Raw genomic sequence first — 133,480 nt, forward strand, 5'->3', positions numbered from 1 at the left:
CTTTTAAACAATTTCTGGCTACCCCACGCCCTTTAGAACCGCTACTGATTTTGGAATCCTTGTGGAAGCGCCTCCGCGCTCATGTGCCTCCTGCTTACCCACATAGACATGTGTGCCTTTCTCGCTTCCACTCCTGCAAGATTTGCAATTCCAATTGGCGCGACGTCTGCTTCTGCTGCTGCTGCTGATGATTAGTTGTTGGCTCTGGGACCGCCATGCTCCATTGCGCCCTCTCGCTCTGCGGACATACTCGTATGGCCCTCTCTATCTAGTCGCCAGTGTGGCTTTCTATGGTGCGTCCGCGTTTAACCTTCTTTTTATTGCGCACACGATGCAATTATTTGTTTTATTAACTGTTGAACATGTTTTCTCCTCACACATTGCGCCGTGTTTTCCCACTGATATATAAGATTTCCAAATTGTAAATTGCAAATTTTATTAATTTCTGCCCATGGGAAACTCGTTCGTCAGCGACCGCGCTCCGTGTGGGGTTCTGCTCGGCTCGGATTGGGCTTGGCTCGATGCTTTCGAGACGATGAACAGTTTCCAGAATCGAGTGCTGTGGGATTGTCCCCAACCTAATAGGGTATCTGTGTTTAGGAAGAAGGTAATGGTAATTGTCGAACATGTCGTGTTGGATTTATACACCAGAGTAACTACAAATGTTGCTGTGAACTTTGCTAAACCACTTTCTACTGGATGTATTTAATTCCCCTCAAAAAAGTGCCACTCTCAGGCAAAGGAAGTGGCCATTTTTTATTGGGTAAGCCTGAAAGAGGTTGATTTGCATAAAAAGCCAAACCAAAAACCAAAAACCGAAAGGCCGAAGGTGAAAGGTGAAACAAGGACCTCAACATGAACTTTGCTAAAAGATTCATCAGCTAAGCAAGAATAATAAAAGGCTAAGCGGTATTTTGCGACATTTTGATAAATATCGAATCAGAATAATGCGTTGATACAATTAATCATGATTAAGGGTGGTCAAAGGCGTAGGTGGGGAAATTAATCAGTGTTAATGATCAATAAATGAGGCAGCAGGGCGGAGCTGGCGAACAAGTGCTCGCCATCACACGCGATTCTCGAATTAGTGGCTAGCAAAAAGAAAGAGTAACGCCCCTGCCCTTTCTCCCTCTCTTGCCAAAAAACCAAATAACGTCACATAATAGCAGAAGTGAAATGCAAATGTATTATATCCGTGCGAACGGGGGTGACTTTGCGCCACCCCCGATGTATATTTATTTACTGGCTACGCATAGGTTAAGCTTCTGCCAAAGGGAATCCATCCAAAGTCAATTTATATTCAGGAACTTCTCTCAGTTCCCATGTGTGGGAACTTCAACATGCGGTCCTGCATCTGTCAGGATCAGTTAGTTGGGTGGAAAAATCGAACCCTTTTTCCAATTTTCCTCACCGCTCCAGTGATTTTCAACTTGTTGTGAGCAAGATGCTATGCGCAACCAGCCCAAAGATAACAAAGAACATATTTTTGATCATTTTACATGTTAGTCTTTCACGATGGGTAGAATTGCAGCTGATTTTCTTGCATTTGATCAATAAAATAATGAACGAAAATGAATATATTAGAGTCCATGAACATCTTTGCTTTTAACCCCCGTCCGCAGACATGTTTGTTTATGTGAAATTTAATCAAAATCGGTGTTAACCCGTGTTTATTTACATAGGCCCCCAGGGTGACATTGGGTGGCGTTTAGCACGTGCAACGGCCGCAAGCAAGGCCGTTGGGTGGGAGGCGGTGGAGTGGGTGGTTCGGCCGCAACCCTTAATTGCGCGTGTAATCAGTTGGATAAGGGGGTTGCCCACCGCCGAGGAACACGGGAAAATCGGAGGAGGCGGACTAATGCCCTGTAAATGCAACTAAACAGCTTGTGCGAAGCATTAAGGCAAAGAGTGCCGGGGGATTTGACTTCGGGGCGATGTAAGTGGCGTTGATTATGTGATTCCGATTTGATTTGATAAGATTGCCTTGCATTAGCGAAAGATTGATGGGGCATATGTCAAATAACATGTAAAATGTAAAAGCATGTGGGCAGATTAGTTGCATTCTTTGCTTTGAAAATTTGCATTTCATTACCATGTTTTGGGGGTTACGTGGGATTTTCTGTTTTTCTTGTGACTATTTTGATTATTCTCTTAAAACTGACATGAACTCTATAAATTATTTTGATGATATGTGGTATGTATAACAGAGATAGGCGATTCTAAACTCAGATTTACTCTGCGAGTAAAGGGTATACAATTTAACTTTCTTTTGTTTATTATTTCTTTCCAGCCGGACGTCGACCCTCTACGCTATTTATACTTATATATGTATGTTTATGTACATACATACAGCGCATTGTCTTAGGGATAATATATGTTAAAGTTCGCGTTTAAAAAAAAAAGAGAGAATGCTACAATCGAGTTCCCCGACTATCAGATATCCGTTACTGAGCTAGTGGAATTGCAAATGAGAAATTTCAACATTTTCTGGAAATTCGGTGGAAATTGGACAAAATTATTAACATGAAAATAAATTAAAACCTTGAGCGTGTAAGTTTTTGGCGGTTTGTGGGCGTTACAGTGGGCGTGGCAACATGGGTTAACAAACTTGCGCTGCGTATATGTCTCTGAAGTCTGCATGCTTAATCTCAACTTTCTAGCTTTTATAGTTTCTGAGATCTCGACATTCATATGGACAGACAGACGGACACACGGACGGACAGACGGACATGGCCAGATTGACTCGGCTATTGAACCTGATCAAGAATATTCTTTATATGGTCGGAAACGCTTTCTTCTGCCTGATACATACTTTTCAAAGAACCTTGTATACCCATTTACTTTACGTGTAACGGTTATAATAAATGAGTGCAGCTATTGAAAATAATAATGCAACACTTGATTTCTAGCATAGACATTAACCTTAGACATATAAGAGAGGTGCATTCGCTAAAAAGAAAAATTCATATATCTTTAAAATGTATATATAGATTGTGGATGTCTCAGCTAATCGGGAAGGTGTTTTCGCTAAATACACCAAATATCGCATGCGATATGACTCTGGCCGTTGACTTTATTGCTTTATTGCTTTATTGCTTCGCATTTCCTGTGTCAATTATAATAAAAACTTTAAATTCAAGAAATTTAAATAAATCTACTTTATAATATTTACTCATATAAAACGAACTTCATTAGAACACCATTAATCATTAGAGATTATGTTCAAAGGACAAAACATTGTAGAATGGTTAACGGAGTCAATAAAAATCCGAAAATTTTCAAAAGTGTTTTCGTGACAGCTGTTTAAGGCCTATAGGCGTTAGATCTATAATGTTCAATCGATAGATAATAGAAGCGAAAGTGACTATCTATTGAAATTGGAATTTATAACGAATAATATAGCGAACAAAGTGTGTGTTTTGTGGTGCCCAACGTTTTGTGGTAACAAAGTTCATATGGACGGACAGAGACACAGACAAAGGCGTCCAAAACAATAGACTTCATATAAAAAGGCGTCACGAAATAGTTTGTTGGCAAATCTTGGTCGAAGTCCTTGAACAGGCGCCTTCAGGCGGCTACAAAAACAAAAATACTAAATATCGGCCAAGAAATATATAATTTTGTATTTCTTGAGCTATCAAACACTCACGATAGAACCGGCGATTCGTTTACATTTAATTAAATCTAATTAAATGAGTTTTGATCATTCATGACTAATGCTGCAGCAACATCAGCTACAACAGCATAAGTTTAAAATTGTTTTTTAATTACAATGTCCAAGTTCACATTTGAGTTCTTAATAATTATGTATTTTGGTTTAGCCTGTGAGGCCGTATCTTGTCCACCAAGAGATACATTGCTAAAAGTATATTACTTATAGGGCAGTTTCTGTTCGCCTGGGTACTGTGCCTTAATGTTCAGACAACCTTATTTTTTTTTTTGCCGTGGTACACATTTATTGAGCTATCGATAACTTTCCGGTTTTGATGGTTGTGTCAAATACTAATTATTTTGAATCATCAGCGACGCGGTGTCACAAGGGGTTTGTGATCTGGTAACACTGTTCTGTACCCTGAAACTCGCAACATTACTTTTAAATTAATATATTCCTGCCGTAATGCAACGCGTAAGTGTTGTGGAGTCAGTCACGTTCAACATGAAAACTTCAAGGTAACAAAATCATTTATTCTAGGGCATTGACACCTTCTTCAAACGACTGCCGGCCAAGCCGAAAAGTGCCGAGGACAAACATGAAGAGACGCCGTCTAAGGCGCCAAAACGCAGGAAGGCCTTGATCATTTCCAGTGACGAGGATGAGGTTGTCAGTCCGCCAGATACCAAGAAACGTAAGGCTTCGAAGGCAGCATCCAGCGAGTATGAAGTGGTGTCCGCCACACCAGAACCGAATGCAAAGAAGGCCAAAAACGGCATAAAACCAGCGCTGTCCAAGCTTAAGAGGCACGTGGATCCTACTGAGCTTTTCGGTGGGGAAACCAAGCGAGTGATTCTACCCAAACCGAAGACCAAAGCAGTTCTCGAGTTCGAAAACGAGGACATTGACCAGAGTTTAATGGAAGTTGATCTGAACGAGAGTATCAAAAACACTGCCCCGTGCAAGGTTCAGTCGCATACAAGGTGCTCTCCCTCCCCAAAACGAGCAAAGAAAAGCAGCCCGGAACCGATAAAACCCAAATCAACCAATTCCAAAGCCTCCACTCCGCGTGTGAAGGAGAAACCTGCGGCAGATCTGGAATCCAGTGTCTTCACAGACGAAGAACGCTACGAGCGTAAACGTGCTTCAGCCGTGCTCTACCAAAAGTACAAAAACCGCAGTTCGTGCCTGAACCCAGGCTGCAAGGAAATCCCAAAGGGATCCCCGGATTGTCTAAGTGGCTTAACCTTTGTCGTAACCGGAGTCCTTGAGTCCATGGAACGGGCGGAAGCGGAGTCCGTGATCAAGGAGTATGGCGGAAGGGTTATGACTGTGGTCGGAAAAAAACTGAAGTATCTGGTCATAGGAGAAGAAGCTGGACCAAAGAAATTGGCTGTGGCTGAGGAATTCAATATACCCATTCTCAGCGAGGACGGGCTCTTCGATCTTATTAGGGAGAAATCGGGAATGGCGAAGCACGTAAAGGAAGAGAAGAAAAGTCCCAAGAAGGAGCAAAGCTCCGAGGAGAGGGAGAAGGTAAAGACTTCTAGAAGGTACAGTGATAAAAAGGAGGAGAAGGAGGTCACTAAACATAGAATTGGTGAGATGCATGATATTGCCAAACATAAAGTCAAGAAAGAACACACTTCCTCCAAGGAGATGAAGGAAAAGCTCAATGATGTGCCAGCTGTTACCTTGAAAGTAAAAAAGGAGCCCAGCTCCCAGAAAGAAAACGATCCGACGCCAAGAACTGCCGAACCGAAAACTCAGGACGTGGTCGGGATGGCCTGGGTGGACAAGCACAAGCCTACGAGCATAAGAGAAATCGTTGGCCAGGCAGGTACCGCCAGCAACGTGACCAAGTATGTAATTGTATAATATATAATTGTATATATTAAATAATATATATTTAAAGTCGGGTTATCACTTTCAAAGTTATAATTTTTATGTATGTATTATACATAGCTACTATTGGCAACAAAACACTGAACAGTCACATGTTGAAACTGAAAGCTTAGTGCTTAATAATAATTAATATAATTTGCAATTTTATAATTAATTATGACAGGATTAAATTTCTATTTTAATTACATGTTTCTAGGCTGATGAACTGGCTGTCCAAGTGGTATGTAGCCCATGATGGAAACAAGAAACCCCAACGAACCAATCCTTGGGCCAAGAACGACGATGGCAGCTTTTACAAGGCGGCACTGCTGTCAGGACCCCCTGGAATAGGAAAGACCACGACGGTGACTCTAGTAGTGAAGGAGCTTGGCTTCGATGCGGTGGAGTTCAACGCCTCCGACACCCGCAGCAAACGCTTGCTCAAGGATGAAGTATCCACGCTGCTAAGCAACAAATCCCTTTCCGGTTACTTTACAGGGAAAGGTCAAGCGGTCTCCCGAAAGCACGTGCTCATTATGGACGAAGTTGATGGCATGGCCGGTAACGAGGACCGTGGTGGAATGCAGGAACTGATCGCCTTGATCAAGGATAGCTCTATTCCAATTATTTGCATGTGTAATGATCGAAACCATCCGAAAATTCGTTCCCTGGTAAACTACTGCTTCGATCTGCGATTCCAAAGACCTCGTCTTGAGCAAATCAAAGGAAAAATAATGAGCATCTGCTTCAAGGAGAAAGTAAAGATATCACCCGCAAAAGTGGAAGAAATCATAGCGGCCACTAACAACGATATTCGGCAATCCATTAACCACATTGCCCTTCTGAGCGCCAAGGAAGACGCTTCCCAAAAATCAGGGCAACAGGTTGCCACCAAGGATTTGAAGCTGGGACCCTGGGAGGTGGTGCGAAAGGTCTTTACAGCAGACGAGCATAAACATATGACCCTCGCCGACAAGAGCGACCTTTTCTTTCACGACTACAGCCTGGCCCCGCTCTTTGTGCAGCAGAACTATCTCCAGGTCCTACCGCAGGGGAACAAGTAAGTCTAGTTTACCCAAGGGCGTACCCATTTACCAACTTCGCTCTTTACAGGAAGGATGTCCTGGCCAAGGTGGCAGCTACGGCCGATGCCCTAAGCTTGGGTGACCTCGTAGATAAGCGAATTCGTGCGAATTCAGCTTGGAGTCTTTTGCCCACTCAGGCCTTTTTTAGCTCGGTCCTTCCTGGCGAGCACATGTGTGGTCACTTCAGTGGACAGATTAACTTTCCTGGGTGGCTAGGCAAGAATTCCAAGACTGGAAAACGTGCCAGGCTTGCCCAGGAGCTGCACGATCACACTAGGGCATGCACCTCGGGTTCAAGACTATCTGTCAGGCTGGATTACGCCCCCTTTCTTCTCGATAATATTGTGCGACCTCTAGCAAAGAATGGTCAGGTGGGAGTGTCCGCTGCTTTAGAGGTTATGAAGGATTACCATCTACTCCGCGAGGATCTGGACTCGCTGGTCGAGCTTACCTCCTGGCCGGGCAAGAAATCCCCCCTAGATGCAGTGGATGGGAGGGTTAAAGCTGCTTTAACGCGATCCTACAACAAGGAGGTTAAGGCATACTCCTATTCCGCTCAAGCTGGTATCAAAAAGAAAAAATCAGAGGCTAGTGCCGCGGATGATGATTACTTGGGCGAAGAGAGCGGAGTTGGAAGCCACATATCTTCAGATGAAGACGAAGAAAAGGACAACCTCGAGCTGGATGGTTTAATCAAAACTAAAAAAAAAACAACTGTGTCAAAAAAGGCATCATCTTACACGGCTTCAAAACCTAAGGCCAAGGCCAAAAAGTAAATGAACTAAAGATTTCGTATATTATATGATGTTCTTGGCCATAAAATTTCTCATTTATTAGTAACCAGTAACCCATTTATTAGTAACCAGCACCGGCTGTCCATTGTTTATACTGTTAAAAATATATATGTACTGTCGTTTCAGTCGTCTTTCATTTTAAGTAATGTGTTTTGGTATAATCCCCTTTAAACTGAAAAGACGGAAATTGTTAATAAAAACAATTGTCTGTTGTGTCTATAATACTGCGAAATGATTTTAAAAATAATAATTTAACGAGATAAAAAATTCTATAAATATTTTTGTAAAAATTTTTTTACAAATTTAACTGAAAAATTGTTTTTAATATTGTATGCGTAAAAAGGGTTTTTCCCATTTGGTAATGCTATCTTGCATTTAATTAGAAAATATGTTTTAAAACGGTAAAATTTTAAATAAATGAGTTGAAAATAGTTGACTGTCATAAGACTTCTTTCTTTATTATAACGTTTTGGCCTAAGAAAAATCGATGGTGCCACAAAGCCGATATTTCCGTAATCGATGTTTCGACAGCCCTGCTATCTCGCAGTAGCGCCAAAGACTATCGTATCTGAGTTTTCTTCCCGATGTCAACGAGAACGGATGCACGTACTGGGCAGCGGAAAAAGCTGTGAAAATTGCCAGAAAAGTCAAAGCAAAAGACAGCATGTGCGGCAAAATCCAACCGAAGCGTTTGATAAACTGCGAGAGTGCGCGATCCACTTGATTTTCCGGGATTACCTGCCACGTTCTACGGTTTTTGGGTTCTATTTTTTTCGCATTGAAAATTCTCGGCTTACGCGCGCCTGTGTGTGTGAGTGTGTATCTGTATCCGTGTAAAGGGTGCAGCTCGGCGAAAAACAACACCCACAAATGAGCGATTCCAGCCTGGCGTCGCGCTTTTAATCAAATTGAAATTAATTGCAGTTCAAAGCATCGGACTCGTTTGCTTTTCTTTGTTTTTTTTGCGCAACTCGCTGTGCTGAAAATTCAATAAGCACGTAAATTCCAGCACACACACATACGACCTCAACCGCGCACGCACACAGATACAACGCTGCTGAGCTGGGCGAGCGAAAGCGAGAGCGAGCGCGCAATAGAGCAGGCAAGTGCAGACTCCGCTCCCCTCCCACACCCCATTTCTGTTGTTGTTGGGCCAGGCACAAGGACACTCTCTGCCTCCCAGCTCACGCACACATGCTCACGCCGGAGAGCCAGGGTCTTGCGGTCTCCTCTTCTTCTCGGTAAACAGGTGCCGCGCCTTGTGCCGTTACTTTGCCTGCATTCGGAAGGCTTCGTGCTCCGTGTTTTGGCAACACATGTTTGCCTTTTAGCACTCACCTAAACGTCATTAAAGTAAGGGTGAATACAGGCGGTCAAGTGGGGCGAGTGTTGTGAATGAGAGATTCGGATAAGCGAATTTTCCAGCTCATAGCTAATGCCAATAGTCCTTTCACCCAGCATGCACAGTGATTGCATTTTTTGGCCAAACCGAACAACTTCCGTTCTCGTAAAAAGAGTAAAGAGTATGAATATGGTTTTTTGGTTTTTAATGAATACATTAGCGTTGGTTTTTGTTTGATTCTGGGTATCTTTCACGCTTTGTAAAACGGAATAAAACGACTTACCTTTGTTTATTATACTTACTTGAAATACAAATTGTCCCCCATGTATATTTTAAAGTTGAATGCAATTTTCTTGCTTTTTGCTCTTCATCTTACACGCATCCGCATCCTTTCTCATTTTGTATTGCCCTTTTCATTTCTTTACATTTCTCTGCACACAGCGCACCAAATTCAGGTCATTGCATTTGTTCGGCGTGCCACCCATCCAAACGCCCACTTTTCGCCCAAACCAGTCCCGCCTTATGGGACTCCTCACTTTTATCGCCTCCTACGGTCAGCGCATTTTTCTGTGCCATGCGTCGTAAATCTATTTGCATAGTGACGAAACTCTTCAGTAATCAGGCTCCGCAAAAAGACCGAAACTGATATTAGAGACCTTCCGATAAATGCTTTGTGATAAGGCAGAACAAGGAACACAGTTACAGCTGGGAACACCTAACGGGTTCAGTATTTTTATCTAGACTGCAGAAACTACACCCAGAAATCAAATAGATAATCCATGGGAGAACGACAACAAGACGGCCTTTGCGCATCTGTATGCACATATTTTGATTAAATGCGAGATATTTCGTTGGTAAAAATATAGTATAGTTCTCTATACAGTAGTTTTTACTGTACGCCATACTTATGCACTCTGGTTATACAGACTCTTATCAGCAAAACGCGGTGTCGGTTGGGGCGGGGGAGCGGCCGAGATAAGCAAGCGACGACAATACACTTGACAGAAGCGAGCGGAACAAAAAACCTTAAAAATACCCGTTTGTGGGCAAGTCGATCGTTGAGTTTTTGGCAAGTCAACAGCCCTTCTGACATCACCATTGGATCTCATTTAACATGGATATCAGTCCCAGCCTAAACGTTTTCCATAAAGGAGACTGATTTCATCATGTTCAGTTCGTTAGTACATATGTTTAACAAAGAAATGAATGCGCTTTTCAGGAGAACTATTTAAAGTCTAGTCTAGTATGTATGTACATATATTTATTTCTAATGTTGTCAAGAGACAATAGCTTTTCCATTGAATTTTGCATGCTTAGAATATCTTTTCCTATTATGGCAATGTCGAAACCATTACACGGATGCAATGGAAAAATAGAGGCCGAAACAGGAACAACTTAACTTGGCTTGTTGTCCAAAAGAGAACGAGTTATTCGTACAAACGAAGCCCATTTCGTTGTTGACTCTAGTGGACTCCGGAGAGACTATGTTTCGTTGATTCCCAGAGATACACAGATACAACGCATAAAGTCCTCTGATAGCCATTGACCCGACTAAATTAAGTTGCAAGCCCACTTTCAGGCCATATAGCGATGCTCGCAGCCTATGCCTAAATAAATATTTAATTTGCGATCTAAATTCGCTTTGTTAGCTTTCTGTGTATTTTCCGTGTCGACTAAGCCAGCGAAAAGCGGGGAACAAATAATAAAATGGGGGTGGTCGTTGGTGTGCGTTCCACACTTCTCTTTATTTTTCGATGGTTTAATTAAAATTTGTTGTTTCTCTAGTGATTTACACTTGTTAGCAGGTTTTCTGGCTTTGGTCAAAACTTAAAACCATTACCATTTCCGTTTTCAGCTCCCTGAATATCGAAATGTATCTGCTGTCACGGCAGATGTGTCATGTGCTGAATATATAAATCAAGCACAGTCAATGTGGTTGTTCCCCGGTACAGTGGACTTAGAAAAACCAATAACTGTGCTTTGCAACATATAATCACTAATTTAGTATTTATAACCGTTAGTCGTAGAGTAAAAGGGCCAGAAAGAAGCGTTTGCGACCATATAAAGTATATATGTATATGTATTCTCCAGACAGCAAAAAAACTTTTTTCCACGCCTACACTTTTGACAAATCTTTTGATATATGTTCATTTTTGTATTAGTCTTTTAAATATTTATCGTTTTGCCAAATAAAATATTGCCACGCCCTCCTTAACGCCCACAAACCGCCCAAAATTGCCAGATTGAAGATTGTTCATTGTCGTTTGTAGGGCGTTGTACTTAATTGTCTCACACGAGACGCCTGTGTCAAGATAACACAAGCCTTTCAAGAACTTTAATAATTTCTTCTCCATGCACATGATTTCGCAACCTTAAGGTGGGTTTTATCGTGCTTTGTTTAACAAGTTGCCATAATTTGTTGTAAATTCCAATCAAGTGGTTGTCACTAGTGGTTGGCGGGCGAGTGAGGTGGTCCGGGTCGTCTAATCAATACCTAGAGCCACTTGTTTGTTCAGTCAAAGTCTTGTTCTGCTGCCACTTCGTAGTGAGCAGGGGTCTTGTTCACATGCGACTATATCTGTGGATATCGGGTTATCTGCGAGCTACATGGGAAAATACTAATTGATTTCCACACAGACACAATCCCTTTCGAGTTTTCTTCTGCAGTGTATTGCGGTTGCTCATAGGTTTATTCTTCTGTATTATATTATTTCGTTAAAGGCGATACGTACCTTGGGAAAATAGTTCTTGCGGGTTATGGCATAGCAAAAAAAACCCTTTTATATAATTATAAATATAACAAGATTGAGAAGCGCAATGCATCGAACAACAGTTTTGGCTCATGGAGCACAGATAGCAATTAAGCGATTGTGGCTATTATTAGGAACATCACATGCTGACTAGTAGAAATTCAGACGAAGGGCTAGCTCAGGCAAAAATTTGCCACACACATGTCCCTCTGCACATATATTATTTTGATGCTGTACCCCTATGCCTCCAAGTGTGTGCCATAAGGAAAGGCTGTATGCCGTGAAGTAAACAAAGCGCCGAGTCATATAAAAGAGCAACTGGCTATGGTTGTAGGGCATGGTGTGGGTATACATGGGACGGGGGACTTTAAATAAATATTTTACTGAACTGCACTAAAGCCTGTGCCGATGCCTAAAAAGAGTTGACTGTAAAACGCACTGACTGGCTGCCAGTAGCAACAACTAAAAGAAAGTCCGCCTGGCTGACAGACAAGCAAAGTACATCCTTTTATACTCACATACTCGCACATTAATGCTGTGTGTGCACTTTATTTTTAGACCACTGTAGAACGTGGAAAAAATGCAAGAGGTGCCGGGAAATTGAGGGAGTCCATATCTACCAGTGGGGTGATTATTTTGTTGAAGTTTTCATTTTTCTTTATTTGCCTCTCAGCAATCACCCAGCTGCAATGTTGCTCTTCGAGCTTCGACTTCTTCCCCGGCAAACTGCCTCATTTTTCGAAGAAATCTTTTAGTGATTCATCTCTTTCAGCCGGACAAGTCGTGCGGGAATTATGAAAGATGCTGAAGATACATTTTAATTGAGATGCACACCAAATAGATAAATAAAATTGAATTCAAGATTGCTTAGGCTTAAATTGAAAGTTGACATGGTCAATATATTTAAGGAGATTGGCGAGTAAGGCCCAAATTAAAACTGAAACTGTCAATAGATGCAGCATAAACCTATATTAATAGTAGCTTGTGGCGATTCTTATGTAGTTACTTAGTTTACAGTGCAGCTCAAAGAATAGCGGTGCGCTGCTATAAATTTGTGACGTTTCCCTTTCCCTTAAATATTAAACAAGAAACCACGCCCCATTACCGATCCCCTCCACGCCTAGAATGGCGAACAAAACTTATTTAATAAACTATTAATTTATGTCACTCGACAGCATATAAAGGTCATAAAAGTTGAATGGGTTGCCAGCTCGCTTAAGTTTGTGGGTCACACACTTTCGCACAATGCTTTATATAGGTATAGACACGAAGAACTGGGAAAGATGCATGGACTGGTGGCAGAAACTTCCATCTTCTATACTTAGAAACTTGTTAAACTTTACTTGACAAACCAGTGATTAAGTCGGACAGATTTGCAGCATCGTGGCACATCATTCTCCAATCCGGGTCAGGAATGCGGAGCGGTATGCAGCCAATAAGGCCTAGCATTTGAGGAATAAAAATGCGGCTTTTAAGAGAAGCGGATTTGGTCAGAGCAAAATTTTCTCACCTAGCGGTACTTTAACCCCATTCTGCGACTGGCTTGTACTTTGAAGTGGTCACCAGGATAACTCCCTAATTTTTTTAAATTCGCAGATCCTTAGCATTGTGCAAGTGATGAACTCCTTTTTGTTTAGGAGTCACAGGAGAGAATTATTATTTTCTAAGCACAAGTTCTTTATGAGCACATGCTAATCATTTGCAATATTTATGGCAAAACGTGACTTATGCGAACTGAGACTTCAAACTAAAGAGCATATCTGCTACTTTATATATGAGAAAGAGTTCCTTGACTCCCTTCAGATAGTTCCTCGATATCGCAGCCACTCTTTCCCATGAATGGCTGTCCGAAATGCGTGCGGTTCATTGAACGCCATGGGGTTTGGTTAGCATGCCAACACAACCTGACTTTGCTTAAATGTACAAGGGATTCGAATCGCATCGTAAATTCACACATTTCACGCCCTATTCAATCTTGTGCATGGGGCTGGCATCCTGTATCTAGCAAACTGACAGCCAGCCGGACACGTTCGCATTCAAATTTACGATATATGAGTTAAGGCATAAATAAATGCTTCTTGGAGAACGGCGGATCCTTATAATTTTTCCAGTTATTATTTTTTTGTGACTATGGCCTGCCCACACCATAGTAGGCGCCAACCTTATTTTCTGGTCCATCAAAAATTTCGTATGTAGGTTGGCGATGACTTCGAGCTTTCGAGTTGAACTCCCCTTGCGCTTTTTCTTTTTGGAACGTGGGCTGTCCACGTGGGTAGGCTTTTCGGGGCCCGTCAAACCCGGCTGGCCTAGGCGGTACACGAAAAAGCAGATGGAGAAAACGAAGTTCCATTTTATTTTTCCAGTCCACCAAAAATCACTTCTCTTATTAATGCCCCGTGGGTGATAAGCTTATTTATATTCAAAGGTGGCCCAATAATTTCCTACACCCATTTCTTAATTTAGACCCATTTTGGTTGTAGATTGTGATTAGTCATTTATTTGGATTATGGTTGGCTTTTCTGCTTTTAATTTTTTAATGAGAGGTTGGCAGAGATTGTCGTCAACTTTAGAATTGAATTCGACAATCCTGTATGTGCATTTCGTAGTCAATTACCCAGATTGCCAATAAAATATAATAGATCAAAGCGGCGTTTTATATGCAGATATCAGCAATACTTGTTTTTATACCCGTTACTCGTAGAGTAAAAGGGTATACTAGATTCGTTGAAAAGTATGTAACAGGCAGAAGGAAGCGTTTCCGACCATATAAAGTATATATATTCTTGATCAGGATCAATAGCCGAGTCGATCTGGCCATGTCCGTCTGTCCGTCCGTCTGTCCGTCTGTCCGTCTGTCCGTCCGTCCGTCTGTCCGTCTGTCTGTCCGTATGAACGTCGAGATCTCAGAAACTACAAAAGGTAGAAAGTTGAGACTAAGCATACAGGCTCCAGAGACATAGACGCAGCGCAAGTTTGTCGATTCATGTTGCCACGCCCACTCTAACGCCCACAAACCGCCCAAAACTGCCACGCCCACACTTTTGAAAAATGTTTTGATATTTTTTCATTTTTGTATTAGTCTTATAAATTTCTAACGATTTGCCAAAAAACTTTTTGCCACGCCCACTCTAACGCCCACAAACCGCCCAAAGCTGCTACGCCCACACTTTTGAAAAATGTTTTGATATTTTTTCATTTTTGTATTAGTCTTATAAATTTCTATCGATTTGCCAAAAAACTTTTTGCCACGCCCACTCTAGCGCCCACAAACCGCCAAAAACTGTCACTGCTGAAGACTCCTTCGCACTTTCACTAGCTGAGTAACGGGTATCAGATAGTCGGGGAACTCGACTATAGCGTTCTCTCTTGTTAAACCTATAAAACGTTGTAATGTTTATTTTGTTTTTTTTTTATTCATGTAAATAACCTGCAAAGTAAATAGGTTCATTCTTAATATTCTAAAAATTTCTTAAGATAATGTCTAACCCAATGTTGTATTTCCGAACTTTGTAGGAACCCGATGCCAAGTCCCGAGGAACTACAATGAGGAAATCCAGTGCAACACATGCGTGTTGTAAATGCTAATTCGCCTAACAAAACTTGAGAAAAACGACACAGTTCTGCTTACCCAAGATAGAATATGCCAGAAGCGTTTTTGATCGGACCCAAGAAATTGATGCAAATGTGAAACATATGTGCGAGCGTTCGTGAGTGGAGTTGCAGCGTTAAATTTTTGGTTACTGTTCTCTTCTGGCCTCGAACTGAAATTGAATAACCAACTCGCAGAGGCATTACGAGGAACCATCTAAACCAGCTGAGCTATACAATTTAGAAGACAAGCAAAACGAACCCTGTTAAAGCATTTAGTCCAAGCCTCTACGAAGACAAAGGACCCACAAGACGGGAACTGGAAACTAATCCTGCTCGTTCTATGCCAAATCTTCAGTAGTTGTCTCGCCAGCGGTAACCAAGATTCTCGTCTACAAAATGTCCCTGGCCGACATGGGCACAACCTCTCGATCCGCCGGTGGCGGAGGAGGCGGTCGACACTATGATCTAGCCACGGGCGGAGGTGGAGGTCATCCGGTGAGCGGTGGGCTACCCGGAGGGCGCATGACGCACTCCCTCAGCACTCCTTCTGGAGTGGATGGCACGCCCTCCACTCCCCGACATCGCGGCGGAAAAAAGTTGACTGTTCGCATCCAGATGCTGGACGACTCGATCACTATGTTCCAAGTACAGGTAAGTTTTGGGTACACTTTCGCAATTCCAATTGGGTCATTGAACAATCTTTACATACATAGTTGCCAAATAACTCCGAGTTTAAAAAAATTGGGAAATCGTATTCTCATTTTCTACGAGCGAAGAGTATAATGAATAAAAAATATACATCAAATGTAAATTGTATAAGTGCATCTCTAGTTGAGCACAACTTTTCTTGAATGCCTCAAAATAGACGTGGAAATGGGTACAATATCAGAGAAGCTACTTTTAATTAAATGTGAACTCGAAAAAGTAAGAAAGGGAGAGGCTGGTATCTTTGCGACAAAGACCCTCAGGTTTTTGGGGCAGATAATGGAAAATTCTTTTCGCTGTGTTCCATTGGCGAACAGGCTGAAGTCAACAGGAACAAGAGAGAACGCTATAGTCGAGTTCCCCGACTATCTGATACCCGTTACTCAGCTAGTGGAAGTGCAAAGGAGAAATTTCAGCACTGACAGTTGTTGGCGGTTTGTGGGCGTTAGAGTGGGCGTGGCAAAAAGTTTTTTGGCAAATCAATAGAAATTTTCAAGACTAATTAATAAATGAAAAAATATCAAAACATTTTTTAAAAATGTGGGCGTGGCAGCTTTGTGCGGTTTGTGGGCGTTAAAGTGGGCGTGGCAAACAATTTTTGGGCAAATCGATAGAAATTTACAAGACTAATACAAAAATGAAAAATATCAACACATTTTTAAAAAATGTGGGCGTGACAGTTTTGGGCGGTTTGTGGGCGTTAGAGTGGGCGTGGCAACATGAATCGACAAACTTGCGCTGCTTCTATGTCTCTGGAGTCTGTATGCTTAATCTGAACTTTCTAGCTTTTGTAGTTCCTGAGATCTCGACGTTCATACGGACGGACAGACGGACGGACAGACGGACAGACGGACATGGCCAGATCGACTCGGCTACTGATCCTGATCAAGAATATATATCATTTATATGGTCGGAAACACTTCCTTCTGCCTGTTACATACTTTTCAACGAATCTAGTATACCCTTTTACTCTACGAGTAACGGGTATAAAAATAGGTAGGGCTGTTGTAGATGCAGAACATCCGAATCAGAATCTGTAACGATCAGATGATAATTGCTTTACTAAAACAGTGCTCTAAACTAGAATAAAATCCTGGTAATAGAATCGTTATTAAATATTATCTGTTAGGACTCCTTTTCTTGCCACATTCTGAGAAAAAGAAACTATTAAAGATGGGAACTGTTCTCAGCTGGTGGTGCCCTTGTTTAAGTGTCGGCCACAAATCGGCTTTATGCAACTCAATCTCCCTAGAAATACTTTCAGGGTGCCTATTTTTCCCTTCTCCTAGGCCAAGCAAAAGCATAAGAATTCACATGAGTCGTTGGCCTGTTGTTAGGCACTTCAGGCTGGGTAATGGATTCTGCCGTACTTGGCGGTACTTGCTCATTCTGTCGGTGTTTCTTCCGCCACTTCCTGTCTCCATTAGCCCGGCTTAGTAAAAGGCTTAGAAATTTTTGTTTCGCAGTTCAAGAGGCCACGCCCAAATGTGTACACTCAAAAAATGATTGAAATCAAAACGTAGTTTTTACTCTTTGTAAAAAATAGTTTGCTAATAGTTGTGCCACTAGTAAAAAAGGTCGGTTATGTTAACTTTTTACTTTTTTAAAATTCATAAAATTGCTGTCTTAGTGGAACCCCCAGTTTCCCCTGAAACTAAAGAGACATTCCGAAATTCCTCAGGCAAGTCGGAGCGCCAGCGAGAAGTGGAAATGTTTCATGCCAACATCACAATGGTTGCCAATGCTTGGGTAGTTTTCGTTGGAGTGGCTGGGGCTGTGCTTTTTGACTGGGGGTTGACTACCCCGTCGTCCTCGATGGGCTTCTGGCCTAACCTTTTCTTGAAACAGTGGCACTCCAGGCGATGCCCCAGCTCTGCGAGTATCAGGCAACCTCTATCTGCATTCTTCTGCTGTCATTTTTCTATTTGCCTGTGCAAACTAAACAATTTATGCAAAAGAGAAAATTGTAGACAGTCGACGTTTTTCTCGCCGTTTAAGGTCAAGGATTATAGGTCTATCATTTGACTTTTTTTTAATTGACAAGAAAAAGAAGAAAATTAACAAATCAAAATATCTAAAACATAAATAGTGTTTCTCATATTTTACGAGTAACGCGTATAACATTACTTTAACAGTCATAATACTTTATAATTTCTTCAACATAATATATAAAAAGGCAAACTAAAACACTAACAAATTTCAATTTACAAATCCTTTTAACTTTGTCCCGCATTAGATTAAATGACTACATCAGCTGAAATCCTAATTCTTTTCCAATTAAAAATTCAATCATGTTGCAATTTTTACAGTCCACAAAAATCTTTGTAAACGTCTCGTAAATGTAACATACCATATTATTGACATGGTTCCATTTTTTTAAAACCTTAGGCTCGAGTGGGCCGATGGCACCAAGCCTTTCTAGTTTTGTTTTATCAACTACTTTTTTACCGACTGCTTTTTGCCAGTTTAAGCTTGTGTTTCGTCCCTTAAATAGAAATGCATATTGTTGCTTGGTAGTTTGTTGCATTATTTATCAAGGCTTCTAATGGATTTCGTGGCTTGTAAATGGTTATATGGTTTTGAATACGAATGAAGTAGTGAAACAGTCCGCCGGCGATGAGGATGTGGTCAAATAGTGGCTACCCTTGACCCACTGAATACATTTTCAAATCAAACAAGAGAGAACGCTATAGTCGAGTTCCCCGACTATCTGATACCCGTTACTCAGCTATTCGAAGTGCGAAGGAGAGTCTTCAGCACATAAAGTTTTTGGCGGTTTTGTGGGCGTTAGAGTGGGCGTGGCAAAAAGTTGTTTGGCAAATCGTTAGAAATTTACAAGACTAATACAAAAATGAAAAAATATCGAAACATTTTTCAAATTTGGGACGTGGCAGTTTTAGGCGGTTTGTGGGCGTTAGAGTGGGCGTGGCAACATGAATCGACAAACTTGCGCTGCGTCTATGTCCCTGGAGTCTGTATGCTTAATCTCAACTTTCTAGCTTTTGTAGTTCCTGAGATCTCGACGTTCATACGGACAGGCGGCCAGACGGACAGACGGACGGACAGACGGACATGGCCAGATCGACTCGGCTACTGATCCTGATCAAGAATATATATCATTTATATGGTCGGAAACACTTCCTTCTGCCTGTTACATACTTTTCAACGAATCTAGTATACCCTTTTACTCTACGAGTAACGGGTATGTCTTTAGAAATTTAGGTATCAACTTGTCCTTACGGGAATTGTCAATTTTTCTGGGAGAAGCTTGCCATTAGTTAGTTGACATACCCAGCTCAATGGGGCTAGCGGAGGACATTCGATAGGCAAGGACAATACAAGTAGAACGAGATGAGAGGTTACGTTCTTTCTGGCCTCTCTTTTTTGATTCCCATAGTCTCCCGTGCACTGACAAAATATATATATATTAATATATAAATTGAAGTGCTCGGTTCCTCGAATCTGGTCACAGAACTAAATTCGAAGCAGTAGGCGGTTTTATTCCAGTGCATATGTGGCACCTGCCTGCAGATGCTCTCGTGCAGTGGCTTCTTGTCCCTCTTATGTTTTTCGATGCCTACAAATGGAACAACCGATTAAAAAGGGCCAACTTATCGCATCTGCATGTGTGTTTGGGGGCGTATTGTAGCCGATGAAAAAGTTGGTAGCATTTCCGTTTGCAGTTCCTTTAGAAGACTCCAAAATTAATTAGTTTGTTGCGTAGTTTGAGAAGATCCTAAAAACACAAAAGGCTTTGGGGCACCGAGTCGTTCCCAATGAATGACCACCAGATATATGCCCTGGCCCAGAAAAATGTTAGAGCTTTGGCGTGGCAGGGTATGGTGGTGACTTTTGGAGGATCTTTGGCACACACTTATCAAGCTCTTGTGTGACAGTTTAATTTAAAATTCCCGATACGGGAATGGTAGCGGTTTTTAAAATTATGCCAATAAAATTTAAGTTAATAACTAATTTTACCATAGAGGGAAGCAGATAATCATTTATAAATGAGAATATACCTGACACTAGAGCTCAAATTAAATTAAAATACTGCAAATTATGCCAATAAAATTTAAGTTAATAACTAATTTTACCATAGAGGGAAGCAGATAATCATTTATAAATGATACCTGACACTAGAGCTCAATTTAAATTAAAATACTGAAATTGAATTATGTTCAGTTCCATCACTCGTCGAGTAAAAGGATATACTAGACTTGTTGAAAATTATGTAACAAGTAGAAGATCGGTATTCTTGATCGGGATCACAAGCCGAGTCGATCTGCCCATGTCCGTATGTCTGTCCGTCCGTTTAACCGATAAGATCTCAGGAACCATAAAAGCTGTTTTGTTGAGATCACCTATGCAGAAATTTTCAAGACAAATAAAACCAGAGAGAACGCTATAGTCGAGTTCCCCGACTATCTGATACCCGTTACTCAGCTATTCGAAGTGCGAAGGAGAGTCTTTAGCACATACAGTTTTTGGCGGTTTTGTGGGCGTTAGAGTGGGCGTGGCAAAAAGTTTTTTGGCAAATCGATAGAAATTTACAAGACTAATACAAAAATGAAAAAATATCAAAACATTTTTCAAAAGTGTGGGCGTGGCAGCTTTGGGCGGTTTGTGGTCGTTAGAGAGGGCGTGGCAAAAAGTTGTTTGGCAAATCGTTAGAAATTTACAAGACTAATACAAAAATGAAAAAATATCGAAACATTTTTCAAAAGTGTGGACGTGGCAGTTTTGGGCGGTTTGTGGGCGTTAGAGTGGGCGTGGCAACATGAATCGACAAACTTGCGCTGCGTCTATGTCCCTGGAGTCTGTATGCTTAATCTCAACTTTCTAGCTTTTGTAGTTCCTGTGATCTCGACGTTCATACGGACAGACGGCCAGACGGACAGACGGAGAGACGGACATGGCCAGATCGACTCGGCTACTGATCCTGATCAAGAATATATATACTTTATATGGTCGGAAACATTTCCTTCTGCATGTTACATACTTGTTATGGTGGGCTTGGCGGATAGTTTTTTACAAATCGATAGAAATTTACAAAATACTAAAATAAATGGAAAAAAAATTTTTTCTAAACTGTGAGCGTGGCCGTATTGGGCGGTTTGTGGACGTTTGAGTGGGCGTGCGCATTTGGAAACAAACTTGCGCTTCGTCTATGTTACTGTAAGCTGTATGTTTAATGTCAACATTCTAGCTTTTATAGTTCCTGAGATCGATACGTTCATACGGACAGACGGATGTGGCCGATCGACTCAGCTATTGATACTGATCAAGAATACATATATATACTTTATATGGTCGGTCCATTTGCCCGTTACATAACTTTCTACGACTCTTTTATGAATGATATGTAACATACTATTATTCTCACATAAATAAATATTAATATATGCCAAATTTAAAGAATACATGTACTTACCAGAAAAAATGTTATGGAAGGCTTCGCCTCCCATTTTTTTTCTAAAGATCCTCTATCTCCATGTCGTTACAACAATTGATTCACAAACACAAAACATACGTATCCGTCGATTTAGTAAAGTGTTAGGATCAACTACATGGTCCTTGATTCTAAAATCAAGTTTCCAACGCAAAAAACGGACGTAATTTTAGAAAATATAACTTAAATTAAGAAATACAAAATTTTCTTGGCGCATTGTGTGGCATTTATGGTTTGTACCCTTGCCTTTAGGGTGCGTTGAGTTCATTGTTAGAGAATTCGACTATAACGTTTTTTCTTCTTTTTATATAATACGGTGACCAGTTGCCACCAACTTCTTTCAACCTATGCTTTAAAAAACAACAGCTATATCAAAGTTTACATATATTTTGGAGCATAAAATATTGAAATATCAAACAAAATAGACAGGGGCAGGCTTAATACCATATTGGCACGATTTTCTAAACATTTCACACTCTGATAGATTGTTGCCCTATTAGACACTTACACAGCACTCTGCCTGATTGGTTGCAAGGGGCTAGGCAAACCGCCTTACTTGCCAAATGCCGTTACAGCTGCCAAGAATTGTTTCATGATCCCGAATAAATGTATTCCTTAGGTGCTATGCAAAGAATATGTGTGAGGAACCCAATTGGTGTTCGGCTGTAGCCCGTTATTATTTGAAGCTAATTTGTTTATTGTTCGTAGCTCATAGGACATTAAAACATTCAAGTGCGAATTGGGAGTGCTTTTGAATTCTAATGATTTCATTATAGAGGTGGACTTCCCATTCGACTAAAGGATTGCTTCTTCTTCGCAAAATACAATTTTAGTTGAAAGCAGGCATAGGCCTATTTTCGCTCTAAGTAACCTTAATTGCTCATACTGCCGTCGCCACTGATGCTTTATTTAAGTTAATTGCTGCCGTCGACCCAATTAAAATTTATTTAAATGCAATCAGGCGCAACGCCCACAAAGCATTCGGCGTGTAGATATTCACAAGCTCAACGAATTCCGACATTTTGTCCACGTCCAAAGCTTTCTTATAGAACCTACCAGCTTTGTTGTCAACCAGACTTCTCCCTTTAAAGATTTCTTCATGCGATCTTCATCGAATCGACGTGTGTTTTTAGGTATAATCGTAGTTTGATTTAACGCAGTGCCATTTCTCTACTTCATTTTTAAAGGCAAAAGCTCTGGGGCGTGTTCTATTTGAACAAGTATGCCGTCAGCTGAACTTACTTGAGGCCGACTACTTTGGCTTGGAATACCAGGAAGTTTCCACACATACCAAATACTGGCTGGATCTGGAGAAGCCAATGAATCGCCAGGTGGGCCTCTCACTTATCGATCCAGTGCTGCGCTTCTGCATCAAGTTCTATACACCTGATCCAGCGCAATTGGAAGAAGAGTATACCAGGTGAGATAAGAAGAATAGTCTAACCAAGGCTCGAGAACCAACCCTATATTGCGGTAGTCTCCATGCAAAACATGTGCAGAAACTTGGTTTTAATTATTTTATTTTGTTAAAAATACTACCCATGTATTTTCAAAAGTGAATACCTAAAGGGTTTTTTTGAATTCTTCAGGTACTTGTTCTGCTTGCAAATCAAACGCGACTTGGCCACAGGCAGTCTGCAGTGCAACGACAACACGGCGTCTTTGATGGCCAGCTACATTGTTCAGGCGTCATGCGGCGACTTCGTTCCTGAGGACTATCCCGACCATACCTATCTGTCCTCCTACCGCTTTGTGCCCCACCAGGATGCCACCATGCAGCGAAAGATTATGGAGAACCACAAAAAGCATGTGTATGTCAATTATTATTATTTCAAATAGTTCAGAGTTCCTCTAATTGTCCGGTTTTTTAACCAGCGGTCAATCCCCGGCGGAGGCGGATCTTAACCTCTTGGAGACTGCTCGAAGGTGTGAGCTGTATGGCATGAAAATGCATCCGGCTAAGGATGTGGAAGGGGTGCCACTTAATTTAGCTGTGGCCCACATGGGCATCACAGTCTTCCAGAACATCACGCGAATTAACACCTTCTCGTGGGCTAAAATACGCAAGATTTCCTTCAAGCGCAAGCGATTTCTGGTCAAACTTCACCCGGAGGGATATGTAAGCAGTTGCTTTAATGAGTTTTCATCCCAAAATAATAATTCGTGTACTACTTTAGGGTTATTACAAGGACACCGTGGAGTTCTTCTTCGAGGGCCGCAACGAGTGCAAAAACTTTTGGAAAAAATGCGTCGAGAATCACGGATTCTTCCGATGCACTGCCGTTCAAAATACTCCCAGGCGGAAAACTCGCGTTCTCTCAAGGGGAAGCTCATTCCGGTATGTCTTTCTTAGCATTGAAATAAAGGTATTGAATGTAACTATTTTATTAACATTGCATTACAGCTATAGCGGAAAAACCCAGAAACAGATTATCGAATTTGTTCGGGAAAATTATGTGAAGCGCCAAAACTTCCAAAGGTATACAACAAATTTACGCTAAGCATTACTTTGTAATTTCAGATTTGACCTTTAAAGGCTTTAAACAAAACTCATTATGTTTTTTAGTGTAACCAACTTAAAATAATGCTAACAAATTGAGTTCCGGAAAATATTTATTTTTTTCTTAAATTTATTGTTAAACAAGAGAGAACGCTATAGTCGAGTTCCCCGACTATCTGATACCCGTTACTCAGCTAGTGGAAGTGCGAAGGCAAGTCTTCAACACTGACAGTTTTTTTTCGGTTTGAGGGCGTTAAAGTGGGCGTGATAAAAAGTTTTTTTGGCAAATCGATAGAAATTTACAAGTCAAATACAAAAATGAAAAAATATCAAAACATTTTCAAAAGTGTGGGCGTGGCAGTTTTAGGCGGTTTGTGGGCGTTAGAGTGGGCGTGGCAACATGAATCAACAAACTTGCGCTGCGTCTATGTCTCTGGATTCCGTATGTTTAATCTCAACTTTCTAGTTTTGTAGTTCCTGAGATCTCGACGTTCATACGGACAGACGGACGGACAGACGGACGGACAGACGGACATGGCCAGATCGACTCGGCTACTGATCCTGATCAAGAATATATATACTTTATATGGTCGGAAACGCTTCCTTCTGCCTGTTACATACTTTTCAACGAATCTAGTATACCCTTTTACTCTACGAGTAACGGGTATAATAATAAGTATATTAGGCTTTGGCTATGTAGCTTATATTTTCCAGAGCAAAACCAATTTGGCAGCAAAATTCCTAACCAGTTTTGAACGAGCATTTAATATAAATAACCTCCATATTCATATACAATTATATTTTTAAGCATATACAAATAATATAGCCATCAGCCTACATTTTATAGCCTAATCATCTTGACTTCGTTCTCATTTAACTCGACTCGTATGTTCGTTATTTCTTACACTCTTTATTACACTCGTTATTAGTGGTTTTTGATTATTATTTTCAAGCAAATTTCTTCCTACCCATTCAACAAATACAAAAAATTCCAATGGAAACAACATAAAAAAAAGAAAAACTATCAAGGTCATTATTGCGCCTTAGAAAAGAAAAGAGGATTTCAAAAACCAATTGGTACAAAAACAGTAACTTAAACAAATAAAAATAGCACTTAAACTTAAAATAGTTTAAATTATTATCCAAATCCAGTTAAATATACAAGAAAGAACGATAAGCATTTAAATTACTATCGCTATTGATTTGACATTTATTTTCCTTATAAACATTTAAATATTCATTCTTGATTTACTTCACTTTCCTATGTGGGGCTGCTCAACCAAATGCCAATATGTGTGTTGACCGTCATTCAGTTTAATTTTAAAACAAATGTAGATGTAGATAGAGTTTGATTTTGTGAACCAAACGTGCAACCGAATTGGAACTCATTATATGATACAGCAAAGCATTCTGTTTTTTTTTCATCCACCCAATCCAGCTTCCATCCCGTTCTAAGCCTGATTAATATTTAATCCACTGCAAATAACCGATTTTGGGAAAACCTCATACCCGCTCATAGCTTGCCTTTCAACTAAACTCCCCAACTCCCCAAAATGTGTATACTGTACCACAAACATAACGTTGATGGTAAGCCAGTTAAACACGTTAATAACGCATTCCCATTGTTCCTCCTAAGTGTGCAGTAAGTTAGTCGGTTGCTTCTACTATAAATATCCCCAAAACCTAAAACAATAAATGAAATAAACACTTTCGCGGTAAACACGCAATGCAGATTTAACTAATATTATATTTGCTTGTACATATTCAAAAAAGAAGTTTCTAAAACCCATATTATACAGTTCATTTAAGTTATCCGAAATGCCTTTCGTTTGTAGAAAGAATAAATACGAGCCTCTGTAGTAACACAGGATATTGAATATGTATTGCGTTACATTCTCTTCTTTATAGTTGCATACTAAGTAGCTGTTTAAACTTCTCCGTTACCATTTTCATTATTTATAATTTTAACTGAAATGACTTGGTTTATTTAAGTAAAGCTTTATTCTAAAACAAATCGAAAGAATTCTTATCAATTGGTCGTAAAAACAAAAAAAACTAAATTAAATATTCCCTTGAGAAAACGCTAAACTAAAACTTTAGAGAAAACGCTAAACCTAAAACGAATAACTAATTACGAAACCGAATTACCTGAGCATGTGAAAATATAAAACGTGGTATCCTCTTGTCTTTTCTTTTGCTGCAGGTCTCAGTCATTCCGGCAAGGGCCACTGAATGCTAGTAGCCGAAGTCAATCGCATACGTATGTGAATACCAGCATTTCAGCCAATCCCCTTCTCCCAATTGACACTGGTTTGTATTTATTTCGTTACTAGTTCTGATGAATATATGTATTCGATTTGATATCATTTTATTCGCCTTGATTTCACTTTTGAGTTCGGCCTTAAGTTGCTAGCTGATGATGAATGAATAATGTATAGTCGAGTCGAGTTATTGTGTTTTGATAGTGTATGCTCTATGATTTTAATGTTTTTGGTTTTAATTCTTCATTGCCTTTTTATTGCACGCTGCAGCGGCATGGGACTATCGCAATCAATGCAGCGACTCGATGACCCCTTCTCTGACGAAGAAGGCAGCGGATACCTTGGATCGCCGACGCGACAATCCTATCGACCACATGCGTTCTCAAGTAAGTTCCTTTGGCGGCACATTCTGCATCTCAGCCAATAACCGTCCAAACTGCCGTTACAGGTCACAGCAGCCCAGGTGGAGATCTATCAGACGACGAACTTTGCAGCGGACTCGCCAACCTCCCTGGAGGAAGCGGAATGCTCGGCGGCGGTGGCGGAACGGCAACACCACTCGGCAGTGGATATGGACCAACTGAATTCGAACCGCTCACTTTCGCCCCAGGGGGCGCAGTCGTGGACTTCGCCCAGTCACAGCAGCCACCTCCAACAGCGCGGTCCCGATCAGGCTCGTGTGCATCTAGGCGATCACAATACAGGTGAGTGCCAGTCAAGTTTAAGAAGCCTATGAATATTGTGTTAGTTTTTAACATATTATTTAAGTTAAATTCGTTTATAAAAATCTGTAATTGAAGGTAGTGTTTCCCTTGATTCAAGTTTGATATAAAATATAATTTAATATAATATGTTAATTTAAGCGACTTATATTTTAAATGATATATATTTAATATATTTTTATATTTTAAATATTTCGAATCAAGGGTGCCTATGATTATCTCCCTATCAATATTTTAGTTACTCTTACCCTTTAGCCATAGCGTATTGTTTTCTCCCACTCCTCGTGGGGTTTTGTTACCTTAATGATTTCTTTTCCAGTGTTCAGAGTTTGTTTTGCAGTTTGATCAATTGAGATGGATTTTATTTTGGTATAGTTTTGTTTCCATACCTGATTCGCGTTCATTTCCTAATTATTGGAATTGTTGTTTCATCCGGCGCGTTAAGGTCTGAGCCACTTGTCCCACTTGTACAGCAGCAGCACCCCTCGTCGAGTCTCAGTGGGATCCCAAGCGTTTGTCCCTGCGTCGCCGCAGCTCATCAGCATCAACACGCACAGCAGCAGCACCAAGCACAACACTATGCACAACAATCGCACGGTAGTTCGTTCGGCGGATCTCAACAGCTCTATGGAGTTGGAGGAGGAGGCGGAGGATCCGGGAACTGCGGACACGGAGGAGGAGGGGGAGCCTATGGGGGAGGAGGAATCAGTCGAGGAGGAAGCGGACTCGGACTTGACGGCATCTACCATCAATCGGGAGACTATGGGGGCAGCCTCAGCGGCGGCAGCATCGGCCTCGGCCTTGGTCTCGGGATCGGCCCGAGATGCCCATCATCCGCAGCTTCAGTCACAGGAGTCCCAGTCGCTAACTGCCACGCCAGTCCATTATAGCAGTACCAATTATTCGATGTCTAAGCAGTGCATGCTCAACAACGCCAATGCCAACTCGACCGAAACTGAAACGGACAACATAATCTACACTGATATCAACGACATGGGCCACTTCAAGTATCCGGACTTTCACAGTTCTGCACACCAGGAGCACAAGATCTCGAATAGCGAGCACCTTAATCTTAACGAACGCAACGACATATATGCCACTGTAAATCGCAAAGCCAAGTCAAAGATTCGAGAAAAGCATTTTAGTGATGAGTTTATCGATCAGTCTATACTCCAGTACACGAGGGCCAAGCAAATGGGAGTAAGTCAAGTTCCTGTTCTCCTGCAACAACCAAGCACCTCTGCATATGCGGCTGCCCTTCAAGAAAGAAATTATAACAGCGGAAGTTACCAGTATCATAACGATCTTAACCACCCCTCAGAGTCCTCATCCTCCTCATACTTTGGGACTGGATTCGGTACTAAGCGGTATGGTCAGAGCGGGCGAACCAAGCTTGCTCAATCTGAAAATTACCTGACGCCTTCTCTGGACTCGCAAAGTTCCCGGCACACCCATTCACTTCCCCGGAACTCGGAGCTGTCTGGAGTTGATTCAGTAGATTCGTACGACAGCCACTACATCACCCATCATTCAGTAGGAATTCTTTCCCCTGGTCGTCTTTCCTCTTCGTCAGAGAAACTTGCTTACAAGTTGCCTTCTGGCAATCTTTATTCAACAGTTCAGTTTGTGAAACCCGAAGATGCTTCCGCCCACTACATTGAAGATGAAGAAGAAGAAGAGGAAGACGAGGGCGGAAATATTTACGACCAGGTGGAGCGCGATTCGTGGCTGAAGAGTAGCTCTTGCAAAGATCTCTTCGAGCGCTACAATAGCACCTACTATGATCGGGAGCTTTCTAAGCCAATGACTGCATTTGACAAGGAGTTTCTTTCCTCCAATCGTATTGACTCACCAGTGACACGATACGACGACTCCCGTCACTCCTTGTATGTGACCAAGAACCACTCGATCGATGCACACCAAGATTTCTCTCCATTGCCGCAGAGCAAAGTGTACTCCTCCAGTTATCCAGGCAGTACTTACAATACCCAGGAGCACAAGCGCCAGCATGGACAGCATATGGACTATTCAGGTTCACAAGACGATATTTCGCAGGACAGCTACGAACTTCTGGAGAAGTACGATATTGACTTCTTTGGAGGACGTGGCCGCTCCGAGGACCACATGCGCTCCTGTTCGCTTGATTCGGGCAACTACATACCCAGCGACGACGAGTCGGTATCCGAGGGGCATCAGCAGCACAAATACCGCTCGGAAATAGACGTCAAATCAAAGTCAGCAGCGGATATTATGAATGAAATTTGGGATGCTGAGGATCCGCGCTATCTGCCTCGCGAAAAGCTATCTGTTAAGTCAGATGGGAACTTCTACAAGATGATTCAGGAGGCTCTGATCCGCACATCAAGCTTGGAGAGCCAGAGCGAAATGTTCGAAACGAAGATTTCACGCAGTTCAGACTCCAGCAAAAAGTCGAGAGATAGTCTCTACCATACGGACAGTAAAAAGTCGCGGGAGACAACCAAAAGCAAAACGTCGGTAGCTTCTAGTCAGGACTCCAAGGAATCCTTGGTGGGTGACTGCTTTGGTAGGAACTACGAGATGCCAACCACCACCGGCAAGAAAGTGAAGCAGTTTACCAAGAAAGAGATCTACGAGAAATTTGCCCAGTCCAGCCAGGAGTCAAAAAGTGATTATTATGATGCCGTTGAAACCGGCTCAGAACAAGCACCCGAGGGATTATACCCAAGGCCAAAAGTTAAAAGTCACGATTGCTTGCTTTCTGACACGCATAGCTCGACTGCAAACAGTTCGTTCTATGACAGTCGTGACACTTATTCTACGTTTCCCAGCAATAAAACACACAAGACCTCTAAGGTGCACTCTATAAGTCTACAAAATGTGGAGATCGAACGCAACGCCAAGTCCTTTGGTAGCAAGTCACCGGAATCCGTATCGACTCCGGCCTCGGGAAAACGATGTCGAGAAAGAGATATACAGACAGGAGACTCTCTTGACCAAATGGCTCCTATTAAAAGGGGTAACTCACAATCATGTAAGATTTCTGCTTTCCGTAGGCGATCTGATAGTGAAAATATCTTCAGTTTCGACCAGGATCGCATAGAGTGCCTTCAGAAGTACACCAAACAATGGGAGGGTCAGCAGACCAAGGACGAAAAGAGCAAGCAGAGTCCGGAGTATCCACTCACTCCCGAACTTGTGTCGGAGTTTGAGAAGCAGCAGGCTCGCATAATGGCTCACCAAAAGATAACACGTAAGGAGGAGCTTATTGCCAAAACACACTTTGAGGAGTATAACCCCATTATGGTGCCACTAAATTACTCCTCTCATGCTATGGTGGAGCGCACCAAAAGCGATCCTAACTCGCTGGCCAATCGTGCTCGTTTAGGAAGTAATTCTCGCCGACATGTGCTTATGCATCAGAAGTCGATTGATCTTACCCCAGCGGACTCGAACTCCAGCGATGAGGATTACATCTACAAGCAGATACCGAGTGCTCCACCCCTTTGTAAAGCACACGGCAACTTCGAAATTCCCAAGTGCTATGATGGAAGTGCTGCAGCGCAAATCGCTCAAGAACTGCCAAATACAGGCTTTGAACTTCCAAAGAGTTTTTTCAGAGATTACGAGAGGCGTTTTACAAAAGTTCTAAAGGAGGATATTCCTTATGTGCTCCACAAGCGCCACATCATGAATGGAACAGCTCCCTCGCCCAGCGAAAAGAAACACATTAAGCCCAAGTCTCCAAAATCCCCTAAGTCCCCGAAGTCACCAAAATCTCCCAAATCGCCCAAATCACCAAAGGCTAGTTCCGGAGTTCCGGGAAAACCTACAGATTTTCTGCCTGATATTCTTGACAGTCTCTTGCCTTCAGACACCAAAGAATTTCTTTTCACCCAAAACATTGACCTTTCGAAGGTGGACCCAATCACTTTGGAGATCGATAAGACCATACCAACAATTCATTTGTCCTCACCGAAACGGGACATCACAAAACAGATGGACGCCTCAACGCTGGAGAAACTGAATAAAAAACTCAGTCAGATTGAAAGCGATTCAGCCACCAGTTCTCGAACGGAGAGCATGCAACAGCAGAAGTTGGAGCAAAAGCAGATGGAGCTCATTCAGAGTCTTCGAAAGGAGCTGCAGGCCAACGCTCGAAAAGCTAATAAGCCAAGGGTTATTCCGAAGACCAAGTCAGCTGGGAAATCAAAGAAAGGTAAGACTCGTATTACCTCCTTTTCCTCCGATGACGAAAGCTTGGACTCGGATGACGTATTTGGTTCAGCGGAGGCCATTCCCGATCGCTTGGAGTTTTCGCCGCCGCAGTCCCGCAAGGAAATCGAGTCTATTCTCCGCATCGAACAAAGCAGGCTAATATCGGCGGCGTGGGGACGTGGACAAACAATGAGCTCCACAGAGATTGAGGGGTCTCCTCCTCAGTGTAGGCGGCTTGCTGACCTGGAGAGTCGGTACCAAACCCAAAAACTTGACCCTCAGTATGCCAATGCTTCTGAATTACGACGAATCTCAGAGCGATCTATTTCTATACCTTCGTCAGAGGATGAACCTCATATGCCAATTCGTGGACGTATTGACGAGTGCACGAATGACTATCAGAGGAACGAAAACATTCCTTCGCCTATATTGGAGCATGCCGAGTTTTTCCGTAGTAACGACGATATATATGAAACTTGCCACGAAGAACGAATTACTGCCTCCGACATTGATTATACTTTAAAAAAGCAGACAGCCAGCGGGGCCAAGTCCAAAGTAAAGTTAATCGAAGAGATTATCGACTCTTCGATTGTAATGCGTTCCAAAGGCCATGCTCCCATTTTGTTCGCTCATGCACGTCTGAATCTCTCTGAGGGATCAGTGTCCCTGCAGCGCCAGAAGGCCACACAGCAACAATCTCCAACAACAGAGAGACGAACCAAGAGTCTTGACACTCCAGTTATTTCGCTTCATCGCCTCCCTCCCATGAACGCGTTTTCTTCGAAAGACGATACCGTGGGCTTTGAGGAGGAGGCGGAGATTCTCGAAGAGAAGTCATTGGAACGAGAGAATCAAACGACCGCGCAGGATGAAGATACCGCCGACAGCGTTCACTCTTGTGCAGGTTCCATACCCACGCAAAGTAGTTATCAAACAAATGGTAAAGACTCCCTGCTAAGTGCAGTATCAATCGACAGTGAGGAGGCCGAACTGCTTAACCAACTGCGGTACATAGAAAAAATTGCCTTACAGGGAGTCAAAATCAAGGATAAGAAGAAGTCAAAGATGAAGCTTAGGAGCGGTGATCATCTCATCCTAAATATACCAAAATACCGATTCACTGACTGGTCACCCTACAGTTCAGCAAATAGTTCCCGAAAGACCTCACCTGGGGTCTCCAGAGCCAGTAGCATTGAAAGTACTGGGAAAGGTAAACTAAAAACTACTGAACCATATAAGGGTAAGCCAGTATCCAGAAGCAGACCTGAATCTCGGCGGACCAGTGCTGATGATATAAAAGCACGAGATGGGAGGGGTAGTAAGAAATCCAGTCCAAAAGAGCGCCCTCGCGCCATCGAGATGCGTCGCCTGAGCAAGGACAAGAGCAAATCCCAAGAAGAAACAGAGGCAGACATTGCCAAACGCAAGGAGCGCCAACAGAAGCTATATGAATCAGCCATGAAACAAACCATAACTATGCTGAGTCCAGTAAAGGACACGTTGCCGGCTTTCCCCGCTCCCGGAGATAAAATTCTCGTAAAGACTGATGGGGATAAGATAATCATTGAAACAGAGTTTAAATCTAAAGCGGAGGATCACGTTCTGATAGCCAAAAGTCCCAGAAAACTTGATAATTCGCTCGTGAAATTTAGCCGCAGCTTTGACGAAGGGCGCAGCCCCGACAAGTTGGATAAAGCAAATCGCAGCTTTGAGGATCGCAATAAGTCTTTTGAAGACTCTGAGAAGTCAGACGCTCCGGAAGACATGGTCATAAAATCGCCAAAGAAAATTGCCAAGGCGCAGGAACTGAAGCAGAAGATAGAGGGCAGTGTTGTACACAAAAAGATAGATGGAAAGTCGAGTAGCTTGGAGAGACCAGCTGAACATCATTACCTAGGTCTTGATGTCAAGGCCCGTAGTCTCGATGACAAAAGACAGGCCACCGAGGCAGCAAAAAAGAATGAGGAGAAGCCGGCGCCAGTGGTAAGGAGTGCTATCGGGGATCGTCGAATGTTTGCCCACCAATATCAAGTTCAAGAGGTAAGCAACATTTTTATTTTATTTGATTTTTGATTAGCGTTGCTTTGACTTAATAAGGGAAAAGTAAAAGTAAAATTGAATTTGATTTATTAATAGGGCAACCAATAAACATCAAAGATTGAATAAAATGATCCGCTAAGTGACAGAATTGGTATTATAATAAAATATTATTGTTTCAGCCCCATCAGGAAGATATCGACATGCAAGCGGTGATATCAGAGCGTAGGTCTTTGGAGATCCTCAAACGTTCTTTACCTTCGGAAGATGCGCGCGACAGTGAGGGCGCCATTAGTCGTAAGCCATCCACAGCTGAAAGCCTTGACTCATTTGTCTCCGTTGATGACAGCATCTCACCCGCAAGCAAGTCTCCAATTCCAGGGTCAAAGGGCGGAACCGAGGTGTACCCACACCGAGTGCCCACCATAGAATGCGAAGAACCGTCCATCGAAGAGGATGACAATTCTTCTGAAAGACATTTAAAAGTTGGTAGGCAAGATACAAATAGGCTGAGTCTGGATCGCAGTCGAAGCGACGAAACTGGCTCCTGGATGACAGTTGAATGTGATGAGTTTATAGGATCGGATACTTCTGATAATGATCCACGCACCTTGGAACCAGATCGAAATGTTCTTGAAACGCAAGCAACATTAGAAGATGCTAATCCGCTTGAATACTCGAACTGCGCCACTCCTACATCAGATTTAAATATTCTTTTAACGCCACCCAACGCAAGTCCCCAAATCGAGAAGTCTGTACTAGAGACCTTTGAGAAGTACACCTGTTCTTCGGACACCAGCAAGAAAAAAAACACCCTGGATAAGCAAAGCGACCGTTCCAAGAGTTCAGACTCCTGGACAAGCGGAGAAAAGGACACAAGTCCACATAGACAACAAGATGGAAGTCTGTCAGTGGGTAAGGAGAAAAGTTCAGTTGAAGAGGAGTCCAGTGTCAGCTGCTCCATTGCTCGCCCTCTTGGAATATCACAGGATTTTGGAATGGAAGAAGCGCGCAAGTGTCAGGAACTTAAGCAGCGCATGCTCCAGCTGGAAGTCGGTAAGGATGAGATCACACTTACACGATCCAACGAACAGACGCCTACCAACGAGCCAAAAGTCTTGGTGAGCAAAAAACCGAGCACACCGACCCTAGAAAAGCAGAGCCCGATCGACTTGGGCACTAGCACAGAGTCCTATCTGGAACCCATTGAGGAGCGCATTGCTAAAATATTAGATCGGGGAGGTGCGCGCACTGAGGACAGTGAATCCAGTTCAGGTGGATCCCGCAAACCGCCACGGATTGAGAAGCCGGCGAGGGCTAACGCGGGAAAGAAATTATCGGTAACTCGGGCGGATGCGGGAAAATCGGGTAGCGATCGCAGTTCCCAGGAGTCAAAATCAAGCTTCGACTCCAAAGGTTCTCTAAGCGTTGAGTCGCGTGGTTCCTTTGAAACAGAAAGCAGTTCTGGTTCTCTGGGGGCGGCGCAAAGGCGAGGGGAACTGGCCCAAAAAGAGCAGCAAAGCACCTGGCGCCCATTTCCCATCGAGAGCTCAAACAGCTCTAGTACAGATGATCCTTGGCATCATGTAGAAACCGACGGTGGTTATGAACGGTATGATGCACACAATCCATTGCGCGACTCCTCTGACAGCGACGTAAAGGAAGTATCGCCAGATGATCAGAAGGACGCGAGCGACGTTAGCTATCAAGACGAGCTGAACGACTTTCCGGCTACGTTCGGCTATCCAGCCATGACCAGTAATTTAGGTGGAATCGGTGTCAACCCCACTGATATCATTGGATACAGTACTGGGTTCACCTTGGGAAGGACTCTTTCAAGAATCTCGGAACGTAGCACTGCTTCGGAAAAGTCAAGTATGGAGGATGATGTTAGCAAAGCCTCGACGCATTCCGTTAGCATGCGGGATGAATCTGTGGGGTCAACAGATCACCAGCCCAGTCTAAGCTCCGATTCGAGGAGCAATACAAATCTTGCTTATATTTCAGATGCTGACCGACGAACTTCGGCAGAGATGCCAGAAATTCCCTGCGACTCTGCTACTGGGGATCGCCTCTCCAGTTTGGGTAGTCTTAATGAACCCAAATCGCCAACCCTGGTCACGGGACGTTTTTCTGTGACCCATGTAGACGAACTACAAGGAGACGACGTAGAGCGGCACACACTTATGTGCCTTTCCAATGCGGGCAGTCAGGACTCGGAAGACTGGCCACTTCCGGAGATTCCCTTTGATCATGTGCCGGTAAAGCCGGCTGACTCGCTGTATGCCATGCCGGATTTGGATAAACCGGTGCCCAAGTCTTTCTGCTGGAAGGCAAGCTTGTCCTTCCAGCATTCTCAGGATTCGCTTGACTGGCCGTCGCCTCCATCAAGTGCCATCGGAGCTCCCATAATTGTCGAAAGCATTGAAACATACTATGCAAGCGAAGCCCAATGTGCTGATAAAGTAATTTTGGACGAGGAAATGGCAGTAGGACCTCCCGATGTAGCTAAAGTACTACCATACGAGGACACCGCCTATCTTATGTCGGCAGCCTTTGATGATAATGATTTTGGCAATGAGCAGTTACAACCAGATACGGTAAGCTGTCTTAGCTCTACGCTAAGTGCAGCCTCTTGCCTTTCGACCTCGTTAAATGTGAGCTGTACTACTTCCTCCACCCAAGCTACAGCAAGAATTCAGCTGAAAAACTCCAGCCCCGAGGTAATTGTCGCTCAGCCGACAAGATCACCAGCTCCTCGAAGCCCTCTCTCAGAGGAAGAGCTGTTTTCCAGTGATGATGTCTTCATGCCGGGCACTATTAAAGTGCAGCTTTCACCAGATGCCCAATTAAGGAAGCTTTCCAAAGGGTCAAACAACTCGGACACTTCTATTGACGACATTCTTTCTGGCAGTACCACATATCTAGAGGATCAGACCACAGTGCGGAAAAACTACGAGCCTCGCTTGAGCAGCGGTGGAGGGGGAACAAGCTGCAATAAATGCAGTCACTCCAGCCATTCTGAGGAGGAAACAAGTTCCCTTGGTACAGATCTTGATGGGACGGTCAGAATGGGTGGATGGCAGCAGAAGAAGTGCACACACAGCTCTCACTCGGAGGACACCTCAATTGGACTAAGCATCTCGGAATGGTCCACGGGAACCAACACAGTACGCCAGTATGCCAATCTATCCGGATCGGACAGCCTTTCCGCCGTGTCCACACACTCCTGTGCCAAAAGCGAGAAATCTAATCAGACTAAATCGAGTATAAGTTCGATTAATAAATCAGCTGAAAGCCTAAATGAGCAGAGTGGTGGAAGTAGCTTCTCGCACAAGTTTAGCGGGGATAATGGTTCATCCGAAGGTCTGCGATATGATATGCTCTCCAATTCCGAGACTGATAAGCTAAGTGAGGCCACCTCAGCCACTCGGAGTGATGACACAACATTGACTCTTACCGAAATGGCTCACACTATCAGTGAGTGGTCAACTTCTAGTAGCCGCACACTTGTTGGCGGGGCACCTGGAGATTATCTTCCTCTCAAACAGGTACTGTCGGGAAATAAAACTAGTTTAAGCTCTCCCAGTGAAGAAAAGCGCTGCGCGCTCCCGCAAGTTCATCGAAGAAGTGGTAGCAATGGCAATCAGGTGAGAGTTTCCCAGGAGCATGCTGATACTCCAACTGGTCCGGAGACAAGTGCAGCTGCCCGGAAACGTCGGTCGCTGGAGATGATGTCTAAATTGTATCAGAGCCAGGAAATATGTTCTGAGTCAGAGTCGCCGTTTGTCGAGCGTTTGTATGCGCACAGCGAGAAGTTAACAGAGCGCTATCAGAGCCAGGAATTTGTGCCGCTCCATGGTGGACCTCCAGCATCCCAATTACCTTCATCAACCACTAGTCAGATTCAAACCCAGCAAGCACAACAGGTCCGCCAAAAACCAAGGGCTCCACAACCACCTACGAAACCAAAACCTGCAGTAACTCGCCCTATTATGCAGGCTTTGCTTAACAAAATGAAGCAACCTGGACTGGCGGAGCAAGCAGCCGAAGCTGCTAGGGCAGAGGAAAAAAAAACAATGATTTCAGCTTCCGGTGTAGCGGCGAAGCCCCCACCACCGCCAGTACCCACTGTGCCACCCATTGTGACGCCCAACGATTTACCTGGCGACGCTGTGGCTCCCCCACCCAAACCGCTGGCGAAGCACCACAGTTATGATGACAGAACCCTGTCTAAGACCCAAATCCGTGAGTTCAAGACCACTAGCAAGCAGTTGCGTCAGTCAAGCTCCTTCCATGAGCACATGCTCAGCAAATCACAGCAGTCGTCCCAAGAGCTGCCCATAAGAATCGACGAAGAGAGGGATCCGCACTCCACGTCTTCAGCCACCAATACAACCACCACCACAAACACTCTGAACAGCGAGAGTACAGAACCGAATTCTCCACAAATGCCTCAGCGAGCCGACAAGTTGGTCCGCTGTTCACCGTACTATTCCAGCAGCTTAAGCTCGGAATCGCCGCCGAATCAGTTGCTACAAAAGCCCCCTAGGAAAGTGACCACCCAGCTGAGCGCTGGAGTCGTAGCGGCTTCCTTGAAAAGTCCCCCCAGTGGCAACGATACGGACAGCTCACTGGACGTACGAGGTCAGGAGGCAAAAATGAGAAGCAGAGGCTACCGCAAGAAACGTCAGTTACCCGCAAAAAGAATGAGGGCCAATTTAGCTGCTGCAGCTCTGTTGGAGAAGGCGGAGAGTTCAGAGTGCTCCGAGGGTTACGTACCGGAATTTGATTCAGGTAGCTCTGAGTATTCGTCCTGCCAGCGGGATGACCAATACCTGGAGTTCGACGAGGAACTGGAGAGGGATCAAGAGCAAACAGACGACTATGAGGACTTTCCCCAATATAGTGGCAAATTTGAAAGTCTGGATATGAGCGACAATGTGGACGAGATGGGTTTTCCCCGCTACGACCGCTTGGGCCACATCACCAAGCCCATATATCACCAGGCCCTTGTATTGGAACACTCTAATCCGGTGCAGCTTCCAGCCCCCACTAATCATCCAATGCCACCGGCTTCGGGACAGCCGGTGAAACCAGCACGGACCAAGAAAAGGCAGTATAAACGGGAGGATTCCACTGCGGCAGGAACATCAGGACATTCTACAGTAGTACCTCAGGCTCGATCCTATCATGGGCGCAGTTACTGCAACCCAGAGGAAAGCGAGTACGAAACCAGAGGTGGCGGATTGTCCGATGAATTGGCTAACTCTAGCGAGGATAGCTGTAGTGGATTCGGGGGTGACGCGGGAGCATCAGGATCGGGTACTATAAGGAGGGGTCCGACCAAAGGAGCTGGACAGGCTCAGCAGCAAGGTACTGGAGCCCAGGCTCGACATGTGCCGTATCCCGATTTTTTGTCTGACTACGAGTCGGAACCCATTGAATATGAGCGATATGCATGCGGTCTGGACATACGTGTGGATCCCCCACCCAAATTTCATGATTCTGATGAGCTAAGTGACCAGTGAATTAAGTTCACCAAAGAAAGCAAAGAACGAGAAGCAAGGAAAAAAGAATCTCTATTGCGTGTGCTTAACGAATGCAGCCTTTTCATTTGTTTCGTTGCCTTGAAACTTTTAGAAAGCTTTTTGACACTTAGACACGATCCAAATACTTATAACCAACTTATTTGTAACTGAGACTGATTTACGACTAACAAACAAAACAAGAAATGAAAACCAAAGAAAACACATGCTGCTTAACGATTTAAAACAATTATAACTCTTCTTGAAGCGTTAGAAATACAAATCAATTTCAAGTAAAAACCATTTTTATCAAACATTACCAAACGTAAAAAATCAAACAAAAAGAGATGATGGCAAATGCCCGTAGGTCGGTGTAGAATGAGTTGCCTTTGAGCGGTATCTAAATATTATAATATTATAGATCAATTTAACATTACAATAGATATGGGTATGTTGAGCAAAAATGTTAAACCAGTTGAAAAAATTTTAAAGCACTGTTTAATCATCGAATAATGGAATACAAAAATACAAATGTTTTATTGTTATTTAGCTAATACAAAAAAAGACACATACTTCAGGTTAAAGTTATAATGCATATTAAATTATACGATTAATAAAAGTTGCCACAAACTATGTGCAGTTACGGTATTTTGTCAGTAATGGTAGCGTAGGTTGCCCTTCCATCTGACTTCCAATCCAAGTGCCAAAGCCCGGCATACATAAATCGAAATATCCAGAATCAAACTTCTATGCTAGTTACGTACACTATAATCTAATTTAGTAATCACACATGATGAAGTGACAAATCAACCAACTGCTTTGAATAACTTATCCTAGGCAGATTATTTAAAAATATTTTAACAATTCTCAACAGAGGTAATATAATTCATAATCAAACGTTTCTTTTGCCTGAACACACGGTATAGTAAGAGCATTTACTTCGAGCTATTATGCGGTTTTTTAGTCACATATATTTTATATAGGTATTATTATATATACAATTTTAATTTTACTGTAAACGTTTTTAGACGCAGACTACCACTTTGACTAAAACTGTCATAAGTGAAAAAACGTTGTTTTAGAAATTAGTTCTGCTTAGTACATAATTGTGCCAAACCACAAAACCCAAGAGTAGAGATCCTTATACCAAAAGTAATATATAGATGTAGCCTGCAGACCACAGAATACGTTGAGACCCTGTTAAGTTTTATACCGATTTGAAAACTCATATACCCATAAGTATAAGTAACTAATGTATGTTTTTTCTTTATGTTTACAAAAGATGGAAAAAGATATTTTATAGTTGTTAAAATGATTGTACCTTGATTGGTACTAGATAATGTAAGGGTCATACAATAATTTTACTAATTTAACCCAGATCAAAAGTATTTAAATCAAAATATCTATTTGTGTTTAGAATTAAAGTAAAATGGAATGTGCTCTAAAATTGGTTATTTCGAAAAAGTAAGCATCTTCGTTAGTTGAATAAGTCTTATATGCAATCAAATGATCTTTAGTTAGGAAATAATTCAGTTTTATCCAGCCTTCATTTTTATTTTTATGCCCTTGCAAAGGGTATATTATTTTTATCCAGGAACGCTGTAAACAAAACATTTGCGACCATATAAGGTACATATGTATACTAGTTCAATACCAAATGCCCAGTCGATATAGCCACATGCATATGTCCGTCCGACCGATTCTACGAAAACCAGTCTCTCGGCTTAAACTTCATTCTATATAGGTATGCAACGGGCGGGAGAGGACCTCTATATCATTTAAAAACATAAAAATAAATTTCTTTCTTTGTTTTTGATCGTAAAGGGTTCCCATTCGGTATTCAACATTTATTTGACTATCGATTTACCCAACATTTTTATTAAATTTCTCTCGATTTGATTATTTTGCCACGCCCAATCTAACGCCCAGAAACTTGCAAAAACTGTCAGTATTTAAGTCTCTCCTTCGCACTTCCACTAGCTGAGTAACGGGTATCGATAGTCGGGGAACTCGACTATAGCGTTCTCTCTTTTTTTTTTATAACAGTTTTACTACAAGGGTATATAAGCTTTGGCATGCCAGCTAGCTTCCTTTCTAGTTTTCAATCAAAACTTAAATGGTAAATTTGTTTTGGAAAAAGAAACCTACAAAGAATCATTTCTTAATTTTAAGAAGTGAGACAAAAAAACTTAACACAAAGTAAAAACTGATTGCGACTTAAGTTAAATTAAAATCGTTTTCTCTCATAAAACAAGATTACAAAAACGAACAGAAAAAATGTTAAAAGTATTATAGTAACAAAAGCCAATGAAACGTACACGAGCAATCTATTTACCAAGCATTAAATTAAAATTATATAGAAACAAACGTAATAAATAAAACTTCATTAATCAATAAAAATTATCAAAGACTTTGAATACGTTTATATATATATAATATATATATTTTTTTAATAATTCCTTATGACTTTTTCTTTAAGTGTAACATTTAAAAATTTTTTAAATGTTTTTTATTCCATTTTTTATTATTTATGTAATGATAATTTCTTAAATACTTAGCCAATTAATTTCTTTAATACTTAGCTTATAAAGTTATGAGTTAAAGGTCATGAGGTTATGAGTTAAACAGTCTGTAGACAGAAATTTTGGAATACCTTCGTGCTATAGCAAAAAAATTGATTTACAAATGCGTCTAATAACATTTGTAGATACTTGAAAATGTTATTTGTGCATAAAGTTTTGAATTCGATAAAGCCTAAAATCATTGAATTTTTATTATTTAATTATTTTGATTTTCCTTTTTTGTTTCATTATCAGATGGGTACTATGGCATAAATGGAAATATGTCGTTGGACAGGCGTGGTGAAATTACCACTCCACCAACGCGGTACGACCTCACCTTAGGATCGGATAAGTCCTCGTCACTATCCCGATCCGAGGCTGGAACATATGACGTAATCCAGGCAGAAATCCAGCACGCCAAGCGACAGGAGTTAGCCACTGGCGTTGCCACCGCCTCGCACCAGAATGGGAACGGAAACGGAAATGTGCATCCCCTGAGCACACAACACGATATTGAGGCAGAAGTGAAAAAGCGGAAATGGCCCACCGAGCCCAGCTACTTTTTGGCCAAGGAGCTGTTGATGACAGAACGTACGTACAAGAAGGATCTGGATGTGCTGAACACAATCTTCCGACAGGTCCTCAGTCTCGGGGATGTGGAGCAACTGCAGCCGTTGTTCGAGCTGCTCGACTCCCTGGCGCAGCACCACAATCTCTTCCTGCGCGACATTGAACATCGCATGGTGCAGTGGGAGGGACGAGGAGGTCACGAAGCACAACGTATCGGAGATGTAATGATGAAGCACATGGCGGCTCTGCCGATCTATGATGAGTACGTGCAGACCCACCTGGACATCCTGCACTGTATGAACGACATGTACGAAGGCGATGAACGCTTCCGTCAGGTGTACAAGGAGCTTGAGCAGCAAAAGGTGTGCTATTTACCTATCGGTGAGCTTCTACTGAAGCCTCTCAACCGCCTGTTGCACTACCAACTGATCTTAGAGCGTCTATGCGATTACTATGGGGAAGAGCATATCGACTATGCCGATACTATGGCGGTGCACCACTTGCTTGTTCGCAGCACCAAGGGGATTAGGTCCCAGCTTCCCGACTCTGCGAACTTTGTGGAGCTGTGTGAGCTACAACGCGACATCAACTTCGAGCAGTTGGTTCAGCCCCATCGCCGACTCATCCGCCAGGGATGCCTTCTAAAGCACTCAAAACGCGGTCTGCAGCAGAGAATGTTCTTCTTGTTCTCGGACCTGCTGCTCTACGGGTCTAAGTCCCCGCTGGACCAAAGCTTTCGCATTTTAGGCCACGTTCCTGTGCGGTCATTACTCACCGAGAACGCCGAGCACAACACCTTCTCCATCTTTGGCGGACAGTGTGCCATCACAGTGAGTGCGGGCACCACCGCTGAAAAAACCCTCTGGCTGGCCGAGCTCTCCAAAGCGGCCGCGGATATTAAAAACCGACCGCCCAACATGCAACTTCAGCTAACGACGCTTAAGAACTGCAGTGAGTATATTTATATAAAAGAAGTTTTCTACATAAATTCCCAATTATTACATAGTTTTCAAAACCAAGTCACAGCGAATAGTTATTATCCTTGTAGATAATAATAAATCGAACGCGTTGATAGAGCGGCTATACTGTTAGACTTAATAAGAATTTTTAACTTATTAAAATTGTTGTAGTTTTTTATCTTATCACTTAAATAAAAGTTAAAGCGATACACTATATAGGAGGATTGGTGTCACTTTATTATTTTAAAATAATATTTGCGTTAGTTATCATACCTTTTTACTCGCAATGTAAAAGGGTAGACAAGATTCATTGAAAAGTAAGAGGTAACAGGTAGAAGGAAGCGATACCGATCTCGATCTCGCTATGTATCCCTGCACTTAGTTCTGTTTGTCCGCATGAATATCGAGATCTCGGGGATTTTGAAAGCATGAAAGTTAAGCTTAAACATGTAGATTGTAGCAAAGCCTACAAGATAACTTTTTGTTAATTACGGTAATTTAAATGTGGTTTCAGAGGTAGGGTTTGAAAAGCTATCTTTAACATTACGTTTTTTTAATCTTTTCCCTTTTTTCCCCCTTTTTTTTGTCTGGCAAGAAAAGCACGCTGCATGGCCTCGTAAGCAAGAAGATACACCCCAATCCCAAAATCCTTCGCCTACAAAGCACCCAGTAATGTATTTTCCAATTTATTTTCAGGCTCCTCGGAGGAGGGTCTGGATCTGTTCGGTCTAAGCAACGGCAACAACAGCAGCCTGAACAGCAGTGTGAACGGCGGCGGTCCGTTGACTCCGCAGCAGCAAAAGTTGCAGCTGCAACAACAGCAGCAAAACCGGACGCAACCATCTCGAAGCAATACCGCTCTGCACGTATGTTGGCATCGTGGCGCCACCGTAGGACTGGGCGATCACCTGATAGCCGCCGAGCACCAGTTGTCCGGCTATCTGCTGCGCAAGTTTAAGAATAGCTCCGGCTGGCAGAAGCTCTGGGTGGTGTTTACGTCCTTTTGTCTGTACTTTTACAAGAGCTACCAGGACGAGTTCGCCCTGGCTAGTCTGCCCCTATTGGGTTACACGGTGGGTCCTCCTGGCCACCAAGATGCCGTTCAGAGGGAGTTCGTCTTCAAGCTTTCTTTTAAGAACCATGTGTACTTCTTCCGCGCAGAGAGTGCCCACACGTACAACAGGTAAGGCTAGGAGGGCTGAGATGCTAGGGAAGCGCAGATATTAAAATGCCGAAACCATTTTAAATAAACGATATTAATCCATTAAAATACCTATTTTTTATACATTTCAAAACCAATAGTTAATAATTAATGATAGTCCGGCGAGTTGTTGTAAAGAAGGCTTTCCGACGGAACATTCCCTTTAATTAAAATTGTTTTAATTAACGTGATCTTTTCTAATAGTAAATATCTGCCATAGTTCCTAAAAATTTTTGAAAATCAAAACAAATGCACAATAACTTTGTATTAATAACTTAATAATTTTGTTTTCATAGATGGCTGGAGGTACTGCGCAGCACGACTCAAACCCAGGACTTCAAGAACGTACACAGCCATGCTGTGTTAGGCAACTAACAGAACTCAGTGTTTCCAGGATAGACGCGTTGGCCCTACATAATTGTGCATTTCCAAAATTAATATTGCACTCAAAAAAATCAGACGCATAGGCACGCCTTTAAGTATTCTATTTTAAACACCGTATACACCACAACCTATATTTCCATTTTCTGTAAGTCTACTTTATTATGTCCGGTTTATAGTAAATGTGTATATAATGACTTTGTCGGTGTGTTTTGTTTCTTTGGGCAAATATTTTATTTTTTCCTACAATTGTACCAATTTGTGCTCATAGCTGGATTTAAGTGTTTTAGATTTCCCAACTATGTTACCAGTCGTAACATTTTGTGAAAGAAATGTATAATTAAAAATTGATTCCAAAATCCAAAAAAATATATATTTTAAAAAGTCTTATACAAAAATAGTATTTTCTAACGTAACTTATACAATTTATAATCATAAGCTTAAGTCATTACTTAAATAAAAATCAAAAATTAATACACACGAAACATTTTTTTATTCGAAATGGGTTGTATGATCGGCTAATTTAATATAAATGAAACAAACCAAGAGAAAAATCTATAGTCGAGTTTCCCGACTATTAGATTCCCGTTAGTGGAAGCGCAATCGATACATTTCAACATTTTTTGGAATATCGGTAAAAATTGCGAAATAAAACAAGTAAGAACGCTACAGTCGAGTTCCGCTGTTCAGCTAGTGGAAGTGCGAAGGAGAAATTTCAACACTGACAGATTGTGTGGCGTGGCAAAAAGATTTTTGCAGATCGATAGAATTTTAAAATACTAATAAAAAAATGAAAAAATACCAAAATATTTTACAAAAGTGTGGGTGTGGCAGTATTTGTCGGTTTGGGCGTTAGAGTGGGTGTGGCAACAGCATGCGTCTATGTCTCTGGAGTCTGCATGCTTAATCTGAACTTTCTAGCTTTTATAGTTCCTGAGATCTCGACGGTCATACGGGCAGACGGACATGGCCAGATCGACTCGGCTATTGATACATACATATATGGTCGGAAACGCTTCCTACTGCCTGTTTCATACTTTTCAACTAATCTTGTATACCCTCTTAACGCATCATTGTTAGTATTAGTCTGTGGCTATAATCATGATAAAAATGTAAGCAATCAATTCAGTCAGGTATGAATTCTAATAAGCGAAAGAATAACGATTAGTCAAATTCAACTCTCAGATACCCGTTACATGCATTCTCTTATGCAGAATACATCACATCATACGATCACTCCCCAGTGGCTGCTAAATTTTCTTACCCATCTTTGTCGACTGAATAATACAGTCAAATTCAACTCTCAGATACCCGTTACATGCATTCTCTTATGCAGAATACACACGATCACTCCCCAGTGGCTAAATTGTCTTACCCATCTTTGTCGACTGAATAAAATGCCAAATGTTGTTGACAGATCGATTGGTACTCGCAAGAAGAATGAATTTCAATGTAAAAACTAGAGAGAACGCTATAGTCGAGTTCCCCGACCATCAGATACCCGTTACTCAGCTATTGGAAGTGCGAAGGAGAAATTTCGACACCGACAGTTTTTTTCAGTATTTCAGTTAGCGTGGGCGTGGCAAAAAGATGTTTGGCAAATCAAGAGAAAGTTACAAGATTAACAAAAATGTAAAAAAATACCTTTTTTAAAAGTGTGGGCGTGGCAGTTTTAGGCGGTTTGTGGACGTGAAAAAAAGTTTTTTTGCAAATCGATACAAATTTACAAGTCTAAAACAAAAATGAATAAATATGAAAGGTTTGTAGGCGTTAAAGGGGGCGTGGCAAATCGTTAGAAATTTATAAGACTAATAAAAAATAAAAAAATATCAAAACATTTTAAAAAAATGTGGGGGCGTGGCAGTTTTGGGCGGTTTGTGAGCGTTAGAGTGGGCATGGCAACATGGATCAACAAACTTGCTCTGCGTCTTTGTCTCTGGAGTCTACATGCTTAATCTCAACTCTCTAGCTTCTATAGTTCCTGAGATCTCTACGTTCATACGGACGGTCAGACGGACATGGTTAGATCGACTCGGCTACTGATCCTGATCAAAAATATATATACGTTATATGGTCGGCCCTTCTGCATGTTACATACTTTTCAACGATTCCATTATACCCTTTTACTCTACGAGTAACCCAATACTCCGATAGTCGGAGTGCGAGACAGAAATTTGTGAAATTCTTTTGGCTTATCGATAGAAAGTGACGAGACAAATAATAAAAAAAAGCCAACACATACTTCAAAGGTGTGGATGTGACAGTGGGCGTGGCTAAAATCTTTTTAGCATGTCGATAGTATAGATCGACTAGTGTGATTGATTCCGAATATATATTTAAAAACGTTTTTAAATAGCTCAATTTTCTAAGCCCATAACTTCTAAACAACTAAGGCTAGAGACTAATGCTATATGTTGTTAAAAAGGGCTGTTACAAATGCTTTTTAAACGTATTATTTCTAAATAAAACAAATTATGGCTTACAAAACTTATTTAGCTTTCTTTGCTTTTTGGTGGATTTTGCGAGAACGAGTCTAAAAATCTATTATGCCCTTTACTCGTAGAGTAAAAGGGAAAATTAGATTTGTTGAAAAGTTTATAAGAGGCAGAAGATAGCGTATATATATATATTTTTTATCAGGATCAATAGCCGAGTCGAACTGACCATTTCCGTCTGTCCGCCCATCTGTCCGTATGAAAATTTCTATCGATTTGCTAAAAGGCTTTTTGCCACGCCCACAAACCGCCCAAAACTAACATGCCCACATTTTTTTATTTGTTTGCATTTAATAATTTTTTCCTCAATTAGTACCAATATTCCAGAAAATGTGGACATTTATCGTTAGCGCTTCCACTACCTGAGTAACGGGTATGGTATCTGATAGTCGGGGAACTCGACAATAGCATTCTATCTTTTTATACACGTTACACGTAGAGCAACAGGGTATATTAACAGGGTATGTAACTGGCAAAAGGATGCGTTTCCGCCAATATAAAGTATATATATTCTTGATCAGGATCCATAGTCGAGTCGATCTGGCCATGTCTGTCGGTCCGTCCGTCCAGCCTATAAAGGCTAGATTAAGCATACAGACTCCAGGGGCATAGACGCAGCGCAAGTCGGTCGATTCATGTTGCCACGCCCACTCTACCGCCCACAAACCGCCCATAACTGCCACGTCCACACTTTTGAAAAATGTTTCGATATTTTTTCATTTTTATTTTAGTCTTATAAATTTCTAACTATTTGCAAAAAAACTTTTTGCCACGCCCTCTTTAACGCCCACAAACCGCCCAAAGCTGCCACACCCACACTTATGAAAAATGTTTTGATATTTTTTCATTTTTGTATTAGTCTTGTAAATTTCTATCGATTTGCCAAAAAACTTTTTGCCACGCCCACTCTAACGCCCACAAAACCGCCAAAAACTGTATGTGCTCTCCTTCGCACTTCCAATAGCTGAGTAACGGGTATCAGATAGTCGGGGAACTCGACTATAGCGTTCTCTCTTGTTTTTGTTTGAGTATGGTAAATTTCTATCGATTTGCAGAAAAACTTTTTGCCACGCCCACAAGCCCAAATAAGGTGACTTTTCAAATTTCGCTGGCAATGTACTTTCGATTATAGATTTTTTTGTTTTGTTATGTTTGTACACTCTTCCCGAACATCTGTTTTAAGATTCAAGTGAATGGTATTTTATGTTTGGTTGTGAGAGGCGTAAAGGTTATACATAAGTGTTTTGCGTGCTCGGCGATTTTTTGCTTCCCAAACATCTGCGGGAAGAGTGTACCAACATAACAAAATGATTGATTCCTTATTTGAAGCAGTGTTAAAGTATGTTATAAAAATAAAATGTTTTAAAAAGGTAATTGCTTAGCACAGCACTAAATTATTGCACTAAATTATTGCACAGCACTAAAGCATTGCTGCCCGCTATCACACTTCTTGCGATCCTACAGCGCATCCTGATTTCTCACAAGCCGGGAATGGCGTTCGCGCCGTCCCGACATTTGTAAATAAATGACAAAATATTCACTAAATCGTAATTTTCCTAGAAATATACATTATTAAGCAACGATTTAAGTTCGATAATTAGATTGGTTAAAAGATAATTGGAAAAGGAAAATGTCTGTTTGTAAGAATGTCGAGCTGTTGGGGGCTATTATTATAACTAATTATAGTGATGTAGATAAGTTCCTAAGTTCAGAACGCGGTAACTAAACTATTTCCAAAATATTTCAAAATATCAATGTACCGATAGTAAGGTGTGGATTTTATTTACATAATATTGCTATTCTTTATAAATCATTTCTTTAACATTTACGAAAGTTAAGCCTGTCTCATCGCCGGGCCCCGAATTCCTGGCTGGGTGCGGAGATTTTGTGTGGAAGCCCTGTGGAAGCCTCTACTGAAATTGTTTACCTTATCTCCGGAATCTTCGCAGTTTCCCAATATATGGAAGGAGTCCTTTGTGATCCCTCTCCATTAAATAGGGAAATTGGATGCATGCAATTACAGAGAAATCTCTAAATTGTCGTCTATCCCTAAGCTTTTTGAAAATGTTATAGCTCCTCATTTGCAGCACCTTTGTAGGTCAATTATATCACCATGCCAGCATGGTTTAACCTTTTGGAGCTAACCTCCTTCGTAATACAGGTCTTCAAAAATAGTCTTCAAACAGATGTCATCTACACTGATTTTAGTAAAGCATTTGACTCTGTTAAACATTCTCTTCTAATAAGGTAACTTGATTTATTAGGTTTCCCTGTTGATCTTCTAAACTGGATTTAAAGTTATCTGAATGGCAGGACGCAACGGGTTCTATTTAAATTTTAAAGTGTAAAGTTATGACCTTTTGTCGTGTCAACCCAAGGCACGCGACTTATACTCTAAATGGGTGCTCTTTGGACAGAATAACACGGGTTAATGATCTTGGTGTTCTGGATCATAAACTAAAATTTTTAGGCCATATTTCGTCTATAGTCTATAAGGCCAGAGGTGTGCTTGGTTTTATAAAAAGGTGGTCAAAGGAGATCTTGAGCATGGATCACCTGCTTGGTGTCTACAATACGTAGTTCACTCGGACCGCATTGAATCGGTTCAAAAAAAATGTTGTTGTTGTTACCTTACGGCGCATAAATTGGGATGCAAACCTTGTATTACCTCCTTATTCCAGTAGATTAATGTTAATTAAATTACGTTTCCTACCTAACCGTAGAACGATGCTTGGAACAGTCTTATTTGTAAGCTTATTTGTGGTGAAGCTGATAGTCCTGACTTGGTTGGTCGGCTAAACTTCTCTGTTCCAAGCAGATTCACTAGAAACTACTTAGAAACTATTTTAATTCATTGTAGATCTAGCTTTGAGTTGCACGACCCGTACAGAGTATTATGTTCTGACTATAATAGACTTTATCCTTTCTCTAATCTTGACTCTCTGCCGCACTTAAAGCAATCAATTCTAACCTTTTTAACACATAATTATATCTTACTATTATTTATACATCTCCTCGTTTCTGTACTTTTTTCTAAATCGCATCTACATTCTCGCGAATCGAGCCGTACGATACTTAGCAAGACTCGCGCATGAAAAGAAAAAATTATATCGATAGAAATTGGAGAGACAAATAATAAAATAACAAAATTATAAAACTGTGGGCGTGGCAGTTTTGAGCTTTATAGCTTGCGTGGCAAGTATGGCATACCGCTAGAAATATAAAAACCAAATAAGAAAATGACAAAAATGTAACACATGTTTCAAAAATGTGTGCGTGGCAGTTTTGGGTGGTTTGTAGGCGTTAGAGTGGGCGTGAAAACATGGTCTGCGTGTATGTGTCTGAAATCTGCATGCGTAATCTTAACTTTCTAGCTTTTACAGTTCCTTCTACCTGTAACGGGTACAAATACACATAATCGATACCACATTTTTAAAACTTTAAATGCTTCAATTCCGTCCGAAACAGTACGTACATATTTATTTGCAAATTTCGGGACGGCGCGAACGCCATTCCCGGCTACCAAAAATTACACGCACGAGTTATTCACATTAGGAATAATCGCAGAGGTCAACTAAGCCGAGGTGCAATGGCCAAGCCTCACTCCGGAGGAACCGCCTTCGTGATCACGGTTAACCTCTACGCCAGGTAAGTATGCCTTGCTCGACTCGGCAAGGGAGTTTCCATGAGGATGCACCTAGAACTAGTTGGGAATTATTCTGCTGGATATGAGCAAAAACTCACCCCTGGACTGAATTACACTGGAGTCGGAAAAGCGATTCCTGTACTTTTCCTTACTGTATTTATACCCGCCTTTCCGACCTTATTCTTGATCAGGATCAATAGGCGAGTCGATCTGGCCATGTCTGTCCATCCATATCAACATCAAGATCTCAGGAACAGCATGCAGACTCCAGAGACATAGACGCAGCGCAAGTTGTTCGATTAATGTTGCACTCTAACCCCCCAAAAACCGCCCAAAACTGCCACGCCCACACTATTGAAAATTGTTTTGATATTTTTTAATTTTTGTATTAGTCTTATAAATTTCTATCGATTGCCAAAAAAACTTTTTGCCACACGCCCCCTCTAACGCTCACAAACTTTGAGAAACGCTCCGAATAGCCAATTAAATACAACTAAGACGCTTAGTCACGGTTCTAATTTTTTATGCGGAGCTGGACGGAAAATACAAAAATGAAAATAAAAAAAAAACGGAGTTGTGAGATTGTTATTAACACCTTAAATAACAATCTCACCACTCCGATTTTAGTGACACCTACGCAGCGCAAGTTTGTTGCAGAACTCAGCCACGCCCCAAAAACTTGCACGCCAATTTTGAAATTTTTATTTGGTTTTTAATCTTATAAATTGCGTTGCCAATTTATATACAAATACTAAAACTACTTTGGACACGCCACAATACGCGCCCAACTTTCACGCCCACACTTTTAAGAAATGTTTTGATTGTTTTTGATTTAATCAATTATCTTTGCAATTGTCTTGCAATTCTACTAGCTGAGTGACGGGTACCTGATATTCGACGAACTCGACCCCAACGTTCTCTCTAGAATTATCTTTAAGTTTGAACGAATTCATGAGCGCACTATGGTCGAAATTTCCTTATCACCACTTTCACTTTCCTTCTAATTACAATCGAATTAACATTTGGAGCAACCATGCCAGCTCTAACTCCAGATATGGTAATGAGTATACTAGAATACCCTTAAAATTAAAATTAATTTAAACAATGTGTATTCGTGTTACTTTCATTTATTGATATTTGAAATCTTAAACTTTATAAATAATGTTAATTACAGTAAGGTAATTTGAAATTCCACATTGTCTGAATGGTTGCTAGTCCTCATCCTTTGATTTACTATTAATGTGAGTTATATTGGGATTGGGATATTGGGATACTCCTCTGCTTTAGTTGATACGGTATATATATGTATATATGGTACGTTTATCATCAATAAGATTAACATGATGCTCAGAGCATCATCATCTCCGCAATCCATCCAACACAAAGTGCCAAAAAGTGGAGGGTTCACAGCAAATGGAACAGCAATTTGCATTCAATAGAAAACAATATTAAGAGTGGATTGTAAACGCTTAAGAACTAACTAAATCAATTGCCGCAGCCAAGACACAGTGGAACCTAAAGAGTAAATAGCGTGGCAAATGGCAGTTATGAGGTAATTTCTTCCAACTATACACTGAAAAAAGATTCCGCTCATCTCTTAATGGGCCATCATAACAGGCCAAATGAGGGTGCAAACAGGGTAAATGTTGCGTGGGTACGCCAACGAATCAATAGTGCAAAATACATAGCGCATTGGTCTCTGAATGCAAGAGAGGCATACATACATAGATATTTCCGTTCCCAAAATAGGGACTTGTACCATGTCACATCCCGTGAGGTTTACTTTAAATTGCTTACAACTAACATTTAATTCTCAATTTATAGTGATTTCACAATTTGTAGCCACTGGACATTGTCTACTAGGTATCAAGCAAAGTCTAAATTTAAATTTCCTGTTGGTGTTTGCTGAGACACGAACTACTACATATATTAATTTCTGTTTAGGCTTTTAGGACAGGATTTGCGCGTATCTAAAATGAAACTATTTGACTTTGCAATTGCTTGAAATGGTTTTTATAATCTTTTTTTATTATTAATCATTATTGCCGCTGCTATTTAAATTAGAACATTTGAGTTGTTAGCTTATGAGAGTCTTATTTCTGGCTGCAGGCGTTACTATCGGATGCAGCCATAAAAGACTGGCTGATTTTTTAATTGAACTGCGTCGAATTTCGGAATCGGGTCATCAAGCTAGGGACAAGGTAGAACTATTGGCCAAACAAATTTAACTCAAAACTTCCCAGTATTTCTGGCTTGCGAATGGTGCGCGCAGGGCGTATATATGCTGCAGTGCTGTGCCGTTGGCGGTGTTACAATTTCGTAGCATTACAATTATCATAAATATTTCTGTTATTATTTAATTTAAACTTCTTTATGGTATTGCATATTTCTGTTACTGTAGTTTGCTGATGCTTTAAGCTGCGGCCGCCCTCAAATTTGCTGCTGATCGTGTGGTGGCTCCTGCTTCTGATGCTGCTGCTGTTCCAAGAGTGGGCGCATGGCTAATCGATAAAACTCTGCTCCACGCAGGCTTTCACGCGCTTCTCGTACTCGCGCCGATTTTCTTTATAAAGCTGGGCGGCGGTGGAGTTAGCCGGTGAGTTGGGATTGGGATCGCTCAGCAGTGACTAGGAATGGCAAACAAACCAAGATTAAGATTTTACTACTGGCTGCAGAAGTGAAATGCAACTAACCTGTATGGATGTTAATATGGCTGACACATCGTATGTGGGACTCCAGCGGTTCTGCAATATGTCCAAGCATATTCCACCATCTGCGTACACATTGGGATGAAATACTTTCGATACGAATCGAACTGTTGGCGGTTTGTTTGGATACTCTTCCGTAAATTCTATGGTTAACTTAAAGGTTCCGTCCTCGAATGGTGTATCGTGTGGACCAAAAATCACAGCATTCCATATCATAATATTATTATCTGTTGGCGCGCCCGAGACACCCGTGGGTGGATCCTCTTGAAGTCTGCAGGTAAGTAATAAATTTAAAAGGGGAACATTTTCTGTATGCTTTTGTACATAACTAAGCTTTTGCAAATATAAAAAAAAAACAAATTTGCCTTGCCAGATACATTAATTAATTATAGTATAAATTCCACTTGAGGCTAAAATAATCATTATACCCGTTACTCGTAGAGTAAAAGGGTATACTAGATTCGTTGAAAAGTATGTAACAGGCAGAAGGAATCGTTTCCGACCATATAAAGTATATATATTCTTGATCAGGATCAGTAGCCGAGTCAATCTGGCCATGTCCGTCTGTCTGTCCGTATGAACGTCGAGATCTCAGGAACTACGAAAGCTAGAAAGTTGGGATTAAACATACGGACTCCAGGGACATAGACGCAGCGCAAGTTTGTCGATTCATGTTGCCACGCCCACTCTAACGCCCACAAACCGCCCATAACTGCCACGTCCACACTTTTGAAAACTGTTTTGATATTTTTTCATTTTTGTATTAGTGTTGTAAATTTCTAACGATTTGCCAAAAAACTTTTTGCCACGCCCACAAACCGCCCAAAGCTGCCACGCCCACACTTTTCAAAAATGTTTTGATATTTTTTCATTTTTGTATTAGTCTTGTAAATTTCTATCGATTGGCCAAAAAACTTTTTTCCACGCCCACTCTAACGTCCACAAAACCCCTGTATGTGCTGAAGACTCTCCTTCGCACTTCGAATAGCTGAGTAACGGGTATCAGATAGTCGGGGAACTCGACTATAGCGTTCTCTCTTGTTTTCTTTGCAGTCGCAACAGCATTTGCGGATTAAGTTGCAAAGTAATTATAATAATAATTTTTTTCTGATTATATTGTAATGGTCTTTAGTGAGGGATCTCATGAATGTTTTTGAAACGTAAATCTTTAGTCGGTACAATAGTTAAAATTAAAGTTAAAGTCGTCGTCCCTTTTATCAGATAGTTTGAACACCATATATTTGTTTACATATTGCGCAACAGAGACAGCGACAAGACATTTGTTAAAAAAAAAAAATATATAAATAAAAGTTGACTTAACGGAATTGTCTGCGATTTAGGTCAACAAGCGGGCGGAGCAACCCGTTTAACCGCGCCCTTTAAATCGACTTAAATCGATACTCGGGCCAAAGAAAATCATCGATTAAACAAGCAACGAAACGCGAAAGTGCACATGGAAATGAGATATGTATGCAATATCCAAGTCTGAAGCAAATTTAGATATGCATGAACTTGAAAGTTCAATTTTGAGCGATAATAAGATAAAATAATAATAAATAGCAATATAAATATAAATAGCATACAAATTACAAATGGGAAATTTCTAATGAAATTTGTGCTTAACTTTCTTCAAAAACTAAACTTAAAATTGAGTCAGTTTCGATTTGCATTAAGTTGAAGTGTATAAAAGGTAAACGGATTATATATCCATTTTCTTGATCAGGAGCTGTCACGCACCCATTTTTCAATGTTATTTTTGTATTTTGATTGTCAAAATTTGTGTTATCTATGTGCCAAAAAAAATTGTGAAATTTCTACTTCGCACTCCCACTAGCTGAATAACGGCTAGAGCGTTCTCTCTTGTTTTTCCCTGTGTATGTTAGATATGCTTCTGTGCAGTTGCTTTAGCCTTTTCGGGGTGGTACTTTCCCGTCCAGCGTGGGGCAGGACCCCGCGTTCACGCAAACAGCCTTGACATTTGGTTTCGTATTCCCCAACTGCAATCTGCACTGCCGTGCCAACATTTCGGAGATGATGAAAATTTCGAAGTCGAATGAAATTCCAATAGGAGTGCTTCGTCTCTTTCGCGTGAGTCAACAAGGTTAAGTGTGGGCGAAAGGGGGCTAGCGCGTTGGATGCAGCTGCCTATTCAGGCGAATACAAAAACGATAATTGTTGTTTTAATGTTCGTTGCGACGCAATTTCGGCAAGCGGCGGAAGAAGAATTTTGTTTGGTTTCCCAATTTTCCCCTTTCTTTCGTTGCTTTTCTCCGTACCGCACACACACAGATCAAAGTCAAGTGTCAAAGACAAGCGAATTGTTTTTTTCGCAAGAGCAAAGCAGCAAAAATAATCAACCACACACACACACACGAGCACGGGAACGTGCACACGTACATATTTTGGCTGCGCAAACTTTTCCACTACATACAGACGTGGAGCTCAAATGTATTCCCGAGTGTTTGCTTATATGTATTGGGCAGCTCCTAGGTTTCTTTTTTCCAACATTTTTTAACACCGCAAAACACAAATCTGAAAAATGCGACGATTGTGTGTACTTTGCGCTTCGCTTCTCGTTTTCCTGCTTTCCTTTGCTTTTGCACAGCTCCGCTTTGTTTCTTTTCGAATTCAATTGCATTCCTTAGTATCTTCTCACCTTTTAAAATCTCTCATAAGACGTCTGCGTGCGGGTGTTGACATATTTCAAAACGATACTACCACTCGTGTTGTGTTGGATGGGAACTCGGAAGCCTTGGCGATGCGCTGCGTTTAGCAAACGGAAACGATGAAATTTTGTAATTTATTTTTAATTGAGGGCAAACTCGGGCAGCAGTGGTATAGAGCTGGAACAACAATCGATGTTTTTCCGATACTATCGTGAAAAGGTGGAGCAGAAATCGATGCCTGATCGATACCATCGCCTAGAGCTGCCACCCAGACAGCACTCGAGCGAAAATAAGAGTCAGGGGTTGCCAGACCATTGCGACGGCAAATAGCAAAAACGGATCGAAATATGTATATGTAAACCAATTTTAATTCAAAGTGAAGACAACCGTGGTTAATTTGCAAAAAAATTTTAAAATTGAGTGACTTGGCAAAAACAATAGGTGCATCAAAAAATAAAAGAAAATCCTGAAGGATTACCCCTTTCTAATGTCCTTGCTTTAAAAAAAAACAAGAGCGAACGCTAAAGTCGAGTTCCCCGACTATCTGATACCCTTTACTCAGCTAGTGGAAGTGCGAAGGAGAGTCTTTAACACTGACAGTTTTTGGCGGCTTGTAGGCGTTAGATTGGGCAAAAAGTTTTTTGGCAAACCGATAGAAATTTACAAGTCTAATACAAAAATGAAAAAATATCAAAATATTTTTCAAAAGTGTGGGCGTGGCAGTTTTGGGCGGTTTGTGGGCGTTAGAGTGGGCGTGGCAAAATGTTTTTTGGCAATTCGATAAAAATTTACATAACTAATACAAAAATGAAAAAATATCAAAACCCTTTTCAAAAGTGTGGGCGTGGCAGTTTTAGGCGGTTTGTGGGCGTTAGATTGGGCGTGGCAACATGAATCGACAAACTTGCGCTGCGTCTATGTCCCTGGAGTCTGTATGCTTAATCTCAACTTTCTAGCTTTTGTAGTTCCTGAGATCTCGACGTTCATACGGACAGACGGACATGGCCAGATCGACTCGGCTGATCCTGATCAAGAATATATATACCTTATATGGTCGGAAGCGCTTCCTTCTGCCTGTTACATACTTTTCCACGAATCTAGTATACCCTTTTACTCTACGAGTAACGGGTATAATAAAATTAGGTGCATTTCATGAGACTATTATTAAATAGGTAAAACTAATTTAATATTAGTTCCCAACACTCAAATGAACGCCATAATTGGCCGTAAAGGACCAAAATCTTAATTTACTAAACTCTTTTAAAGCAATGGAGATGATACCGAACAAATAAATACTGCCCAGATAAAATTTCTCGGGCTCTGTGATTTCTATAAATAAATGATTAAAACGTTCTTCAAAATCGTAATAATTTTGGGCGGCTTCTGGACGGGACTGTTGAAAATCGCTGTGGAAAGACGGAAACCGCCACAACCGCTTTACTGCGTTCCTTTTTGTCGAGAAACGGGTATCTGATAATCGAGACACTCTCTCATGTATGTATCTTCGCCAGGGAATGGTTTTCTTTGATCCATTCAATTTCGAATCTGTCTGCATAAATTGCTAAAGTTTATTGATTATTTAAGGACTAATTATAACAAAACGAGTGTATCACAAGCTTAAATTTACCATAATTACAGTTGACTACAGTATTAAACGGGGAAAAGCTCGCTGTAGGTGAAGTTCTCCAGGATTTTGGTCGTGATGACCAGAAATTTTGCCTCCAGCGCGCGGGCAATCGGTGCAATCAAGTCGTTGGTGAAGAGCTCGAAGTTTTGGTTGATCGTGTCATTGATGACATCGCCCAGAACTTTATCTCCATTGAAGAGGTTCTCCAGCTTCAGGTTTCCCTTGCCAGTGCGGATTTTTAGGGCGAATTCCTTGACATGCAGGTATTCCAGATCATTAACGCTCTTAATGTCGTATTGGACACGCACATAAGCCACAAAGTTGGTGAAGTTTCCAGTGAATGGTCCATTGCCCTTAATCGGCAGTGCCAGAATGTTGCCGTTGATCTCATAGAGACCATCTCCATGGAGATGAGGGAGAATCAACTCGAAATCAAAGCGGCGGTTTTGGGTTGAAGCCCGCAGCTTGGTTATTTCAAAGTTGGAGGCGCCCAGGATGTTCAGCTTTTTGGCCTTCACCGTGAGTCCGGCGGAGCCATCTAGAATGCTAAGATCTCCAATGTAGAGGGGTTCTAGCGGCGGTACGTTCAATTCCTTAATGCCCTTGGCCAGATAAGGCCGCAAGTTGTGAACACTGCTCTTCAGGCACTTTGACAGTTCGGGTTCATTGCGATGGCAGACCTGGATGTAGTCGGCTAGGGAACAAGTTTGATAAGTACTGGAAGTACTGGAGGTACAAGTAAATTGCCTTCTTTACTTACGCATATTACCAGCTGAGATGCATGCTACAAAACAGATCAAGAGGGGGGCTACGAAGAGTTGGAACTGCATTTTGCTCCTTAAGTTTCAATTGATTTCTGTAAAAAATGTTTATACATGAGATATACATTTCACTGACGTCAAAGTTCGTCAGCAGGTTGTTCAATAGCCACCAGATCCACCCCCAAAAATGATCCACCACCCATATCTATTATCATCTGAAGTGGTTGATTGTAGGCACTACGCAGCTGCGACTTAGTCTAATAAATGGGAGGATCTCCAGACTGCTCAATTACTGTCATTTGCTACCTGTTTTGTCGTCAAGATTGTAATTGATTTTGATTGGGGCTTAATAGTCTTTGTGATGGAGCGTAGGGTTATAAATAATGCAAGGAAGTACTTTAGGTATTGAACTGGAATTCATTTGGTAAAGGCCATTAATACAATACAGTGGGTCAATTCGCTCTAATGAAAACATTTTTGATTGCTGGGTCTGGGTTCCTTGAATAAATTATATCCTATGTGAATAGTATTATTCATTATAAAGACGGGGACGATATAATAACCAAAGGAAAAAAAATTGTTTCGTAGAGACTAGCATTATTTTTCTCGTCCATGAAACACTCTAAATTAAAAACAAACGTTTACTTAAAAAAAATATATATATTTAAATAAATTTGATTCGTAATAGACTGCTTATATTTTATCGCTTTTGTTAATGGATACTGGCACTATACTTGTGCACTTTTCACTAAATCCTAAATGGATTTACTAAATGGTTTACCCAATTTGGAATTAGGAATGATTTCGCGTTTCCGAGATATACAGGATTATAGAGGAATCAAAACTAACCAAACGACGTTAAACTTACACAATTCAAAAGAGATTTCAATTGGATTCGCAATTATTTGTTTTGGCACTGATTTGCTATTTTTTTTAAAGCAGTCGAAGGCTTTTTAACGTTCTCGAGCTGTCGATGTCAGGTGTTGTTTTAGTAACCGTCAACGGATCGTACTGAATGCTAAATTGTTGAGACCGGCGTGTTTTATAGAAAAAATTACGCTACGATTTACATGAGAGCTTGGGCAAGCTGTGGACTCGAAAACACACGACGTAGAACTCGCAGGCCCCTGCCACGCTCCTCGACGACCCCTCCCCCCCATAAATCGCCAGCCAAGCTCGAGCAACTAGAAAGAGATGACCAAATGTTTGTAGCGAGAAAGAGCAACAGAGAGGAGCGAGAGGGCGAGCAAGACGCTAAGCAGCTGCTGCTTAATAATTATAATAAAGGTTGTGGGATCCATTAATGCTTTTCGGCGTCCAGCCCAAGCACAAATGCTTACGGAGACAGCCCAGCGGGAAAATTGCCAGTTGGCCGGGAAAATGCAGACCGCAGTTCAAGCCGGAATAAGATACCAGTGCACCGACTGTGGGTAGTGGTCATATTGTTATAGCAAAATGCCCAAATGTCTCCTGGTTTGTCAAACGGACTCATTTAAACACTTCATTTTCCTAAATGCAACATTAGCTTGCACTAGATTATCCTTACAGAGCATACACTTGTGTTAAATGCAGCATATGAACCCAACTAAATAAAACTACCAACTAATAAGAACAATTTAGAGGGGTTTTCGTCTGAGTGTGGGGTCGGCAGTTAGTGGGGGGTCAGAATGTGTGGTTGTTAAGCTCCCTACCAAAACCAAAACCAAGAGCAGGGGCCAGGAAGATCGTACTAGTCGCTAACGTGCCCGGCGTAATTACGCCATGCGAGCATCTTAGATGGGGAGTCGTGTGTTGACAACCTGTTAACTCTGAAAATTGTGCTGGCGGATTGCATAATGGCAATCCCCTGGCGAAAAGCTTTCCCTGTCTTCAGTTCTGTAAGGAAAGCGTTGGCTGGTTGCCTATGACACGGTTCGATGAGGATGCTGATTGCGGTGGAAAATTGTGGAGGAGCACGCAACTCAAAGATCATCTCCCAGCCTCATCCCTCATCCCAGTGATAGCTGCGTTAGATAAGTGGGGAGTGCTGAGATGTTTGTTGCTCATTCATAGTTTATTATTCAATCGGATGTGGACATGGAGCGTTGGACATGGAGATTTGTACTCCCAGGCATTTGGGTATTCAGCAAGCACGTGTAGGCGTATTGATGGATAACCGAGGGCGAGTGTAAGCTAAGTAGTTTGCATAACACTTCTATCTAATGGGAAGAACTAAGACTACATTCGTGGTTAGTCTGAGGGCACGAATGTATTAGCCATCGGCTAAAGGTATTTATTTAGATGGAAGTTCTAATTGCATTGACTTGAGTATCTTGCTAAAGGAATGGTGGTAAGTTTCCTAGCGGTGGTTACATTACTTCCCTTGACCTCTAAGAAAATAGTCCGATTCGATCCATTCGGCATGTAGATAAATATGATTTAGCAAAACCAGGTAACATTCATAAAAAACCACCTCCTGTTTTTTTCAAACCCTTTACCCAGATTTCTTATTCATTCATTCAAAGACCTTGAATTAGCGTGACAAAACTTGACAAGAGAGGCCAATTAAGATCAGCTTCTGACTTGGGTTGCGCATGAGCCGTTCAAAGTAAGAGCTATAATCGATTTACTTTGTATATTTCGCGGAATCGAGTGCAATAAATTAGAACTAAATTAGAAGACTAAAGAAACTATATTCTAATTGAGGTTAATCCACTCGTCCAGTGGAATCTTGGCGAAAATGCGATCCATGAAGTTGCGGATGACCAGTGTGAGTTTGGTCCTGAGCGCCGGCTTCATTTCCTTCAGCAGCTCCTGGGAGTTGGAGTTGATAAAGAGGTTGAGAGCAGCCTCTGTGGAAGCAAGTATTTTATGTTGATAATAATGTGAATTAATAATTCGACTACTACTACGTACGTATCACCGAATTGCCATTGGCGATGTTGTCCACTCCCATTTGGATCTCCTTCACGTTGAAGTCCATCTTGACGGAGTCCGTCGTCAGGTAGGTGCGACCGTCGGGACCCTCATTGGCCACCGCCTTGAAGTAGATCTTGGCCTTCACTCCCTCTGCGTGATCGAGAGTCATTAGCAGTGCGTCATCCCAACCCAGAAGCCCGATACCCACCGTACTCCCCCCAGTAGTCCCCGGCTCCGGAGGCCTTCACCAAGATCAGTACACCTGTGGACCGGTACTGCGCCTTGACGCGAATGCGGGGTATCTCGCACGTCAGCTGGAACTGCAGCGAGTCCAAGTCGGAGCTGTAAAAAGACAAGATAAGATATTAATGGACGCCTCTAATGGCAATGACAGTGACAATCTGCGAAGTAATGAGCTTAGCGAAAAACTGCCTTTTCATTGGTTTCATGCGAAGATGAGCCGACTATTTTGTCGTACTTTTCAGCCTTGAAGTTCTCTTAAGTCTTATATTGATACCAAAGAGATCTAGGTGAATCGGCTAGACCAGTAGAGCTACGTGGTACTTCTCGATAATCGAAATCAATACGAGAACCAACCGTTCTTTCTACTCTTCCGCTATAGAATGTCAGGACTTAGAAACATAAATAGCTTAAAAATACAATTTTTAAATGTATTACAGTACGAAACACAATTGCAAAATATTTGAAGACTATAAATGGAGTCTTAATCTCAGGAATCTATTTGAGTACCCTAAGTCAGGGTAAGTGACCATAGAAAACGAAACTGATACTGGACCGGCCAAACAATGCTCTCCACTTAGAGAATCTAGCGTTGGCACACTTTTCTGTCTCGTTTCTTGGTCAACGATCTGTGGGCCAGTCGTCTTTGCCTGTGCTGTGTTTATGTCTCTGCCACTCGGATTCTTATATTTTCGCCAATTGAGTGTCTATAGCCAGATTGATGGTCGCCGGCTTAACTGCTGCTGTAGTTGCTATTGTTGGCGGAGCTGGCGTTCCAAATACCGGAAAGCATAGCCAACAGTGTTCTTGGCTTTGGGTGTTGCATAATGCGGGGCACTTAAAAAATCAGAGGCCACTGAGGAGAGTGGGTCAACTTGTTAGAGAGTAGCTCCTCTTATGAGAAAACGCTTGAAAGGTTTAAATAGAGACATAACCAGTTTGTAAGATATCATTAATAAACATTTTAGTTTTTAATTGCTGTTGGCATTTATTTAATTGTGGTTCTTATGAAACCGAGAAACTTATGGTGGATTAAAGAGTATATGCAAAAGTAATATGCTTAAGATATCAGAGATGCACTTTTATTAGTCGGCACGAATTTTCTGCCCAAAACGTATAATACGCGTTTTACCTTATCTTGGCAGTAGCGAAGATAATGTGTTCTGTATTAATTTCCCGACTCCATAAAACTCCCATTAAACTGTATAAATAGTTAATTACCATTGAAAACGAATTTCCAGCGAACCATTTCAATCGAATAACACATCTCACTTTTTCCAGATAAACCACGAGCCTTCGTTCCCTGATTTCCCATTTAAGCGCGGAATAAGTGGAACCAGCCACCAAAGTGGGCAAACACCTTGTCGCGAATAATTACGCGTCGAAAATATACTTTAATAAAAAACCCGCACAAATGCAAATTTGTCTGGGCAAACATAAAACGTTCAAGCAAGTTAAGGAACCACTGAAATGCAAATCGGCTATTGCTCCATCGATTTCCCATCGTGTGCCAAACGTTTTGTCCATAAATCAAGACCATGAGCTACCAGGTATTCACGAGGCTTTGGCAAGCCCCGTCATATCATTGGAAACTGCGCTCATTCAAATGAGCTCCCACAATGTTGACAAAATGCAAAGTGGGGATCGCGTGCTGGGGACGCTGTTTGAGCGGCCAACTGACTGATTGACTCACTGACCGATGGACTGAGCAGTTAGGCAAATGAGCAGCGAATTAAATTATAATTACAGGGAATCGAAGTTACGGTTGGCTTACAAATTAAGGAGACTATTAATGAAATTAAATAAAATGATGTATATAGCAAAGCAAATAGTGTATTTCATTGTAGCATTGCACACTTATTATTCAAAACTCTTTATTGCACCCAATCGAAGATCTGGTGTTTAAAAAATCAGGTATTGATTTCGAAATTTTGAAAACCTTTCATTACTCTTAGCTCTAAGGATGTGCATAACTTACCGGATGTTGGTCACCGTAATATTGCTCACACCGTAGGCTTGAATGTTCCGGAAAAGTGCGCGGTAGCCATCCGGACCACTGCCCAAAACAATGCCGATTTCATCAATCATCACGGGTTCGATCTGATGGGGCAAATAATTTACTGGGCGATTTGAATAAAACTCGAGTTATGTGTTTTTGTAGATCTAAACTATTGAATTATTAGGGAAAAGATCCAACTATCTCCAAAAGTTACTTATATTTGATATTTACTATATTTGACCAAATATCATATTTTCAAAGTGGAGTGTTCAGCTCACCTCATAGATGTCCAATTCCGGAACTCCCTTCTGCAAGTAGCTCACCAACTTGTTGCCACTTTCCCGAAGGCATTCGTTGATCTGGGCCTCGTCCCGCGGGCATTGTGGCAGGTAGTAGGCTGCAAAGGTAATTTCGAGAGGTGAGGCAATGAGTGCATTACGAATGCAGTGGTCTGTAGATGTCATGTTTTGCCTGTTCGTGGATGTCATTGTCTCTCCGTCGCCACTGAATAAATCACCAGGGCTCACTATGAAAATGAAGATTCCCTTTCCTTTTGTAATTGCGATTCCCAGGTGAATGCGTCAGTTGACGTGGGTTCAAGTGCACAATTACCTCGCCAATCTCACAACGATTGTTGCGAACATGTTCGGGCTGAACTATGAATTGCTTGAATAGGTGGGACAAAACTGGCGATAGGTTTATTGCCGGGTTGATTATCGTAGTTGTGGCGGGGAGGGGATGTGTGAAAACTAATAACAATTACTGGTTTCGGGGAAGGTTTCCCGAACTTTGATATAATTGTACCCTGAAAGTGGGGTAGAAAACTTTCGTGATTGGTACAACGTTTCTCTGAAATTGTGGTAAAAACGGAGGACTCGGAGGTACATTTTTAAGAGGCTAGCCGGCAAAGTATTTAATGAAGGTGAGTCCAATCAAGTGGAATCTTTATGGAACCGGGCCAGTGACTGCAAGAACTATTAACCGAGGTTATCGTGGCCATCAATTGCCATTCTGGAACCTACTCGACCAGATCCGACGCAAGTCGACTTTCTTTGTTGCCGCAGCACGTCTTTGGGGGTGGGCAATAAGCCAGTGCCAAAAGCATGGGCCATTTGAGCCAAGTTGGTCGGTGGACGTGTCTAAAGTCAAAGTCGGCGATGCGACTGATATAACTTAGAAAGCGCGGCCAAGTAGGTATCTATCACGCTATTTGATAACTACTTACGCTGCTCCTGGGCAAAAGTGGAGCCCCACACGACGACGAGCACAATAAAGCCAATCTTTCCGCACATTTTTCGGTTCGCCTGCGTGAAAGTACAAGTAAACGGAACTTGGCTTTAGATGGGCGCTGTTTCACTTTTCTAGTTTTTCAATTGATTAGCACGTTCGGACTGCTCTCTGCAGCTTATGGATATGCATATGTTAATTTCGCCTAGATGACGTAGCCCGCACTCTTTACGAGCGAAAGTGAAAAAGTCGGGATAGAATTTATAGCGTCGCAGTGCGAGCTCCGATTGGTTTCACTTTGGAGCCGAAATTCTTTTCTTCGGCTTCAGGCTTGAAGTGGGTCAAACAGCCAGTCCCCAACCAGTTCACTGTTTGTTCTCGAATAAAGAATCCGACTGCTGCTTTCAGCTTTCTTCGCCTCTACGCTTACTTTGCGTCCAACTTTCACGCGACTCGGTTGAGGAATGAGCTCGGGCTGAGTTGGTCCAAGCCATTTTAACCAGCAAGAAGCTCGAAAGCGCCGCCGAAAATGCAGCGAAAGAGCTGGCAAAGGGGAACCGAACAAAAGGCCTTCTTGCCACATCCCAAACATTGACGGGGCAGACAGTCAGCCGGCGTTATCATCGATGTACGCTACAAAATCTGGGGAACTTTAACTTTAAGTCTCATATAAAATAAATATAAGCCAACGGAGTCAGGACTTACATAAGTCTGTCAGATATTCCCCTAAATGCAAGCTATCTAAATATAAGGTCTATTTCAGAGGATTGGATTTTGTCATTTAATATTCACATATAAATATTCTGGATCACTGAAACTAACCACTTGTAACACTGCAGGTTGATGTGTTGGTATTTTTCCAAATGGGAAGACTATGTAAATGGGATAACTCTGCCTTTAAAATACCTCACACGCCAGATCATCAAGATTTTTCTCTGTGTACATTTGCGGGTACTAATTTTGCCGGGGCCGGGGCGGGCCGGAGGCCCGAAGGTTAAGTGTAAGGGGTCTCTGACTCGGAGCCCCGCCTCCCACAGCCGCGATTGCAGCCTGGTAATGAGGTTGTCATGAATCATACGAGCGACTTGCCATCATTAGCGATTCTTCAAGCCGGGATTAGCCCAGTATTGCGAAGTATGACTTTCGTCCCACCATTTGTTCTGCTGCCTTCCATCCCTCTTGTGGCGAAAAGGCCAAGCCGTGCGATTAGAACCACGAGCTTTCCAAGAGCCGAGTGGTAAGGCGGTAATGGGCACTCATCATCCATCCATTCAGCCTACAAAAACAAAACATGCACTGAGCCAGTCAGAGAGTGTGTTAACCCTAAAAATGCAGAAACGTGTCTTTGCTCAGCGCGTTGAGGTATTGATGGTAAGGAGACATGCACCAAAACAATTGTCTTTCAAAACGTTTCGGGGATCTTAATGGACTGTTGGGGACAATTCCGATCACTGACCACAGTCTGTTTCGCATTTAAATTGCAAACTGGAGGTGGAAGTTCCTCGTGATGCGTGAGGGCGTGCTCCAAATTGCGGAGAAAAAATAAGAAGTTGAATAGTAGGAAATAAACTTAGTTTTTTCATATTGATTTATATATTTATACCCGTTACTCGTAGAGTAAAAGGGTATACTAGATTCGTTGAAAAGTATGTAACAGGCAGAAGGAAGCGTTTCCGACCATATAAAGTATATATATTCTTGATCAGGATCAGTAGCCGAGTCGACCTGGCCATGTCCGTCTGTCCGTCCGTCTGTCCGTCCGTCTGTCCGTCTGTCCGTCCGTCTGTCCGTATGAACGTCGAGATCTCAGGAACCACAAAAGCTAGAAAGTTGAGATTAAACATACAGACTCCAGAGACATAGACGCAGCGCAAGTTTGTTGATTCATGTTTCCACGCCCACCCTAACGCCCACAAATCGCATACAATTGCCACGCCCACACTTTTGAAAAATGTTTTAATATTTTTTAATTTTTGTATTAGTCTTGTAAATTTCTATCGATTTGTCAAAAAAACTTTTTGCCACGCCCACTCTAACGCCCACAAACCGTCAAAAACTGTCAGTGTTGAAGACTCTCCTTCGCACTTCCACTAGCTGAGTAACGGGTATCAGATAGTCGGGGAACTCGACTATAGCGTTCTCTCTTGTTTTGTACTGTTTTTTGTATTGTTTTTGTGATATATATTATATCTATATATATAGAAATTGAGAACAAGTTTGGTGAATGATTATAACTCCAGAACGCGTTAGTCGATTTCAACGGGTTTGCATTCGTTGGAAAGGTCTCGGGCTCCGTTAGGACAAGAGCAAAGAAAATTCTGGAAAAAGTCAAAAGAAAAGCGGGAAAACCGTTTTTTACATGCAGCGCCATTTCTAAAACATAGGATGTCATTCTTCTCTGCTCATTTCGTTTTATTTAATTCATGAGACAAACTTTATTTGGTTCATAAATAAATTGTAACAGCAGGCATTTGTTTTTGATGGTGGACGGACAGCACACTCAGCATTAAAATTGCCGTTAAATGTGCAGGTTTGTTTGTATTCATTGATTGATCTATTTAAAATACATATAGTGCTAATTACTTTATTATTTTTGAACGTACAGGTGATTGACAATTCCACATGCAACATATCAAGAAATTCTGCAATGGCAAAAGTTTTGCAGCAAGCAGCAATTATTCTATTGGATGAATGTACAATGACCCATAAAAAATCTCTAGATGCATTAAACAGAACAATGCATCTACGTCGCAATCAACAAATTTTTGGTGGTGCACTAATATTTTTGTCAGGAGATTTCCGACAAACATTGCCCGTCATTCCACGTGCAACGTTAGCGGATCAGGTCAATGCGTGCTTGAAGTATTATTTCCTGTGGCGATATGTCCAAAAATTGACATTGAACATAAACATGCGTGTTCAATTGCACAATGATCAATCTGCAGAACGGTTTTAGAAGCAATTATTAGAAATCGGAAGTGGCAATGTTCCAAATACAAATGGCTTGATCACTTTGCCAAACAATTTTTGTACAATTCTACAATCTAAAGGAGAATTAATAGAAAGCGTTTTTCCAAATATAATTCAAAATCACAGAAATCACGATTGGTTGACACAACGAGCAATATTGTCACCAAAAAATTTACATGTCAATGAAATCAATTTTCACATTCAAGAAAAATTGCCATTATCCAGTTGAATTTTTAAATTCCCTAGAACCGCCTGGTATGCCACCGCATTTTTTGAACTTAAAATTCGGCTTATCAATTAATTTACTACGGAATTTAAATGCACCAAAATTGTGCAATGGCACCAGATTGGATGTAAAAAAATTGATGCCGAATTTAATTGAAGCCACGATATTGACTGGAAAAGCGAAAGGAGAAATGGTGCTCATACCGCGTATTCCGTTGATACCAACAGACATGCCGTTTGAATTTAAGCGACTGCAATTCCCAGTGCGTCTATCATTTTCCATGTCCATCAATAAGGCACAAGGACAAACGCTTCAAGTATGCGGGTTGAATTTGGAAGAGCCGTGTTTTTCTCATGGGCAGCTATACGTAGCCTGTTCAAGAGCTGGCATTCCAAACTCTTTATTTGTACTCGCTCCAAATGGACAAACGAAAAATATAGTTTATCCAAATGTTTTGGATTGAAAATAACAATTTTCAAATAAAATAACTGACATATAAGAAATTCTAGGAATTTTTCATTGAAGTTTAAGACTGCATGCGGCGAAGCGCATATATATATGTATATATATATATACATATATATATATACATACATATATATAATTTCATTTATTATAATAATATTATAATTTAAACGTTTATTGCCAAACATCGGGCTCCGTAATATTTATATTCTATACGTCGCCACACTGATTATAAAATGTATGTTATTTCTTTGGTCGAAAAATACGAAAAATATACGAAAAATATAGTTTATCCAAATGTTTTGGATTGAAAATAACAATTTTCAAATAAAATAACTGACATATAAGAAATTCTAGGAATTTTTCATTGAAGTTTAAGACTGCATGCGGCGAAGCCGCTATATATATATATATATATATATACATATATATATATACATACATATATATAATTTCATTTATTATAATAATATTATAATTTAAACGTTTATTGCCAAACATCGGGCTCCGTAATATTTACATTCTATACGTCGCCACACTGATTATAAAATGTATGTTATTTCTTTGGTCTTCAAAGACAAACTTACAATTTTCGTAAAATATTAAAGAAATTTAAAAAACATTTATTTTTGATCAAAGAAAATAAAACGCAGAAAAAATACCTATACTACGTCGTCATAATAAGACGTCTAAAGACTAAATAGAAGGTACTTTAACTTTCTTATTAACTAAAACATAATATAGCTATAATTTTTATAACTAATTGTAATTAGGTAATAAGCCATCTGTAAGCAAATACTACGAATGTAGATATTATAATAATTAGATATTAAATTTAAAAAAAGGTGAACGTAAATATAGTCTAGGATTCCTAATTAATAAAAAGAAATTAAATAATGAGTCAAACACAGAAATGTTCGTGAAAGTGTACAGTGGTACTAATATACCAACTTCGATTGCCCTTCACTGTGAGTATGGCGCCTGAAAGTATGCAGTGCGTAATGAGTAGTTTGAAAGAATATGAATTGGTCTTACATTAAACATTTTACACTAGGTGGTTTGTATATTGAATAGTTAGTTATATTTCTGGGGCACTTGATTTTATATACTGTTCGCCACAGTACGTTCCATATTAAAATTATAGTGAACAGAACAGAACAGCAGACCCCACCACTTTGCTCCACTGGGTTGCGTGTGGAGATTCGCCCTCAAGGTCAAGGTGGAGTGGTGACTGGGTCAACGTCAAGCTAAAATCACTCGACTGTGAATACAGTCGCAAGAGACGTCCTTCTGCTCTGGTCGGTTGAGTGACACGTTTCTGGGTCACAAGGAAGATGAAGCCCAAGCGTATTTAATCAAGTGCGAATTGAAAGTGGTTTTGAGTCGAGTCTGAAAGTGCGTTGATTTAAATTCCCGAAAATAGTATAGATTTTTTTTATAGATGATCTTGATTGTGGATTTTGCCATAGATTTTGGTGACATCTTCTGTGCTCACTCTTACACTTTGCCATATATGTATGTAGGTAGGTTAAGTCACTTGGATAATTAAGGCGTTTGCCTTACACATACACAAATAAGCAAGCGAAATAATTAGTGAGGTGGGAATTGTGGAGAGAAACAATACGAAAATACAAAGAAAAAAATAAGACTTCCTCCTTTTCGCATTTCACTAAGCATTGTCATTATTCTCCGCCGTCTTTTGTGAAGACACATTTACACATTCAGTTGTATTTATAACCACATCCACCCGCATTCAGGGCTACATAGACAACTACGTGACAACGGGCTTTAGAATCGGCGCAGAAGCCTTTGTATGACAAATAAGACTTCCCATCAAGTTCCCTCATACTTCCCCATTACTCTATTTGTTTGTGTTCAGGGCCATTGTAAACAGTTTAAGAGTTCAGTATGTTCCGATCACAGTGCAAAGTATGGTGCCATAGTTCTCCGCAAAACTAAGTAACTGGCACACAGAGAAAAAAATGTGGATTTGTGATTTTGGTGTTTGGAAATCACACACACTATACCAAAGTTGTGCTGATGAGTAAGCTTGTTGCCAACTGCGTGGCTTGTTAATTACTCGTAATCCAAGTTGGTAGCTCTTCCTGGTTAAATTTCGATTGGCAGTTGCAGAACCCCTCCGAGACTGGTACATCAAGAACTCAGTAGAACTCACTTTATGCTGGAACCCGTTTATTTGAATAGTTCATTAATAATTCATATTAGACGCGAGGAAAGTGTTCCGATGAACAACAGCTTAAATTATTTGTAGTTCTCCATTGAACTATGCATTTAAATCCAAACATGTTTAAAATCCAGGTAATCAGTGCTTCAGTGAGTCAGTGGGTTGTTGGCTGGCAGGTAAACGACCAATCACTTTAGTTGTGAGTTGAATTGGCAACCATCGGCTAACTCTGGCTGAAAGAAGCCCAAGTATTAGATTATTTTTACGCGACATTAATTCTCAATTCCCTAATATAGATTACAGATTGTGGAGTATTGCTTGAAACAGAGTATTTCAAAAGTCTGGGCTATCTGAATTCTGTTCTCACCGTATAAGCACACAACTATTATCTCACTCGAATGGACACATAGAGGCGGAGACATTTTTACGAAAATAAGTAACGATCACTTGTCCAGCTCGCCTCGTTACGGTTTTAAGAAGACTCGAACTCGATTTATCCCAAGGTTTTTGGAATAAAAGGTAGCGGGTCGCTTGACGTGTTTTATGCGTTATGCGTTTATTCAAAGTGCTGTCTCTTAAAAGACAAATAAGTTTGTTCCGCGGCTATTTTGTTGTTCACTTGGAAAAGTAGATTTCGAATGGGTTCTGCTCACCAGCAAGTAGAACTTATCAATTTCTTTCGCAAACCGCAATCAGGGTTCCTGTATGTTCGATCGGACCAACAGAAAATGGACCACATATGCAGTTTATCAGACGATGCCGCACCGATCGTTTCTGAGCTCTGCACCTCTGCAGGCGGGGGATTGCAAAAATAGAGCTGCCTAATTGCTTTTTTGCCACTCGACAAGTGGGCAAACAAACCAAAATCTTGCACAGAAGTCAAGAAGTCAGTCGCCCATGCAGATTCCAGCTATATATCCAGATATACCCAGATTGGCAGAGTCTAAGTTCTCTGCCGACGTCGACGACGGAATCAGAGATCGACTTGGTTTGGATCTCGTTTCTGCGATCTGCGATCTGTGATCTGCAGCTTTGGGGCTTTAAAATCGGCTATCGACCGGCAAGCAGCTCGCAGTTTGAGTTCTCAGCTTCGCGTTGACGGACGTTCGAGCACTCCACCCGCTGAAAGTTAATATCTTTAGTTTCCGATTCCGTTGCGTGTTGACGCGTTGCAGATTGAGATTCATATTCCGGATATTGTTCTTGAGTGAAATGAATAAAGCGGTGTGCCTAGTACTTGTGATCCAAGCGCTGATGATAGTGCAGGCTGAGACCCGTAAGTTGTCTCTCTTCTCTATCCCTTAGGGGGTGAATAATATTACTGGATATTGGATAATATATTGAGTTCGTTTAGTAATTAGTATCCACTACTTAATAGTGCTGCCATGATTATTATTAGTTTAAAAATGAATGACCAAGTTTTATCTAACGAAGTGCAGTAAATATTTCGAAGTAATATAATGAAAAGCAAAAAATAACTGATGGAAATGATTACAAATTATTTTAGGCGAATATTTAAAAATGTAAATTGTAAGGTTGACTAAAAAACGCTATTCGACGTAGTTTGTTCTCAGCTTTGTATATAATTCGATAATTTATGACCAGTCGGTGACCCTTGTCTCTTAAAAAAATCACCATGATATTTGGTTAACGTAACAGAAATTTGAAAATACCTTTTCCTTTTGTGTGTCAATTTTATTACCTACCAAATTTATTGCTTGTGTTATAGCGTATTGAACTCAGCTCCAAGATTTTTGTCGAACTAATTATATTGCTAAGTGGGCTAAGTTGTCGGTTTGCCGTGGTGTGTCTGCGAAATGCAATCACATCTTCTGGGATATGTCAAATGTCAAGTTTACCGCCATTCCCACTAATCAAGGCACTCAACGCTAATTGTGTAAGGCGACACGGTTTTGTTAGAAACAATTGGCAAGAAAGAAAACCCAGAAAAACATAAGGCGGAATACAGTCCGGCATTTCAGCCGATGAGTCTCAAACCAACTTTGCTTCCGCATCGCACTCGAAATGCTGAATACACAAATGTAAGCACTCAAAATGCGGACGGTGAACCAAATCCATACTTAATTATCGGCTCGCCGTGGCCGTTGGACAGCCTTCAACTTGAAATCTTAATCGCTCCCGCTGCAGTTCGCCTTGCCATCGAATGGCGCTAATGAAACTGCTCAGGTATAAACCAGCTACAAATAATAGCCGCTGTGGCCACGAATGTGTGTCATGTGCCACAGAATCGCGGCCCCAACAGGTTCTAGACGTGCACTTCTTGGCTGCCTTGCCATCACAATTGATCCGAGTCGAGATCTTGTTTTTGATCTCAATCGCATTTGGAGGCCACTGTGGCTGTGGCATCGCTTTTACACTGAGCCCGTCTGCAAAGTCGATGAACTTTACAGGAATTAAATCGGCAAATGGTGTTGATCTTCAGTTTTGTTGGCACTTCTGAGTGTTTCCTTCCGACTGAACTGAAACTAAAAATGTAATCAATATTTGATGTTTTTACTTGTTGGTTTTCTGGGGATTTATCAAACAATAACATTTAGGGGTGATATACACCAGCCGGCTGGAAATTTACAAATTTTCTCTTTATTTTTTCAGCACCCTACATCAAAAAATGTCAAAGGAATGACCCTAAATTGGTGGACTGCTTCATTGGAGCTATTGAACACCTTAAGCCATATTTGGCCAATGGCATTCCTGATATTCAGGTGAGCTGGAGCTAACGACTGAAAACGTGTTTTAAGTTGCATAAGAGCATAGAGCAACTTGAATGAAAGTCACTGTGACTTTCGCACTTGCATAATGAGTGTTATCTCGGGAAATCCCGACGGAAGTGCTTATTTTCTGCACTGCAATGAACACAAAATGTACTGTGAAGGTCATTCGACACATTCATATTCGCATATATTTATTCTAATATTGTATGGGAAGTTTGGAAACTTATACGAGAATAGAAAGCTTTGTAAAGCTAAGGGTGAATCATACAGAAATTAATTACAATCCACGTACTGCATAATATTATTAATTTATGATAAATGCACAGACACCCAAATCAAAACATTTAGCAATAATACCTTTTTTTTACCCCTTATCAGCTGCCCTCTGTGGAGCCCTTTAAGATGGACTCCCTTGCCTTGCAGTTAACAGAGGGTCCCCAGGGGTATAAGATCACGTTAAAGAACATGGAGGCCTTCGGGGCGAGCAACTTTAAGGTTACTTCCCTGAAACTGAGCGATGGAAGCGAGCCCTTCAAAGCGAAAATCGTAATGCCCAAGCTAAAGATTGAGGCTAAATACACGAGTTCCGGAGTCCTTCTGATCCTGCCAGCCTCCGGAGGTGGAGACTTCCACGCTGACTTCGAGGGTGTGAGTGCCGATCTCACAGGAAAGACATCCATTCACGCTTCCAAGGGCGCAAACTACCTCCACATCGATGCGCTTAGTTTGGTTCTGGATGTAAAGGATGTGAAAATGAGCATCTCGGGTGCCTTCAACAACAACCGAATTCTGTGTAGGTGTCCACTTAATTTCCTACTAAAATATAATATAAGATTACAAATTCGCTTCTTATTTCACAGTGGAGGCCACCAATCTGTTTCTACGGGAAAACTCTCAAGTCGTTTTGGAGGCTATGCAGGCTCAATTGCAAAAAAAATTGGCCAGCGAGTTTGGCAAGCTCGCCAACCAGCTCCTGAAAAACGTTCCTGTAGAGCAATTTTACGTGGATTAAACCTCATTCTTTTAGATGGTAGTTCGTTAGTCTTAGGGAATTTGTATTTAATTGTAAATTACACTGCAATGCTATGAACCAAGTATTAAATTGTATATGGTGTAAACTCTGCGCATTTGTATGGGGGAGTAAGGGCCTAGAATACATGTATGAACATATGTAGAACCAAAGACATTATTATAACGTCTTTGGTAGAACTATGGAAGCGAGAATGTTTTTTACACACAAAAGATCACATGGATATACTTATCCTGCTAAATATTCTTCCATTTCCAGTAGTCTTATTGAAAATAAGTCGTAGTTTCGTAGTTTTTGATCAGGGTATACAAAGACAAATACGAATACGAATTGCGTATTCGTTAGTTAGTACCAAACAGACGCTATAATTTTAATAAAAATATAAATACAAATACAAAAAATAAATGTGATAAAAGTGTATTACTTTTTCATATAATGTTATATCTTATTATTAATAAAAAATTCAATTAATCAACCAAATTAAAATCAAGAGAGAACGCTATAGTCGAGTTCCCCGCCTAGCTGATACCCGTTACCCAGCTAGTGACAGTTTTTGGCGGTTTGTGGGCGTAAGAGTGGGCATGGCAACAAGTTTTTAAACAGATCGATAGAAATTTACATTACAAAAAAACTAAAAAATATTTTTGGCGGTCTGTGGGCGGTAGAGTGGGCCTGGCAAAAAGTTTTTCTGCAAATCGATAAAAATTAACAATACTAAATATAAATATCAAAACATTTTTCAAAAGTGTGGGCGCGGCAGTTTTGGGCGTTAGAGTGGGCGTGGCAACACGAATCGACAAACTTGCGCTGCGTTTATGTCTCTGGAGTCTGTATGCTTAATCTCATTTGTCTAAGAAGTCAGAAGCAATTGCTTCTTAAGAAGCTAAAAAACCAATACCAATAGCCGTGTTTTTCGAATACCTCCGTTTCTTCCAAACATAGGTGGCGCTGTACTTATCCACAGCTAGCTGCGGACTAAAACTTGGCTAAAAATGTAAAATGGGATAGTGGTGAAATATTATTTTCATGCATGCTACGGTAATCGAATTCGTAAGAATTTTACGCTTTGCGAAATGAAATGTAAATAACTTTTCTTATATCAAATCCGATCTTATTTACTACGGGAAAAATTAGTTTACTCAGTGGTCTATTGAAGTTTATTCCACATCACCACAAGATCATTCTGCAACTTGGATATTTTACGGTTAGTACGTCGCTAAAAGTTATCGTGAAGGTTACCATACTGTTGGTGAGACGAAACAGGCAGGTAAAATTACTTATAAAATATAAAAGAATTCATTAATTAATTTAAAGGAGGACCAAAAGTGTTTGCAAATAATGCCATTTAATTTAATTAATAAATGGTCAAAGTGCAGTAAAAAAGTAATTGCGTACATCGGAATTAAAACTGTAGGTGGCAGCTCTAGATTTTCTCAAGCCCAGCAACGTTTGCCTTATTTTGACAGAAAAAATAAGTCAGGTGTTTGAGCAGCAAGAAGCTATGAAAAAAAAAGTTCCGATAGCAATGCGATAGCAAAAATGTTGCGAAAACCAGAGCACCTAAAAACGAAATCGAAAGATTTGGCCCAAATCGAATTCGAAAAAAAAGATTAGCGGAGCATGCCTAAGTTGAAAAAAAAATAAAATTAAAAATAACACTAATATGGCAATATTTTTGGAAAATTGCTGGTCGTTGGCTTTTAAAAATAGCAAAAAAATGTTTGCTTCTAACTTTGAGGTCTTTTTGCTCCAAGATATTATTTTCGTGAGATATGTAATGTTTTACTAATTCAGTGTTAATTTAGCAAATACTTATTTTTTGTTATTAATTGTCTTGCTTATTAAACTGAACAATTGCTCAAACTTTCAATGCCTTTCGAGTTCCAATAAGAAAAATAAATCTATTTAAGAGAATTAGGGTATGCTATTCTTTTTCGACAATTTCATATTTTGAATTGAAAGCAGTTTAAATACTGGGGTTAAAACCAAGATATGTAAAGGCTTTTTTTAATTCTATCATTTCTTCAATAACATTTTAATATTTTGGATTGATGCAGTTCAAGTACTGGTATTAAGACTCTGTAGAAATTTAATGTCATTTTTGTTTATATTTTATTTTGTTTTATGTTATGTTTTATTTTAATAGATGGCGTGATATAGATGGCGTAAAATACAACATTTACCAGGGCTGCATCAGTCTTTAGTGATTCAACGAAATACGCCATAGATGGCGTTGAATTGGGCCTGGATAATTATAATTTTTCTAACTTGGAAGAATACTTGTTGAGCGTGACAACACTGCTTGGTTTTGATTTTGGTTAAACACTCGGGTTAACTGGTTTGACAACCATAGATGGCGTGAAGCAAAAAACATATTATGACTGCATTGTAATTGACATTGTCATTGAAATTTATTTTACATAAATTTTGAACGATCCTGACCGTAACATTACCATTTTAAAGCCGTTTAGATTATCTATCTCAGATTAAAAAACGTGGTGCAAAAGGGGACTAACATCTGCTACACGTAAACGTATAACTAAACGCCTTATTTGTAGAGTAAAAAGGTATACTCAGGCATGCTCCGGTAATCGAGTTCGTAAGAATTTTTCGATTTGTAAAACGGGCACTTTTGTCAGGTCGAAATGAAATGCCTTTTTTTTATATCAAATCAGATCTTATTTACTAAGAGAAAAAAAATGTACTCAGGGGTCTATTGAAGTTTATTCCACATCACCTCAGGATCATTCTGCAACTTGGATATTTTATAAAAAATTTATTTCTGACCCAACTTCAGATTTGACAAACAAAATGTGCCGTCAGCAACAACAAGTTTGGATTTGGCTAGGGGTCGATAAGTACGTCGTCAAAAGTTATCGCGAAGGTTACCATACTGTTGGTGAAAGGAAACAGGCAGGTAAAACTACTTATAAAATATACAAGAATTCATTAATTAATTAAAAGGAGGGCCAAATGGTCAAAGTGCATTAAAAAAGTAATTGCGAACATCGGAATAAAAACTGTGAAAAGGTGGCAACTCTAGATTTTCTCAAGCCCTCAAATTGATGCCTTCTCCTGGCTTCAAAACAAGCCATTGCAAATATAAAAAGCATTATTTCAGGTTGTTTGATTTTGAGAAATAAAACAAGAGAGAACGCTATAGTCGAGTTCCCCGACTATCTGATACCCGTTACTCAGCTAGTGGAAGTGTGAAGAAGAGTCTTCATCACTGACAGTTTTTGGCGGTTTGTGGGCGTTAGAGTGGGCGTGGCAAAAAGTTTTTTAGCAAATGGATAAAAATTTACAAGACTAATACAAAAATGAAAAAATATTAAAACTTTTTTTTAAAGTGTGGGCGTGGCAGTTTTATGCGGTTTGTGGGCGTTAGAGTGGGCGTGGCAAAAAGTTTTTTGGCAAATCGATAGAAATTTACAAGACCAATACAAAAATGAAAAAATATTAAAACATTTTTCAAAAGTGTGGGCGTGGCAGTTTTGGGCGGTTTGTGGGCGTTAGAGGGGGCGTGGCTACATGCATTGACAAACTTGCGTAGCGTCTATGTCTCTGGAGTCTGTATGCTTATTCTCAACTTTCTAGCTTTTATAGTTCCTGAGATCTCGACGTTCATACGGACGGACAGACAGACGGACAGACAGACGGACAGACGGACAGACAGACAGACGGACGGACAGACGGACAAGGTCAGATCGACTCGGCTATTGATCCTGATCAAGAATATATATACTTTATATGGTCGGAATCGCTTCCTTCTGCCTGTTACATACTTTTCAACGAATCTAGTATACCCTTTTACTCTACGAGTAACTGGTATAATAAAACAGGTGTTTGCGCAGCAAGAAGCGATGAGAAACGAAACATTCCGATAGCAAAACGATAGCAAAAATTTGGCGAAAACCAGAGCACCTAAAAACGAAATCGTACGATTTGGCCCAAATCATACCTGCATGCCTGACTATATTCGTTGAAAAGTATTTAGCGGCTAGAAGGAAACACATTTATTCTTGATCAGGATTACAAGCCCAGCCAATCTGGTTGACTGATTAAGCAAGCAGATTTATATGCTGTGCACGTAGCACATGATTTAGAAATGTAGGGGTTGACCATATGGATCCTTAAATAAAAATAATAAATTTTCGGCGCGAAACTGCCTTTTCAGCCTACTACAGGGAACATATCGTCAAAATATTTAAATACTTAATATAATTATGAATATTTGAAAAGTAAATAATTTACCCGTTACTTGGAGAGTCATTTAAATTGGATTAGGGATCCTGATTACAAGTATAAATAGACAGATTTAGATTGCATTTTTGCTATCATAACATTAAACAAGAAAAACCGCTTTAGTCGATTTCCTAGACTATCAGAGTGGGAATAGGAAAGGAAATCTGGAACACGCAGTTCGATTCCCGTTGACATTACGACCAGACTTTACAGGATAATTTCGCGTTTGCAGGTTTATTTGCCAGCCGGCAGGATGTGGCCATGAAACTTAGTTACAGCTGTAAGCTCTAGATAGCAATTTAAATCGGACAGGTAACACTGCTGTGGGTGGCACTGCTTATTTTCACCATTAAGCTGAGTGTCATGTGCGGGAAAAGCGGATAAATCCTTAAATCCTTAGAACTTCCTTATTGTTGATCAATTTCATGAAAATAACAGTGACTAAAAAAAAATTCAAGATATTGCACAATCTGAACGAAAACGAGAAATGAAATTACTCGTGTAAGGTACTTAATAATAATTTCATAGCATACTTGTATGCTATTTCAGCAAATGTTTAGAATTTCCCTTGCATACCCATTGCGCTTAAATGTATACCTTTGTCTTTCTTTAAAGATAATCGCAGTACTCATTAATACGGGTTTTCGATTTTATATTTGTGTTTATTTTATTAAACTTTACGTATACTCAGTTGTGATTAAATCGGTTGAATAAGCCTTTATTTCCCTTTGAATACGAAGATATCGATGATTTCATCGTAATAAAAGGTGATGTGGGAAGCTACGGGGGCATTCCCCTTCAATTGAACTTGGCACTTGATGTCCTCTTTCAAAAGCTTGTGGTGAATTATATTATAGTTCCTTTTTGAGAATAAGAGTGTCCATTACCGGAGACCTCTCGTATAGGCACTATTTTTTGGAAACACCAGTGCAATTGTAATTTGACAAAACGGGGTCCCGACACCTTTTAGACATTCCCGCAGCAACCTGAGTCTTTTCTGACTGACAGCTTTTAACGGGGCGCCAAGAAATCTGTGCGAGATGGAAACCAGCTCCTAATGCCTGCCTGCATCTGCCGCTGAAGGGAAAACTGTCTGGCGGCCGAAGGAAGTACAGATCTAAGTGAATTTTCGTGTTGACAATTTCGAACACTGAGCGCTGAGTAAAAGTTAATATGTTCGTGTACGGCACTCAAGTATTTAAACATTTGCCTGCTAGTAATTCGAGCCGCATGCAAGTGCAGATACGCGCATCTGAGAAAATGCCTTTGAATCTCCGTATCTGGGCGATGTACAACGTCCTGGGAGATGGCATGTTCGGCATGCGTGCTTGTTTGTATCTTTAAGATACTTTTGCTGTTCGTCCGCAGACGCTGCGCTCCGCACACACTTAATTTATTGTATATACCATTTCGTGACTTTGTTGTTTATTTTTCCTCGCATTTTGATGCACCGCTCGTTCGACACACATAATGGATGTCTGCGCCAGTCAGCCGTTAGTTACACAGAAAAATATAGTGTAGATCAGATATTTAAATATCATTGTATATCATTGTATACCTGCAATGCCACGATAAGACACAAATGAGAATTTTGCGGAGGTACTTGTATCATTCTAGTTTACAGAACCCTGAGGACTTCGCATTTTGGAAATTTGTAAAATGGCCAGGCAAATATGCAAGAAACTTCACTTTCCAGCACTTTGTGCCCGGACTACTAATTTGTGTAAGGCACTTGGTTGTATCGCTTTTTGAAGTCTTCGTGCTGTTCATGATAAAACCAGCCTAAATAAACAGAACGCATCTTCGGTTTGTGTAAATACTTCGGTGCAGCAAGAGCCGAAAACCGAGGACCGAACCCCTGGGAAGGCAAAAATAAACAAGAGAGATCGCTATTGTTGATTGCCTCGACTATCAGATACCCGTCACTCAGCTAGCGGGTGTGCGAGAGAGAAAATTTAAATTTTTTGTTGGCATATCGATAGAAATGGGTAAAAGTTTGATGAAAATGTGCAGAAACAAAACGAAACATTTTTCAACAGTGGGGTATCACAGTTTTCGGCAGGAAACAAATTCAAAACATTTTTAAAAGATATGGTTGTCACAGTTTTTGGCGGCTTGTGGGCGTTCGAGTTGGCGTGTCTAGCTTCTTATAAAAAATTGTTCGCTATGTCGGACAGACAGACGGACGGACATTTGGATATGGCAAAACCCGCTCTGAAGAATATATATACTTCATAGGGTAGGAAACGATTCACCCTACATTTAAGTTTTAGCGAATCAAGTATACCCTTGTACTCTACGACTAAAGGGTATAAAAAAAAGAGCGCGCAACGATGCTCGATTGTTTTCTTTATAAACAGAAAACCTAATGATGTTGACTTAGTTGAACAGACAACCCTGATCGCCTCTTTATCGCCTGGCATTTTCATAATATGTATGGCACAATATGATTGGGTGTTTGTGCTCTGCGCTCAACACTTTACAAATTTTGCCGGGCCAAAGTAAACGTCATCGGCACTGAGCTTGGTCTCCAAACACCAAACACCAATCCCCAGCTCCCCACACCCCATCACGATGTTCTTCTTCAGTCAACATGATTTGCAAGATACACAAATCCATTCAGCGCCGACGAAAGCCTGAGCCGAAGCCAAAGCCAATGCCAAGACGGTGACGAAGACCACGACTTCGTTCTGACCAGCTTGTCTGCTTCATTAACACGTCTTTAGAGTCGGGCTGCGCTTCTCGGACCTCTGTACATGTACATATGTATACCCTGTCTTATCGGTGCTAGGCTTTGGGTTTTTTTTTTTATGTGGGCCTGACAGTTTGCGGCGTTTTGTGTGTTTTAGAGTGGCAACGTTAAACAAATCTCAATTGGTTCTCTGTGAGAATGCTAGTAATTTCTAACCCGTTTCATGAAGCTCGCCATGACATCCCCATTTTCGGAAAAAGCATTTGGGATTTTAATCATTTCTTTTTATCAGTTTGGCAACTACTTAGTTTTATATAATATAAGACCCACGATACAAAATGGTTTTAGGCTGGAGCTATCTATCTTTCAGAAGCTTTAAAAAGTTAACACGGTATGTGTAAGACGATTCTCCAAGTTCCTGCAATACCTTGTATATTTTAGATGTAGATTTAAGGTGTAAATTGTTTTCCTCTTCTCCCGCCAGCATCCTTAACCGCACCATTGTTCTCGAGTGAGTCTGTATGCATAGGTATGAGTATCTGTGTCCCTGGCCTCCTTTGGGAGGGTGCTCTGCGTGAAGCGAGAATTCCGTGCTGCGACTGCAATTAGTTGGGCCGCACTAAAAAATGATTAGTACGCACTCGTCAATATCGTCCTATTAATTCCTACCTCGGATGTCGAGATTTTTTGCCAAGCAAAGGCTTGGCAACAATAATGCCCACGTAGACAGATCGCCACTTGAAGAATGCGTTAGCGCCCTTGCAAAAATGGCACTGTGTTAACGACGAAAAGTGGAAAATAGGAACGAGTTTGACGAAAAGGAGTTTTATTGGTGCTTCGAAAATGGTTATTTTGTTCACTTAAAATCAAATATATTAATATCAAATAACAACTGGCATGCGAAGCGTAATTCGTTGTTCATAAAATCATAAATTAAAGGTTTACAGTAAGTAATAAATTCATTCTTTTCTATTCAATTCTGTTTATTTCTTATATATTTCCTATCAAAAATATACTGGTTACCGTAAAGACATTTATACGTTATATGTAACAAAGGATTATTAAGGTAAGGGAACCGTTTTTTTAAATTTGTTTGTATTGAGCTGTGTACGTAATGTAAACAGAAGTTGGCTCATATAGACCAAATGAATAAGGAGAAAATGCCAACAAAAGACAATTCGCGGTGCACTGTTAAACAAGCGATCGTCATCTGTTCCTAAAATTGCAAGCGAATTGTTTCCACTGGAAGCATGCGGCTCAAGTCTGAAAACTTCTCCAAAACAATGGCTCGTCCTTTGCCGATCGTCCCTCAACCAGCCACGTCAGCGGCTCGGAAATAATTTCGCATACCCGGGAAGGCTGACGAATTCCAGCACTTGCATTTGCCTGAATTTGTCTGAAAAGCCAGTCTTTATGCCAGGAAGTTTGCCTTGGCCACCTTTTGTTGGCAGGCAGAGGCCGCCTGCGAGTGGCATTAGTCGTGCAATAAGCAGACAGGCCCCAGTGACACATGTTTCCCAGCCGAGGTCCGTGACTGCTCCTGCCTCTGTTCCTTTTCTTTTCTTTTCTTTTCCCGGATCTTTTCCTTTTCTAGCTCCTGCTTGTTTGAGTATTCCTTACTTTGTGGAAAGCTGCAAGTTTCCCAGCTTGGCATGCCAGACACGTTGACAAGAGACGACAACGTTGCCAGCGACAACATAGGCGAACTTATGCTAATCAGCTTCGATGCCCTGGATGTCAGTCCTTCTGGATTTTGGCCAAGAGGGTTGCTTGGCCAGTGGCAAACTGGGGCATGGAAAATTAATGTGATTGTCGGGCCTGGTGAGATTACACAGACAACCCTGCTCACCTACGACCGAAGGGGTTGGCTTTTTCTGGCATTAAATTCCGGTTCCGGTACAGCGCAATTACTAATATAGGGGCCCAGCATGAAGGCAACAAATTAACGGTTTGCCACGCAGGATAAATTTAAACTTGCAATTAAATAGCGAAACGTTCTGTCATTATATTATTTTACAAAGTTGTGGGACAGGTAAAGGTATGTTCAGATTTTACTACTATAATTTATAATGTATTCATACAATTTCTGTTATACCTGTTACTCTACGAGTAACCAATACTGCCACGCCCACACTTTTGAAAAATGTTTTGATATTATTAAATATGCCAAGCTATAATATTAGTCGGTGGTTTATTATATCAAATCGTTACAAGATGGTAAGGAAATAACTACGCTGCTTACTCGACTGCCGATATTCTATCGGTGATCAGATGTCGATCTGACACGGCTGTGGGTTTACAGCTGTTACTAATTTGGGCGCGCTACTTTGAACATACGCAACACTTCTTAACACCCTGATGGGTTGTATATTTCCGGACGTCGTCTACTACGCTGGGGTCTACGAAGCGCGGTACTGTCTCCGAAGCAGCTGTAGAATATGACTGGTCAGGATCAGGTTCTTCGATGGCTTCGGAAATCGGATAAGTTCGCATTGTCGCTGCACTGTAATGCTGTCTTTCGGCTGCGTTTGACTATGCGATTGTCGACCAAACGAACATTGTAAGAAATGGGTCCGGTCCACTTGGGACCTGTAGCATAGTGTCGGATCCACACTGGGGTGCCTGCAATATAAATCTTATCATTAACTTCTCTGATTTGTGCATATGTTATTTCGGCGGGTTCATGCAGCAGTAATTCGGACGGTGAATGGTTGGTGGTCCTGTGCGGCGTTATATGCTGATGGCACAAGTATCTGGATAAGTTGGATAGATTTCTGTACTACGGTCAAACTTCTTTTAAAAGTTTTTGGTGCTCTGGACCATTTGTTCGGCTTGACCGTTTGTAGACGGGTCAAAAGGAGCAGAGCGAATTTGTCTAATCAGAATTTCCCGATGTTACGCCGTGCCATTATCGGAAACAAGTTCGGCGGGTAAGCCGTGTGTGGCCAATAGTTGAGGAAGAAACTGAATTGCGCCGTGCAATGGAGTATAAGTCGACGACCAAAAAGAAAAAATGGATCACCTAGCTCTTGGAGATATAACTGCTCTGTTGCCCCACACTCCTCTTGCCTTCCTTTTTGATCTTCATGTCAGGCCACCCCCTTAACACCCAGCTCAAAACTTTAGAGAGTTTTGGATCCTTTGATGTTTGTGATGCGATGAGTTGAACATTGATAATAGACGTTACTGCTAATTCAATCATTAGGACTTCTTCAGTATGTGCTAATTTTTCGTCGCTCAGCAAATCAGCATTTCACAGTTGGGATCCCTTGCGGTAAACTATATCGATGTTATATGCATTGAGGAATATATAACGACGTAGCATTGTGTTCGAGATTAAGTTGGGTACTGGTTTTGCCGTTGTAAATATGCCCAACAGAGGCCGATGATCGGTAACGAGCGTGAAAAATCGTATAAAATTAGCGCGACAGCTTCTCTGTCGATTTGATGAGCATAGTTTCGCTCTGCTTTTGAAAGCGTTCGTGAATAAAAAGCAAATGGTTTTTCGGATCTGTCTGGAAGTCTGTGGCTAAGAACTGCTTCCAGCACATATGGCGATGCGTCATCGTAGTATTAACGCCAAGTTGCAATCATAGTGAACTAGCAGATTGTCGCAATTAATCATTTCCTTTAGCGCAGAGAAAGCGTCCTCATGTGGTCCAGGTCCTGTTTACCTTAAATGCCCCCATGTGTGTGATGATCGATTGTAGATTTGCTGAGTGCTCGTCTTCAACAACCTGCATGCTTGGGCAAGGTCGATCTTTGCAAAGATCGAGCCCCCTTCGATTGATGCTAGCAATGTATTGTACAGCTGCAATGTACAGCTGGAAATTGGCGGCATTGTGGCTTTTTTCCAATCCCCGCAAATGCGGACAGAACCATCCTTTTTGAAAACTGGTTCAATTGGTGTTGTCCATTCCGAATACTCAATTCAAGCAGTTACACCCTATCAAGTTTTAGCCGCCACCTGCGACAATAACCAGTGGCAGATTTTCAATATGTTTTTGATTGTAGCAAATAGAAACATCGATGACTCCCTTCACTGGAATTGGACTCTTCTTGAAATCATTTAAGTCCAAATCGCATCTATTTAGGTCTGCCCTTCCGTTGGGCCAGATGTAGTGAAAAGTAGTTTCCTTCATTATAGTCACAGGGGACCCCAAATCTACTTCGAAAGATCGCAGCTCCAAAATTACAATCCCGTGCCAATGTGCGCAGAGCTGCCATGTAATTGTTTGCGGACTCTCCTGTCTGCTGATCACGCTTATAAAATGGTAGAATGCGGTAATTTCAGAGGGGCATAAGGAGAAATGATCTGTCGGCAACTTTTGAATTTCGCTTAGCTCCAGCTCACTCACTCTAGTTGGTGAACAAGTCATAAAGCGGCGAAAAGAGGAAAGCCGCATTTTTTGGCTATTCGTCCTGAAGATCGTTTGCCAGCAAAAACAAGTTGAAACGCTCTAAGTACGATGTCCATTTGTCTGGACACGCCAAGTCAAAAGTTTCTAAACTTCCAAGTCCAGCCATTGTATGTTTTAGATTTCTGCTTACTGTTTTCCCATGTGACAATTGCTCAGAATTGAGATACTTTGTCTATGCTCGCTTCTGATGCAGTATACCTGTGGTCTTCTTTCACGTGCTTTTCTTTCGAGCCACTCGAGGGGGTATCGATCCTTACCTTCCATGTGATTACGCAAGCGTTGATCCCATCCTCGTCGTCAATATTAAATTTGCCAAGCTTTAATATTAGTCTTAAATCGTTATTAAATCGTTACAAGATGGTAAGGTAATATACTACGCTGCTTGATTTGCGGTGGGTTACTCGACTGTCGATATTCTATCGGTGAAAAAGACCGCGAAAAACTGTCAGTGTTGAAGTCTCTTCCTCGCACTTCCAATATGTAGCTGAGTAACGGGTATCAGATAGTCGGAGAACTCAACTATAGCGTTCTCTCTTCTTTTATTAAAAAAATTTTTTTTTTGTACCAAGTTTTATTGATAATTCAAAAAAAATGTTAAACTTTCTCGTTCGCACTCCCACCAGCTGAGTAACTGATATGTATATGATAGTCGAGAAACTCGACTAAAGCGTTCTCTCTTGTTTTTTTTTTTTGAACATCTAGGAGCACCAAAATACCAAATTGGTATGCGTTAACAACTCTTCCCGTGCTATATCTTAGACTCACCCTCGTGACCCGCGACGCCTGTCCCATGTGATGGCCGCATTTGCCTGTTGACTGGCAAATTATAATGAGGACTGGTGGGTGGATAAGCGGCCGGAGGCAGGAGAAAAATTGGCAGCCGTTCTACAATAGTTGCCTAGCAACTCGGCCGTCAAATGCACTCCGAGCACACTTCACGCACCAATTAAGGTCAATTTTCGATAGAATAACAAAGCGCGCTCTGCCTTCCCCGATCCATCGCATCGGATTCCATCTGGGAATTTTGCTGCCCTTGCTGTTCATGGAAATTGACATCATTTGCTGTTAAAAATATGTCGAGGGTGCTGCGCTCGCTATTACGTGTGTGCCTATCCGATTCGCATTGGAGTTGGGGTCGGGATCCGGATGGGCGGGCATGGGGTAATCCCGGCAGTGAGGACTGTTTATGGCGAAGAGCCAGCGGGCGGCATTATAAGCACATTAAATTCTGAAGGCGCATTCGGGGCATGTCTGAAATGTTGACGACTCTCGGGCGGCGGGTCGCAAGTGGTTTTTATGCGCATGTATCATTATTGAATACCATTAGGGGCACTCCCCACCCTTATTCGAAATCTTGTGAACGTGAGGTTCTGCCCTTCGGTCGATTCCCGAACTGTCAGCCAGCTCAAAGTCAAATCAATCCGGGAGGGGTGGGCAAACTTGAAAGTCTGCGTCTGGACTCAATGGGGTCGCGTTTGGACTGCGTTTAGTGGTATAATTTTTATTTTTATGGTGCAGTTTATTGGCAGCCCCTCCAAATGCCCCATATGACAAGCCCACACTGAGAAAAATTGTAGTGCACGTTAAGGGGTATGTATTATTTAAGATATGTACTTGAACAATTGTAGCCAATCGATAATATATTTTTCTTACACCCGTTACCCGTAGAGTAAAAGGATATACTGGATTCGTTGAAAAGTATGTAGCAGACACTCCCACTCTAACGCACAAAACCGCCCAAAACTGCCGTGCGTGGGCGTGGCAACATGAATCGACAAACTTGCGCTGCGTCTATGTCTCTGGAGTCTGTATGCTTAATCTAAACTTTCTAGCTTTTGTAGTTGCTGAGATCTCGACGTTCATACGGACGGACAGACGGATATGGCCAGATCGACTGATCCTGATCAAGAATATATACTTTATATGGCCGGAAACGCTTCCTTCTGTCTGTTACATACTTTTCAACGAATCTAGTATACCCTTTTACTCTACGAGTAACGGGTATAAAAATCACAAAACTAAGTAAATCACGTGTTAAAAGTATAAAATCTAAAAGGTTTAGACTACGTATGCCGTTCCTGGAGACGTAGCGACAGCACAAGTTTGTTTCACAACGTTGCCACGCCCATTATTGGTGGTACCCAAAATTTTGAAAATTTTCTGATTTGTTAATTGATGTATTTTTTGCCTTTAGAAATAGAATTATAATTCAATCTTGATAGTGGTATAGATGGATTTGCGTTTACCTGCAACACCTTTAATATCATCTGATATCAACGTTTTGTCTGTTCATTGCTAGTTTCTCTCAGTGAAGGTGTAAGGCGAGCGGGTATGGTAAGAAGTTGCCTTTCGAGTGCGGCCCTGCACAATGTGTTCTTTATGGGCTTCAGGGGCTCCGTTTTATGTTTCATCTTTTCAGGGCACCTCTTAAGCAGCCCGTCCTCATGCGCCGTGTACTTTTCTGGCCTTTGTCATGAATGCCAGTTTTTCCTGTCGCGCCCCATAACTGCTACGTTTTGTGTGCTGTTTCTGCTCGGGCTCATTAGTCGCAACTCAAATCTACTCAGCCGAGCCGAACTGAGCTGAGTTGGGATGAAGTCTCAAGGATACCGATGCGAGAGAGTCTGATTTGGGGCTGAATAGGTTTGTGTGCGGATTTCATATTCATAAGGCGCATTTGTTCATCGGACTAATTAAACTTTTGCCGCCGTTTCTGGGAACCATCCAACTGTTTAAACATTCCCTAGGCAGACAGACCACACTTTATGAATGGCTAATTAGTTGCTGGGAGACAACACCGACTCCAGCATGGCATCGGGAAATTGCCTAATCATGATTTCGGCATAATTTTTAAAAGCTTCTCCGCTCGCCAAACATAGTTGAAAGGCTTTCAACCCTTGTAGGCCGCGAAATGAAAAAGGTTTCCGTCCGAGGAAATTCTTTGTCTGCCCATCAAAGTCGTGTGGCATTATTATTATAAATCGAAATCCCTGTTTCGAGCCCAGCTTAAGCCGATTCCGATCCGTAACCGAATCAGACAGGCTGCAGAATTTACAAAAATTAATTTATGACACGCCGCGGCACATTTTCCATTTTTCGAGCGCATACAAAACGTGCCATGATTTTTATCTGCACCCAAACTGCTTTTCCGCCTTCCCCTCGTACCTATTATTTTTAATCCATTAAACAAATGCCACGTTACGAGGCCGTCGCTTCGTTTTCGTTATCGGCAAGGAAATGGAAAATGGGAAACGGGCAGAAGGGTCTAGGATTTCCTCGCCCATGGCATGGGGCTTTCCTGCGAGGGTAGATACACTCGTATCTGTCTGGAGCAACGCCTTCGCTTCGCGTCATGCTATCTAGTCATGTTTCTAGTTTTCCCTATATTTCTCTGTTTCCTCTCTTCACGCTGAGGAAAAGGTATGAATGGCCTAATGGCATTTACGGCAAATCATTAATATCAATCGGGACAGATACTCGCACAGTATCGATCCATCTGCCCACATGTAGGATTGTCCAGACGCATTCGGCTGTGACTCCGTTTAGGGCTTCCATCGTCTCGCACTTAAGATAATAGCACAATCCAGAACTCCGGGTCTCTTTTTTCTGCCACCAGTGAAGTAAAGGTATTTACATACAATGATCTAATCACTTAACGAATTAGGTTTCATCGGCAATCTGACAATTAGATCGACCATTAGGGCATAAACCATTTCGCGGACACATATGGTATCGCCTATGTTGGACTATTTTTAATTTATTACATTTTATTCAACTTTTCATTTTTATGTTTTAGCAATTGTTATTTGAATTATGATATTATTTAAAGGTAGAGAGCAGCAAAGGGATTGAATAGATTACCAAAGTGAGTATAAGATATTCTGAGTTTTCCCCTCTGGCATCAAAACATTTTCCTCGGTTTTAAAGCTCATAACGATTTACAGCTCAGTGAACAAGGAAAAGCAGGAGCACAAAGCTAGTCTGCGGCACTTCCTTCCCTTCGCCTGCTCCCCGCCCCTCAACCCGCCCTCCAGAAAAAACCCGCCCAGAACGAAAAAATCCAGGCGAACAAAGCAATTTTGTGGAATTATAAGAGCGTCTCTAATTGTTAAGTAAGCATAATGTGTGCAACATATGGCCGAGAGACTTGGCCGGACTTTTACCGGGCCTCCCTTTCGGTTCTTGGGTTGGGATGTGCCTGGGAAACTATGGCAGCGACAGCCTGCAGGGCACCAAAAAACAGATATCCAAACTGAAACGAGGGGTACTAATAATGTGGCAAAGCGCTCGCAAAAAAGATCTCTGCGCTTGTGTGTGTATTAAGTCACATGTCAGCTGTAAAAAGCGATTGCAAAAATATTTTATTGAGCATGTGGCAAGTCAAGATGTGGCAGTTCAGATGGCGTTTTTGTGCCCTCCTCGCCAACTGGAGCTCATTAAAGCCAAATAAACGCATTGAACTGTGCAAACTTCCACAGAATCAAGACAAGTGGCCCAATTCTGTAACAAGATCTAGAGCAGAACAAGCTAGTATAATTAGGTATGTCATCAGGCCGCACTTTCAGATACCTATATCTCATGCTGTTTAAACTCCGTTTACTTTTCGATTTTATTGGAACGTAATTTGATACCTCTAGCAGTGGTTTTAGTTATATTTGCTGAAAGCAAAATATCTTATGATTAATCTTAAACATTTATTGATTCAGTGGAATTTTTTCCCACAGTTTCTTGCAGGGGGCCTGGTTTCTTGAAAGCAAAGGAAATATGCTGAATTTTCGAACTCGTATGCATATCTATATTGCACACTTCGGTGAATAAAACATTTCTACGGAAGTTCCTCGTATAGCTCACAGCTCTCGTACACGTTGCAATTTCTTGCCGGAAGTGGTAAGGGATAATCGCTGGAGGGCGGAACAGAAGGAGCCCTATCCCTGGGTGGGGAAATATACTTGTTCGACTCCGTGGGGCGGTGATTCGCTTGCTCCAGGTAACGATGATAGGCAGTGACATATTCGTTATTGTCGATAGTCGCAATCGGACCTCTGGGGAAGAGGGAAAAATTAGTGGTTTCAAAATCAGTTTCGTTTAGTAGAAAAAAAATAAGGAGCTAGTTTTAAAAGATGTATATACATATGTATATATAAATGTCTATTGATCATAAACTTAATTTAAATTAATATAATCATTAAATTCGGTCATTCTGACATGATAGGGAACGTCATTTCAGGCGAAATATTGATTGGGATTACGGATCATAAAAAAGGTACTACTAAGTATGGGCTCTATTAAACACCTACTCCACTGGCTCATACGGGTCCTTTTCGAATCTTCGTTGAATCAGCCCCATCGTGTTCGACTCACGCCGCTTACTGCCGCGCAACCAGGAGGGCTTCAGTCGCAGGGTTCCGAAGACGATGAGCATTCCGAGGAAACTGCCGATGAAGAGAAGACCCACTCCGAGTCCAATGACCAATCCGCTGTGTTCCTCGAACCAGGAGACCTGTGCAGAGATCACACATCTCATGCTCTGGTGAGAACAACAGTTAGATGGGGAGGTAAAATTCTCGCCTAATATCACACAGAAAAATGTGGGTGTGGAGCAATCCGATTCGCAGATCTCCACCAGTAAGCCGTCCTGGCACGACGAACTTCCTAGATCTGCAGTTGCGACCGAATCGGTTGAAATTCTTGAGCATACCAGATCCTGGCAAAATTCCTCTTCGCAATTTGACGATGGTGTTGTTGATACCGTTGATTCTGCAGTATATAATTCCTCCGTTGATGCAGTTGGTGTTGTTATAGTTTCTGTTGAGGTGGATGTAGGTCCTTGTGTTGATGGTGGTAGAATTTCTATGGATGTAAGTATAGTTTCAGTTGTAGTGGTGCCTACTACTTCTGGAGCCATTGCTCCTTTAGCCAGGTTAGTATATATATCCTCAGCGTTTGTCGTTGTCTCAGGATAATACCCGAATACGTCCAACGGATATTCATAGTTGTCTGTCTTCCGAGTTACACCCAAGTCCAAATGAGGCAACAATTTATGTGTTGGTTTCAGGATTTTCCACTCGATGTGGTCCAACCCACAGTTCTTTAAAATCAGCTGTTCCAAGGCGGGAAGATTGTGAAAATACTCTTTAATAAGGCTTTTGTCTAAGTGTGTCCCACTCAGATCTAAATATTTCAACTGGGTGAAATTCCGGGATCCCAAAAAGTCGCACACTGAATACGTTATTTTTGCGGCTAATGACTGGTGTATTTCCGCACTGATTAACGATTCAGCCACAGCTGAGAGGAATCCAAGTGGCCTAAAGTTATTATTTGTATTGACTAGAGTAAAGTTCTGAAGCTTTTGAAGACCTTGGAGGGCAGATTCAGTTAAATTTTCCAATTGCACATTTATGAGCTGCAGGCTTGTTATGTTTACCGTGCTATCCTGGTCAAAAGCACCATCCTTGATATGAACTACAGTGCAGTTTCCGATGTAAAGGCTTTGCAATGCAACTCTTCCAGAGAAAAAGCTCTGGTGAAGTGTGTTATTTTCGAATCCATAGTTAGATATAAAGAGCGATGTGTCACATCCATTTCCCACATGTTTCAAATCCTCATTGTTATCGGAGAAGTCCACATTGACCAGGATCAGCAGAAGCGCAAAGGAGAAAACGGCCGGCAGGATGATATATTTTAGCCATCGCATCCGACGAGGCTGGTACAGCCGTTCCGGTTTCTTTGTCTTTTCCTCTATGACCAAATCAAAGGACTTCGACTTGAACATACTATAGGTGTATATTTTTAGAAGTGTGGAGTGCTCGCACCTGCCGTGCCGAAATCAAACTGACTGCCATTTGCATAATTTCATTAGGCGAATTAGTTTCGCCTATTATCTGATAATGCTTTATTTCCCAGTGATAAGATTGTCATTGATATAAACTAAAGTCGGATAAGCGTTATGTGCACCGTTTTCCAAACATAGAGTCGTAGATGTGGCTTGCTGTCGTAATTCTAGTTGCTAAATAAATCGAATAATTAATTAATAATTACATTAAAGTTCCCATAAACGCATTAAATTAAGAAATATAATAATATTTCCGGCACAAAAAATATTACCGAACTTGTTTGATATCGTAATTCTTGATAGTTGTGTTCCACTAATTGAATCAAATATATTACATTCTAGTTCAACTATCTGTGTCAATAAAGACATTAAATTAAGTAATGACTCAATATTGCTAGTATAAAAGTTACACATTTCGTTGAAGATTTTTCTGTTCCTTCTAAATATGGGTTTAATCAGTTGACATGTACTTTTATTTCGAGTGTGAAGCCCATCAAGCCCATCATCTTCACGGCAGATTCAGCGACTTGTATTCAAATGTATCCGATGGATTTGAATTGGGAACCCTTCCATTTGAAGCATTTCGTATTCGGCATTTAACTTGTCGTTAGGGTAAATTTATAAGCATCAGAAACACTAGCGCAAGCAGCTGTCTACTTTTCCCCTCCGACTTCCCCTCATTCCACCTCATTCCCCGTCAGCTCCCATTCCCGGACCCACCCCCATACCATTCTGGGTTTCCCTGTTCCGGCTTCGACATCACCATCGTAGTCGACGGAGGACAGAGGCAAGGTATGGCCTGGCCACGCTGTATTGTCTCCCCTTGACGGCGTTTGTTGAGCGGCGACGCCGACTGCATTTCATTGAGCGTAATTCCGTTGCTAATGATTTTTGGCACACGTAGCGCTACTTTCGAAATTAATGCGCTATAAAACAGCAGCGTAAGACCGACCAAGACACTTGGGAATGGGCGCTGGGCGGACTGGCCTGCCAGCCGACGCAGAATTTAATGAAACTCTAGTTTCAATTGCTTTTTCGCAGTTGGGATACACGGAAAACAAAGAGTTTAGGACAAATGAACTTTTCAACATTGTTTTGAACAGACTTTTTAGTTATACCGGCTGATTATAGGTAAACATAAGTATTGCCATATAATTGTAGTGTACAAATATAAGTTATGGAGTGACATAAAATCTTCCCTGATACAGTTGAAATACAACATTATTAGGTCAAGTTACCCGTTTCTCGTAGGATAAAATGTATCAGGATTCGTTCAAAAGAAAGAAAAGGAAGAAAGCGTTTCCAACCCTTTAAAATCTATATGTGTATTCTTGATCAGGATCACCCGACCATCTGTCATTGTATCCGTCCGTTTAATTTATCTGAATAAAATACAAAATCAGAGATGTATGTGGGTATATTTTCTCTGTGCATCACTAACACCCCTTTTTGGCAGGAACTTTGCCACGTTTTCCCTTACTGATAACGGAACCTACTATACATGCGTTCGGATTTCGTGGGTTGAGTTTGGTGCTTTGCGTTTACTTTCGCGGTTTTGTCTTGCTCTGCATATATTTCCATATTATTTTCCCTGATTATGGCATCGTCCTCGTCTGCATTCTGTTCCCTGCAGTTTTGTCCAAATCCAAATCCAAATACGAATATCTGAGCGCAGACCACACTTCGACGATGATGTTTCTGTTTGAGAGTAATCTAAATCGGCATTCAGTTCTAGCTTTCATCACAACCACTTAGCGGTTCCACCTTAACGAACCTGCCCATGCACAATACATATATACAAACATACCTTTGTGCATATAGTACGCACAGATGATACGTATGCATTAATATGAACCACAATTCCTTCGGCCAAAACGTGCCTCAGATAATAAATATTAATTTTAATAAATGCTGATGCTGGTCAACTGATGTCAAAGATTTTTTTAGCATTTACGTATGCTATTAGTTATCAGTAAATTGCATTACAATTAATATTTCAAAATATTGGATGTGAAATAATTGATTCCCTTGTTTTGCGAGATCTCTCTAACTCCTGAGTCCTCCACCAGGTTTTATTTCTAAACGCCTAAATTCAATTCAGTTCTGGGAAAAACACTTAATTAGCCAGGAAAAATAATTAAGAATAAATAATAAAACTAAAGAAATGACATGGCATTAACTCGACGTTACTAGTTGCGGCTCCGACCCAGAATCACATCTCCAGGAAGTGGATGTCCAGGGCATGGTGATCCACATCCACGGGAGGATGCAGCTGCAGGAACTTGACGTAGGCCAGGAAGGTGGTCCAGCACATGCTGAAGAAGGAGGTAAACACGACCTGGTTTCTCGCCGGCACGAAAGCGAAGTTCACTGTCTGCACGCAGGGCCAATAAATAACGCCCACCTTGTAGGCGTCCAGGAATTTATCGGTGACCTGGAATCAGAGGAAACATCGGGGTGAGTGACTGAAGTGACATAATGCCCCCGGCAGCGGTCGGAAAATGGAAAATGCCAGCGCGGAATATTGTAATTAAGAGCCGCCGGCTAGGAGACGTTTAAAATTTTATTTATGGCCCGATCTCCCCTCCTCTTTTGGGAGGCGCTAGGCTGGGGCGAGGCATTCGGTTAATGTTGTTAATTTAAAGGCAACGCCCGGCTCGAAATATTATCATCCAGGCTTAAATTGTATTTAAGTTTGCACACGATATCGATGTAACAAATACCACTTTTGGCACATTTTTCACTGGCATGAAAAGTGTGAAAAAGAAACAGCTTTTCCGTTGTTTTAATTTAAATTAACTAATTTAATTAAACTAAACTTCTACTGTCATCAAAATTGCATATCCAATTATTTGGCGATTGCTTTAAGGCGTGAATAAATGATAAATATGAAAGAACTTCGAATCGGATGAAAGCAAAGCTAGTGTTTTATTATACCCGTTACTCGTAAAGTAAAAGGGTATACTAGATTCGTTGAAAAGTATGTAACAGGCAGAAGGAAGCGTTTCCGACCATATAAAGTATATATATTCTTGCTCAGGATCAATAGCCGAGTCGATCTGACCATGTCCGTCTGTCCGTCTGTCTGTCTGTCTGTCTGTCTGTCCGTATGAACGTCAAGGTCTCAGGACTTATATAAGTAGGAAAGTTGAGATTAAGCGTGCAGACTCCAGACACATAGACGCAGCGCAAAATGTTGCCATGCCCACTCTAACGCCCACAAACCGCCCAAAGCTGCCACGCCCACACTTTTAAAAAATGTTTTGATATTTTTTACAATTTTGTTAGTCTTGTAAATTTCTCATGATTTGCCAAAAATCTTTTTGCCGTCGAATTTTAAGTTCTTGTTATGCTACTAACTAATGATTTAGTTTTCAAAGACGATCAATGGCTATAAAAGCGAGAAGAGGCTATAATAAGAACATTTTTTGAATCTACAGGAAGTCGAATCATACTTCATTCCTAACAAAAAATATGGAATTTCGATGGCGAACGCATAGTTGGTCTCAAACCGATCTTGTCACTGGTTTTGCTTTTGACTCGCTTCCAATTTGGAACTATTTAGGTGAGGGTCGGGATACTAACGACTTTATCGGCCATGCACAGAACTCTTTTACGGCCTAAGCCTGAGCCTATCTCTACCAAATCGCTCAGAATAGTCGAACCATATATCTCTGAAAAACGCATGCAAAACAAATGAGACAACGCACGCCTGACACAAATATATGGAAAAACATTTACATTTATCAAGATAAATGGTTTCTAATGATATGGAAGTCAGCCATCGAACCGAGCTTGGCCCTGGAGCACAGTATCCGAAAGTATCTTGCAGTATGGCCGCAGAGCCAACAAATCAATGTTGACAGCTTAAAACGGAGGACCAGACGCAAAAATTGGGAACGGATGGAGGTGAGCGAAAGACAGGTGATATTTATGCATGCTTACATTGCAGCCTCTGTCTCCGTCTCCGTCACAGATGCAGATTCATAGATACAGATACAAAGATGGGGATACTGCCTAGGCGACTGTCTGAATGTGTCGTGAGAAAATGGATTCCGAAATCAAAAACAACGGACCGGGACCCGATTTCCAAATAAATAGCAATACATACTGGGCACACATGTAGTACTAAGCACATCTGGGAGATGAAAGTTATTTACATGGCTGCCGCATGACCAAATAACAGTCAACACTATATTTCAAAGTTTAATGTTTAAAAGTTAAAGGAAATCGTTAAAAGTTGATGCAGGATTTGGGGTAGCTTTGCCAACATATCACTACTAGTGTAATTGGGCATGAAAATGAGTGCATATTACTGTCCCGAGTAATAACATCATTTGTATAAAATAGTTATAGTTCCGATTGTTAGATCTCGCTAGCCTTTTCAAAATTAAGTTCTTTGAAATGAAAGACAGGAATTTGTTGGGCCTAGGACTGGAATGGGAAGCTACAGTACCTCCCGCTTGGCCTCCGCGTACGAGTTGCCCTCCATCAAGGTCATGAAGAAGAGAAACGAGCTGATGGCCATCGGATCGTAAGCGGTCTGCTCGGTGATCGCCTTGCAAAGCGATGACTTAATGTCGGTGCGCGGCCACATAACGCCCGCCAGTCTGATCCACACATATATGGTCGGCCCCATGAAAAAGAAGCCGAATAAACTGAACCTGTAATGGAATTAGCCAAACCATATCGCGGCCAATTAGCAATCGAATCGGGCCAAGCTCCGCGGCACATCGGTCATCACCTGAGACACTTCATCCAGTCGTACGTTTGGAATGTCTTCTTCTCGATCATGGTCTGTTCGATAAGGGAGCCGCAGGGCCAGAGGGTGCCATACGATATCATACCGCGGAGGACTTTATATTTGCTTGTAATATTTACGAAGTTACGGAACATTTTCGACGCTGTCGTGTGATAATCTTCCCGAATGTCAGTGCCAGTGCTATAAACAAGCTGAAAGAGAAATGGATTTAGATCAATACGGTGTGTTTTACATGGCTGAGAAAAGATAACTTGGGTAAGTTTAATTCGGTTCCATTTTTGCAAAAAGTTCGGGTTTTCCTCATTCCAACTACAAAGTTATCGCGAATGGTGATTATCTCTGGCACCCTTTCCAAACTCTAACTCATTACTTGAGCCTCGACAGTGCTACGTCCTCTAGCAAATAAATTCAAGCTCAAGACAATTGCAAATGAGTGTCAGCCATGCACAGCTGACATTTTTGGACGATCCTCTGAACTGATGGATGGCTGGATGGGTAAGAGGTGGGTTGGTCGGGAAATGGAGAGGGGGTGGTGACCGCCATCCAGTAACACATGTCAAGTATTATTATCGAGCAACTACAAAAGAAATACAAACATACATTTAATTGCCAAGAATGTTTCTACCCAAACAAATGTCGAAATAATGCCGGCCACGGCCAAAGATTTATCATATTCACTCGACTGTCATAAAAAGCAATTAGGCCCAGGCGCAAAATACACGACCGGCAGTCCCGAAATGTAACGAAAAATAACACAATACACCGAAGAGGCAGAGAAAGAAGAATGAAACGATGTGTGATTTGATGTTGTGTCTGGTTTTCGGTTTCGCTTAATGAGTTTGCCGCACAAAAAGTCGCTCGAGAAAAGCGATTAAAGATCCACTTCCAGCGCGGTACGTCGGGGTTGCTTGTAGCTTGCTTTTGTAGCTGGTGGCTTGCACCCGAAAAAAATAATTTCATTCTATGCTATCATAAAAAAGTGTAGCGGTGTGGTCCAGTGCCTCCAGATACCTGCTTTTACAACACGTTTTGGATATTGAGCACAAATTCTCAGTTAATTCAATTCAAAGAGTTATTACAGCTGCTATTGTTTTCCTCCCCTTTGATGATGACTATTTTGAACGGAAGAATTATATATTACAACTGAAACTACTATTGACAAAGTATAATTCAATCGTTTATTACTTGTTATCGAGACCTATTTGCTTAGAAAATTTGTATTTGGCCAACAATTGAGAGCACCATAAAGTTTAATTAATATCACATCATTTATTATTTAGTCGACTTTTAAGATTTTTTAAACAAAAAGTTTAAACGAAAAGCTAAAATTGTAATACTCATGAGGAAATCAAAAATGTAAGTGAAATAATTTCTTTGAGTGCAACGTAGCCCTTGTAATTAGTATGCCCGCACACACGCCAAGCCCTCTAAATTTGAAACGGAAGCGGAGATCCCGGCGAACAGTTGGCCTGTTTGGACGGAGAAAGGCAGGTTCAGTTTGAAGGGCACTAGTCAGCAGAAACCAAAGAAGGAGAGGGACGATACAATCCACGTTTCGATCAAAAAACAAGCGACCTGCCGATTCGGGTTGGTGTGAAAAGTCCGCCCATGGCAACTGGCCTTGTTGTTGCCGTCTGTTGCGTATTTTTACAAGTAATTAACATGTACCCGACGTTGTCCTTGTCCGTAGCCGGGGATCCGGGAAGCCAGCCTTTTGCAGCTCAACTGTCCAAGCGGGGTAACTAAGCGCTGCCTTCACATTAATTTGCATTATTTTCACATTTAAATTTTAAGCGAGTGCAGCCTGCTGAAGTTGCACTCTGCCAGTGAAGAAACAAGTGGGGCAGGTACAGCAGGTAGAACTGAGGTGCCACGACTAATTAGGGCACAGCTTTCCTTTCGAATGGTTTTCATCTGGAACCACCGGTATTAGTATTACTTTGATTGGCGTTAGGTTTCACACAAACACTAGGTCTTCACCAGGGATACATAATTGACCAGGCGCCACCTCAGCATTGGATCCTAGATCACAATCACAACTTTAAGCTTTCAGCTCTGAGAATTGGTCATTTGCTGTTGCATCCACGTCCTTTATCTCGAAATTTACAAGGTTCACATTGTAACATTGGTTTTATACTTTTATAAGGAAAAGCGAAAGATGGACAGAAGCCCGGACAGGGGAATCCAGAAAAAGGTTAAAACGGCTGCACTGGTGTGTGGCAAATGAAAGCAACGATTATTAAAGAACCATTTAATATAAAGTTCTTTAAGCCAGAAAACATTTCTAATTCCATATTAATAGTTTTTTAACTTAAAATAAGTTTACTATTACTCGCATTACTATCATTACTTTTCGATCGCTTTTCAGTGTTTATTTTAAGGTTTTCGATCACCGAACAAGTTTTGGGCTTAAGTACACAATATATTCCTCCCATTCCAAAATGATGTGCCCGGTTTCATAAATGTACATAGTTCATGGGCGAAAAACGTATTTGCTGGCGATGATGCTGCCCGATCAATTCTGCAATGTGGCCCTGGGCGAATGTGCACTAAAATCCACACAATTACAATCCTTGCAACGTAAATTCAGGCGCAAAATGTTTATTTACGCTACGGCCCGTAGGAGGGAAATCGGGAGAAGAAGGCAAACTCGCCGACGGTTTTCTGCGCAACATTTGCATTTGGACGTCGCTTTACGCATAATGTGAGGAGCTCCGGCAACTCGGCTTATCAGCCCAGAGAAATCAAACGGCCCAATGCATCAGCATCTTGCAACATTTTGTTTTAATTTCGCACTCTTAAAAAGTGGCAGCCGCTACTCGGACGGCTTTAAATGTTGGCCAAGTGAACTGCCCCGGAGCCACATAGGTCCAAAACGGGGAATGCAGCCAGTCGCTGGTCGATTTCACACAGGGAATGGCAACCCATCGTACCCCTTCCCCTTTTGCTGCAACACCACTTTAAAATATTTGCTAGTCGCGGAAGTAAAAGCCTGTCTCTACAGTTTGTCTTTAAATAGTAAATGGTACTTTCTAAGTTAAAAATAAATCACAAATCTGTGTCTAAGTAAAATCAGAATCCTTATGAAACGACTTTATGTTCTGTTTCTTTTAATTTAACACTTATTTATTAAATATATAACATTTATATTATATATTAAATATGATTATGGACTTCTTTGCTTTTCTCTTTTTGAAATGAATTAATTTTTGAGTCCTATACCCCTTGTCTCAGAATACTTCACATTCGGCTGTTTTTTCAGTTTATTAATATCAAGGGGCTACATCAAAGGGCATTGCCCAAGAAAAGAAGCCAATTGTATCTGTATCCCAGTCCCAGTCTTCACGTATCTGTATCTGTAGTGTATCAAAGGCCGTATCTGAAGGTGCAAGTTCTGATTGCGTTCGCTCTGACAAGCAGGCGGAAAGGAAGGCGTTTTATCTGATTTCAAGTTATGTAGTTTTCAGTGAGTTCCTCTGGCACTCCCTTCAACTTTTTATACCCGTTACTCGTAGAGTAAAAGGGTTTACTAGATTCGTTGAAAAGTATGTAACAGGCAGAAAGAAGCGTTTCCGACCATATAAAAGATATATATTCTTGTTCAGGATCAGTAGCCGAGTCGATCTGGCCATGTCCGTCTGTCCGTCCGTCTGTCTGTCCGTCTGTCCGTATGAACGTCGAGATCTCAGGAACTACAAAAGCTAGAAAGATTGAGATTAAGCATACAGACTCCAGGGACATAGACGCAGCGCAAGTTTGTCGATTCATGTTGCCACGCCCACTCTAACGCCCACAAACCGCCTAAAACTGCCACGCCCACACTTTTGAAAAAGGTTTTGATATTTTTTCATTTTTGTATTAGTCTTGTAAATTTCTATCGATTTGCCAAAAAACTTTTTGCCACGCCCACTCTAACGCCTACAAGCCGCCAAAAACTGTCAGTGTTAAAGACTATCCTTCGCACTTTCACTAGCTGAGTAACGGGTATCAGATAGTCGGGGAACTCGACTATAGCGTTCTCTCTTGTTTGGTTTGTGGTTGTTGAACTCTGGCTGACTAATAGCTGGCGGAGGGGGATTTTCAGGGGAACACATCGGAACACGTGTATTTGTTACCGCCTGATGCGGGCTGTTTTGTTCTCAGCGCTCTGCACCGTGATTTGATTTATTTGTACACAATTTATGATACACGTCTGCAACTGAAGGCTAAAGGTGGATCACCAAGGAGCAAGAGCAGGAGCAGCAAATGCAATCTGCACAATCTCGCAGATTTTCGGAGCGGAAAGGCTGGAAAATGCTGACCCCCGCCTATAAGTCCAAGGTGCTGGGTTTAAAAATTGATTGACACCCAGGATTGCTTTTTATATTGTTCTGTCATAGATAATGGTGTTTCCGAATTAATGTATGAACTTTATTCCTTAGAAAGAATGTATGTTTGTGTTCTTGCCAAGCTGTACTTTAATTAGACATAATCTGATTTGCAACTTGGGTAGTCTGGAGGAACACGTTTTCTTTTATTGTCACCTAAACCTTGTTCGTCATGTGATCGGAAAGTCAAATATAATAGCTTGTAGTTGCATTCCTTACAAAAAGTATATATAATTATAGGAGAGAGATATTTCAACTGTAGTTTGATATGGCGCTTTTTAAGTTTGTGCCTTATGTTTAAACTATAATAGTAATAGTACAGTAATTTTTAACTTCAGTTTGTATCAGGCTGGTGATTATGCTTCATGTGCCCGATAATTACAAAAGTTACTAAAGGCAATAATAGGAGGCAGCACCAACCTGCCTCGTTATTATTTTGTAAAAGGTTCTGGGCCGGACAACTTCCTCTCGATCAAACGTTTTTCATGCGATTCGAAAACTCCCGTAATTACGCCTCATTTGAGTTGGGCGCCATAAGCTTGACCGACCCCAATTCCAGTCCCGACTCGGATCCCAGACCCAATTCCGAACGACTCCAAACCCAATCAAGTGCAGTCATTGAGGAAGCCCTCCTCCCGGCCAATGCTTATCTAACGTTGCTCATCGGCAGTTCCTCGGGGGCTGAACTCTGGCCATTATCAATTCATGTCCCGTCATAATTAATAAGGCTCGGCTGGAAATTGGAGGGGAAACCAACACGCAAGACGGCAATCAGTTGGCATTGTGTTTGGTCTTCGGATATGGGATACGGAATATGGAATATGGGATACGGGATACGGGACCTCAGCCTGATGTCTGAAGTCTGGGTGCGACCTTATCGCGCAACAGCTGCCGTTCCAATAAAGCAGCTATTCCCCTCCGCAGCCGGTTACCTTGGCGATGTTTGCTCAAGCGCTCCTGGCCAATTACAGCTTCCTGTTGTGCGAATTTCCTTCGTTCCCCATTCCTTTTTTGTACACTTAGAGAAGCATACAAGAAGTATGCGAGAGCACATTCTTACAAAATGAAGTTCGATCATGGCGAATGATACTATCGGACGTGTGCTGCCTTCTAAAGTAATCTCTATTTTTTTCGTCTTGGACTCTTCTATTCCGACTTCTATACTAAGTCGAGTTTTTTATCCACCTACGCGACCCCTTCCCTTTTGCAAGAATGATAACATAACACACGCTCAATTTTAAGTGTCTAAATGTGCGACAGCTGAAATAATAGAATGGAAATGGGTGCGCATCTCTTTCATTCGGGTTTTAGCCATCCCTGGGGGCCCAACGGTAACTTAAGTCTCAGAATAAACAACGCCCGCAAACAATTTATGAAATCATTTTCGCATTAAAAATGCGAGGCCGGCCAAATAAAAGCTGGAACACATAAAATACAATACCGGACAGCGGCACACATGCGGCCGAGGAGCGAACACAATTGCCATTGGCAGGCAATTGGCTTGATTTTCTTTTTTCGTGTACTGTATTGTTTTTCTTTGGGCAGCAGGAGGGTGAATTTTGAGCCCACCAGAGCGTGCCGTGCAACAAGAGAATCCAATTTCGTAGAATTTGATTGTCAACTGAAATGACGAGGAAGCCCATGAAAGTGATGCAGGACCATCAGTGTTGCGAGTTTGTCTCTTTTCTAAGGTATCTTAAGACATGCATAGATGATTTAAGGGGTCGAGGCGAAATGGAAAAAGTGAATTTCGGATTAAAATTTCAAATAATGTGATAAAAATGGATATAAACAAGTCTTTCAGAATATCTAGCATTACGCAACAAAACTGAGAAGTAAAGATTCTATTCAGGATATCCTTTTGAGCCCATCCATTTCGAATTCCTATTTCTCGCTTTGTTTCCATGCCGACAGTGCATGGTGTGTATACAAAGGAGACAGGCGGTCAGAAAGGGCGACAGATTGCCATTAAGAGACAGAGGCCAATGAAATTAGAGGCAGGGGATCCGAGTTCAGCGGATTCATAAATACTTGTATTGCCATCCGACGCACAAGTGTCAATTGCAGCTGACACGACAACGGCTCTGGGATATTAGTTGGCCACCAAACGTGCATGACACTTTACTGGGTTTCCGCTTTTGCTTCTCCCTCTATATGTGCCCCCTGTCTCTTTCTAGGCAGTTTGGCCAGCAGTTGTGCCAAATTGACGTTTGGTGTTCTCAGCCACCAGGGAGCGCTATGAAATCTAAAAGAAAGAACGATGTATTTTAGGGCTCAGGTAGTGAGATTCAGTTCACCGACAGCGTATTATATTTTTGCATATATGTATCAAGAACAAAAGAGATCAGAAAAGAATACGGCTTCTTATTAATGGGTTAAGTTTTCTGTTCACTTAGAGGCTGTACCTCTTTGTTTTGAAAGTTCATAGAAGGTAGAAAGCTAAATGAGTTATGTGACCCCTGTCTTTGTGATACGAAAGCGTATATACCTTGAACATACATAGTTGTCCGTTAAGATCTGTGTCAAGTTCAGTTAAGGATGCAAGTCCCGGAGGCTTGTCGACAGATTGCTTAAACAGCTTCAAATACACTCCATCCTCATTCCCCAATCCATTACGGTTCAGGGCGCCCACTTATGTAGCTATCCTTCACGGACAAATCACCCCGCAGATCCGAGGAACCACCATGAATTCACGGCAATCTGGTAACCGGCACCATCGGATGGGGGAAGACCGTGGGGTTTCGTTGAACCCAGTAAAACAGTAAAAACGCTGTGCTCGAATTTAGCGACTGGTTCACTGCACTTGGTCTGTGTGTGTTTGCGTTTGAGTTCGCCTAGAAAGAATGGAAATAAATAAATGCCGACACAACTGTCAATTATGGTCGTGGTGTTCGTGGGATCGACTCCGGCTGAGGCCATACATACACAACCAACGGCAACAATAGATGCGAGTATGTAGATATTTTATATTTTATTTAACAGCAGCAGTTCAATTTGTTGATTCGCCGCCCGCTCGGCGGCCGCTTGACTTTCGATTGATGGCAACGTAGGACGCGGACACAGACCCGACCCGGACACCCATTGAAAGAGCCATGTGCGGCACCCAACTAAACCCATGCACTTGGAGAAAGTGATAAACCGATTCGAGTCGTAACTCTCATGGAAGTTATCTTAGTCATTGAATTATTAAAAGAGGATAGCTTGAAACCCAGGCATTTTTGCATGCGGCGATATCGAAATAACCCTTTGGATACTAATGTATGTTCTGATCCGATACCTAGGTACAGGATACTTCTTGAGGCATTAAATAATCATTTGAAAACAAAACAACAAAATTTAAATTGGTGATGTGTACACTAATAGTTAGTGGACACTTTTAAGAAGCCACAAAAAAGGCAGAATGAGACTATTTGTTCTTTATTGTCAGTATATTATGTTACAACACTAGTTCTTTTTTTGACTTCGTAGTTTTCGGGAGTGTATGTAGATACGAAAATGTGGAATGCAACGGCGAAGTCATTTGTCACGCGCCGGGAACGACAACAACCACGGGCGGTTCATTGACGAGCGAACAATGAACCGGGCGGGCAAGCAAACCGCCCCTCCGCCCGAGCAAGTCCCTTAACCACCGCCGGAGCCCCTGGCACCTTTTCACTGCATCGGGAAATAAAAACCATCGAACCGCCCAGAAATAAAAGCGAGAACTAAATCACTAAATCAACAATTACCAGATAAGCGAACGGCCGGCAGCGAGCCCAATTCACCACGAGTATCAGAAGTTGGAACGAACACGTCTGCGATTTAAATGTCAGACTCAACACACTTCCGCATTTATCTACAATGTCCCATGAAGTGCAGTGTTCTATGCCTCATTTCAGATCGTCACCAAACTAGCGCGGCTCTTGAAATTAGTGGGACAAATGGGAGAGCAAAGGGTGCAGTCTGCACCCAGGAAATCCCAACCAGGAACGTACTACGTTTATTTGAGAGGGGTTTTAGATATTTGGTATTGAAGGATCTTCTAAGTCAAAACATATGTAAAAATGTTTTTTGTATTTTTCCAAACGTTCCAACTGTTTATTATGAAGAATTTTCTGTATACTGAACTAGAACACTTTATTGCCAAAAACAACGAAGCTACATATAAATATAGACTAGATTACGTAGAAACGGAAGGAAGGACGGACGGACGGACGGTCGGATACGGATCATGAATATATATACTTCGTACGGGCGCAAATGTCTCCTTTACTAAGTTGCTACCTATGATTGAAATCAATGTGCACTCTGCAAGGGCATACAAATACATACCCACATATCAAAGGTTTATTTACACAAGAGACTAGTAAACAATGATTAGAACCGAATGCATATGCATAATGTTAAACTACATATCGGGCTGAATGTAATATTAAACAAAAGTAAACTCTTTCTATCAGTTTATGTAAGAGTTTGTTTTAAAATCAACTTCAGTTTCCCCTTTTCAAATACATATTCGTACGCCCCTGATCCCAACGAAACAAGCTCCATGCAGCTCAGCTTGTAATTTCATGCACTTAAACTCGCCTTTTGTTCCTCCCTCCCAGATATTTTTTTCTTCGTTTTGTTAATTCGGTTGTTTGTCCGATTTTCTTTTTTCCATTTGGGGTAATGGTTTTTTCCAGCTACGAGTCGTTTTCGGTACGTCATCGTTTCCTTGTTTCGTTTTGATATCTCGCTGGAAAAAACCTCGGGCTTAAATTTATATTTTTGGAACCCCTGTGCAATTTGAGGTGTAGTGATTACCAGGGAACTGGGTAAAGGGGAACTGGCCGACTGCGTGCCGTTTTCGTAATTACATTAATGGTGCGCAGGGTCCGCCCTTGTCGGCTAGGTCTCGAAAATTACAAGTATGATCATTTGGTGCATTTACTGGCGCAGTTACCCAATTCCCGAACCCATTTTCCCGTTTTAGTTACTGGACTGCGTTTAGAATTTAGGCGCGGCTATGATATAGCTAAATATAGTAATTAAAAGCTTTTGAAGCGACATCGGGGTATAACTTCTTATGGGGCAGCGGTGTCCGTAAAATATACTACAGACATGCTGGCATAGATAACTATTTCTCAAAGATTCTAAACTCGCTTTCCGCAGATCCACTTTGATGTCTTCCCGGGCGCACATTTTTCCCGTCCGTCCACATTTTCCGCTACCCTGATATATCTTTTTGAGGTGACCCATTTTGGTCGCACAGTGCCAGGGCACAGTGCCTGGTATTTAGCATTCACCATTGGCCATTCAGTATTGTGCCAGCTTAACCTCATTTCGAAGGCAAATACTAAAGAATTGCATTAAACACACAGTGGCAAGCCGAAATGGAAACGAAAAATAAAAAAAAATAGAAAATTAACATGAAGGGAATTTCAAAGAGGGGCAGACGGAAACGGGCTAACGGACAGTCGGTAAAAATGCCGGGGGCGGTGGGAAATTTTGGCAAAGAGTCGGGCACGTGTTTATAGCGTAGAAATTTGGAAACTTTAGTGTTTCCTCAGAGACCCAAAGAGACAGCTGGACGACATGGTCGTGACGGACCCAGACCGGAAAATAAACAGACGGACTGACAAACGGACGGACGGTCGACGTAATGATGAGGCAATTTTTTCTGGGCCCGGCTGGCAACTGCATTTCGTAGTCAGCATTTTCTTGGCCCGCTTCGCTGAGCCATCTCAACATCAAGCTTACCTTCCGAATTAACCCCGAGCTGGAGTGGGACAGCTGATTTGGAGTGTTTATACCCGTTACTCGTAGAGTAAAAGGGTATACTAGATTCGTTGAAAAGTATGTAACAGGCAGAAGGAAGCGTTTCCGACCATATAAAGTATATATATTCTTGATCAGGATCAGTAGCCGAGTCGATCTGGCCATGTCCGTCTGTCCGTCCGTATGAACGTCGAGATCACAGGAACTATAAAAGCTAGAAATTTGAGATAAAACATACAGACTCCAGAGACATAGACGCAGCGCAAGTTTGTTGATTCATTTTTGTATTAGTCTTATAAATTTCTACCGATTCGCCAAAAAAACTTTTTGCCACGCCCACTCTAACGCCCACAAACCGCCCAAAACTGCCACGCCCACACTTTTGAAAAATGTTTTAATATTTTTGAATTTTTGTATTAGTCTTATAAATTTCTATCGATTCGCCAAAAAACTTTTTGCCACGCCCACTCTAACGCCCACAAACCGCCAAAAACTGTCAGTGTTGAAGACTCTCCTTCGCACTTCCACTAGCTGAGTAACGGGTATCAGATAGTCGGGGATCTCGACTATAGCGTTCTCTCTTGTTTTCTACTAGAGATGCTCCAACTCACTTAAGCTGCAGGAATACCAATATTTTCCTTGTAAGCACTCAGTTCCGAGTCGTTTGTTAGGCATATGCAATTAAAATAAAAATCAGGGGAGAACGCCATAGTCGATTTCCTCGACTATCAGATATCCGTTACTCAGCTAGTGGAGGTGCGAACGAGAAGTTTTCACTTTTTTTTGGCATGTCGATAGAAATGGGAACCAATAAAAATTTTAAAAAATATGCGTATGACATTTTTTTGCCAGTTGTGGGCGTTAAAGTGGGCGGGTCAACATTCTTGCGCTGCGTCTATGTCTCTGGAATCTGCATGCTTAGTCTCAACTTTATTCGTTTATATATTTCCTAATATCGAGGCCGTCTCTCACGCCCACACTTTTGAAAAATGTTTTGACATTTTTTCATATTTTGTAGTCGATCGATTTGCCAAAAAACTTTTTGCCACGCCAATTCTAAAACCCACAAACTACACAAAACTGTTAGCTTGCATAATTTTTTTTCCCAATTTCCACTGATGTTCCACAAAGTGTCGATGCTGAGTAACGGGGTTCTGATAGTCGGGGAAATCGACTATATCGTTCTCTCTTGTTTGTTTTCTTTTTCTAGTTTCCGAATTCTAAATCGAAAGTTTGTAATATGAAAATGTACATGCATATGTATTGATAACCTAATTAGTTATTTATAATTAATTGTAATGAAGCATGAATTAAAGGCGCAACTTTCCGTGCCAATTACCTTATATAACATTACCAGCCTAATAATAACCTATTTCCATATTTTAAGAAAAGAGTTTAAGTGAGCTAAAGGCAAAAAGAGTTTAGTGCGGGGTGCCCCCTTTTTCTTTCCGTGCACTTAGCGAACCCCCATGTGATGTGTAGATTCATTCAATTTATTACTTGGCATATTTTTTGCCGCTGCTTTATTTTTGCTGCTGCCTGAAATAAATAACGCCTGGAGCTGTGCAAGCGGTTCGATAAATATAAATCAACGCGTGACGGTGTCGTCCAAGGGAAGTTGAGAGGGAAGGTTGGGGCTGTGGCTGGGAAAGGGGAATGGGAATGGGAATGGGAAGTGGGTGCCCTGTCCGCTGACTTTTCCTTTGTGACTTTAATGAAAGTAATTTATTAAGTAATTTCTAAGCTTTTAGTCGTGACGCTGGCTGTTGAGAGTTTAATTAATTGGCTTTCATATTAAACGACACGACCAGACCTCAATGAATTATGTATGAGAAGGTAAGTAGCAATCGATATTGTGATTCCGTAGCCTCGGTCGACAAAATCCCAATTGCCCTGCCCTTTACGGAAACGGAAGCTGTTGTCCACCGCGAAATGGATCTAATGGATTAATAAACATTCCGCAATGATGAATTCCGACTACTAGTTGAGCCTCCAATATTCTATATATATAATTTGGCAATCAATAAATCTTAATTTATGTACATGTAACAATTAAGGTAAAAACTATAAGGTTGTAACCTTCCATTGCCAAGTAAAGATATAGCTTTATAAATTTAGTAATAACAAGGTTTTATGGTCACATATTACACTTAACATAAGCAATATATTAGAAATGAATTAAACGGACTCAATGCTATTATTTATAAATGCCTGAAGTCAGCATACTTCTATCCTCTGTGGGTAAGATACATTTGTTTCTTTAAGAGCAACGACTGCAACCGCATCTAAAACTACCAACAAATGGCCATCTGAGCGCGGCGGATGTGCGCTAAGCACTAAACGTGCTTTCCGAATGGCCAAATGGCGAAATTGCCAAAACCCAGCAAGCCCGGCAAGACGGGCAGACAATGAAAACTGAAGTCAAGAAAATAGACGGGGACAAAAGCGCAGGCAGAAAAACTGCAACCGAAAATAAATAAAAATGTTTCAGAGAAAACTGTCAAGATTTGCATTTATCGTTGTTGGCGTCGTGGGCCAAGAAAATGCACATGCGAAAAAAAATGTTGCGATGGCTTTGCTATTGCAACGTCTGGTTTTTGGCTTCTGGTATCTGGTATCTTGTAGTCGCTATTCGCAATTTGGTATCTGGTCTCTGGTGTCTCGTGCATACGGGTATCTGTATCTGCACTTGACCATAGATAGCTTAGTTGGCATTTGCTTAATTTGCATATCGCACGGGAGCGGCGTCTAAGTAGAAAAAATGTTCCGAATTTGCAGTATTATTGCACCTATATCATAAATTGGCTCTGCAGATACGGACTGATTGGTCCGGGTCACCTGCACTCATTATGCATTTGTTTCCTATTAATTTAATTAGTTGGCATTTTGCGGTTCCGCTCTGCATTTCTAGTTTCCCGCTCCTTTAAAGGCCCTATCACAGCTCAATAACTTTAAAGACGTGATTAAATAGAAATGTTTCATTTCCCTTGGCTTTGGAACAACTATGGGCTTAATATTGTGTTTGGTCTTCCGCCGGCTTTGTGTGGGATATACCATCTGCTAAGTAAATTAAAATTTTATTTGGTTTGTGACTGTGGTCACAATAAATACAAATCGAGCATTGACTACCCGCATTCAGCACACACAACTCAAATAAAATGGCAATGGTCTTTTATCGCATAACTTGATTATGCCCCTATACACTGAACATATTTTATCATCATAAGCCTATATAAAACAAGAGCGACTCTATAGTCGAGTTGACCGACTATCTGATACCCGTTACTCAGCTAGTGGAACTGCGAAGAAGATACTTCAACACTGACAGTTTTTGGCGGTTTGTGGGCGTTCGGTTGGGAGTGGCAAAAAGTTTTTTGGCAAATCGATACAAATTTAAAAGACTAATCAATAAATGATAAAATATCAAATCATTTTTCAAAAGTGTGGGCGTGGTAATCTATGACGGTCTGTGGGCGTTAGAGTGGGCAAGTCAACCAACTTGTACTGCGTGTATGTCTTTGGAGTCTGCATGCTAAATCTCAACTTTCTAGCTTTTATAGTTCCTGATATCTCGACGTTCGTACGGACAGACGGACATGGCAAGATCGACTCTGATATTGATCCTGATCAAGAATATATATACTTCGGAAACGCTTTCTTCTGCCTGTTACATACTTTTCAACGAATCTAGTACACCTTTTTACTCTACGAGTAACGGGTATAATAATCTCTAATGTGGTTGTGGTTCAAAAAAATTCGAATTTTCAACTACACTAGGAAAGAAAGAAGTTAGGCATTCAGGAAGGTTGTGTAACAGCTGATAACTTCCCAAATACATATATGAAAAATTACACAGACAGTAGCCCGCAGAAAGAGTTGAATGCCATTTGGGTCCAATCGTAATCGTGAATATCTGGCCAATTCAAATGCGCAGAAACCTCCTCCCATCGCTACCCCAAAACCCTTAAATTTATTCGGCTTGCAATCGAATTAAAATGTAATTTCCTTTTTTGCTAAATTGCGAATGCCAAGCGGTGCGAGTGAAACTAGCGTCCAGTGGGGGAGAGTGACGCCCTTAGTCAACTGTCGCATTCCTAAATGTATGCCACGCCCACTGCGCCCCTACACCACACACACACCCACCAGTGATAGTGCACGTCATAATATTTCGTTTGAAACTCGGCAGCAAATCGTTTTACACTCTTGGCATAAATTGACGAAATAAATCATGTTTGCGACACGTGATTGGCGACCAAACAGAAAGGCATAGCCCCTGTGGGGTTAAGAGGCGCCGGAAAAGTGGGCACAGGAGATTGCACACAGCAAGCACACGAACTCACTATGTTCATGAACGTTTTTTAGTTTTTTAGAAAATTAAGAAATCTGAATGACGAAATATGCATAAGCAAAAAATTAAGGTATGATTTCGTACGAATTATAAAAGCGCAACGTGGCGTATGCGCGATATTTCACTGCCCTCACACACACTGCCTTTCAGCGACTTGTGCTTAAAATCCGAAGTGCACCTTTGTTGTTGCGCAAGAAAGCAACAACTTTGTGTAATATTTGTTTTATAATTCAATTATGGTGGAATGTCTTTGACAGTTTTTCCTTTTTCTTCGATAACCGGCTGTTCGGCCAATAAGACAAGCTGGAAAAAAGTCACACCGCCAATGAATGGCGGTCTGCGTCAATTCTGTTTTTGTACGAGTGTTTTTTTTTATTTTGCCATCACAAAATCACCAAATTGCATTTCGATTGTGATTCGGGTTTGATGAATAGCCAGAAACGACTGTCGCAAATCGAAGCCGAGGAGGGGTCAATTATTTTGAGCGGCTCGATTGAATTTCTAATGACTCAAAGGGGTATTAAATGCGCATTAAGCAAAGTCACATCGCCGCTTGCCCATGGGGCACACTCACTTATCGATGTTCAACTAACCACATTAGCCTAATGATTTCGCCGAGTTGCCCAGTCCCAGTCCCACTGCCAGTCCCACTCGCAGTCCCATTCCCAGTACGAGTCCAACTCGAAGTCCCCATCATCATCATCATTGTCAGCACTTAAATGCAGGCTTCATTTGGTTAATTGCATGCCAAATGTTGCCGTGATTAATGTGACAGGGATTGGGAATGGACGGGAAGACGGGCACCAAAGCTTGTGCCTACGCACAGACTCAAAACACTCCAAAGACTCTCAGAAAGCGGCAAAAGGTGAAAAAGGAAGGCAGGCAATCAGCATAAACCTGTTCATTATCAGTGCTGTTGCCTTTTGCATGAACTCGGCTGGAAAACTAAAAAGACTTAGTCTCAAGCATGGAAATAAGTTTAGACCAAGATCTACTCTTTACACCGAAAATAAATGCGACAGCCTGCACGAAATATGTTAAATGTTACTGAATTTTGCTACTAAGAGCTCTTTAAGAATTTCTAAAGTGCGCACTAATGTTAGGAGAATTGTTTAGGTGCTTATAAGGGATTACTGCCATTGATTATTGCATATCTCAGTGACAAGCCATATGCCCTAGGTAATAGCCACAGGCAGACCGCCAGCTGCTTATGTCGCATTCATACCCGATATGCCCTGCATTTTATATATATGTATATATAAATATGTACATACATATATATATAAATACATTCGCTTGCCGCAGTTTGCCTCAAGATTAGCGGAAGCGAGAACAGTCAGTGGGCAATGTGGAGCAAGGCTTCTCTGCGGCGATGACGATATGACCCACTTGTGGCGCGAATGACAGAGGCAGATGCATATAGGATAGAAGGAGGGAGTCTGTGAACCAGAAAACCATCGGTGGAGAGGGGTACCTAAAGCCTCAACTCAATAATCGTCGGCGAGCGAGAAGCAGGCGCTATTTATAGACGCGCTAAATGGACAATATACAAATTACTTCCGACGAATGGCAAATTTGAACTTTATAAATGCACGCGTTTACATATTTCACTAGCAAGTAGCTGCCTGCAGTTGCGATTCGCACTTTCGAGGTCTGAGAAAGTAGAAAACTTGCTAGGGACTTATGCAAGCTGCCATCGTTTGTCATACCCTATGATGTCCTCGGAAATTCTTCGCACTCCGATCCTGAACAGAAATTTATTCGAAAATGCTCGCGACGATTCGCGAGGCGTTTGCTTCGGCCAAGAAATAAAAACTAATTGCAACGATTGCAAATAGCCAGATTTCAATGTCAATGGCGGCCAAAAGAGAGTGAATAGTGGCCGGTGGCCAGGCGGCGTCATCATCATTAGTGAGTGCCGAACGATTCTGCATCTGAGTATCTTCGTATCTTTGGGTTTCTCGGCGGAATGCATCTCTGCGGTTGCCAATCAATAATTTGCCTGGTGAATGCCTCCGCTGGTTGTAATTGTGATCTGGCCTCTGCCTTTGTTTTTGTGCAATTTTCATTCATTGCACTTGGCTGAAAGAAGCAACTGCCAATAAGTTGCTTCTACAGAGAGAGAAATGCGGATGTATTATATATAATTATATAACATACTTATAATGCTAAAGAAATCTGAATTCAGCGTCAAGAAAAATCGTAGGGAACTGAAACAATGAAATATTTATTAGTATTTTCATATATTTATCATGAGATGGGTATATTTCTATTAGATCTATAAAGTCTAAGGCTCTATGAGTAGGCGGTTTGAAATCCCTCCACTGCCGAATACAATGTATAAATATAATTTTAGTTTATGATTGTTTCTTTGAATTTTTCCTATTTAATTGACAGCCATTCCAATAGTAGTTCTCTGTGTACGGACTATGGCTTATAGCAGCGGCAGCTATAGAAGCTATACAGCATTTAATTGCACGTTTTGGCCAGCAAAACAGCCATGACAGCGGCAACATCGCAGCAGCAACATCAATAGCAGCAACGCAATGACAATGCCAGACACAAAATAACCAAAGGCAAGTTTTTGTGGTTTCTGCCAGGTCGCAATTCAGCTGGCTCGGTTTTGTCTCCTCATCGGTTCTTCAACTTGGCCAAGTCGGGGCCGTAGAAATTGTCTATATTATGCGGAATATTCGTCTGTCATTAAAGCGGAAAGAGGAGGAGTAGTGGCTGTAGGGGGGCGGGGCCGGAGAGAATGGGCCGTAATGAGTTTGTGGTTAGACTGAATCTGCGGCAGAGCATAATGTGTAAGCCCTCATATTTATATTTGTTCTCGTGCAATTTGTAGCCATACAATGTTGGCTGCTTTCCACTCGGTGAATGCTTTGCGTCACCAGACGTTCATAATCACCATTTATATATTCCACTGACACAAATGTCAGCTGCGATGTAAATGCGGGACCCAATCAGCTCCCATATTGCTGCGTTGCACGGGCGCTTTTGTCGTGGCGAATGCTTCTTTCCACTGCCACGTTTCTTTACCCAAAGGCCAAGTTACTCCGAGGGTCAAGAAAGCATAGATTTACTGATGTGAGAGCTTACTGCACATGTACGTACCCATGGGACTGCGACTGTAAGCATGTACACTTAAGTTTCTTGCCATGCCACGCATTTGCCATATTTATTGCATTCACGTCGCGAAGTTCAATCGAACCCTCTGCTTGAGGGGTGGATTGATATCCATAATATTTTCAAAATAAAATGACATAGTACAATATCACATATTTTCGTCGGAATACAGGGTTTTCTGTTTATCTCCGCTAGAAGTTTTTTCTTTCGTCGCTGTGGCACATTTAAAGTATTTATCTAATCAAAATATAGAAATCATTAGTGCTAATCGAGTAATCTTTAAAAGGCGATAAGTGGGGTTTATTTATTTTCCACCCCTTTCCATACTCTCCACAAATGGTATCTGCACTTCTCATATCACAACTCGGCGGACCGATTCTCCACTTAATATTTTCGTTGCGCTCCCTTCGCTCCCAAGGCGCATGTGCATTTGCATGTCACCGATTGAGGTTTATGAATATAAATTGTTTGTTAATTAAGTCCAACAACAATAACGGCCAGCAGGATCAACAATGGGCACACAACTGTGGGACGGTTGTCGGATTGTATGGCTGGCTGGTCGCTTGGTTTGGCTAGACTTTAATACCGGAAATGGATTAAAAGCCCATTTCATTGCCTGTTGTTGCCACTGCAACTGCAGTTGCGATTGTTTTACACCCCTCTCCGCTGTTGTAATTTGCCGTTTCAAATGATTATGGGAGCTACACACTCGGTGATTGCAACTGGCGATGATGCAGATGTTTGTAGTTGTACCAGAAGAAATATCCGTGCACAATACGTGACATGCTTAGCTACGCGACAGTTGTTGTCAAGCTAATTAATCTACTGGCTCCATATGTACAATCAATATGTTCAAAGCTTCAATTGGCAACGAAGTCTATTGGCTCAGTGGTGTTGGAAATCAACAACATTAAATATCATGTGTCACCAGTAGCAAGTAGGCTGACTTATATAGACCATATATTATATATTATATATTTTTGAGAAGAGTCAGTTGTCCACTTTAAGTGGAGAGAGAACGACAAAATTATAATTCAAAATAGTGCTTTAAGGAATAGGAATGCCTTAGTTTCTTGTTGTTTGAAATGCTTAGTTGATAGAAAGGTTGTGCCTAATTGCAGGATTAGAAAACGCTTTCATATCTGCCTCCTTGCCGGCTCGTTGAACTTGCGTATTCCGCTCGGCTTGCTTGGAAAATTTATCTCATTTATTTTTATCGACCAAGGACGGTCTGTAGGACAACAACCCCCGAAAACACATTAATGGCAACGGAGAATTATTTATTTTCCAAAACATTTGCCCAGAATATGGCGATGTAATGTCCAACTTGAACTTTAATGGGTTTCCACTCCCCTAAAAGGTCCATCCTCTGCTCTCTCGCTCTTGCCATAACTTTTCTGCCCGATTCAGCAGCTGGGAAAGTTGGCCGACTCTCGCACTTACACGTATTTACGTTGCGATTTTATTTCCTGTAATTTTACGATATTACTTACTTTTATGCAGCTCAAAGCAGATCGGTGGCGAACTGGGCCACACTTATGGGGCGGAGAGGTCGGGGTCAGCGTTTAGCTTTCATTTTGAATTTTATGCCATTTTTATTGCTTGTTGTGCGCCATGTTGCTGTCGTCGTAGTCGCTTTTGCTATTCCTGTTGATGTTGCGGATGGCAGCCGCATTATTGGTTTTTGAAACTCGAGCTGGGCCAGGACAGAAATTACAATAAAATGCGAAGGGGAGTGGCGCCCCGGAGCAGAGTACCAGATGCGGATAATGGCTAGAACAAAGGAATCCACGGCCAGATCCACGGAAAGCAACTCAAAAACCGAGACACGGCAGCAACTCGTTTTTAAATTCCCCACAGCAACATTAGTCAATGGAGGGGATTGGATTTGGAATGCGACGGCGGCTCATATTTGCCTGTGTTTGCCTTTGTGGCATTATGTATTGTTTTTACAGTTGCTCGCCTTTTTCACTTCTAGCATTTGTTATTATTTTATTTAAATATTTATGCAGCGTGTCTGGCGTGACTATGGCGCATTATAATTACCGCAACAACAGGCCGATAAGCGGCGAACCCGTATACTTGGTCTCGTTTTCGAGGTTTCGTTGTAATCCAAAAGTTCGGCTGGCTGCCCGCCGCATTATATGGCTAATGACTACGTGCCGCTATGGGCCCGACCTCGTTAAGTGGCTTGTGCTCCGATCCGCCGATCCACCGATGCGCCGATTCACCGATCCACCGATCCACTGATCCACAACCCACCAGCCATGGCTGTAGCTACATCTGAACCCATGTGGGCAGGCGGTGTAAGCATTAGCATTACGCCGCCTTGTCTTTCATCGGTGCGGTGTCCTAATCCCAGTGCAATTGGCCAATTATCGGGTATTTCATGCTGCAATTGATCGCAGACTTTCGCAGCCATCCAGAGTGCATTTTCAGGTTGCGCCTATACATAGTGAGGTAAATTTCAGATTAAAATGTGTGCAACTCATATTGTGTAATCAATAAGGCAACTGCGATGTGTAGACATTTTCTCTCTATATGGAATTACAGTGCTGCAAGGAAAATAATATCCAAATCCAAAAAATATAACTTTAAGTCCGAAAGTTAGAAGTTGTGTCTTACAAAATAAAAATAAGCAGCAGCAGGCGATTGGCTTTTTCTTTTCATGCTTATGCTAGAAACCACCACTATGTAGTTGCATTCAGTATTCGGTACTTATCCTAATTTACATTTTCCATCTGCTAAAAAGACTGTAGCCATTTGAGATCAGGTGTAGCCTACTGCATACCTACAATACAATCTGACATAAGCCTATGTAAGTTTTGAAATCAAGGCTTGATTTGCGCAATAGCAAAATTTGTTTTAGCCTCTTCCGTCAGTTTTAAGCTTTCCTCGTATTTAAGCACAAAAAAGGCAATATGGTAGATTCTCTGCTTGTATTAAATTGTAGGCACTTACAAACCCTCTGATCCCCCGGTCCCTCGCACCGAACATGATGTGTCTGCAATTAAATACACATCGAGACCTTTGTAAGCCCGATAATCATCTGGATGTCTGCCGTGCCACATGCGTTGTTTGTTAATGTCTGCGCCATTATTTGATTTATATTTTCCATATAAACACTCGGCTGCTCGTGCTCCTGCTGCTGCCACCGCCGCTTATTCATGTTTGTCCAACTCGCAATCATTCAAAGACCAAACCAGTTGGTCACTCGACCATTTCCAGCTTACTCAGCCAAGTGGGCAGTGGGCGGTGTGACAGGCACTAGTCAGTGGCCATCGATCAGCCGATGGTATTTTCCAATTTATTTCCATCCTTTACTTGTCCGACGAGCAGCGCTAACTTGGCCGTCCAGCGACTTGGCTGTTAGTTTCAGTTTGAGCCCCGTTTTCATGCAATTAAATTGAGCTATTTGCGTTTTGTCTGGTCAAAGTTCTTGCCTCTCTCTGTCTCTTTGCGGGCTATTTACACGCAGAAAAATTGGCAGCATCATGTACATAGTGATCTGCACAATTAGTTTTCGGACTAGGGTAGGACGCTGCATGCATTGCATTGCATAGAGTTTAATTTTGGTTGGATATACATACATAGCCGCCTTAACAGTCCCAAGTATGCAACCATTTGGCTAGAGCTGAGTGTTTTTTGGGAACAACAGGAACTAAGAGTATATAAACATTCTTTAATGTTCGAATATCTTGGTTCATGTGTACCCAGCAGTCCATTGAGTCTGTCCGCGCGCCTGTTTCTGCTTTAAATTGAATTGGCCTTTGTGCGGACACTCGGGCACTCATGTATGGCATACATGTGCCCATTCCCATTCGTCCACACAATAAAATCCAAACAGAGCGACGCTCATTGAATAAATAATCGAATAAAATATGCTGCTGCTGCTGCTGCTGCTGCTGCTGCTGCTGTGCGACTTCTTCGCATGCTCTCTTTTTTGTTGCAAATATCCAATTTCCAATTTCAAATTCCAATTATATTGCTCTACGCTTTTTATTATTATTATTGCTGTTGTAGTTGTTGTTGTTGCTGCCACTGCTGCTGTCGCTAGCAAGAGCAATGAAAAATCAATATTGACATGAATGTTGACTGGAGCCGGAGGAATCTGAATTCTGCCACTCACACAGTCGCCCACTTAGGCGAACAGCTCAATAAGGACATGGCTGCCAGGACGGAAGGGGAGTCGAAGTGGAGCTGGAAGTGGAAGTGGAAGTGGCCGCCACGCCAAAGTTACAGCCAAGACTTGGCTCTTGGCAAACAAACCCATGTCGTCATCATGGGAGTGGCCATAAGAAGTTCCCACAAACGAACACATCCTCACATTTTCCATGTGCAGCCGTGTGAGCCCTGCAAATGCAGCTACTACCAAGATGAGGAGGAAAAGTTACGCAGCTTGGATATTTGGTGTCTTGGCTGGACAGGATATTTCCAGATAGATATCAAATATATTTATGCGAACGTAAATTTACCATAAGCTTGAAGTGCGAACAATAAATTTTCACCATTTTCTGGCATATTGATAGAAAATAAAAAGAAAAATTGAAAAATGTTTCAAAAGTGTGGGCGTGAAAGTTTTGGGCAGCTTGCGGGCAAACAAGTTTTTGGAAAACCGATGGAAACTTACAAGACAATTACATTATCATGCCAGATAAGAAGAAAAGATTTCCAAATGCATAGACATTACTTCTACTATTTTGCTCACTATTAATTCCCCTGCAAGACATTGCGCATACGCCCTGTTCACAAGTAGCCCGAATTCTGTGACAGAGCCAAAATGGTCACATCCGCTGCAGAGTTATTCCCTTATGCTTCGAGTCGCCCTGCTCTGCCATCAATCGAAAATATTTTCAGTCTCTTTCCCCTGCACTCGAGCTTAGTCAAGCCGGAAATGTTGGTCGTCCACAGCAGGCGGCGGAAAATAAATTGCTTAATTACAAATATTTGAGGCTGCCATGGCACCCGAGTTTAAAGGAAGTGGTATCCAGAACTTTAAAGGGGCTGTGAGAGAAAAATATGCGCCAGCAACTTTCATGCAAATTAGCAAGAAAAATTGCATGCCAATTGCTGTTTGGTTGTTTGTGTAGTCACAGCCAAGTCAAATGTCTATAATTTAAGCAGAAAACAAGCGACAGATACATGCAGCAGCGCAACTGCAACTGCAGGCAAATCTCTTGGAGTCTCTTTCCTTTGCTGCTGTTGCGAAATTTATACGCGCGGCTGCCGCAGCAAAAAATAAAAGTAAAATAAATTTAAAAGGAGAAAAACCTCATTCGCTGTTGCTGGCTAATTTGCCGCAGCAGGCAATGGAAATTGTGGATGTGCAAACGTTGTGCAATGTTGCTGTTGTCGTGTAAATGGCATAAATTAGTTTGTGTCAACAGACACAGCGGAGCGAAATTAAAATTGCATTTTATTTATATTTATACCTCTTATTATTATTTTTATTCTATGCTTTCGGCTTTTTCTCTTGTTTCTGCGATGTTCATTTCTATGCCACTATTCCCCCCGATTCAATTGAATTTATCACGTTGGCTTGGTCTTGCCCGCGGGCCTCGGATTAGATTTGACTTTTGCCGGATAGTTTGGCCGGTTTTTGCAGATTGTATATTTGGCATTGGCGCGCACAAAATTATCGTCCATATATTTCGGCGCTTATGGTTGCACAAGCTGTGAAGGTCGTGTGGGTGTTTCCGTGTGGGGTGGGTAAATCAGATATGCACCACAGCCAAAATCAATGGGACCAACACACACATTTGGTTGTGAAAGCCAGAGATTGAAAATTTTGATAAATGCCTTTTTAAAATGGTTTGTAATGCGCGTAGGACAATAAAACCAAATTGAATTATTTAAACTCGATGCCTATGGATGTCGCTGCTGGCACCGACCGAAATTTCAATTCCCATTTCTCTGGCATGGCCAAAATTAATCTCTTTGGCTCGTTATGCTTATAAATGCAAGCGAAATATTTCATACATCTGAGTGTGCGTCATCTCAAATGTTATATATATTCCTCTTAGATTACCTTCACTGTAATAATTTGTTTTGTATTTAGGAAACGTAATTTGTTATTTTTGTCCTAATCCATTTATTCGTTTGGATCATCTGTAAAAGCTACAACACGATTTTAAGTGTAATAATTGCACAAATAACAAGAGAGAACGCTATAGTCGAGTTCCCCGACTATCTGATACCCGTTACTCAGCTAGTGGAAGTGCGAAGGAGTCTTCAGCACTGACAGTTTTTGGCGGTTTGTGGGCGCTAGAGTGGGCGTGGCAAAAAGTTTTTTGGCAAATCGATAGAAATTTATAAGACTAATACAAAAATGAAAAAATATCAAAACATTTTTCAAAAGTGTGGGCGTAGCAGCTTTGGGCGGTTTGTGGGCGTTAGAGTGGGCGTGGCAAAAAGTTGTTTGGCAAATCGTAAGAAATTTATAAGACTAATACAAAAATGAAAAAATATCAAAACATTTTTCAAAAGTGTGGGCGTGGCAGTTTTTAGCGGTTTGTGGGCGTTAGAGTGGGCGTGGCAACATGAATCGACAAACTTGCGCTGCGTCTATGTCTCAGGAGTCAGTATGCTTAATCTCAACTTTCTACCTTTTGTAGTTCCTGAGATCTCGACGTTCATACGGACAGACAGACGGACAGACGGACAGACGGACGGACAGACGGACGGACAGACGGACATGGCCAGATCGACTCGGCTATTGATCCTGATCAAGAATATATATACTTTATATGGTCGGAAACGCTTCCTTCTGCCTGATACATACTTTTCAACGAATCTAGTATACCCTTTTACTCTACGAGTAACGGGTATAAAAATGAAATGGTTCTACACTTTGTAATTCTGCCTATAAATGGAATTAATTCTGCTGCGGGTGCACAGAACTCCTCCTAGAAGCCATTGTGGTCCATTCTTCACTTTCTTGGCAAGTTGTCAATTTGTCAAGATTTCCGTTGCGTCATAGAGTCATCCAGTTTTCTGCTCGGCTCACTCGAGCGCATCGCGTTCATTCGAAGGTTCGCTTATATATGTATGTTCAAATATATATCTCAGTCGCTTTTTGGAGGGTGCCGGCAATTGAACAAATTGCCAAGCGTAGAGTACCCCACGCTTTGCGAGCTCGGGCTCATAAATAAAACGCCAGAAATCCTAATTGCAAAAGTTTTCATTTTTATGACAAAATTATACCAATATATTACGGGCGGAGATTCACCCACAACATAGCTTTTTGGTAGCTCGTTAAGCCAATAAAAAAGACGGAAAGAAAAATGAAATAAAATCAATGGCAGGGCAATTCCCAAACAGCAGCGACACAAAGAGCTGCGAGGAAATTTGAGCACAATGAAAACCTAGAAGAGTAGAGGAAGTCCCACAATTCACAAACAACAATGGCAAATAAATGAAATTAGTCACAAGCATATTTCAAAATGGTGCATACATAAGAACACGCTCATCCACGATATATATAAATTGTGCCCTCTATTTTCGCAGGGACAAAGGATGCAGGCCAGAAAATAAAACAAGGAGAACTCGGAGCGAGAGACGTTTTTATATATAATTTTATGTATGCCGTGGGCTGGTGTTACATAAAGCTCGTTTATGGCCAAAAAGGGTTGGGTCCGAAAACGTTACGTTGCCCTGCTCGCAAGAGCTGCAGCTAACTATCTATGTATATATGTATCTGTCTATATAGCCGACACCCTGTAGTTCAGTCAAATTGCCTCGCTAAACGAGAGGCATACACATAAAAGCAGCTTTTCTTATTCCCGTTTTCTTTTATTTTCAGGACGCGCCTTTAAAGGACTCCTCTACAGGGACCAACTCCTCAGATACACGTACACATACAGATATAGATACAGATACAGATACAACCTCATGGATACTTATAGAGCACCCACACATGCAGACACTCAACTGAACCTAACGACATAATAAAACCGGCATTTTTATGCATGTCTGAGTAACTTCATGAGCCAGACCAGACCGTCAACCCCCGCTCACATACCTTCCGACCACGCCGCCCATCGCCACGCCTTGCCGGAGTTTTCCTGCGTTTCACTTCCAGTGCAGACAGTCGGCTTTTCTGTCTCAGGTTCACTGGAAGCCATCGACTGCTCCCGTGGGTTCGCCTTTCCCCGAAGTCTCGCTATAGCCGAATGGAGCGATTCTGCGCGTTTTCTCCCCATTCTTCCCCATTTTCTCTCGGCTCTCCGCTGAATGGCGAGCGCCTGCGCAGTAGAAAGGCGTGTCACAGGAGCAGCCGGAAAACAAAGGAAGCCGATGCAGCAACAGCAACAACAACAGCAACAGCAACAATCGCCGCATTTTGGGAAGGTCGTTTGCCAACCGTTGTAAAACGGCCTAGGCCGCACAGCTGGACGGGCGGGCCGAAAGAGACGGGGCTAATCCGGCGAAAGAGACCAAAGCTCGCCCGCAGAAGAGGGTCACACATTTATGCAACGAGGCGTCGACCGGCGTGTAATTAACTTAAGCCGAGCCATCCCGACGACATCGGTGAGAGGGGGTGGGGTTTTGGCTGTAGGTGTGGGTGGGCTGTGTCATAGTGCGGATAGTTTGAACCTCGTTATGCGAATACCGAGACTCTGGCTGAATCACCCAGGGACAAAGACGAAAAATCGGCGAGTCTGGGTAGTAGAATGTATGTATGTATGTATGTATGTACGATGGATTCGGCACAAGTGTGCTATGTACAGCACAAAGTCGTTTGCCGGCACTTGCTTAACAAAATGAGGCAGTCCTCCCACCCAAGGTATGAGTATATACCCATAGCTATGTATGTACAACTGTCGGGGCCTACATACAATTCAAATAGCAGGGGTGAGCATGGTAGCTAGTGCTACTGGAATTATAAAAGTATATGTTCCATTAATATTAGTTTTAAATTCCTGCATACGCAACTCATTAACTTTCATATCGGCTAAACATTTTTAGAGTCCTGCTCGAACGGCATGGTTTTACAAACTGTATTTCGCCAATATATGTATGAATGTAGGATTTTAAATTTGCATGCGTGCCCCTCCGTAATAATGGCTTGCTGTGGAATGTATTATTTTAGCCTCATATGTGTGAGTTTCCGTACAGAATAAAAAAGTGCCAGGCACATTCGCACTTTGTTGCCGCTGTTGTAGCTGCTTTATTGTTGTAAAATATGCTGCATACGTCGCACGGATGATTGTGCTTGCACAAGGCGGGGAGTATGAAACACTTGCGACAGCAATGTTGGCCAGGAAACAAGGGCCCAGGAAGTTTTCTTGGCCCTGGGCACTGCCTTCCTGTTATTCATCGCCGTTGCCACATGTGTGTACATAGCTCCCCGAGCTTTGCAACCCATTTCGACACGACCAAAGTGATGGAGCATCGGGAGCATGAATATTTTACGAAAATGATGATGAAACTAAGGAGTAATTCCATGAGCCTTCAACATGACAAAATTTAGACATTGAGGCAAATTAATGGGTTCCCTTCAATATGAAATAAACGAAATAGCTGGCGCTTAACTCAAACTTATAACAAGAGAGAATGCTATATTTAAGTTCCCCGACTATCAGATACCCGTTACTCAGCTTGTGGAAGTGCAAAGCAGAAATTTCAACATTGACAGTTTTTTGAATCATGAATCAACAAAATCAATCTCTCTGGAAACTGTATGCTTAATCTCAACTCTCTAGCTTCTATAGTTCCTGAGATCTCGACGTTCATACGGACGGACAGTCAGAGGAACAGACGGACGGACGGACAGGCGGACAGACGGACGGCCAGACGGACGGACGGACATGACCAGATCGATTCGGCTTTTGATCGTAATCAAGGATATATATACTTTGGTCGGAAACGCTTCCTGTTACACTTAGTAATAATCTAGTATAGCCTTTTACTCTACGAATAACGTGTATAACAATGGTTTGATCTTATTCGTCTTAAAGTTCTGTTACAAATTTAAGCAGTTATTTTAGTGTTTATATGCGCTAAAATTCTATCTGGCACGGCGAAGTTTGTATAATTATTCGTTGAGCTATGTATACTTAAAATTCCCATGAGTCCGATGAGAAAACATCGGACAATAAAGATGGTTTGTATTTAAAGTTGTTCTTAAGGAATATATATATAAGTATAATATTTATGAAAACCACAATAAAAATAAATAAAATAAAATATATCAAAAAGAATCAAATATTGGCCCAATCTCTTCATTGAAGTTATGCCAGATCTGGAGCTATACAACCTCAACTTATTTACGTAAAGTTGTTATTAGTCGATCACTTAAACCAATAGGTAGCGACCACTTTCTAAAGCCCTTAGAAAAGTTTTTCCTGAACTTAACTTTACCTTGTGACTTATTTGACGTTACAAACTACTTTAAATCATCTATCACAATTCGCATCAATTAAACGCTCATCATCAACTCGGCATAGCCAACTCCACTAACTAAGGTTCAGCCACACCTCTCGATCGGGCACACCACCTCAGCGATAAAAGGCACACATTCTCTCCCTACGATTTTGGCATGTGGAGGGCCTAAATTGAAAATTTGAGTCATGAAAAATACTCGTAAACCACGTTTCTAAGAAGTAGCTCAGACAATCGAATGTATTGTGTGTGTACAATATAAATTTCACATAACAATTGTACAATATGCATAACAATGACGAGTTCCACATTCAATACACCGAGCCTCATCAAAGTCTGGGCACCATACACAATGAACACAAGTGTTCCGGTGGAGACCAACTCGACAGAAGCCCAACTGATCCAGACTCAGCAGAACTGACTAACCCGTTCTGGAATTATGGCTATTGGAGGAAAACTATTGTCTGGGCCAGGGCATAAAAATAGTACAGCTTGCATAAGTCAACGCCTATAAGTTTTTTTCAGCCAAAGATGAGCTGAGTATCAGCTGCTTCTGTGTTTGCACTGAAGAAAAAACCAGAGAGAGATGAAGATGAAGAAATCTAATTATTCCAGGTATATCACTTATATAGAGGTTCATTGGTAAAGGCGATGTAACTGATTGTTTTCCGTGTATATTGGTGTCCGAGGAGGAATGTTAGAGTACCGAAAGGCACTTCAACCCGTTATCCGGGTCCAGGACTCGCAGTCCGGCTCAAACGCACACTTGAGTGTATTCGAGTAAGACAAACAATATAAACTTCAAAACGCTTGGTTGCATATCAAATTAATTACAGAGCGAGGCCCCCAAAGGAGGGAGAGCGGAGCATACCCGACCAGCCTGTCTGCCTGTCTGCCGGTCTGTCAGACAACCCTTGAAGATTGTTTTCTTCCGCAGGCCCGAAAACTTTTTGCACAAAAGCGAGTTAAGCTTTTGTGACTACACAGGGGGGTAACTATCCTTGGTGAAAGGGTGAAGAGGGGACAAGGCGACAGCTGACAGCCAACAGCTCATGCACAGTGAAAACTGAAGGCATAATTTATGCCTTCAAAGTGGATTGTTCAAAGAAAACTTGGAACATTTTTTCCCTGAACAACAACATTACCAGCAGCCAGAGCAGCTAAAGCACGTCCTGTCGTCATCCTCAACCTACTATTCATCCACATTCCCCTTCTCGTTCCCGTTCTCGTTCTCGTCCTCGGTACGTTGTGAGCATTGAGAACAATAAAGTCAAAAACAAGATGAATAGCCGCTCACAAGGATGACATCGAATTGGATATGCTCTTTATTGATTTCCCCCTCGATCTGGCGGCGATCCTCAGAGAATGACAGGAAATCATGTTCTTTCTTCTCTAGGTCCTTTGGTCTGGTTTTGATTATTAGAAATATCCCGGTGTGTCTAGAAAGTTTATTTCAGTTAAAACATTTTAGATAAAGGCCTGAGATCCTGCTGGCCAATCATCAAATGTACTTAAAAATGTATAATAACACAAGAGAAAACGATATAGTCGAGTTCTCCTATCAGAGACTATCAGATACCCATTACTCAGCTTGTGGACGTGCGACAAAAAAATTGTTTACATTTTTCTGGCATATTGATAGAAATGGGAGAACAAGAATTAAATGAAAAAAATTAAAAATGAGGGAGAACGCTGTAGTCAATTTTTCCTAGTGGAAGTGCGAAAGAGAAATTTCAACACTGACAGTTTTTGGTGGTTTGTGGGCGTTAGAGTGGGAGTGACAACAAGATTTTTGGCAAATCGAGAAAAAATTTACAAGACTACCAAAAATGTGACAAAATATGAAAACATTATTTAAAAGTGTGGGCGTGGCAGTTTTGGGCGGTTTTTGGGCGTTAGAGTGGGCGTGGCAACAAACATGCGCTGCGTCTAAGTCTCTGAAGTCTGCATGCTGAATCTCAACTTTCTAGCTTTTATAGTCCCTGAGATCTCGACGTTCATACGGACAGACGGACGGACAAACGGACATGGCCAGATCGACTCGGCTATTAATCCTGATCAAGAATATATGTGTATACGTTATATGGACCAAAATATATCCAAAATATATATACATATATAAATATGTATATATGGATATACTCGAATTTAGACTCGGAGGTACACCAATTTCCGCAGCACATCTGATTCGATCCGATCCCATATACATATGTATATACTTTTATATTTCGGATATGTGCACAATATGATTTATTTGGAAAGAGCAATACAAGTCCGTAAAAACTCTTTCCAGATACGTGCGGTTTTTCTGTGTTTTTCGGTCATGACAAATCAAAACAAGAACTAAAGAAAACGCAACTAGAACTAAAAGTTTGAAACAAAGAGATATAGAGATAGAGATATGCGGCGACAGAAGCAACCCTAACCCCGGACGACAAAGAGCGAAAATCCAAAGTAGACCCGAAATTCATTCATTCCCCAGCCGAATCGTCCGGGAAGCCAGAAGATTCTCGGAATGCGCCGGAAAGGGAACGATTTTGGGCGGGGGCCTTGGGACTCAAAGTGAATGGGCTGAGCTCACGCACTGCCACGCCCCCGGGCCAAAAATGTTATTTATACTACATTTCGGCTTTTTATGGCACTGCTCCCCGCGAGCCCTTGGCAAAAATTGAACATTTATTAATGCATAATCATCTTTGTTGTCCAGCAGCGGCAACATGAGAACCGGCCACATGGAGATTGCAGATTGGAGATTGAGGCCGTCGAAGGTCCCAACGGACAACCCTTGTGTTCCGTGCTCGAGTTCCCCTGTGTGTTCTCGCCCATTAAAAATGAAGCATTCTTGCTTCAATCGTAATAGATATGAGAGCTCCTATCTTGAGCCTGCGGTCTATTGTCTATATTGTTCGGATGATGTTGTACGTGTTGTGTTGTTCAGATCGAGTTCTAGGAAATCCAGCCTAGTTAGTAAACTCGAGCTGACCGTCCCGAATATGTGTTTTTTGATATTTTTCCTCGGCTATGTTTTTACTTGCGGGTTTGCTTTTGCTTGAGGTGCTTGCTTAGTTGTGCAGAAAGGCGAATGACTCGAATAAGTGTAATTTGTTAACGTTGTAGGGAATGTCGGTCTCCAACTTACTAGAAGAAGTTGAGTACCGTTTCCCCGAAATATGTTGTATGTACGAACTGCCGGGTATCGTATGAGCATGCCTGATAAATATTTTCTTTTGAAAGCAATAATCTGGGAATTCGATATGGAACAAGCTGACACCAGGGGGTGGATCATCTTTTCAAACTTGTGTTGAATATGCAGTAAAATTTATACATATCTTCCATAATCTCAGGGTTTTCACAGAACGCACAAAGATCTGCCCGATCAAATCGGGGACCCTCGGAAAGTATTCATTATTGCTTACCTTAATACAGCTTAATAGCGAAACAATAGAAAGGTTATAGTCTTCGGTACTCGAAGTCTGAGTAATATTTGTTATATTTTTCCATTTGATCTCTAATACGTTTTTCTCAAAATATTCATGTTAGAGAAATAAATTTTAGTAACAGTTTGTACCATTAAAATCAATTCAGTAGCGGACTTTTGGTTACAATCCTATGGCGTTATGAATAAGTTCCATTTATGTTAATTAGCCATGGTATAATGCACTTCACTTCCGGCCATCTGAGAGCACCTCACCCACGGCCACCAAAATATGTCCAGTCTCGAGGGTAGACTCCGCAGCTAGGGACGAGACAAGCGGCCAATTTCTGTCGCCCAAAATTGGCAAAAAAATCAGTTCAGTGGCCCAAAAAAGAAATGCTAATGAGCAGCAAACAAACAAGTCGAAACTAAAACTGGACGACAGATGAGTGACTAGTAACTGAAGCGAGGGCACTGAGAGGAAAAGTACTGAATGCCAACTTCTGTCTTTGCAAAAAAGAAAATATTTATTGCACCAAACAGTTAGTAGGTACTTCAAGTATTTTATTCAAGTCCAAGCCATGTCCTAAACGGATGCTTCATCGAATCTTCAACACGTTTTTTTCTGTGTTGCTGACTGCCAACTGAATGCCTGAAAGCCTGGATGACCGACTGAATGAATGAATGAAAGAAGGAGAGCACTTCGCTCCATGGAGCGACGCACAATTCAATTGAAACTGTTGCCCGGAATGGGACTTTGTGCTTCAAAGTGGGTTTTGGAAGTGGATGTGGAACTGGAAGAACTGCCGGCTTACCTTACCTTTCAAATTGATGAACAGCAACAAAGACTGAAGGGACAAAAGAAAACCTGGCATAGAAAACCGACTTTCAAAGTTTCCAAAGCGACAATGTGAGTGCATTTTATACACATTTTTCCTTCTCTTGCGAAATTAATGAACTATTCAAATGTCAAAGGATCCGAGGGCAAGAAACGCCGAACAGTTGGTAACAACAAAACGGGCCACAATACAAATGTGTCCAGCCAAGTGAAAACCATAAAAAGATTTTTCCCGTTTTATGAGTCTGTCCCCGCTACCGTCTGCCCTTTCATCTATTTTCTTTCCCAGTGTGAGTATGCGCTTTTACGAAATTCGAAAAGCAATTTACCAAGGCATCGTGAAAGGCAATACACGAAGTTTGGGCATCGGGCTCTAAGTGCCTCCAAAGGACGAGGAGAAGTTCGAAGCGTCAAAACTCAGACGCGGATGAGGACCCAGACAAAAGCGAGGTCTTCATCGCACACATATAGTACGTAAATGAGTCGTCCGTGCTTGGTTTTTATTGTCATCGCGTTTTATAGACAATTTTACGAGCTAACGAAAGTGGTTTTGCTGCGGGGCGAAGGAGAGGCTCCGTTTCGATGCCGGCATATTTGGGGTTTTACGATCCCGCCGCCTTCGCTGTCAGCGTACGAGTATTGGGAAAACTGTAAATCACACTTGCCCATGGACACACGGACCCCAGACAGATATACGGACAACGGACAGCCATCGCATTGCCCCATATTGGAGCAGTGCCCCGATAAAACGTTGTACATGAGATCTGTATTAGCTTGTCAGTTAAGTTATTTTTAGTTTCCGACGCGACGTCAAATGAGCAATTGTTGAAAGGATGGGGAAAGGCCGTTGGCCCGCGAGTTCGGGGTAACTGGGGGTGCTCGGGAATTGAAGCTCTCTAAATGTTGCTACTTACGCGGGCGTGTGCGAACTCATTCGCGCCCGATGTTCCATTACGAAACGATCTCATGCATCTGGCATGCACACACACACTGACTTCGCGGATGGGGTGCCAAATGGAGGGGTCTCTGGGCGGACGGTGGAAAACGCTGCAAGTTGTGGTGTGAACTTATTGTGAATGGCCCTTCATCGCAGCAGTAGAGTTTGAAGCTCTTAAGAGCTTCGTATTCAGTAATTTACAATGTGCAAACTTCCTCATTTGTGAATTTCAGAGAGCGGTAAGGTGAGAATTAATATTCTTCAAGATTGCTAGGGAAGCAATGTAACAATGGAACAGCTGTTCCTACAGGCACAATCAAAACCGAGTGCCATCGTTAGCTCTACCTAATTGGAAGTGGAATTGGTTCATCCTGGGGGAATTATAATTATCGAATCGCTGTTGTAGCAAGTGATATACTATTTATGTGAGCATGACAATTTTTGGCGGTTTGTGGGCGTGACAAAATATTTTTGGCATACTGATAAGAGTAATTTCAGATATATACAAATAATTTATATGATATATAATTTAAATACATATATTCTTGATCAGGAGGGGGAGTCTATCTGGCCATATCTGTCTGTCCGTCCGTATGACCGTCGAGCTTTCAGAAACTACCAAAGCTAGAAAGTTGAGATCAAGCATGCAGATTTCGGAGACATCGACGCAGCGGATGGGTCATGTTTGTATCTCCCCATTCTGATCTATTTTCAAATCAGTTTGCAAATATAACTATAACATAATGTGTTGCCCTAGTTGTTAGTTCGCCAAGTTTTATAAATATATATATATAAATTTAGTAGATTATTAATTATAGTTAATTAGGTTTAATTCAAGAGATTTTTGAAGTGATTCCTTTTCAGTCGCCTTTTTGGGGTTTCTCGTTGTAAGCGGCGGGCCAGTCTACTACGATGCGACATCAGTTTTTCGTTGTACCGACTGGAATAGCGGGAGATTTGATCTGTTCTGGTCATAATACTCGAAATTGATGTACTGATATAATTTCCTTCGATAAATGATTGCCGGAATTAAGGTCTGACAACCACCTCTTGCAAAAGTACCCTTTCTGTTTCCTGTATTGTATCGCACGCCCAATTACTGCTTTTACATGTCAATGTAACTCTAACTCCGCCAGCAATTTACTTCCCAGTGGGAGTTCTCGTGCATCTCGCAGTTGGCGAGTTGCGAGGTTCGAGAGCGAGTTTAAAATGTTTTGTCTTTTAATTGTGTCGCATGCATTATTAATGTTATTTACCTGGCGAGCAGCAGTGGTTCTCCGTTTTTTCTATTTAAAATGTCCCCATTCTGCATGTCAGCATCTTCTACGTTATCAACAACTTTCAACCGCATCAAAGCGACAAAAAATAATTGCTGACTTACGCCACTGGCACCCTCCGGATCTCCTTTTATCTAGCTCTTGAAGACACTCGACACGTTGGCGAAATAAATATTAAACTCATTACGATAATTTGCAGGGGGAAATGAAAAACAGAGGCACATCGATGGGGTCGCCATAATTCAAAGGAAATGCCCCAAAGGCGCTTCATACACAATTCGATTCGCCGTTCGGCTACTCGAAGCTTTTCAGAAAAGCGAATTGGATTTTCCTTCGAATTTTGAATTTATAATTCTTCGGAGTTGTCTCCGTGGTTGCGGTGGAACCATTTAAAGGAATCGGGTTGTGTACATTACTTCAGCGGCTTTAAGCGAATCAGGTTTGCAAATATTTTTCGCTGAACGACACATAGATATTCTCCCCCGACGACCTTCCCCGCCGATTACTCGAGAACTTTTCATTTCGCTTTGCATAATTTACAATTTATTATTTGGCGTAATTTATTATACGTGCCGCAATTTATGCACAAAATGTTGAATACGACGCTTCATTAATTAGAGTCCGAGCTTTCCCACAGCTCCAGACTATGGGATACATTGAACGAAATGTGTGAACGAAAACAATTCATATTCATATCAATGAAATAAATATGATTCGGGGATATGTCTTGGTAATATTGATCTGAAACTTATATTGATACACGATGATATGAAATTATTAATGTAAATATAATAAAGAATCATGTTAACCTTTTGTTTTTCCTGTGTATAAATAATATTTTCTCCGCCAGTCATCTCTCTGAAACACTAATTAAGCTTAATGTAATGCACATATGCGATAAGTCGGCGGGGTTAGCCTTTCCAAGATTATAACGACTGTGGACTGCGACTGACCTCCCCGGCAGCTCAATATATTTATATTGTATTTAGGTGGCTTGTCAGCCGGTGATTGATGGGGCTGCTGGCTGCCGGCTTTGGATTTTCTGCCATATTCGGCGAACAAAGCCTGCCTCCAATGTGATCCGAGACTCCGGCGGTGATAAATTGTTGCACAAACAATGCGTATGACTTTTGAAAATAAATTCATAAGCTCGTAGTTTGAGAACGGTTCCTGGTCTAGTGAGCTCATTGGCTGGGCTGGGTATCCTATCGTATCGGACGTAGAAGATAACTACCAGGCAAGAAGACTGTGGAAATCAATGTGGGCATGGCGGCAGTGAGGAGATTAAATTCATGCGTGCACTTGAAACGTGTATTACTTATGTACTTCTTTTGGTCCAAAACTACTCTTGACTCAACGAGTCAGGTAGGGAATAGATGTCGTAGGGTGTTCCTTTCAAAATGTTTCTACAATGGGGCGCTATATCAGAAACTGGCCTGATTCACTCCTTCTTTTCACCATCTTAAGCTAGCTAAAGAACTTATACCTAACAGACATTTAAATGTATTATTCAAATTTATATTAATTCGAATTTTAACGCATTATATAGAAATCCATTTTAAAGTCGTTAGAACTGGATGCCAAATATTGCCATCACAGTCCTAGCAAACATTTAGCATCGAATAATAAATATTTATAAGACTAATTCGAGAACATTTTTTTTGCAGATCCCCAAACTGCTTAGAGATTTCAAATGTGACACGGAGGGGTTATTGATTTTAAATGAGCGCACAATGGGCCATCTTTCAATTGAACTCGAAGGCATCTCACAAATGGCCTGTATCTTATTGGGATTTCTCTTCATTTTCCAGCATGCCACGACATTTCTTAGCGACCCTCATCATAACTTCCGAGCCTTGGTTTATGGTTTTGTCCTCATTGTTTGTTTGTTTCCAAAAAAATTAAACCCAAACAGCGAGCTCGCAGACAACTTCGTGTAGCAGGAGCCCCATATGCGATGCGATTGAATGTCAAGAAGTTTACTCCTCTGGTTTTTGGATTGGGTTTGGTTTCCTAACAAAAAATGGACTGCATTGAAAAGTGTTCAGAGC

The 133,480-nt window shown here is 41.4% G+C and overlaps 8 protein-coding genes, 1 long non-coding RNA gene and 1 other non-coding gene across 14 annotated transcripts; 3 read left to right on the plus strand and 7 right to left on the minus strand.

Annotated features, from left to right (window-relative positions):
* Window positions 1-3,998: 3,998 nt before the first annotated feature.
* Window positions 3,999-7,557, plus strand: LOC122619578 (replication factor C subunit 1). Its single transcript, XM_043796597.1, has 4 exons — window positions 3,999-4,126; window positions 4,193-5,514; window positions 5,754-6,596; window positions 6,650-7,557. Exons 1-4 carry the CDS (start codon window positions 4,118-4,120, stop codon window positions 7,395-7,397), a joined length of 2,922 nt encoding a protein of 973 aa, XP_043652532.1. The 5' UTR covers window positions 3,999-4,117; the 3' UTR covers window positions 7,398-7,557.
* A 2,168-nt stretch (window positions 7,558-9,725) lies between these two features.
* Window positions 9,726-44,367, plus strand: LOC122621956 (FERM, ARHGEF and pleckstrin domain-containing protein 1). Of its 2 annotated transcripts, XM_043800003.1 has the most exons (13): window positions 9,759-9,934; window positions 15,021-15,749; window positions 22,440-22,672; window positions 22,842-23,063; window positions 23,128-23,371; window positions 23,430-23,590; window positions 23,657-23,731; window positions 25,956-26,062; window positions 26,284-26,399; window positions 26,462-26,717; window positions 41,314-42,579; window positions 43,284-43,770; window positions 44,085-44,367. In XM_043800003.1, exons 2-13 carry the CDS (start codon window positions 15,495-15,497, stop codon window positions 44,161-44,163), a joined length of 3,501 nt encoding a protein of 1,166 aa, XP_043655938.1. In that variant the 5' UTR covers window positions 9,759-9,934; window positions 15,021-15,494; the 3' UTR covers window positions 44,164-44,367. The 2 variants fall into 2 exon arrangements, with proteins under 2 accessions (XP_043655939.1, XP_043655938.1); XM_043800004.1 differs by lacking the exons at window positions 41,314-42,579; window positions 43,284-43,770; window positions 44,085-44,367 and adding exons at window positions 27,181-32,972; window positions 33,152-40,873 and having other exon boundaries at window positions 9,726-9,934.
* A 5,608-nt stretch (window positions 44,368-49,975) lies between these two features.
* Window positions 49,976-51,329, minus strand: LOC122621442. 3 transcript variants are annotated; one of them, XR_006326215.1, is made up of 3 exons: window positions 50,409-51,282; window positions 50,140-50,361; window positions 49,976-50,057 (listed from the first exon to the last, which is right to left on the minus strand). It is a non-coding gene; the product is annotated as an uncharacterized LOC122621442 (long non-coding RNA). The 3 variants fall into 3 exon arrangements; XR_006326213.1 differs by having other exon boundaries at window positions 49,976-50,361; window positions 50,409-51,329; XR_006326214.1 differs by having other exon boundaries at window positions 49,976-50,367; window positions 50,409-51,329.
* On the minus strand, window positions 50,156-50,320 carry LOC122622739. The gene has a single exon (XR_006326338.1). It is a non-coding gene; the product is annotated as a U1 spliceosomal RNA (small nuclear RNA).
* A 988-nt stretch (window positions 51,330-52,317) lies between the features above and the next one.
* LOC122619426 (ubiquitin-conjugating enzyme E2-17 kDa) lies at window positions 52,318-55,884 on the minus strand. Its single transcript, XM_043796361.1, has 3 exons — window positions 55,675-55,884; window positions 53,004-53,289; window positions 52,318-52,937 (listed from the first exon to the last, which is right to left on the minus strand). Exons 1-3 carry the CDS (start codon window positions 55,716-55,718, stop codon window positions 52,812-52,814), a joined length of 456 nt encoding a protein of 151 aa, XP_043652296.1. The 5' UTR covers window positions 55,719-55,884; the 3' UTR covers window positions 52,318-52,811.
* Window positions 55,885-57,221: 1,337 nt separating this feature from the next.
* Window positions 57,222-59,079, minus strand: LOC122619858 (protein takeout). Its single transcript, XM_043797054.1, has 3 exons — window positions 58,941-59,079; window positions 58,072-58,167; window positions 57,222-58,005 (listed from the first exon to the last, which is right to left on the minus strand). Exons 2-3 carry the CDS (start codon window positions 58,139-58,141, stop codon window positions 57,335-57,337), a joined length of 741 nt encoding a protein of 246 aa, XP_043652989.1. The 5' UTR covers window positions 58,142-58,167; window positions 58,941-59,079; the 3' UTR covers window positions 57,222-57,334.
* Window positions 59,080-60,672: 1,593 nt separating this feature from the next.
* On the minus strand, window positions 60,673-64,555 carry LOC122620481 (protein takeout). 2 transcript variants are annotated; one of them, XM_043797963.1, is made up of 6 exons: window positions 64,435-64,555; window positions 63,488-63,606; window positions 63,189-63,310; window positions 61,179-61,312; window positions 60,968-61,120; window positions 60,673-60,903 (listed from the first exon to the last, which is right to left on the minus strand). In XM_043797963.1, the coding sequence occupies exons 1-6, from the start codon at window positions 64,499-64,501 to the stop codon at window positions 60,749-60,751; spliced, it is 750 nt and encodes a 249-aa protein (XP_043653898.1). In that variant the 5' UTR covers window positions 64,502-64,555; the 3' UTR covers window positions 60,673-60,748. The 2 variants fall into 2 exon arrangements, with proteins under 2 accessions (XP_043653898.1, XP_043653899.1); XM_043797964.1 differs by lacking the exons at window positions 63,189-63,310; window positions 63,488-63,606; window positions 64,435-64,555 and adding an exon at window positions 62,343-62,422.
* A 6,789-nt stretch (window positions 64,556-71,344) lies between these two features.
* On the plus strand, window positions 71,345-74,412 carry LOC122620694. The gene is made up of 4 exons (XM_043798289.1): window positions 71,345-71,558; window positions 72,896-73,005; window positions 73,393-73,807; window positions 73,875-74,412. The coding sequence occupies exons 1-4, from the start codon at window positions 71,495-71,497 to the stop codon at window positions 74,024-74,026; spliced, it is 741 nt and encodes a 246-aa protein (XP_043654224.1). The 5' UTR covers window positions 71,345-71,494; the 3' UTR covers window positions 74,027-74,412.
* A 15,590-nt stretch (window positions 74,413-90,002) lies between these two features.
* LOC122621170 lies at window positions 90,003-94,119 on the minus strand. The gene is made up of 2 exons (XM_043798944.1): window positions 90,700-94,119; window positions 90,003-90,444 (listed from the first exon to the last, which is right to left on the minus strand). The coding sequence occupies exons 1-2, from the start codon at window positions 92,172-92,174 to the stop codon at window positions 90,228-90,230; spliced, it is 1,692 nt and encodes a 563-aa protein (XP_043654879.1). The 5' UTR covers window positions 92,175-94,119; the 3' UTR covers window positions 90,003-90,227.
* A 146-nt stretch (window positions 94,120-94,265) lies between these two features.
* Window positions 94,266-113,293, minus strand: LOC122621171 (mpv17-like protein). The gene is made up of 4 exons (XM_043798945.1): window positions 113,160-113,293; window positions 96,979-97,187; window positions 96,691-96,898; window positions 94,266-94,668 (listed from the first exon to the last, which is right to left on the minus strand). The coding sequence occupies exons 2-4, from the start codon at window positions 97,128-97,130 to the stop codon at window positions 94,447-94,449; spliced, it is 582 nt and encodes a 193-aa protein (XP_043654880.1). The 5' UTR covers window positions 97,131-97,187; window positions 113,160-113,293; the 3' UTR covers window positions 94,266-94,446.
* Window positions 113,294-133,480: the final 20,187 nt, after the last annotated feature.

Source organism: Drosophila teissieri, chromosome 3R, assembly GCF_016746235.2.
Source record: "Drosophila teissieri strain GT53w chromosome 3R, Prin_Dtei_1.1, whole genome shotgun sequence".
Taxonomy (NCBI): Eukaryota; Metazoa; Arthropoda; class Insecta; order Diptera; family Drosophilidae; genus Drosophila; species Drosophila teissieri.

What these genes read in the sequence shown, in the direction of transcription:
- LOC122619578 (XM_043796597.1), top strand. An exon ending in ACCGCCAGCAACGTGACCAA is followed by an intron (nt 5,515 to 5,753) that starts GTATGTAATTGT and finishes ACATGTTTCTAG; the next exon opens with GCTGATGAACTGGCTGTCCA. An exon ending in GTCCTACCGCAGGGGAACAA is followed by an intron (nt 6,597 to 6,649) that starts GTAAGTCTAGTT and finishes CGCTCTTTACAG; the next exon opens with GAAGGATGTCCTGGCCAAGG.
- LOC122621956 (XM_043800004.1), top strand. Translation starts at nt 15,495, where the DNA reads ATGTCCCTGGCCGACATGGGCACAACCTCTCGATCCGCCGGTGGCGGA. An exon ending in GAGAACCACAAAAAGCATGT is followed by an intron (nt 23,064 to 23,127) that starts GTATGTCAATTA and finishes TTTTTTAACCAG; the next exon opens with CGGTCAATCCCCGGCGGAGG. An exon ending in TCTAGGCGATCACAATACAG is followed by an intron (nt 26,718 to 27,180) that starts GTGAGTGCCAGT and finishes CGGCGCGTTAAG; the next exon opens with GTCTGAGCCACTTGTCCCAC.
- LOC122619426 (XM_043796361.1), bottom strand. Translation starts at nt 55,718, where the DNA reads ATGTCAACACCCGCACGCAGACGTCTTATGAGAGATTTTAAAAG. An exon ending in CTTATGAGAGATTTTAAAAG is followed by an intron (nt 53,290 to 55,674) that starts GTGAGAAGATAC and finishes ACTTACCTGCAG; the next exon opens with ACTTCAAGAGGATCCACCCA. An exon ending in CCATATTAACATCCATACAG is followed by an intron (nt 52,938 to 53,003) that starts GTTAGTTGCATT and finishes TGCCATTCCTAG; the next exon opens with TCACTGCTGAGCGATCCCAA.
- LOC122619858 (XM_043797054.1), bottom strand. Translation starts at nt 58,141, where the DNA reads ATGCAGTTCCAACTCTTCGTAGCCCCCCTCTTGATCTGTTTTGTAGCA. An exon ending in CATCTCAGCTGGTAATATGC is followed by an intron (nt 58,006 to 58,071) that starts GTAAGTAAAGAA and finishes CTTGTTCCCTAG; the next exon opens with CCGACTACATCCAGGTCTGC.
- LOC122620481 (XM_043797963.1), bottom strand. Translation starts at nt 64,501, where the DNA reads ATGTGCGGAAAGATTGGCTTTATTGTGCTCGTCGTCGTGTGGGGCTCC. An exon ending in ATTACGGTGACCAACATCCG is followed by an intron (nt 61,313 to 63,188) that starts GTAAGTTATGCA and finishes GTCTTTTTACAG; the next exon opens with CTCCGACTTGGACTCGCTGC. An exon ending in CAATGGCAATTCGGTGATAC is followed by an intron (nt 60,904 to 60,967) that starts GTACGTAGTAGT and finishes TTGCTTCCACAG; the next exon opens with AGGCTGCTCTCAACCTCTTT.
- LOC122620694 (XM_043798289.1), top strand. Translation starts at nt 71,495, where the DNA reads ATGAATAAAGCGGTGTGCCTAGTACTTGTGATCCAAGCGCTGATGATA. An exon ending in GATAGTGCAGGCTGAGACCC is followed by an intron (nt 71,559 to 72,895) that starts GTAAGTTGTCTC and finishes TTATTTTTTCAG; the next exon opens with CACCCTACATCAAAAAATGT. An exon ending in CAACAACAACCGAATTCTGT is followed by an intron (nt 73,808 to 73,874) that starts GTAGGTGTCCAC and finishes CTTATTTCACAG; the next exon opens with TGGAGGCCACCAATCTGTTT.
- LOC122621170 (XM_043798944.1), bottom strand. Translation starts at nt 92,174, where the DNA reads ATGTTCAAGTCGAAGTCCTTTGATTTGGTCATAGAGGAAAAGACAAAG. An exon ending in GACCCGTATGAGCCAGTGGA is followed by an intron (nt 90,445 to 90,699) that starts GTAGGTGTTTAA and finishes CCTCTTCCCCAG; the next exon opens with AGGTCCGATTGCGACTATCG.
- LOC122621171 (XM_043798945.1), bottom strand. Translation starts at nt 97,130, where the DNA reads ATGTTCCGTAACTTCGTAAATATTACAAGCAAATATAAAGTCCTCCGC. An exon ending in GACTGGATGAAGTGTCTCAG is followed by an intron (nt 96,899 to 96,978) that starts GTGATGACCGAT and finishes ATTCCATTACAG; the next exon opens with GTTCAGTTTATTCGGCTTCT. An exon ending in ACGCGGAGGCCAAGCGGGAG is followed by an intron (nt 94,669 to 96,690) that starts GTACTGTAGCTT and finishes CTCTGATTCCAG; the next exon opens with GTCACCGATAAATTCCTGGA.